Here is a 144,179-nt window from a genome sequence, read left to right on the forward strand (position 1 = left end):
TGCCACCGGAGCAAATGTCTCATCATAGTCTACACCATATTCTTGCTTATTCCCAAGGGCAACTAATCGTGCCTTATATCGGTCCAAAGTCCCATCAGAGCGGAGCTTAATCGAGTAAACCCATTTACAACCGATAGTTTTAACATTAGAGGGGCAAGGAACCATGTCCCATGTATGATTGTCTTGGAGAGCCCGAAGTTCCTCATCCATCGCTTTCCGCCAACATTCATGTTTAACAGCCTCAGAAAAGCATGTAGGGATGGGAATAGAAGTCAAAGTAGCATTAAAACCATACCAATCAGGGGAACGTGATACTCGGGCAGATCGTCGAGGAGCAGGATCGGGAGGCATGTCAGGCTCGGGAGAACTTATCAAAACTGTCTCAGATGGCGGGTCAATCTCAGGAAAAGTCGTCGAAGCCGTCTCAGATGAAGGGTCAGTCTCGGGAAGGGATAAAGTTGGTAGACGTCGAGTATACACTATTCCAGGTTTGAAACGTTCAGGGGAAGGAGTCAATTCATCAAAACAAGGTAGAATACTAATCTCAGGCAATGACTCAACATGTGTAGAAAAGAAACATTGATTCTCAAAAAAAACAACATTACGAGATATACGAAATTTGTTAGAACAAGGATCATAGCAAACATAACCTTTGTGGGAAATACTATAACCCATAAAGGCACATTTAACAGACCGAGCAGAAAGTTTGTGACGTTCATGAGGAGGTAAATGAACAAAGCAAACACATCCAAAAGTATGCAGATTAAAATAGCTAGGGTGCTGATGATACAAACGATAATATGGAGAATCATAATTCAAGACCTGAGAGGGCAGTCTATTAATTAAGTAAACTGCAGTAGATAATGCCTCAACCCAGAATTTAGAAGGAACAGAGGACTCGAGCAATAAGGTGCGAACAACGTCCAAGAGATGTCCGTTCTTTCGTTCTGCCACACCATTTTACTGAGGGGTATACGGACAAGAGTGCTGAGAAACAATTCCTTTGTGGTTTAGGAAATCATGAAACTCGTGGGACATGTATTCTCCACCAGAATCAGACCTCAAAATCTTAATACTTGTAGAAAATTGGGTCTCAATATATGCTACAAAGGTCCGAAAAATAGACAAGACCTCAGATTTGGACCGAAGAAAATAGACCCAAGTATATCGACTAAAATCATCTATGAATGTTACAAAATATTTATATCGAGCATGAGAAATTACAGGAGAAATGCCCCATACATCACTATGCACAATATCAAAGCATTTTGCAGCACGACTACCATGAGGAGGGAACGAAAGAGTCTTACTCTTACCAAGTTTGCATACAGCACAGGCAAATGACAGATTTTTAGAAACTTGTTCTTTATTGCCTAATAAACCAGAATTTAACATATGAGACAGAACAACAGAGTTTGGATGACCCAAACGTTTGTGCCATACTTCACTTTGAGTGTTAACTGTCATACAAGCTAAAGATAAATAACTAGGAGTTAAAAAGTGCAATGGGAATAGTCTGCCAACTTTAGGTCCCTTCGCGAGTATCTTCCCCGACACCTGATCCTGCACAAGACAACCATCACGAGAGAAATGGACATCACAGTTGTTATCAACTAATTGGCCAACTGAAATAAGACTAGTAGAAAGTCCAGGAGACACATAAACATCTTTGAAAGAAGGATTAATATCTCCTACTTTATTAATAGCTAAATGACTCCCATTAGCTATCTGAATATGGGATGAACCATGATATGGACGAACATTGCAAAGTGTATCAGACGATCCGGTCATATGATTGGATGCAGCAGAATCTAAAAGCCAAGATTTAGACGAAGTATTACTATTACCTTGGAGCCCTAAGGCAGAAAAGGCTGACACAATCATTTGCTGGACCATTTCAGGAGTAAGAATAGATGGTCCAGCTACAGAAGAAGAGGCTAAGGACATCTCTGGAGCAGATGAGGTGTTCACTACAGCTTGATAAGCGTTAGCTTGACGATTCTGAGGTCGAGTGGGACATTCTTTGATAAAGTGGCCATGTTTCTTACAGTAGTTGCAAGACTTCTTTGCACAGTTGGCAGCAATATGACCATACTCCTTGCAGCTGAAACACTGGACTTTGCGCATGTCCTTCCCTTTCCCATAGGCTGCATAGGCTACTGGATTTGGATTGGAGATTCTGGAATCATGTTGGAACGTAACTTGAGTGAGAAGACGCTGCTCCTCACGAAGTAATTCTCTAAAACAAACATCCAAGGATGGTGGAGGATCACGGTTCATTAAATTTGAGCGAGTAACCTCAAATTCAGGGCGCAATTTCATCAGGAATTGATCTCTCTTGCTCTGCTCATGAACAGCCTGAACCGCAAAGAGAGATGCAGCAGGTACCTTCGCATAAACCATATCAGAAAATTCCCCCCACAAATTTTGAAAACCAGAAAAATACTCTTGAATAGAGAGATTGCCTTGAGTGTAACCAGCAATCTCATATTCCAATTGAAAACGGCGTGCGGTATTATCTTGGTGATAAACCTTTAGCAAATACTCCCACATGGTCTTCGCAGTCTTATAAGGCTTCAGATTGAGCACAATAAGAGGATCGACAGACCCCAAGATCCAAGACATCACACGTGCATCCTTGACGGTCCACTTAGCCAGCTCCCTAGGCTCCGTAGGGGCTGGATCACTACCGTCGATATGGCCCCACAATTCTTTCCCCGTAACAAACAATTGAAACTAGAATTCCCAAGTAGAATAATTTTTTCCAGTAAAACGGACCCCGAAAGATTCACTAGAAGACATGATGAAACCAATATAACAACAACACCAACTTGAAATCAAAATAAACACCCGAAGCCACTAGGATCAGAAATTGTAAAACCTGATAAAGAAGTAACAGCCCCAAACCCACCAGATTTGTTGGACAGCAAGCCCAAGTCCACCAAACAGCAACCTTTAGAGCCCAAAATCACCAATCAGTAACCCAAACAACACCAAATAACAGTACTCCAGCATAAAACCCACCAGATTTGTTGGACAGCAAGCCCAAGTCCACCAAACAGCAACCTTTAGAGCCCAAAATCACCAGTCAGCAACCCAAACAGCACCAAACAACCGCCACAGACTGCACAGAACTTGTCGACAGCCACCACAAAATTTCCACAATCTCTAAAGAATCTGCCGATAGTCACTAATCACCACAAAAAGAGTAGTTTCCAGCAAAAAAAGAAACTCTCTGCCCTAAAAAATTGAAACCTAGAACAATCCTAATTTAGATGATTTATGCTCTGATACCATGTCAATTGTACTGAATGCCTCTCATTGTGAGAGTTCCTCATATTATATAGAAACTGTTGGGCTGATTACAAGGCTGAATGTCAGCAATTACAAAAATCAAGGAGTGACTAAATAAGGAAACTATAATCTTCCTACTAATTACAAGATATCTACAGCTATAATACAAAATCATACTATAACTAGAGAGACTAATTATGGCTAAATATATATGCTGTATCTGATTGACAGATGTCTACAGCCATAATACAAAATCATGCTATAACTAGAGAGAGTAATTCTAGCTAAATATATATGCTGTATCTTACTGACAGGTGAGGGTGTGGGGGCAAATGGGGAGAGAGGTGAGGGAGTGAGGACAAATGGGACATGTTATTAGTTGAAAATATGTGGGTGTCTCAAAGTTCTGTGGGGGCAATTGCCCCCAGCAACTCCTTACTAGCTCCGCCCCTGGACTAAAGGTTCCTTTTTCGAACTTTGTAAGGTCTTTGAAGTGAAATAAACCTTACTTGAAACCTTTATTTAATTGAGTTTGTGCAATTTGAGGTGGCTACATTATGCATAGATAATATATATAATGGTCAATTCCTTTATAAAAAAAATTATGGACGATTTTTCTACAATGAAATTCGATAAGTAAGATTTCTAGTATGTGGTTATTCGTCAACTTTTTTAAAATCTAAAGTTGAGAAGGTGATTAAGGGAAAGGGTGGTGAATCTCTATAGTGGCCAACCAAGATGTTGAAGTGGTAGAGGCTGGTATTTTAAGGATAAGTTTTTAGAGTTTTCAAAGATTGGTTTTGACCTGTCAGGTGCAAGCTGAGATAGTAAGAAAGTGATTAGGTTTGCTATTCAAGTCATAACTTCGAATCTCTATATGCTTCTCTTTAGAAATATGACTATTTAAATGTCGAACACGTTACAGAGTGGGATGGTGCATGTTGTCCCAAGACTAATCTTGGCTGAGGTGGGGATACTCCCTGATCTACCAAAAAATAAATAAAAAAAAGATGGGGCTTTGGTAGGTGAGATTGCAAAGGACCCAAGTGGTGATGGTGATGAGATGGAGAATTGGCATCATTTGATAGTGTATATATTTTTAATTGGTGTGATCAATTCATTTGCATTTTAAGAAGAAAAATGGGAGGGGATATCAAATATATTTTTGATTTCCATATAAGAAAAAATTTAGGATCTAATAAGTTTCATGTTCCTATAAAATAGGAATGGTGTCTACATACCATGTTCCAATTAGAGTTTAAAACACCTCGGGCTCCTAACCAAATTGTGCACACAGCTCAATGTGTATATTCTCCAACCCAAACATGCCACGTTGATACTGGTCTGGATTGTGACACATGAGAAAAATGGTATACAATGAAAGTTCTATGCAATTAACGTGTGTTTATTTGTTTCATGGGAGTCAACTCATGAGTTGTCTAGTTGATTTTACTCGAGGAATGTCTGAGTTGAGTCTAGTTTTCTACTTTGATGGCACTGGTTAAGATAAATAGATCCTTAATGATTAAGCTAATCTCTCATATTTTAATTAATGATTCCACGGCCATTAGAAGGAAAGGTGGAAAGACAACGGTTGTGCCTACTGCCTGCGTGCAAGAGACAAGATGCTTAGCGTTTGGATTTATCCTTGAAAACTTCGTGACGAAGCATTAATGGTTGAAGAAAGACAAGGTGGCTATTTAAAAAATAAAATACCCTCGTTTATGATGTTAAATTACGAATGGGTTATTTATTCAGTGTTAAGGCTGTTAGTTTAAACTGGTAAAGGGATTAAGGAAGGTGATTTAGTCACACCACTCCACGTTTCAGTCAATAATTATGGCTGGTTTATATCAACTTGATGACATGTCCCTTAGTAGAATTTGTAATACGTGCTAGCATAAAATGACTTAAATGTCCTTGTCTTCAATCTCCAATAAAATTATTTTTCGATGTTTTTATTTATTTATTTATTTTTTTAAATCTGTCATCTAAAACCCTTCAATTTTTTTACTCAAATTTTTTTATCATACTCTTTTCTTAAAAGATTTATATTGTTGTTGAGGTTTGAAGGTGATGAAATCATGAAATATTAAGGTAGAATGTGACCATTAAGTCTTTCATATTAAAGTTGTTAATCTTTAAAGTAAATTATTTTTAACTTATTCAATTTGTTTCCAATCCTTTGTCTCAAAAATCTTATGGAAATTCTTGATTTTTCTATCAAGCAATCTATCATTGTCCTTCTCTAAAAATCATATATATATATTGTCTTTGAGATTTGAAGGTTGGATAAAATATATGTTAAAGAAGGTTGAAGACGATTACTAAAAAGCTTAGTAAGGTCAATGATGACTGATTTTAGGAAGAAAATTAAATGACTTTTGATAGAGATTGAAGTAAAAAGTATCTAAATCTACATTACTGATTTATTACAAAACCCAGGTCAAGGTGACATGTCATAAGTGGAGAATATCTCTAAATCACCGTTCAAAGAAGGTAGTAAACAAGCGTGTAAAGAATTGATGATTTTTACTCATTGGATTTGAGTATTTTCCAGATTTTCGAATCCTTTGTAAGTCATTTCCATAAAAATAGTCGATAAGAGTAATTTCTGGTAGGTAGGCCCACAAGGTTGTTGAAACATCATTGTATGAAAACTCCACTACTTAACATCCTACATCCTACATCCTACATCAATTTTGTTTCCAATCCTTTGTCTCCAAAATCTTATGGAAATTCTTGATTTTTCTATCAAGCAATCTATCATTGTCCTTATCTAAAAATCATATATATCTTGTTCTTGAGATTTGAAGGTTGGATAAAATATAAGCTAAAGAAGGTTGAAGACGATTACTAAAAAGCTTAGTAAGGTCGATGATGACTGATCTTAGGAAGAAAATTAAATGATTTTTGATAGAGATTGAAGTAAAAAAGTATCTAAATCTACATTACTGATTTATTACAAAACCCAAGTCAAGGAGACATGTCATAGTGGAGAATATCTCTAAATTACCCTTCAAAGGAGGTAGTAAACAAGCGTGTAAAGAATGGATGATATTTAACCATTGGATTTAAGTATTTTCTGACTTTTTGAATATTTTGTAAGTCATTTCTATAAAAATAGTCGATAAGAGTAATTTCTGTTAGATAGGCCCACAAGGTTGTTGAAACATTATTGTATGAAAACTCCACTACTTAACATCCTACATCCTACATCAATCTTGTTTCCAATCCTTTGTCTCCGATATCTTATGGAAATTCTTGATTTTTCTATCAAGCAATCTATCATTGTCCTTCTCTAAAAATAATATATATCTTGTTCATGAGATTTGAAGGTTGGATAAAATATAAGCTTAAGAAGGTCGAAGACAATTACTAAAAAACTTAGTAAGGTTGATAATGACTGATTTTAGGAAGAAAATTAAATAATTTTTGATAGAGATTGAAGTAAAAAAGTATCTAAATCTACATTAGTGATTTATTACAAAACCCAAGTCAAGGAGACATGTCATAATGGAGAATATCTCTAAATCACCCTTCAAAGGAGGTAGTAAACAAGCGTGTAGAGAATGAATGATATTTAACCATTGGATTTAAGTATTTTCCAACTTTTTGAATATTTTGTAAGTCATTTCTATAAAAATAGTCGATAAGAGTAATTTCTGTTAGGTAGGCCCACAAGGTTGTTGAAACATCATTGTACGAAAACTCTACTACTTAACATCCTACATCCTACATCAATCTTGTTTCCAATCCTTTGTCTCCGATATCTTATGAAAATTCTTGATTTTTCTATCAAGCAATCTATCATTGTCCTTCTCGAAAAATCATATGTATCTTGTTATTGAGATTTGAAAGTTGGTTAAAATATAAGTTTAAGAAGGTCGAAGACGATTACTAAAAAGCTTAGTATGATCGATGATGATTGATTTTGGGAAGAAAATTAAATGACTTTTTGGTAGAGGTTGAAAATTAAATGACTTCAATGTTTTATAAAACTATTGATGGATTTTGTTAAAGTGTCTTAAGGGTACAGACTAAAGTGCAATAAATGAGCCTTGGAAATAAGCATGTAGTGTGTTTTTGGTCAAAAAAATCTATTTTTAAAGGTATCTTCGGAAAAAAAAAAAAATCAGTTCCCCAAGTGTATTTATTGCCCTTTCACATGTTAACAAAATATATTATAAATATGGATAATTACTAAAAAAAGGATGATATTTTAATTAATTATTAAAAAAGTATTATTTAATTTTTTATTTATTTATCTAAAACGTGTTATTATTTTGAACCATCTAGCGTTTTTTCAGATCGTTGGGCTGTTTAACATTCTCGGCTTCTTTTCTCATTATAGTAGTAGGAATAGTAAGGTTAGTCTTACTAAGTTAGTAAGATTTCAAATCTTACTAAGGGTAGTTGAGCTCACTTTATGGCATCCAAAACCATGATTTGATGCCACAAAGATGTAGAAGACAAAATTCCTGAACTATAAAAAAAGTTAAAAAATTTATTTTTATCATTAATATTACTTTTAATTTGAGAGTTTGGTGAGACTTCATAGACATTTACTTTCCAAACCTTGGATCAAACTAAGAAATCATTAATTTTTTGGATATGAGTGTTTTAATGAAATTTAGAGGGTTGTAGTGTTGGATTACCAATTTGGTAATCCATTTGAGTTCAATGACTTTTAGTAAGAAAATGTTTTTCTAAGAGTTAGGAAAGTGCGACACACGGGATAGTCAAGCGGTTTAGAAAAGAATAATGATAATTTGACTCCCCCTCTACTCACCTAACGTGGCATGTGAATAGAACCATAATATTTCGTCACCAGGATACACAATTGCACATCCCCATATATGTGTAGCCGTGCATCTCGAAGAAAAAAATCTATGATTCTATACACACGCCACATCAGGAGAATAAATGGGGAATATGTCTAAGAGAAAGTCAGAAAAATCACAATTCTTAAGAAAAATATTGGGCAATTCAACGTATTAAATCATTTTTGATAAGAGTCGTATTGGGGAAACATTGAAAATGACATTGTTTGGGACATTGGTACACATAGAACAATAGATGTTTCTCACTCGTATCTTGATGAAAAATATCTATGATTTTATAGATATATCCATGTAAGCAATGTTCCAAACGATGTCAATTGTAATATTACTTCAACATTCTCCTTTTGATCTTTATTTAAAAATTAAATAATGTTAAAGTGACCTCAAACTGGAATCTCATACTGCACTTAATTGGAAAGTGTATGGGAATCATACATGTTTTCACTTATGTACGAGTGAAAAAGCATCTATCACTCATGTCCACTTTCATGTTAGGAAGTGTGATATGGACTCTCCAACACGACCCTTAAAAGATATAACTTTTTTAATAACAAATTCAAACATCAACCGTCTTTTAATAAATTTCCTCTATAATGCATGGCGTTTGCACATTATTAATCACTTGGTTGGTTAGGTAACGTGATTGAAAATCCTCCAATCGAATCGATAAAAATCCCATTTTGTACATTGGTTAACTAACGTGAAGCAAAAACTATATACCACGTGGCATATTGTTTCGATCGAGGGCACATCATTTTCACTGCTTCCAATAAATTCGTACTACGAGCAATCTCGATGCAAGCAATTCACACCAACACGTTATCCTAAATTACTAGATTGCCATTCTGCTTCCAAAACCTTAGGGTAGATTCGTTAATATTACAAAAGATAGGGCTATTTGATGAACGATCAGGTTGGTTCAAAGTTCGAACCTTTGCCGCGTGACGAAGCTCACAGCACTTTTCCGCTAACTTAGCGAAACTCCGCTAAATTTAGCGAATAATTGTAATTGTAGACAAGAAATCTCTGTACTCATACGGTATAAATACCCGGTCATTTCGCCAATTTGACAATTTGACTGTTGTCTACTCAATCTTCTTAGGGCGGGAAGTCGAATAACCAGATATGCCCGTACAAAACTCTTCTCTCTTTTACCGCTCTAGGGTTTCGAATCCTTCTCCTTCTCGCTTTTACACTTAGATTCAAGCTTAGTTTCTGCAGAAAATTTAGGGGTTTTTGTTCTGCAATTGTTCTCTATCGCAGGAAGCAAAGATGGGTTTTCGTAAGGGATCCAATGTCTGGGTCGATGACAAAGATTCGGTTTGGGTTCCGGGCGAAGTCGTCGATTTTGCAGGAAAACAAGTTCAAGTTATTACAGCTTCGGGGAAGAAGGTTGACCTCTCTGATTTGAAGTGTTTTGTTTCGGAATCTTTATTTATTTATTTATTTTTTTGAATGATTGTTTGAAGCGGCAATTTTTTGAATTCGTTCTGCAGATTTTGATTTCCCGGGAGAAATTGTTTCCGAGGGATCCGGATGCTGATCATGGTGGAGTCGACGACATGACAAAGTTAACTTATTTAAATGAGCCCGGAGTACTTTACAACCTTGCAAGAAGATATGCGTTGAACGATATATATGTAAGTGAAAATTGCTACTTTTTTCCGGTATAGATATCATGCATTAAAAAAGTTGAAAGAAAAGAGATTGTTATTTCTAGTTGTTGTTAGTAAATTAATGGTTGATTTCTCAAAATAAGATGGTCAACTAGGGAAATGGCGTGAATTTGATATCTGAAAATGCAATATGGAAGTCTCCTACAGGTGGTAATATTCAATTTTATATGTTTTTTATTTTATTTTTATTTCCATATTAGGCCTCCATGCATTAATGCTGCCCCCAATACCGATGAGATTTGAATGTAGAATACCTTCTTATGGTCTTTGATTGTAGTAGACACTTGGAAATATATTCATGACTATAGCAATGCGGCATTTACAATAGCAATTCAAGTTGGGGTAGAATTAAAAATTATCAGTTGAAAATTTAGTACAAAAAGTTAATATTTTGACGAATTTGTATTTTATATTAAAGATAATTTCCTTTCGAATAACATATTAGAATATGTGCATAATATGGTAGGGAAAAAATAATTAGATTTGTATTTAAAAAAAATTATTGCACTTTGTGCTATAAAATTAAATGAGGAAATGTTCTTTGACCATTGCACGCGAAAAAGATATGGTGAATATATGTGATACATAATACATTACCTGATGTTTCTTTTGGGATGATAATAACTTTGATAAAGAGCATCATTAGCAAGTTTCCTTGTATATTATGTCCCCAATGAAGATGACTATTTTTAGATTTTAGAAGGAACCAAATCAAAGTGATTTCTTTTGGAGGAGGGTAAAGGGTGAAAAAAAGAAACAAATTTCATTTGATCAAATGGAATTCAGTATGTTTTCGTAAAAAGTTTTAGGTATTGATTTGAGAACAATAAGGGTAATAGATAAGGCTATTTCGAGGAAGTAATTTTGGAGGTTTAACAAGGAAGAAGTGTTGAAGGAGGATTATTGCCAATAAATATTGATCTAGGCTAGAAATTTGGATAGTGAGGAGGTTGTTTCTTTCTTATAAGGTGGTTTTTGGAAAATAACTTAGAAAATTTATGGGAGCTTCTCTATGAGAGTTTCTTATAAGGGAAATCCGAGTGGATACAATTTTGAGGGGATGATTGGTTTGGGTTGGGAAAACTATGTGGGATAACTTGTCTTTATCGATCGTATCCTCTTAAAGGAAAATAATGACAAGCATTTTGAAAAAAATGAATAGGACAATTGGTGTTGTCCAAGACTCCAAGCTTCTCTAGAGATTTGTTGGAGTGGGAGATAGTGGCGTTTGCCATTCTTTTGAAGCATTTTGAAAGAGTACCTTTTCCAACTTACAAGATAGACAATTGGGTTTGGATAAATGCTGCAAAGGGATGATTCTTTGATGCATCCTTTAATAATAGTCTAGAGGCATGAGTCTCACCCTGTTCACCCCTGGGGTTGAGGCTTTTGGTTGGATAATTTTTATGGATAGGACTTTGACAGTTTACATCTAAATCGTCAACAACTACAGTTTCACACATATGGATTATATGCAAGATGAGCGAGGAGAGGTGTTCAACATAAGTTTATTCACTTAAAGCTGCTTGAGTAGTATGCGTGGGGACTATTTTAGTCATGCAACCCAATAAAGATGAGTGTCATAAAGAAATAGTAGGAAGTAACTTAGTAGTTTGTAGCCCTGCCATAAATAGTGTGAAGCCCAGTTTCAACCGAATACATATTTCAACATCTTAGCAGGGTCAGGCTCCCTCACTCAAGAAGAAATTAAAACTAAACTGCGTAAATAGAGTGTAAGTACGGTACAAACCGAGATCACCCAAAATCAGAGTATGGCCTACTTGGGTTGATAGATGTAGGATGACAAACTACGACCGACTTGAAAGAAACCAACCAGATTGGTCAAGACCTCAACTCGGACTCAGAATCCATGAACCAACCAAAATAGACCTAGGAGAGATAAGAGCTCCTCCATGCACTTAGTCCCTTCATTCACAATCAAAGGCAAATAGCTTATTAGAACGTGAGAGTATGATGCACTTTGACACATCCACCCCAAGGGCACAAAGCTAACTTCACAATAGTGCAGAGCCCGAGCTCCTAGGCTTATCTAAAACAGACGAGTAAGCTATCTGCATCTAAACAGTATCAAATGTCCAACCTGAGCCTGAGAACACCGACTAGACCCACAACACAACACATAAACAATCCCAAGCAAGTATCTAAGTTCGAGCACACCCTCTCACACAAGTAGCTACAAGAAAGATCGCATTAGACTGATCGGACACCATGTGTTCGAGATATTTTTTACTTCACATTAATGACCTGCAATACTTACACATCAAGTTTTAATCTCATTGACAAGTGATGGATCCATCTCTCAAAGTACTTAAGTGCGCCTCAAACTGAACAACTCATACTAACACTTGGATCAGTCGTGTTGTGACATTTGTCCCTGAATTTCGTCTATAAAAACCAAACTACCAAGCTGAGAAAGGGGTTGCTAGCTGACTGGTGGGCTAAAAATCCTATATAAGCAGAAAGATCACTATGCAAGTATACTATTCATCTTCTTCTTCATTTTTCTCTATTATCTAAATACTAAATAAAGTGTCGGAGGATTGTTGGCAGACATCACACTAAGACCTCATCTTTCCCACTTTTTTACCTTCTACTGTCCTAGAAGTCACAAAGGAGTGGAGGAGGGTCAAATCACTGTCTTAAAGAGGAAAAAGTTGAAAGATCAAGGTCAAGCCCACCATCAGAAGAGGTTAATCAAAGCAACACCAATGAACGAGCCGAGGAGAGTCAAATTATCGTCATAAGAGGAGGAGACCGCTAGATCAAGGCCGAGCTCACCATCAGTAGACAATGTTTATCTTGAGGAGTGGAAGGCCTAAAAAACCCTCCACACTTTTGGCGTCATCTGTGGGAACGAATCTTATCTCCATTAAATAGCTCGAGAAAATGCATCATTGTTTGACGGAGTAAGGATATCAACTTACCGTCCTGGGGTGAGGAAATATTCACCTTAGAAGACACTTAGAGGCTCGAGCGAGCGACCGGCCATAAAAATAATCAGTAGAACTCTCGAGCATTAAAGCATTCGCAACAATGACATGACATAAAATACAAGTGGCATATCCTAGACAGGAGGGATCCTCATTCTCTGTGAATCACAACAACGATACGGTGGCAATAAGAGCGAGAGATTAAGCTCGGACAAGACAAACCACCCCCTCACAAAGTTTGGACAAGGCAAATCACCGCCTCACGAAGCTAGGACAAAGAAAATCACCTCCTCATAGAGCTCAAAGAGAAAGACCTTTATCACTACGACGTCTCGAGTGCGCTTAAAGTAGAGTAACGACGCTTACGATCAGACGCACGAGGAGGTGAAGGGAGATTTTGATTTGGGAGATCGAGTACACTCTTCGAAATGCGGACGATGTACTCATAAGTATAATTAAAGTAAGGCTGAGGTCTCTCAAAGGCACTGAAAAACCAAATAAGGCCGATGTCGCTAAATGCATTCGAGGGAAAATAAGGCCGAGGTTGTTATATGCACTCTAGGGAAAATAAGGCCGAGGTTGCTCAATGCACTTGAGGGAACAAGTAAGGCTGAGTTCACTTAAAGGCACTCATAAAACAAATAAGACCGAGGTCGCTAAATGCACTTGAGGGACAATAAGGTCGAGGTCACTATATGCACTCGAGGGAAAATAAGGCCGAGGTCGCTATATGCACTCGGGGGGCAAGAAAAAGTTGAGGTTGCTATATGCACTTAAACAAGTCACACATTGAGGTAGCTGTTGTGCAATCGGTGCTCTTGGAAAGTTGGTTCAGGCAAGGCAACAAGTAAGGCCGAGGTCGTTATATGCTCTCAAGGGAAAATAAAGTCGAGGTCACTATATGTACTCGGGGGGCAAGAAAAAGTCGAGGACGCTATATGCACTCAAACAAGTCACACACCAAGGTAGCTGTCGTGCAATCGGTGCTTTGGGAAGGTTGGTTCAGGCAAGACAGTAAGAACAAAAGTAAGACCAAAGTCACTACGTAAGTTCAAAGTGAGAAAGTTGTATACCAAGGTCGCTTAAAGCTCTCGTATATCTATGTAAGTTGAAAGTAAGGAAGTTTATATACTGAGTTCCGTATATCTATGTAAGTTGGAAATAGGGAAGTTTATATACCGAGGTCGCTTTAAGCACTCGTATATCTATGTAGTTAAAAGTAAAGAAGTTTATATTCCGAGGTTGCTTTATAGCACTCGCATATTTACGTAGAATTGAAAGAAAGGAAGTCTATACACCGAGATCATCTAAAAGCACGCTCACATATCAGGAAAATCAAGTCAGAATATGATACCAAAGTCGCCAAAAGACATCCTTATATCTAGAAAGAGCAAGAAAACGCACGCTGAGCATGCCTCGGAGAAATCTCTAGAAATCCATTAATTGATCTATGAAACAAATGAAGATTCAAGTTAAAACTTGGAATCATTCGAATAAAAGTTCTAAAGTACTACTAGATAGCAACTAAAAACATCAGTTTTTTCCTGGAAAGTATGATTTTCCTAAAAAACCCTCCATAGTATGTATCTTTTCTCTCCTAGTTTGTTTTCTTCAATTTCCTGAGGACCGTTGTGGACACTTTTTTTTCGTCATGGGCCTACAATTTGTTTGTCAGTTTATGCACCAATCGTCAGTTTGTTTATTCACTTAAAACATATGTTTATGCACCAATCACCAGTTTCACAGTTTCTATTTGTGACTTTCATATGCGTACATCCATACAGATCACAGAATCCAATTTAAAATTTATTATCTTACACCGTAGCTCTGGGATCAAAACCTCATCTTTGCACTTAACATATAAAAAAATAAAAGATATGATTGACATGAATTGTTCTTCTGTTGGTGCTTGAGTTGCTGAAAAGAACTGTATGTTCCTGCAGTTATTTTGTTTTTATTTTATTTTTGTTGGATAGTTTATTCTGATGAATATTACTCACTTGAGGAATATCTGAGGTCTATGGTCTATACTCACAAATTTGCATCTAAATGTTCCCAATGAAAAGTTTGTGATTGGGAAATGGTTATTCACAATCAAATGTTCCTGAAATGGTTAAACTGATTTTTATACTTTTAGAGCGGCGTTTACATAAAATTTTTCTTTTGTCTTCGAGATAGACATATACAGGAAGCATCTTGATTGCTGTTAACCCATTTATGAAACTTCCTCATCTTTACAACATGCACATGATGGAGCAATATAAGGGAGCTCCTTTTGGTGAGCTAAGTCCCCATGTTTTTGCTGTAGCTGATGCATCGTACAGGTATGCTATTTTTGAAGGTTTCTACGGTAATTGGCTAGTGGTCTATGGTATATCATGTTTGTTTCTATACTTGAGCAGCTTTTGTTTGGCCATCTTAATTCAGAGCAATGATGAGTGAGGGTCGTAGTCAGTCTATTTTGGTCAGTGGTGAAAGTGGGGCCGGGAAAACAGAGACAACGAAATTGATTATGCAGTACCTTACTTATGTTGGTGGCCGGGCTGCTGGTGATGACCGAACGGTTGAGCAACAAGTCCTCGAAGTAAGATTTGCACTAGATTTGACCTGATTGCCTAGCATTTTTTATCAATGAGCATCCCATTAACCATAATAAAGGAGTTTGTTCTTTCTTTATTTCAAATTTTATTTATCTTTGCTTTAGTTCTTCATTAGTTTGGTTTTTTGGTTACCTTGTTATTTTATTTTTTCATTTATTTGTTTATTTTTTTCCTTCTGTATTGGGTTAGTATCTAGTAAACAATTAACCCTGCTCTTTCTGTTTTCTGTGTGATGCCAGTCAAATCCGCTTTTGGAGGCATTCGGTAATGCAAGGACAGTTAGAAATGACAACTCAAGGTTAGTTTTGTGGTTGCCCAAAATGTTTGTTACTTTCGCTTACCTTTTACTTTCAGTTTCGTGTTGTTGTGTCTCATCTTTTCTTCTCTTAGGATAAATCACTGATATCAAAGTATTTGTGTCAACTATGGTGTTGACCATGGGCCAATAAAAATGGAATAAGCATGGTAGAAATGCATGGAATTTTTTATCAATGTTTGAAAAATGTTACAGAAAATATGGAAATATTTTGAAGTCATGATCCTTGTTAGCAATTTGGAACATGGGAAGAATCCAATATGTGAAAAATTCGAGTTCTATTCGATTTTGGGTTGCAAAAATCTGATAAACGGAAAATATGCAGCATGTACTATATATATGTGTATTATCCATCTCAGTTCAAAAATTCGGTAATATGATAGTGATCTAATAATGATGGTGATGATATAGGTTGAATCATGTCATTTTTTTGAATCTTTTCTTTCAATGGAAGGGGTGAAGAAAAAAAAAGCAAGAAATATTGTTTGCCGAAAAAAAAAATGAACCTGTGTTTGTTTTTTTATTACAAAGACCCCTTTCCTTTGGTTCCACATCCCTATCCCGCAATAACGAATTGAGTTCGTATAGGCATTTTGGACGCAGCTATTGAAATAGCTTCTCTGGCTACATTTTCGGATACTCCACCCATTTCATAAAGTATTCGACTCGGTTTAACGACAGCTACCCAATATTGTTCTTTTGTCCTTATCTTATAATTGAATTCTAATTTCTAATAAAGAACGGGAGTTCCCAGGAGATATAGGAATAGGCAAGATCGAGATTTCTGTTCTATATTTTTTATATTATTCTTTATATTTGAATTATTCTATATCTTTCTATATCTATAGAATATATAAGAAGGGAACATGAAATTCTTTTGATTTTTTTACTTTGGTGGCGATAGTAATAAGGATGGTGGTGAAAATGAGGGCATTGAGGTTATTGTTCCATTGGTTTATAAAAGAAGACCAAAGTTAAGGGACAAATAATTGAAAAATTAAGGTGGTCATCTCAAATAAATGTAGAGGGGCATGCCATTATTTTTTAAATGAAAAGGACATTTTTCATATAAAAAGGTGGATTCCTACAAAATTTTGAAGCATGGCCGCTTCAAAGTCGATTTTGTGTTACATGTTACAACTTACAATTTTACACTAAACAACATACAACAAGTTACAGTAGCATTTTTTTCGACCGAGATTTTTAAAAAATTGTAAAAAAACATGATTTATTCTTTTTTAATTTAAAATACGTGAATTATTCACACTAACTCAATAATCCGGAGAATAATACTTTTATTGAAAAAAACAAAAAAATTCATGAATTTTTTGCAAATTAAACGGGAGATTGCTAAGAAGGGTCCTAATATTACTCTAAACAACTATTTTAACTAAGAAAAGGTTAAATAGTCTTATGGTCTATCTTACTATTAGTTAAATATTTTAACTAATTTGACATTTTATTTAACTAACCCACATAAATAATCTTTTGGTCTATTGTGATTTCTTTTCAGTGAGTAATGGTGTTATGCTTCATTTTTTGCAGTCGTTTTGGAAAGTTTGTTGAGATTCAGTTTGATGCAAATGGTAGAATATCCGGGGCTGCAATTAGAACATACCTTTTGGAACGGTCTCGAGTAGTGCAGATAACAGACCGTGAAAGGAATTATCACTGCTTTTATCAATTATGTGCTTCTGGGAAGGTGTGTGTGCATGATTATGCGTTTGTGTAACCATTTTTTACTTAATGATGTATTGTGGTGTATTGATTACTAGAGTTCACTTGTGCCTATGGCACGGGCATCCTCACTCGGGTTAAGGGGGTAAAAGCGAAAAATTAAAGTTGGAGGGGTAAAAGAGGAAATATAGTAAAATTAAGGGAAGTGAAGAATAAATGAAATAAAGTGGGTCCTAATAAACTATAGCTTGATGGAAGGGGTATTATTTAAAAACTTGAGATTAACAGGGTAAGAGATGAAAAATAATAAAGTGGATTAAAGGGGTAAAAGAGAAAATATAGTAAAGTTAGAAAATGGGGTATCCTTTTTCGGGTTAAAGGGGTAAAAGTGAAAAAAAAAAAAAATAGAGCTGGAGGGGTATTATTAAAAAAATTGAGATTTAAGGGGTAAAAGATGAAAATAATAAAGTGGATAGAAGAGAAAATATTGTAAAATTAGAAGAGGTGAAGAATAAAGGAAATAAAATGAGTCCCATGAAACTATAGCTTGATTGGGAGGTTTAAAAAATTGAGATTATAAAGTGGATTAAAGGGGTAATAGAGAAAATATAGTAAAGTTAGGGGAGGTGAAGAATAAATGAAATAACTTTGATGGAAGGGGAAACAGACATATTTCGCAAAATTTCTGGAAATTTTGGAATTAATGCACTTCTTCTGTCATTCACTGCTATTGTCTCACAGTATCTCCTATAGTTGGTGCAACGCTTCATGTCATCTTTGTTCTCCATTCGGCCTATATTTTCTTGGTCTCCAAACCAAATTGGTTCTTTGATTTTTTTAGCATGCTTATTATATTCTATTCCGTGGATCTGAAGAATTTAGGAACTCCTAATGCTTAGTAGGTAATAATATTTAGACTTATATTAGGACGGGAATATGCGATGGTTGTTTATAATCTATTTTTAATACCATTCCTTCTGTATGCAGTTTCCACTTCACCCTTTGCAAGAGAGTGTGCCAACTCATGTGGCCCATCTTAAGTGTGACAAAAAATAAAAATCCAACCTCTAACAAGCTCCCTTATATGATCAATTATGTTGGAATGTCTCCAAATGGCATCCTCTATTCCTTTTTTCAATTAATGGCATGGAAAGGATCAGCCTCCATAATCTAAGGACCCAAAAAGTGATCTTTGAAAAGGTCTAGTCCTTGTTGATGTGCTTTGGCTTCTGCTTCAGCCTTCTATCCTTACTGGAGCAGGTCAATCATCATTTATCTTTCTTTAGGCGGGGGTCACATTACATGTCTAATCATTTGTGCCATACAATCCCTTGTTTCATGGATACTCAAAGAATTTAGGAAGACATAACAGTATGACTTCTCTAGTTCCCTTTTCCCATGCAGAGTGATTATTGGAGTATGTAAGATGTGCTTAAATTTAGTTCTTATCATGTTTGTTGTTCTTCTCAAGCTTATAGGTTTTGTCCTAACATGGTGCCTTCATATATCTAGGATGCAGAGAAGTACAAGCTAGGTCATCCGAGTAACTTCCACTACTTAAATCAAAGTAAGACATATGAACTAGATGGAGTGAGCAGTGCACAGGAATATGTGAAAATAAGGAGAGCAATGGATATAGTCGGGATAAGTCTCGATGATCAGGTTTATTACTTTTGATAGATCTTTAACAACTAAATTTTTATTTTTTATTTCCTTGGAAATTGTTATTTTCCAAGGACGCTGTTTACCTTCTTTTTACAATTTACCCCACCTTCCTAGGAATCCATATTCCGCACCTTGGCAGCTATCCTGCATCTGGGAAACATCGAGTTTTCTCCCGGCAAAGAGCATGATTCTTCAACTATTAAGGACCAAAAATCTACATTTCATCTTCAGATTGCTGCTGATTTATTTATGTAAGTGACTTGACCAAATAAATTAAAAGTTAGTCTAGTTCTTGGGATCACCTTAACCAGGTTTGTGTAGAACTTTATTTAGTTTGATCAAGACCTTTCGTTCAAAAGTTGTGGAAGATCTTTTTATCTTCTCTTGTTGGTTAACTAAGATCAAATATGAAACCTCATGGTTGTGTTATAGGGTAAACTAAGTGCCTTATTTTTTTTGTTTTGTTTGGGGGGGGGGGGGGGGCGTTGTTTGTGAAAAGTACATACTACGAGATTATGGTGGGTTATGAACTAAAAATTATGAATTTCTTTGGACCATATTATTTTACCCTTTTTCTTCTACACTGGTGATGCAAATTTTCATGGTTCTACTTTTTAGGTATTGAGTTTTTTACTTTCTTGCATGGTTTTGTTTTCAATTGATCAACTTTCTTTCCTGTGTATTCATATTGTGGCTCTATTTGATATTATTTTGTTCACGATTGAATCTAACGAAGATCATCCATTTGAAAGTTGGTCTGTGGAAGTAATCTTACTAAAATGGTTTTCCTTAGTATTTCATACATGGTTTACTGTTACATTCCGTATTGGATTGTCTCATCTTGGTTTTACTCCTAAGTGAGATAATGTCTTGAGATGTAATTTTTAACTATCAGGGAATTACTTATTTCCATTCTTTAACTTGGATGTGGAGCGTGGACTTCCCTGGATGGGGCAGGGTGGAGGATAGTGGCAGGGTCTATGGAATGTTTCTTAAAACAGAAACTAATTTGTTTTAGTTTTAGATGTCATCGTTCTGCTGGGAGCTAATAGTAAGGAGAATGGACTGGCATAAATCTTTGAAAAGGTGGACTGTGATGTAGGAGTTATCCAAATGGGAGGGCAAAATTCTGATTTCATTAGGTTGTTTTGCACCTTATAAGAGGGCCCTAAATTGATACAAAATCTGAAAGTCTTTAGCCGTGGTCCAGTCCATTGGTAGCCCATTCAAGAGCCCAACTTGGTCTAATGTTTGGTTCAATAAAGGACCTTTTGATCTGTTCATTTGAATGTAAAAGGAGGGGTTTCTTGTGGTAATCAAGTGGCCCTTATAAGAGTTTTCACCAGGATGTACAAACCCAGGCTTCAGTTGTCTAAAGAAAACTAAAATTTCTTCAGACGAGTGGATAAACCCTTATCTAATGATCATAATGAGTTTCTCATACACTCAGGTGTGATGCGAACCTTTTACTTGCAACACTCTGCACACGTTTGATTCAGACTCGTGAAGGAAGTATTATTAAAGCTCTTGACTGTAATGCTGCTGTAGCCAGTCGTGATGCATTAGCAAAGACTGTATATGCTCGATTGTTTGACTGGTATGTTTATTGTCGTTGCATATTCAAGAACTGTTTCTGTGTTTTTTGACAAAATTGTATTATTGAACAATGCTTCTGTTGGTTTTTTTTAAATGTTCATTTCAGGCTGGTAGAGAAGATTAATAGATCTGTTGGGCAGGACCTGGATTCCCAGATACAAATTGGAGTCTTGGACATTTATGGTTTTGAGTGCTTTAAGACTAACAGGTCACTTTCATTATCTGGCAAGCAATCTAAATGACTTCTCTCTTTTCCATGTTCTTCTTAGTGATTACTTTGGAGGGCTCCATATTTTTCTTGGACGTGATGGTTTGTTCTATCATTCTTTTTCATTCCTTGCTACCTTATGAGTATTGAAGAAAATGCTTGTTGCTGATTCCTTCTAATTTCAGTAGTTCTATTTTTCTTAAGATTGGATTTGTATTTTATTTCTTCACATGTAATTCTTTTTGTGGTCCGAGTGGCAGACATTATTAACATCAAATAGCTTCCAACAAAACCTCTCTTTTGTGTTTGTGTTCAATTCAAACTGTTTTGGAAAGTACCATTAAAAAAAACGGGGAAAAAAATGCACTTTGGTTTAGCCCTTTCTGATGAGTGATTGTCATGGTTCAAAATAATTTGTCTCAGACTGTATTGGTTGAGATGTGCTTGTTTTAGAGCTGACTGGTTCGATCTGCCTCTGCCATTGGCCCAGTTTAGACTTTTTGTTCAACTTTCACAGACATACCCCAGGATCAAGTTTTTAAACAAAAGTGATTGTCATCTTACCTTATTTACTGGGCTAGGTTCTTCATACTTTTGACCTTCTTTTGTCCATGTATTATCTTCAATAACTTTCCCTTTCTTTTTCCTCAGTTTTGAGCAGTTCTGCATTAATTTTGCAAATGAAAAACTTCAGCAACATTTCAATGAGGTGCGTGAACATGTTCTGTGGAATGGGCTGATGCATTAATGTGGTACCATTATCTTACTTCATTCTCTTCCTTCATTTCAGCATGTGTTCAAGATGGAACAAGAGGAATATAGCAAGGAAGAAATTAATTGGAGCTACATTGAATTCATTGACAATCAAGATGTCTTGGATTTGATTGAGAAGGTTATTTCTTGTCGCCCTGCTTGTATTTTATGTTGAATCCTGGCTAACCGATAATCGGTGATGTGCTTTTGGATTTGAGTAAGGTTGCTTGTTCTTAAATCTTAACATTCGTCTTGAATTGAATTTAATAGTATCAAAGAGATGAGCTTATACTGGACTTGGTTTTCCTGTATTTTTAATATTATAGTTCATGACTGACACTTTCTAGTACCCTTTTATTTCGTTTGTCTTGAAAGTATGCTTATTACTATAATTTTTGCCATCTACCTTTTGGGGTTTAGTGTATACCAATGCACATTTACCTTCTTTCTTTGAAGTGCCAACTTAGCCAAGTTGGTAAGACATGTGGAGTGTTGTTCCCACGTCCTAGATTCAAATATCCCTGAACCCAACTTCACCTTGCTAACCACTAACTCTTTCCCTATCCAAAAAAAAAAAAAAAAAACCCATGCACATGGCTTAGGGGTTGTGACTGCTGCTCATGAAAATTCCTAGACCCACTTGGTTTATTATTCTCCTAATTTTGAACACACAACTAGAGGGAGCAAATGATCATGTATTGACTTTGTGGAGGTTTTCTATTGAAAAATTAGAAATCATGATTTGCAAATTTCAAAAGAAATTAATCGAACTCTTTTTACCTCCACTTTAAATAATAACAAAATTTTCACAATCAATACTTTGGTTCAAATTTTCGCCTCCAAATAAAAGAGAAACTTTGTCTTCCCAAAATTTCAGGACATCCCCTTGGGTTGTCCAAGTTTCCAAAACCACATTTTGCATTATGATACATATTTTTATTGATCTTTTAAAAATAATTTGAATATTGTCATAATGATACCCATGATAACAACTGGTTATTCTATTTCACTTCGTTGTATTTTTCTCCAAGCCTATCTTTGCGCCAGTTCTTTGAAAGGTGTTTCTTTATAGGTATTCCAGTGTCTTTCTTCTGCTTTGTTGTTTTATAATATATTGTTTTGTACCAGTTCCTCTGTGTACTCATGTTGTTCTATATGCATTTGCAGAAACCTATTGGAATAATTGCTCTCTTGGATGAATCTTGGTATATGAGAAATTCACTGCTATAAATTTGGTGCGTATTTTCTCTGTAATTATTTAATCTCAGTGTATTCTTATCCTGATTTTATTATTTATGCAGCATGTTTCCGAAGTCAACACATGCATCATTTTCGACCAAGCTCTTCCAGAGTTTCCGAACTCATCAAAGATTGGAAAAGCCAAAGTTCTCAGAAACAGATTTTACTGTTTCCCACTATGCTGGCAAGGCATGTGTTATATCTCAATATTCTTGCAAACAAAATTCTGTTGCGACCCAAAAGCTATATTCTTTTAATTTATTTACCTTATTGTTGTTTTCTAGGTTACTTATCAAACAGATTCCTTCTTAGAAAAAAATCGAGATTATGTCGTGGTAGAACACTGCAATCTATTATCTTCATCAAAATGCTCCTTTGTTGCTGCTCTTTTTCCTTCACTACCAGAGGAATCTTCAAGATCATCGTACAAGTTTTCTTCTGTTGCATCTAGATTTAAGGTATGAAACTTTAATAATGGGAAGCTTTTGTTTCTAGTGTCTTTCTATTTTTCATTCAGTTGTAATCCATAAAACAGAAGGAAGAAAGACATACGTAGTTCTGTGTGGAAAGAATTGGGCATGTGACATCGTTCCTTTTTTTGGGGTGACTGTTTGCAATTTTGGACTTTTTAAGTCTCTCTCTCTCAATTATGTATTAAACTAGTTTTTAGCCGAAGGAAGTGGAGAGGACGTTTTGCCTTATCATCATCAAGAGCATCGTGCCACAAGTTCGAGATTGTTGGGAGAGAAGTTTGGGGTGGCTTTTCTCCTTCCTTCCCGTTGGGGATCTCTTCCCCTCCCCCCCACTCTATGTAAGGATCAATTCTGCATGGGAAGAGAGGAGGATTATTGATTATGCTCCCTGATCTCTCTTGTTTTAGGGCTGGTCAATGGTTTTCTTCTCTCGATTGTCATAAAATGCGTGGCAAACTATTCAAAAGCTGGGGGTTTTGGAAAAATAGGTGAACAATTTGGGGTACAAAGATTCCAATATTGATAAAGCTATTTGCATGGAATGTGCTCCACCATATTTGCCAGTCGATGAGATTAGTGTAAAAAAAGGGATATGGTTCTAGTCCCAAGATGCACAGTTTCTTTGAAATCGGAGGAATCCGTTTCACACTTATTTTTTGATTGATCCTTTTCAAATAAAATTTTGGGTTTGTTTTGAGTTACCTTTAGAAGGTGTGCTAGAAGGAAATATCCAAATCTCTGAGGTTGGTGTGCTGTTGCAAAAGAATATCTCAAGAGTATCATTGAAGATCTTGTCATAGCTGAAAGAATCTGACTGTTTAATGGTTCCCAAAATCTCTTTTTGTGGAGAATAAAGAAAAGTCTTGCAGGATATTGGTTTACTGGTTAGAGTTGTGCGTATCAAAAAATTATTCCAATTACTTGGTTAAAAATAAAATCCCGGATGGGTGAAATTGAGCATGGATGGATCAAGTTCAGGGAATTTATACCTCAGTTCTTTTTGTCGATCATTGGCATTAAGGAACTCTATTGGTCAGTTTGATGTCATTTGACATGCTTGGATCTGTAATATATGATTCTTTATTTGTTTATTTAATGGGTAACTGTTTCTTCTTGTGGATCATTGAATTGTAAAGGAAAAGGTATACAGTCAGTTCATGTGTGTTGTTTTGTGGGATGAAATGGTGTTTATTCTTTAGTTGGAGACCTAGATAGTATTTATTATCTATCATTATATCTTGTTGGTTGTGTGTGTGTGTGTATGAGATAGATAGCTGTGCTATTTTTTTAGTCACTTGTAGTGAGATAGATGGCTGTGCTACTGATTTTACCTTTAGTCACTTGTAATGACATAGATAGCTAAGCTGTTCTTTTTACAACTTCTTTTGTTTGGTTTATGTTGGAATTTGTCAAGTACCATTTCTGTTGCAGAAATAATTTATTTTCTTTTGATGGTACATAGGAAATATAATTTTTTTTTTTGATTGGTAAAGATAATTCATTGAAACGAAAAGAGGGGGTCGAGGTGACCAACCCAGGTACAAAGTAGACGAACAAGACAAAAGCGACAAAGCAAAGGAAAATAAGAAAACAAACAGGGCTCGACCACCGAGTTAGTCTTGCTGTAACGAACACACCCTGTCCCAACGCACTACAAAGTCTTCAAAGAAGATCCCCTCGAAATCCTTATAAAGTTTACTCCAGGAAAATATGATCTCCAAAACCGAAAGAACTAATCCTTCCAACGTAGAGACTTTTCCATCAAAGATACAACGATTGCGATCTTTCCAAATACCCCAACAAATTGCAAATGGTGTCAAGAACCACAAAACCCGTTTAGAAGATGAGAAAGAAGCACCCCACAAAACCTGTTTAGGAAATATAATAACAGTACAATGGCATGGTCAGTGCACATTTACCACAGTTGTTCTGCCATCACTTTTCCCATTTTCCTTAGAACATACGTATCCTACTTGATATGTTTTATTTCTTTTTCTCTCTTTTTGATAGGTAGTAAATATGTTCTATTTCTATGTAGAAAAATATGCTAGTGACCTTGAATATACTTTTCTTTTGGTTTGCAGCAACAACTTCAAGCACTTATGGAAACCCTCAACTCAACGGAACCCCATTACATCCGTTGTGTGAAGCCAAATTCTTTCAACCGACCTCACAAATTTGAGAATCAGAGCGTCTTACATCAGTTACGGTGTGGGGTTAGTACAATCAGACTTTTATGTTTCCTATCGTTTAGATGCTCATTTACAAACAGATTAAAAAAAAAAAAAAAATCAAATATTCAAATGTATAGAAATAATTGAATTTTTAAACTGAGAGTGTTAGTAGCGATATGCTAATTTTTTTATAAGTGAAATTTCATTGAAAGAATGCTGTCGAGAGAACCAACCAAATACAAACCAGGCACTCCCATGGGGAAACACACTAATTCAGGGAGCTTAAACATGCCTGGGCCTATCTACCCAAGAAACCTTTGAAGAAAACCTTCTTAAATTTCTTAAAAACTTTACACCAAAAATACAAAAACCACAGGATCGAAATGCTGATTTCTTGGATGGATTGCTCTTTGTTGTTAAAGACACTGATTCCTCTCTTTTGAGATCCCCTTGCAAATGGCGAAGTAGGCCAAGCTTCACAAAATCCTCTTGGAAGCCGAGAAAGTGACAGCTAACCTTCAAATAACAACCACAAAGACAGAATAAAACTCTCAATAATGCCAAACAGAGACAAGAAGTGAGAACAAACCTCTTGTGCTAATTTACAATGGATAAAATTTTTATCTACTGACTCCCCATCCTCCTTACAATGTGAACGTGAATTCAAAACAGTGAGACCTCTTCAAATCAGCTAAGTTTATCATAAGAATTTTCCCTATGCATTTAACCAGCTGAAGAAGGATTTTTGGAAGGGACCTTCGGACCCCAAACTGCCTCAAAAGGAAACTACGGAAATGATACCTGCAATAACACTTCATAAAAGGATCTTACTGAAAACCACCTATCTCTACTCTTTCGTTACATCCTTTGGTATTCCACCTCTGGTTTAATGGTTACCAAAGCAATGCTCCAAATCAGATCTTTGAAAGAATCCATTTCTCAATCATTAAATGCCCTCTCTATAAACCTGGAGATTGTTATGCCCTTTCTTCTAGGACAAAATGAACAACCTAAGAAATAGCTCCATAAAAGGCAAGGAACCACATCCTGATCTTCCCAGAATCGCATTCTACTCTCTCTCTCTCTTGAAAGGGACTCATGGAATGTAGGAAGAACTTTTAGCATACCTTTCCAAACCCGACAACCATACGATGAGCAAAACATCCCACTTTCCCAACAAAATTCCTTTGTCCCAAATTCCATCTCAATGACACTCAACACGGTTCTGTTCTTATCTGAACCTCCATGGCCATTTCACAAGCTTTTTTGGGATTTCCTTTGGCACAACGAGGAGGGGAACGGGAAGTTCCTCCTAATTATTTATAATATTATGATACAATTCTTTTATTTCATTTTTTTGAATATCAATCATTGCATAAATAAGTTGAACAGATACAAAATAAAAACATTGAGATATTCTTATACATTACGTGTTGTTACTTATTTTTTTTTTACCCTTTTTTGATAAACAATTAAAATTTTATTATGTTTGAAAATAAGAGAATCTGGAAGAGATTTCCTTAATTCATACAAAAAAGGCAAAAGACAGTTCCTAAATTAATATCTAATTCCCCCATTTTTCTATGAAGTCTTCTGCCTTGATGCCACGTAAATTCTTTTGATCATCAACCAATCCATCAATAAACAACTTTGCACAACCTTCCTTTTTTCTTAAAAAGTTGACATACCAAGATGCAAATACGTCCACGTTGTGAAGTGGAAGATCTAGATACCAAGCTGTAAACAATATTAATAATATGTAATTTAGGGTATGCCAAGGGAATATGGTAAAATTTTGGGAACATTGATGTTGTGGCGAGTGTATCACTTTTTTTGTTCAATTTTTGGCTCTGTTTTCTTTCTCAAATAAATAGGAGATGTTGATTTTAGGCATTCATGATTAGGAATGAGGGTGAGTTGTCTTGGGATTTCAGATCCGAAGGGGTTTTCAATGATTGGGAGGTCCATAAGTCAATCAATCTGATCAATCAAATTCCGAACATTCCTATGCTGGCATCAGACGAAGACCAAAAGGTTTGGTCGCTAAATCAGAAGAGGGTTTTTCACGATTAAAACCTTTCATTCATCCCTTGCCCCAATTTAATCCTTCGAGTTTCCCGCAATCTCATTATGGGGTTCCAAGGTCTCGTCCAAGTTTGCTTTTATAATCTTGCTGGTATCCTTGAACAGTATTCTCATCACTGGTCACTTGACTAAGTGGGATTTTTCCGTACCTAATATCCGCTTCTTTTGTAAATACGGTGTTGAGACTGATCATCTCTTCATTAATTTTTCATTCACAAGGGAGATGTGGAGTCATTTTCCTGTCTTGTTCCAATTACCTTGGCTCTTTCCTAACACTACAAAGTGGGCTTGGTTTCAAAGTTGGCAGATCAAGACTTTTTGGCATTTCGCAGGGGGAGAATACTATGGGTCCTAACTCTTTTTGCTGTATGTAGGGGCATATGGAAAGAAATGAATGGTCGAATCTTTGAAGGGAAGGAGCATTCAACCTAGGACACCATCATTAGTACTTTAGGCTTTTTATTCCTCTAGTGAAAGATTTTGAGGGGTTATTTTTTGAGCTTTTTCTATTTGAAAGGATTCTTTTGTGCCAAGACCCTGAGTAGGTAGTGTTGACATCAGTTGTTACAAGGCAGGTCTCTTTGGCCTCCTTTATTATTGATAAAATTCCGTAATAGTTGAAAATTGTAATTCAGTAACTTATGCAAGCTCAATAATTTAGAGTTCAGAAGACTTGTCTTGTATGGGGTCTTGCTCTTGCCTGATATTCTTTCATTTGAGACAAACACTTATAAGGTCCATACTTGCTTCTGTTCGGACATATAGTTAACATGCAATTTTGTTCCAGCTTTTTTGTTTGACTGTCATGTTTTCCATTTTAATTGTTTATTTTTTTTTTCTTTAAAAATTTTATTTGTCCAATTACATTTTTTTTCCTGACATGTCCAAAAGTATAGTTTCTACTAATGTTGGATCTGGTCCTGTTTCTCCTTGAGCAAGTGTATATTATATCTTGAACACGGTACACCTTATTCTGAACCATTTAATATCTGAATCTTTATTTTTGAAAGAAACAAATTTTTGTGATTGTAACAAACCATTCTTTTAACCACTATTTTCATCTCTCAGTAGTATATGCATGTTATATCATAGTAATTTGTTTTTTGTCAGGGTGTTCTAGAGGCTGTTCGGATAAGCCTTGCTGGTTATCCTACTCGGAGGACTTATTCTGAGTTTTTGGACCGTTTTGGACTTTTAGCTCCAGAACTTATGGATGGAAGGTAGTGATGAATAATTTCAATTGTAGTACTTGCTTCAAGCCAATGATGTTCTATTCATTTCTGTTGCAGTTTGCATTCCCTATTGTCTGCCTGGTAATATTCATAATTTCTTCACAGGCGGCATGATAGCATGTAGAAGTGATCACCCTTGTTAGACTAAAATTCATATGCCAATGACATTCTATTCATTTCTGTTGCAGTTTGTATTCCCTATTGTCTGCCTGGTAATATTCATAATTTCTTCACAGGCGGCATGATAGCATGTAAAAGTGATCACCCTTGTTAGACTAAAATTCATATGCTTTTTCTGAGGTGATTTTTGTGTGTATGCCGGAGGTGGGTTTGCATGCGTTATGCCCACGGTCATGAGTGTGCATGGAAATAATTTATACTATCTATTGGATGAGCTCCTTTTTGAGAACTTCAACTTTCTCACTTCAAATTCTCTAACTGTCTCTTGACTTATTTTATTGTGTAGTTATGATGAAAAAGCTTTGACGGAGGGAATTCTGAAAAAGTTAAAACTTGAAAATTTCCAAGTACGTGTCAGCAGAGTTGTGTTATGCATTTCTTTTCAAATGGTCCTGACTTGTTAAGCATACTCTTTTCACTTTTCATCTTAATCATTTAACGAAGTTTTTCCAATATGAACACACATAGGCTTTACCAAATGGCTTCACTGGCTGAGAAAGTTTCTGTTGCATTATCTGTGTTCTCTTCCTGATGAACTTCTTTTTCTTCACAGTTGGGTATGAGCAAAGTATTCCTTAGGGCTGGACAGATAGCTGGTTTAGATTCCCAACGAGCTGAGGTTTTGGATAATGCAGCAAAGCGTATTCAGAATAGATTGCGAACATTTATTGCGTGCAGGAATTTTGTCTCTACTCGGGCTACTGCAATTGTTCTCCAGGCATACTGCAGAGGTTACTTATCTATTTTGATTTTGAAAAACTGCTCAGTTTTATGAAAGTTTTGATAGCTTTCCACATGCTCGTCATTTTCTCGCAGCGATTTGCTTTTCCATATATTTATGTTTTTAAGGGTATGTTTGATTGCATGGAAAGTCACTTTCCATGGAATTTGAAATCCATGGAAAATTAGTTGTGGAAAATAGGTAGGGTTGGAAAATCAAATTCCATTGTTTGATTTCGCATGGATAAAATCATGGAAAAATATAAGAAAAAAGAAAAAGAGGAGAAGGAGGAAGAAGATGATAGGAGGGGGAGAGGAAGAAGAAGATGACGAGGAAGAGGGAGGGGGGAGGATGTGGCGACGAAGGTGGCGGCGACGGTGGCGGCCATGACGACGGCGACGGCGACGGTGGCGGCCACGACGGCGACGAGTACGGTGGTGGCGGCCATGACGGCGACGGCGACGGCGGCGGTGGCGGCCACGACGGCGACGGCGGCGGTGGCGGCCACGACGGCGATGGTGGCGGCGACGACGGTGGCGGCGGTGACGGTGGCGACGGAGGTAAGTGAGGAAGATGGGAGGGAGAACGTGGTGGTAGTGGTGGCGGATGAGGTGAGGGATGGAGAAGAATGAGAAGAAGAAAGATAGTAGGTGGTCGGAGACGGAGCCGATGGCGACGGCGATGGTGATGACGGCGATGACGACGATGACGAGGTTAGTATAATGGTGGTGGTGGTGGTGGTGGTGGTGGTGGTGGTGGTGGTGGTGGTGGTGGTGGTAGTGGTGGTGATTGTGGTGGTGGTGGTGGTGGTGGTGGTGGTGATGGTGGTAGGGAAGAATTGGTGATGGAAAATATGGGTGGATTTCATTTTCCCACCCATATGGGTGGGAAAGTGAAATCCATGATTTAGTGGACTTTTGGAATATGGTGGAAAATGAATTCCATTTCCATGTGCAATCAAACACTTGAAAAATATCATTTTCCATGGAAATTGATTTTCCACCCTATTTTCCATGTGCAATCAAACATACCCTAACTGAATTGCTTCTTAACTGGAAACTAATTTCCAGAGTTCACAAGATTGATACTTTGACTGAAAACTAATGTCCATTGTTCCAGGAAAATACTTACCTTGACTCTAGTACTGACATTGATATGCACTTGCAATTCTTCTGGACAATTTTAGGTTGAAATCATTACTCATTTCAGTGAGTTTTCAACTAGCGGTGTATTTCCATTAACTTTTAGAAAACAGTGTATAAATTGCATTCTTCCAAGAAGTTATGTAACAATTTTTGAAATCTAGGCTCTCTATGGAAGTTTATAAATATTTTTTGTGAATGTTTTCCTCAGTTTGGCATATTGAACCCATCCACCAAAGAAATGGAAATTTCTTTATCAAGGAATAGTATTGAGGAAAATAGTTTGAAGGAATTTTTTGAAGCTTATTATGGGGTGTCAGGGAAACCAATATTCTCAACTTGGAGTCCCACCCAAAATTTTAATTCCTACATACATTTAGCATATAAGTGATTACCCAATTGGATTAATGCTTGCAAAAAGTTGTTCTTTCAATTGGTAGAGTAGATTTTCTTCCAATTTCAAGGAATTGATGAGATGTCTTAATTAAGTTGGAATCTTTTGTAGTTGTTTGATAGTAATAGGATCTGAAAGTGTTAAGGCATCAGATCTATTGGTGTATGATGCATTTATCTTGAATGGTGTGTGCAAAACTATGATCTTCTAGGGTGAAAGTTTTGAAGATTGGAGAACACACCAACTTTCAGAACATCAAATTAAATGTCAATGTTTGCACACGAATGAATTATAAATGTTGTATTTATTTTCAGAAAGAAACACTATGCATGTGTGGTGTTTCTTTACCCTTCATTGGTAAGCGCAAGTCCGGATAAAGGAGTTTTACGTCAGGTTGGTAGTCATTGTAAAAAAGTACACCACCTCTTAACATGTATTTTCCAGATCTATAACTTAGTTGGAGTAATTTATTTTTTGAAATTGTTAGTTATTTTTCAAATTATTATATTTACAAAAGCATTGTGAATGTTGAAAATTCATTACAAATAGGGTTAAATAATTCAGGCTATTTGTTGGTGTAGTATGTCATGTTGTTTCGATCTTGTTTTTGGGCTGGTCTCCTCGGCCTCCTTTTCTTCGTTTAGTAGAAATTTTACTTACAATAAAATGATTGACAAAGGAGGCTGAGTTCAGGGAAATCTTTTTGAGTCATTGGTTGGGTCAAAGGTCTATCTAGGTAAATGGGATCAATATTTTACTTTTACGTGCCGGAAGTAACTTGGTTATGATCGTTTTCATTTATTACTGTAGCTTTTTTCTTTTTTCTTTTTTTTCTTCTCTATTAGGACCTTAAATACATGGTCCTACATGCATTAAAATGCTTGTGACAGTCATTTCTTCTTTCAATATGGTTTTCTATTATAGTTTCACGGCTTATTAGTGTGCTTTGATTATTGTTTTCTCATTTCCCAAAGTTTTATCGAAATTCTCCACACCCCACCCCCACCTCCCTCCCCCTGCGCATGGGTTGAAAATTTCCTTTTCTTTGGAGTTCAAAAGAGATACCTTGACATTGCAATCTAATAACTTGCCTGCGAGTTATCTATTTTTATTTTATTTATTTTTTGCTTCTCTCGAATTTTCAAATTTGAAAAGAATCTCTATCTGGTGCAGGCTGCATTGCTAGAAACATGTTTTCAGCAAAACGAGAAGCAGCAGCTGCTCTTTTAATTCAAAAAATTACTCGCAGATGGCTATATCGACGTTTGTATTTGCAACTCCATTCAGCTGTTGTTCTTATACAATCCAGCATAAGGGGTTTATCTGCTCGTCAGAAATTTCTGCATAGAAAGGAACATAGAGCTGCTATGCTGATCCAGGTAATCCTTAAGAGGATGAGCTGTTCTCTTTGTTTCTGTGCACGCTTTTTGAGTACTTTTCTGCCTTTATTTTGTTTTATAGGTTCATCTTTCTTTCCTTTCCTTTAAGATGGTTCTTTTCAAAATTTCTTTTAATGTCGAACACTTGAGCTTAGAGCAGAGATTACAATGATGTGGGATGACGTAGCCAAATGCATTAGAAAAGTAGCAAAAGAGGTTCTTGGGGAATCTCTAGGAAAAGTCACACATTGTCACACCCTAAAATTTGAACCTTGATCTGACCCACGGCCCGGTTCAAAATCCTAGTTTAGGGGTATGAAAGGAACTAAAAACCAGTAGTTATTTTGAACTAAAGTTTAAGGAAAAAAATAAGAACAAGTAAATAGATGCTAATGCTTATCAATAAGAGGAGTATCATCCTAGAACCTAATCAAAACATCAAGTGTAGTAACACCTACTACGTACTTATTACATTCAATCCAATGAACAACTAAATAATAAATAAATAAAAAACTAGGTCCTCTGATGACTCTGCATTTCCATCGTCCAACCTTGCCCTCAATGCTCATTTATTAGAAGTGTTTTTCCGAGTCAGTTAGCTAAAATTTGCAAGAAAGTCAACGCTACACTAACATCTATGCATATATACATATAAAAAAAGTATATGATTATGCTATTGTCAAGTAATCAAGTCGTTCCTGAATAATCAACGCATGCAATGATGACCTATTTTCCCACCGGCTTGGCCATAACCATCATCAATGATTTTCCCAATAACTCGGTCAAAATCTTTGTTCCAAAATGCGGAACCTTTCTCGAGGGCCTTTCAGGTCTTTCACCCAAGGACATATGTCCTTAAAAAAATTCAGATTCAACATTTCATGTATTTTTAACAGTAACATTATCATGACAAACAAAAGTTTATAACAAATACTATCAAACCTTTATATCCCACACAATTTATCGATAGGCACATGTGAAACATATAATCATGTTATATATATAATTTTTATTTACTACATTATACTAATAGATGTGTCATGTGAACTTGCCTTAATTAATGTTGGAATCCTCTAATGAAATCCGGTTCCGTCTACGTTTCCAATTTTCTACACAATCATTACATAAATAAAGATTACAGGACTTCTAATGGTGGCCAAGCTATCCTAATAGAATCTTAGTGTCTCTCTTCTAACAAGGATTTTTTTTTCTTTAAATAAAAAAATAACAATAAAAATTTAAAAGAACACAACATTCAAGAAACAAGAAAAAATTGATGAGAAAAGCTTGCATCACAAGCTGACTTCATTGCATAAAACAATTTATTTTATTTATTTTGATATTTTGTAAGACATAAGACTTTCAGGGCTTTGCAACGATATATGTATTACCACAAACGGACTAGTAATGAATCTTCGTTGAATTTTACGAGTCAGCATTGTTATGCTGTCTCGAAAAACGAAAACCAGCAAAACAGTCATGTATTGCAAGACGGTTTCTTTTTAGAAAAATATTTTACAATATTTTTTGATATTTTTCATGCAAAGAGGACTTCTTGGACTTTCCGAAGACATGTATCGTTGAAAACGGATAAGTAACGAGTTACAAGTTAACACTACAAATCTGCCTCGATTGACGAGAAACATAGATTCTTCAAGAAAGGTGGAGTTTTCCTAATTCGATTTATACAAAATACAACCTAATTATTTTATCATATAGAATAAGGAATTAAAGTCAGTAAATATTGAAATAAAAACATTAAATTAATTAAAATAAACCTTCGATTATAAATACGGAAGGCATCAGCAAAAATAATAATTTTTCTAGGATTCTAAATCTAAACCTAATTGAGAACAACTAGAAATAATGATTTATGCTCATGTAATGATATTTAGTCAAGCTATTTCATCAAGAAAATAGAAAAAACCACAAACCCTAGAAATTTTTATGTATCAATTTGACCTAAATCGATCCCTCCAAGTTGATTCTTGAATAAAAGAAAAGATTACCTGGGTTTTCGCTTCTCCAATCAAACTTGCTACAGTAGAGTTTAAATCGTTGAAAAAGAATTCATAGTTCTTTTGTCCCCCAAATCAGGGTTCCAACTCTAGCTAAAGTTCTTCGAAAAGAAATAGATTTTTAAAACCCTCGCTTTTAAAAAAAATAATCCATAACTAATTAAATTGATAGTACTTCTTCTCCAAGCAAAAATATCATCTTTTCTTTTGTTGATACGTATGAAAGTCCTCTTTATTTTCTTTTCAAATTGTAAGCCCTAGATTTGTTATCCAAGGGTTAAGTTTAAGTGAGAGGTCTTCTAGTCAACTTAGAATTCTCCCCCAAAAATCTCCACACACTCTTACGTACACACTTCCTAAAATTTCTCAAATCCTTAGACTTAACTTATTACTCTAAAGACTCTCATTATTTACACACCCGTGCCATCACCAATTAATTGTAAAACAAAGGCCCAAAAATACCCTTGATTTTTTACATTAAAGTCTTCATATATATTTTTTTAAAACTCTTATGCGCCTTGACTCAGTCCAACACTAAATTTTAATTTTGTTAAAATTATTATTATTACTTTGGGATTTCACACAAATGTAAGGAAATTTAGAGGTGGACTTATAAAGCTTGGAGGTAATTAGAGAAATATCCATTGTAAGTTTTGGCAAATGACAATATGGGGCATATGATGTTCTATCTAAGATGTGGCAGACTGGATATGATTTGTAAGATGTTAACAACTTGGCACGGATAGAGAAAGTGAAGCTAACGATTTAGATTGTGTTATTTGCATTAAGGGAGTCTTCGTAGAAAGATTACGGATATATTTTCAGAAATTATTTTAAATGAAGGCTACTCAAGTTGCTTAGGACTAGGATGAGACACAGGAAATCTGGGAGTGCATACTTCTATAAAATTAGGGTATCAGCCTTGTAAAGATGAATAAATATAGGGATTTTTGGGGCTAAGATTATATTTCGAAAGCGTTATAGAAATGCATTGCAATTATTTAATTGCCTTGGATGACCAAATTGTTCAATATTATTTGGAAGATTAAAATTTTCAAGATGAGTGGAGAAAAAAAAACCATAATACCTACATATAAGAACAAATGAGATAGAGCTACACCAACTGTCAAGCATCAAACTAAAGAATTACGCTAGGAAATTTTGAGAAAGAGTGATGGAACAATATCAAGACAAAAACAAAAGAATTGAATAACCAATTTAATTTATGCTAGGGAGGTCAAACTTCGAAGCACTATTCTTCAAAGACATAAAATGGAGAAGTTTAGAGAAAAGAGGAATTATCTTGATATAGTTTTTATTTACAAAGTATATAACAAAATATTTAGCAAGATAACTTGGTAGGTATTGAGAAGAAATGAGCACTAAGTGGATTTAATTTAATGATGTAATTAGGAATGTGTGTTAGAGTGCTACAACTAGCATGTGAACAACTGGTTGGGAGACAAATGAGTTCCTAGTTAGAATCAATTTACACTAGAGACTAACTTTGAGTCATTATCGGGGTGCTATATTTGTAGATTTATGGTTAAGAGCATGTTCTTTGGTAGATGTCATAGGATTTGTTGATGAGACTAGAGTAAATTCAATGCGAAAGTAGACCATTTGATTGCTGCTTTGGAGTCTGAGGGATTAAATAAGTGTGGCAAATGTCAAGTCTATGAAGTGCAACTTTAGTATGACACACATAGAGTGGAACGTGCTTGGAAACACCCTGATGCGGACAATTTTTCTTTTCTTCCATTGGGTTTTATAATCCATAAGGATGGAGAGATTAAGGAGGATGTTGTAGTTACAACCATGGTTTAAGGTTGCATATCGTTTCAAGATATTTTGGCCAAGACATTCCAGTTCTGGCCGAGATCAAAATGAAAATTGATCCCTTGACTGGAATGAAATATTTTTTGAGACAGTCTTGGATTTTCTCCTAACTGAAACAGTCTCGAGATGAAAGTTTAAACCTTGCTTCTGACATGCTATGTGACCGAAGCATCCCAATAAAAGGAAAATTTATAAAACCAGAGTGATACATTGGACTACCTAGATGAATATCTTGTGTAATTTAATAGTTATTTATACAAGCATTATATATGAAATTTTTTATTTTATTTTATGTTATATCTTTATTTTTAGATTATTTAAAGAGAATTCAAATACTTTTTATCAGGAATTTGATTTTCATTTAAAATTTACTGTTCATAGAAATATTTCACAAATGAATAGTGATTTTCCCTGAAATATGTATAGAAAGAAATTACTTGGTTAAATTTCGTTGAAATATGAATAAAAAGAAATCGTCGGTTAAATTTCGTGTCAAGTCATATGGAATTGAATATTTGGGTATGTTTCATGAAAATATGTTGACATTTAACGTTATTGTCACATTGAAAAAAAGGCTTTAGATTATTAGTTCCTCAATTAACTTTATATTCTTGATGCTTTTCTCAAGTCGCATTGAGAGTTATCATTATGAGATTGTGAGCCACCATTTATTTGCGTACCCTTATTCATTTTTTCGATCTTGTAGGCCCAATGGAGGATGTGCAGGGCTCGTTCAGCTTTCCAGCATCATCAAAGTTCTATTGTAGCTATTCAATGTATTTGGAGGCGGAAGCTGGCAAAAAGAGAGCTTCGAAGGCTTAAACTGGTATGGAGGAACTCTATTGTTTATGCTTGATTCTTTAAGTTGGATCTTGGTTTATTCTTAATTGGAATGGTACCTACCCTTTTTTCTTTCGGGTAGCTAATGGTACAAATCTTTCTTGACATGTTAATTGTAGCTTCTAATGAATCGATATTATTCATTATAATTTTTTTCTAAATCCTAATTCATATGTAACAAGTTTAATTCCTTATTGAATAAATTAGGGTCTGTGATTCAAATATAGTATATATTGTTTATCTCATATGATTTTTCATAGTATCAATTTGTGTTCTTTCAGATTTTGCTTTCCTTTACTATTTCAAATATTTCTTGTGTTTTTGGCAAAAGAATAATAGATACTTCTGTCCCTCCTGAATTACCCAAAATTAGGGAGAGTATAGGCTACATACAAACATGTAACCTGTTTATTAGATCAGATCCTTCTTGTTATAGTTACATATTTTTTGAAAAAAGGGTTCATATTCCTCTTTTCCCTTGATTAGATATTCTGCAGGCACAGTCATTTGCAGTTCTTTGGTTTTTCAGAAATGCAATTTCTACCTGTACATTTGAAGCAGTGTTTTTGAATGTAGAGGTGTGGGTGAGACACTTCAATGTTCTAAAGCATAAGGCATAAGCTGCAACAGTATGACTTTATAAATGATCACTAAATTGAATAAAAGGTTTGCTCAAGTTAAATCAGAAACCTAAGAAAAATGATGGAAAAAACATTGACCTTTTTGATATCAGAGAAAGAGATATTCTTGGTGTGTTTGATATACATCCCTTAATCATTATTTAACTAATGCCTTATTATAATTTTATAAGGTTTAGACGAGAAAAAACAAACAAAATAAGAAATAAATAAACTTTAAACTTTTTAATTTACTACACTATTTAACTTTCGCCTCCAGCATTTGTGCATAAGATGAACACCATTGACTTAAGGCATTAAAAATAAGTATGTAAGTCATGAGGTGTTTTCCTTCTTCAAAACCTGTAGATCTGTAATATGCCAAAAATTGTTCTATGCGTTTTGAAATAAGATGCTTTTATTCACCAATGTTTCTTCTCTTTTATTGTTTAAATCATCAATTTTGGTTGATTTCATAGGAAGCAAACGAAACTGGTGCATTACGCTTGGCAAAGAATAAGCTTGAGAAGCAGTTGGAAGATCTGACATGGCGGTTGCATCTAGAAAAAAGATTGCGGGTATGCCTTTCTGTTGTGAAGTTTGTATTCTTGTCAATTTTATAGCAGATCGACTGTTGAGAACATTTGTAAATTTCTTGGGTTGTCAACATGTTACTTCATGTAGCTCCATTTGGTTTCAAACAAAATATATATTGGGGTATACCTCAAGTAATGACTATGAAAGTAATAGTTATATTGTGAAACAACTTGACGCACATGGAGTGCAATAATCAAAATTTTTTTTTTTCTGTTATGAACTTAATATGGTCTCTAATGTAGTAAACATGTTTTGCAAAGTGGATGATGTATTCAAGCCCTACCATTCACTTTAATTATCTGAATTATTTCATTCTTGTTTTTCTCTTTTTTTTTACTAGAAATGATGCTAAATATTATTGCTACATAGTTTCTTGCTATGATTTTATACCCCCGTCACTACTAGTTTAGTTTGGGTTATTTTCATGTGGTTTGTGACTGCACTTATCTCTAAGTGACCGATGAAAGAACATTTTGCTATGCAGGTCTCCAATGAAGAAGCTAAGTTAGTAGAAGTTTCAAAGTTTCAAAATGCATTGGAATCATTAAATATGGAGTTGGATGCAGCTAAATTGGCAACAGCTAGTGAGTGCAATCAGAACACATTGCTTTTAAGTCAGCTTGAATTGTCAATGAAAGAAAAATCAGCATTGGAGAGCAGGTTGACAGGCATGTCAGAGTTGAGCAAGGAGAATGCATTTTTAAAGGTTCGAATTGTGGTTTTGACTTTATGTCTTGGTTTTGATAGATGCTATGTCCTGATTACATTTTGTTTGTGATATATTATTTGTTTTTGATAGGAAAGAGATGAAGGGCTTGAAATGGATATTTTTTTTCTTTTGATTTATTATTTCTAAATACATTGCTTAACAGATTGTTATTTTCCTTTTTTCAAAAGTAAAGGAAGAATTTATGCTTGCCTTTATTGCTTAATACGTGTACTAATCTGTGAGTTGTTCCTACAATATTTTCAACATGTAATCTACTTCGCAAAATGTGGTTGTGAGATTGATAACCTCATCTTGCTAGTGGTGCAGCGCCTCAACAGATTCCTGTTCCATGTCAACCCATCAGTGACTTGAATTTGAATTGGTCCTTATTTCTTGTTTCATTGGTTTTTTGAAAATTCTTGGTCACTCCACATTGTAATCAGTGAACTTGTAGGTTATTTTTCTTGTTGATTTTTGAGTTTTTGTTATTCATTTTCTCTTTTTGTTGTGTGTTTATTGGTTAATCTTTTATAGAGTTTTAGTTGTACCTACATATTTAAAGGAGCAATTTTGGTAGTTAATTGGTTGGACCCAAAGATTTGTTAGGACCAATACATCTGTCCAATTAACTACCAAAATTGCTCCTTAAGGCCAAGACATCTGTCCTTATTTTTAAAGTTTAAAAATCAATAACTTCGATCAAAGATTAGAATTGAACTAAGGAGTACATGTCTGTTAAACTCAAATCATTCTTGCTTGTCATTTGTATTATGAGGTCATCTATTTTAAATTGGAGAACGCCTTTCCTTTTAACACTTTCTTGTTTGGTTTCTCTGCAGAGCTCACTGGAATCCCTTGAAAAACAGAACTCAACAATGGAGCTTGAACTTTCCAAGGCTCGAGAAGATAGTAATGACACCATTAAACAATTGCGTGACGTGGAGGAGAAGTGTTCGCAGCTACAGCAGAATTTGCTAAGGTACTGTTTCGTCGGTTGAAAGTATTTGTTATGCAATAACTGGTAGGTCATATTTCTGAAAGAAAAAGAGATCAATGTACTTGACATCACTTTGCTGCATGTTGTATGCCTCGATATTTATTCATGTTGCTAGTTATAATAGGTCACCTATGCGCAATTTTTACCGAATTTCATGTTGAATTTTAGGAGTCTAGTGTGTGGTGTTAACCATATTACTATTATTTATATTAAAGAGCTATGACATATTCGTATTTACACGTTTTCCTTTGATTCTGTTTCTCATTTTTTGCTTCTCGTACTCATGGCTCCTGATGTCTCACATATTTTGCTTATCTGGAACCCAGTCTGGAGGAGAAAATATCAAATTTAGAAGATGAGAATCATGTTCTAAGACAAAAAGCGTTAAATCTCTCTCCTAAGAGCAGCCGGCCTGGGTTTGCTAAGTCATTTTCTGAGGTAATATACAATCCCAACATAAACCTTCTACATAGCATCTGTTGCATATAAATGTGAGCTTTTACTTCATGATCTATTTTTTGATATGTAAGAAGGTATTGTTTATCGAAATCTCTTTACTTATTGCTTTGCATAGTTCACAGTGAGCCGTCAATTTATCTCATTTTTTATTTTGTATTTTATATTTTGTATGTTGTCTAAAGATTAAAGAATGAATTTAAATGATTCTGTTTGATAAATCAGAAGTATGCAGCCATGCTTTCACTTCCCAACACAGACCAGAAGCCTTTATTTGTAAGATGTGATCTTCAATTCAGTCTTCAAGTTGCGCAATGTGATCCACCCAATAATTGTTCATCATCACGTGCTCTTTTGATGTAGGAGTCACCTACACCTTCAAAACTTATTGTACCATTTGCTCAAAGCCTATCAGAATCACGTCGATCAAAGATGAACATTGAGAGGCATCAGGTTTCTACTTTTTATTTATTATTATTACAGTTGATACCATGAATTTTTTGAGCTCATTGTGAATAGTCCCCATTCCTTTTATTCAAGTGATCACAAAGTGTTGTCAAACAGAAAATACATTGTTTTCAGGGGGCATTATATTTTAACTTTTTCTTTCCCTTTACATGCTTTTTGGCTATTTGCTGGACCTGAATGAGATTTTTGTGCAGGAGAATCATGAATTTCTCTTGAGGTGCATCAAAGATGATTTGGGGTTTAAAGATTCTAAACCTGTTGCATCTTGTATCATATATAAGACTCTTCTTCATTGGCGTGCCTTTGAGTCTGAGAGGACTGCAATTTTTGACCATATAATTGAGGGCATTAATGATGTTCTTAAGGTATTTCAGCCAAATCATTTTTTTTCCTTCAGTTTTGGACATTTATTTAGATCCTATCTTCATTCTCAATTACTAGTTATTTATTGAGGTCTCCAATTATAATAAAAATTTGTTGTTGCACAACTTTCTGCAAATGTGCCTTGTCATATTTCCACTTTACACATTGCAAGTTCATGGGTTTTTCAGTTGTAGTTCTAATTCTAAGATTTGTGGTGGCAATTAGAGTTTCGAAGTTAATGTTTCTAAATTAGGTTTCTTTAAAATGTTCCAGGAGGGCGATGAGAACTATATCTTGCCATATTGGTTGTCAAATGCCTCAACACTTTTGTGCCTCTTGCAAAGGAACCTACGCTCTAATGGCATTTTCCCAACTCCTCAGCGTTCAGGGTATTCTGGACTATCTGGGAGGATTACACAAGTAAGTTATGTGGACGTAGGTTCTAAATATTTTTCATTATATACGTGTTCATGGTTGTGTTCTCGAGGACAATCACATTTTGTGTAGGGCATTCTTTATGTTTCTTTTTTCCCTATTTCATTGCAATAATCAATTATCTATGCACTTTGAAAGAGTGTCGATGTTGGACAATACATGGATTCCTTAGGAGTGGGCTTCGTACATTGAATACTCCATACCAAGGGGTGTGGAATTTGCAGACGATGTGTTGTTTGATGAAATTGGAGATGTAATAAATTCTAAATATAACTATGGAGGGATGCTCTAAAGTAGCTATAATGAAAACAATAGGGCCTTAGGATCATATGGTAAACCATCGAGGTATTAAACTCACGAACCACTCTATGAAACTATGGGAAATATTGATTGAAATTAAGTTAAATAATAAATATATCAAAGAACCAATTTGGTTTTATACCTGGTAGATCAACCATCGAGAGAATCTTTCTACTTAAACAAGTCGCTGCATTACCTACTGAAGATTTTAAAATCCTCTTCTAGTCCCTGAAGATGTATCAACATCTGAAAGAATATGACTGCACCAACTTTTTTAAAGACGTTATAATTAAACTTGGTGTCTAATCGAGGGATGAAGATTTCATTATTTAATTGAGCATCTAACGATTCATTGGATGAAGATACATGATTCAACATGCATTTGGTGGAAGAAATTGAATATATGCCAATCTTCCCATTATCTCTTCTGTTGGAAAGGCAGATTACTATATTTGGATTAGTGAAGTGACTTAAAACTTGACAGTGTTTAGTTATTTCAAGCATGGGGAGTTGATGAAGTTCAGACATGAGGCCCAAGGAATCATCATGTTGTCTCAGGACTAATTACCCGTTGGTTCACAACCCAGATACTTAGGTTCTAGTTATGCTATGACTTGAAATAGATCATTTATAGAGTAGGACCTTCTTTTTATATTGTAAGAACCTTTTATTCATTGTGCAATTAGTTGCTTAATTTCAGAATTTATTTACTAGCATAGATCATCTAGGGACTTATTTGTATTTGTCTAGGGAATCCACTGATCCCTATTGCTCTGTTTAGGTTACTGTTTGAACTTGCAATTGTGGGAGATTTGCAGTTTTGAATGGAGAAAACTTGGTGTTTTCTCTAATTGTCTTTCCTTACTCTTCTCTCTCCTCCCCTTTTTTGTTTCTTCTGGTGGATTCCACACTCGAATTTTGTTCCACTATCAATGGATTTATTCTGTTCTGCTGGTCTACACTAGTTTGGTATCAGAGCTCGGATTTGGGGTCTTGGTTGCGTCAGATACCAAACTAATACAAGGGAGGTATAGACTTGCCATTTTGCTAGAAGAATGGTACGAGTTGTATAACAAAGCAAGTGACAGAACTCCAATCACCATTGGAGTTGAGTATTTTGTTTTGGAAGGAACCACTTCTTGTTTCTTCTTTTTGCCTACAATGTTTATCATCATTATCATCAAATCCTTATCCCATGGTTGGCTCAACGAATCTTATTCCTCCATTCAAGTGTTAATATCCACTAAATCAATCCAATTGTTCTTGGTTTTACTCTTGTTCTTTTAGAATCTTCTACTTGAATATTCCTTCTAACTGTGTCTGTAATCAGCCTTTGTTGCCTCAAAGTGTCTTAACCGGCTTCTCTTAGTTAATAAACAATTGGAGCTAGTCCTACATTTTCACTCAACAGGCTTCATTTCTAATTTTATCTCTCATGGTCTTTCCACTCAACAATCTCCATATCCTAATTGCTGCTTCTTTCAACTATGGACTTCTTGTTTCTTGATTTCTCAACATTCAACTGCGTAAAGCATATTTGGACTCAAAGCGGATCCCTCATTTGAACCAATTGTCATTGGAAACTCATTTATCTCCTCACATATTTGCTCTCACAATGGTCATACCTCTCCCAAGCTTGTGTTTAATTTTGCCTACAGTGTTGCGTATACAGATTCCAAAATCAAGATTTCAGTTAGGCTCGTAACAGACGGTAAAATAATTTTTTTTTCAACAGTGGCTGTCAGCACTCACATTTCTAGTTCTCACTTGGTGGAATTAACAACAACAATAATAATAATATTATTATTATTATTATTGTTTTTGTTGTTATTATTATTAATTTATAATTATTATATTTTCTTTGGCTACTGTAAATGTTAAAAGGCATTCGTTAATTTATTCTATTAAATATACGAAATAACTTTCCATTAAGTGATCTGGATTGCCCCTTTTTATTTTCATTTCTTTGAAATATTTTGAGATTCATCTCAGTTTGATTTATTTCTTTAGGGTTTAAAATCTCCTCTGAAATATATTGGAATTGAGGAGAGTATGTCACATGTTGAAGCACGATATCCAGCTTTATTATTTAAGCAGCAATTGACTGCTTGTGTGGAGAAGATATTTGGTTTGATACGAGATAATTTGAAAAAAGAGATTTCGCCACTTCTGGGTCTTTGCATTCAGGTGGGTCTGACATTCATGTCTTGCTTGATGCGTCTTAGAAAGATAAATCTGATCCAACATTTAATTTAGTTTGATATCTCTGCTATATTTGTGGAAGGCACCCAAAACTGTGCGAGTACACACTGGAAAATCATCTAAATCACCAGGGGGCGTTCCTCAACAGTCACTGAGCAGTCACTGGGACAGTATTATCAAATTCTTGGATTCACTTATGAGTCATTTACGTGAAAATTATGTAAGGGCTGCATTGTCTTTATTTATTTTTCTCAATTTGATGTTGGAATTTGAATTCCTTTTTTCTTTTACATTTCTGATTTGATTATAAGCATTGCAACTCCAGCTATAAACATTTTAATATTCATCTAAGTCAATTTATGTTATGCATTTACGAACTTTTAAAAGATGCAACTTTCAGATAGTTTGTTACTTTCTTACTGATTTTTCTTTTAGAGCAGAGTGTAGATATAACCCTGAAAGCAGATTTCGGTTTGATGTGCGATCATTTTATTCCTTGTACGATAGGTGTGCAGTAGGAAGGACTTACCCGTTGCTCAGTTTGTTGACATGTTGCAATCCAACTTTGGGCTTGAATCTCGGTACTTCAATGCTTGGAAAATATCGAAATTGACCAAATCCTTGAGAAACATGAATATGATCATTCAAGGTTTCATAACCTTTGTATCATTGCCTGTGATTATGATGTCATCCACATAGACAACCAAAATAATGACACCATTGGCTACTCATCTGAAGAAATAAAAAACAGTATGCTTGATTTCTATGCATCCCATGGTAAACTACCACCATACTGAATTTAGCAAGCCACGCCTTGGGAGTTTTTTTAAATCCGTAAATGGACTTCTTTAATTGACAAACCTTATCTGACTCTCTTGAGCAACATACCCAAGAGGTTGCTACATTATTCCTCCCCAGACAAGTAAGTGTGCAAAAAAATGTATTTTTAACATCCAGCTGAAATAGTTTCCTGGTCATATTAGCTATGGTAGAGATGATGACCTGAATGTACTTCAACTTTGTCACATGGGAGAAGCTCTCATAATTGCCTCTCATTTGTTTTTAGTATACTTTTTTGCCACAACTTAACTTTAAGATTGTCAATTGTACCATCCTGATTTTGCTAAATAGTGTAGATCCAACAACACCCAACGACTCTTCTTTCCAGAAGGCGAGACTGTCAACTCCCTTGTATGATTTGAATATAGAGTTTCCATCCAAAGTGAAAAGGGCTTGACTATGAGAAACATGACAATGAAGAGATGAAAGTAAATAAAATAAAAAGTGTTCTAAACCAGTAGACATTATTTTCTACTTTAAACCTGCATGGTGTTAGTGAGTGAAGATGGACCAATAGGTGAGGGAATAACCATCGGTGGAAACAGAAACCGCATGAGAGGGAATAACCACATACTTAAATAAAGGATCCTCATGCCTTACATTCCTCAAAGAAGTAAAATGGAGTAGTCTCAAACAAAGTGACCTCAAAACAGTTATTATTTCATTAATGTAGGATTATAACAATGACTCTTTTGTTTTTTTTTTCAATAGCCCATAAAGATATGTTTTACGGTATGCGCATTACGCTTGTCACTATCACCCCCCTCCCGTTATGAACAAAACATACACAAGTACTTTGGGTGGTAAAGAAAAACATTCATCTATTATCCACTCAAGACAGAAGATGACATTTTTATAATGAGGTAATGGACAGTGAGGATAGGATCACTCCAAAAATGTTCGGGTACACTCATTTGTAATAGTAAAGCTTGAACAGCACCTAGTGTTTATTTTTCCTTTTAGTTACCCCATTTTGATGAGGTGAGTATACATGATATTTGATGCAAACTCCCATTACTATGAAGAAAGCTTTGAAATGGATGTGATCCGCTTAGTGGATGGAGAAACAATCCTACAAGTTAGCAAGAATAAGCAAGCGAGGGGGATGATGAGATTAGTCACATTATCAAAACATAAAAAATGAGAGTGCATTAAACTGATTAATGGTTTTGGCATGAAATTTGTGTATAAATCGCTGTACTGGATGTTTAGTAGGGACTCACCGCACCGGAAATCCTCCCAAAAGTGAACCACGTCACCCTTTCCTACCCTAAAAGAAATCCTACTTCTGGATCCAAACAGTAAATTAAGAATGACCCTGCACTAGCTGCCACAATAGGGAGAAGACATTGACCCGGTCTTCCACCCCAAAACTCAATCCGTACTTCACCTGAATCACTCTCTTCCATAGCCACTTGCCTAGTAAAACTGTGTTCAGCCTACAAGAGACACAAATCCCAACCCTCCATTGCACTTAGGGTTACATGTATGATGCCAAACCATCAAATTCATCTTATTTGCCCTCCCTTGTGGCATTCCACAGAAGGTCATGAGCAAGCTTGTTGATATGCCTCTCCATGTTCCTAGGAGTTGAAAACAGGGACGTAAAATATATTGGAATGCTTTGGAGAGTAGTTTTCATCAGGTTGACTTTTGTATTCCCAGACCAGAATCAAGATTTTCAGTCACCCTTGTTCATCAAATTAGTTCCTCTACGTGATAAACCCCTTCTGAAAGGTGAAAATCAGTGCTTTGATGAAATATAGTTACCTTCACTTGGAACATTTGGGACAATAATATATGTTCAACCTGTGTAGTTCCTACACTGAGAATTCAAGGTCAAGACCTTGGACTACATTGTTAATTTCCATGCATTCTGGACATGGTTTCAAGTCTCAGCCGAGTCAACTTGGGGTTATCTGGGTCTAGGATAGATAATGGCTGTGACATGGACTTGGTATTTGACTTAAGTTATACTTTGACAAAGACTTGACAAAGAATCTGCCTTATTTTTTTACTCAGACCCTGATCATCTGAGTTGATTTGGAGGTGGTCTTGACTCTAAATCAAAGACTTTAAACCAAGATTACATATTTCTAGATTTTTGGGCTAGTATAGTTAATAGAATGGAAAGTCCCATCACCATCCAAAACTAGTGTATAACACAAATCAAAGTTTTATGTTGATTTCAATGGTTTTCATTCATCTTTTTCAAGCATCAATTACACCAGAAGAATATTTTTGTGACCAGAATAATCTGGATAGTTGTCATGTTTTTCACATTCTTCTGATATAATGAATTGGGATATTTTTCTCATTTACACATTTCCAACATATCTTTGTTTTTTCATGGTGTGGTGCTAACAAATATTATAATTTATCATGTTCTGTTTCATCACATTCTTCTGATCCAAAAGATATGATTTTAGGTTCCCTCCTTTTTCATCCGGAAGCTCACCACCCAGGTTTTCTCTTTTATCAATATATCACTGTTCAATAGGTAAGTCATTACCAATACAAACTGCTCAAAATGTACTTGCATCTAATTAACTATTTCAGTATTTGTATATTAAGCTGATCACCTTTTCACCCTTAGTCTTCTATTGCGGCGTGAATGTTGCACATTTTCAAATGGGGAATATGTGAAATCTGGCATTGCAGAGCTGGAAAGGTGGATAGTTAATGCTACGGAGGAGGTAAACCATCAATATTTTCCCCTGACAAGTAGTTATGTCGTAATACATGTTATAATTTCTGGTAACTGATTTATGCTTAACTGCAGTTTGCAGGAACCTCCTGGCACGAGCTAAATTATATCAGACAAGCTGTTGGGTTTCTGGTACTAACCGATGTTATTGTGAAAACAAACTAAGTTAATTAGTTATAGAAGGATACAGATACTTGATTTTACAATTAGAATCGGAGTATCCAGATCTGTTTTGAAGTATTTGTGTAACATAGAATATTTAGTTATGTATCTTTTGTAGCTTTCCCTCATCTGTTTTGGTCCATGTGGAAACTTTTTAGGTGATACATCAGAAGAGGAAAAAGTCTTTAGAAGAGATCAGGCAAGATCTGTGTCCGGTATAGTCTTTTTCACATACTGATCACAATTGGGTTTATTCAGATGAGTCCAATTCTTTCTTTTATGCGTCTTAAGAGTTTCATTTATAGCTCAACTCTGGTTTCTTAAATTTGGGCAGGCGTTGACTGTCAGGCAAATCTACCGAATAAGTACCATGTACTGGGATGACAAGTATGGCACACAGAGTGTTTCAAATGAGGCAAGTTTCAGTTTGAGTTCATTTTCAATGTACCAGCATTTACTGTTTTCCCCAGTTGGTTTCTGAAATTGGTCAGACATTCGACAGGTAGTGGCACAAATGAGGGAAATACTAAACAAGGATTCTCAGAATTTGACCTCAAATTCATTTTTATTAGATGATGATCTAAGGTAACTTGTTTCCCCAATCAAATATTTTTGTTAGATGTTGCCATTTACGCTTGATAGAAGAGACCAAGTGAAAAAAGAGAGGAGCTCTTTGGAGTGCATCTTTAAGATTTCCGCTGCAATTTATGTTTTCTGAACTTCTCTCAATATTGCAGCATTCCGTTCTCTACCGAAGATATATCAAAGGCCATTCCTGCCACAGATCCCTCGGATGTTGAACTCCCACAATTCCTATGCGAACATCCTTCTGCCCAGTTCCTGGTCCCGACGACTTGAAAGAACCGCTTCATTTGCAAGCCAACTTAATGTAAAAGATGAAGTTGGAGAGATGGAAGACGAACCACTCCCTCGAACTCTCCAAGGGAGATCCAAATTTTCTAATTGGACAGTAGGGGATCACCTTTTGTCAGTTGAGGATTTTGCAAATTCACAAGGTGGGCTAAGTGCATTGCTCTAAAAAAACATGGATCTCCCTCAGAACTCTTAATAGGTAAATCAGGAGTAGCTGATGCCACAAGATCAGGGGATTATAACCAGTGATCCCCTAAGATATATGTAGGGTTAGGGATTTAGGTCTCTATTGTTCATAATCATTGTTGTACTAGTATAATAGTTTAGATATAGTTGGTTAGAAGGTGCCCTATTTTAGAATCCTTATTGTGATCTCTATATTCACACCTTATCAACCTTTTTTGTCCATATTGCATTCTACTTCCATTTTTCATTGTCTATTCACGCCTTCTTTATCGTATTGAACTGTGATACTATGGTATCAATCAAGTTTTGCAGCCGGTGGGTCTTCTTTGTGGTTCATGAATTGTTGCATTTTGTTGAACATGATGGGTCGACACTTGACGGGGTTCTGTAACCAATGTGCATTTGTCCTATCCCTTTTCACACCAAAGTCCTGCAGCTATATGACAGTAGGGATTGTCATCACATTCTTCACTATGTGATTCTGCTTCTGCATCTGGTTGAATCTTTATGTTGATGATTGGTTCTTTTAAGAATCTATGATATGATCCGATATATTATTCAAATTGATGTTGCTAGACTCTAATATTTAGGCATACTAATATCACGATTATGATTGTTATATTCATGATAAGTTGAACATAACTAACCTACTACAAGCAGATGCTGGAACACATTGCAAGCATACAACCTTAATCTTTCACCCTGGATTTTCCAGTACTCAATGCTGCTGGGCACAAGGTTATTTCATTTACAGTTTTTCTTTACCTTCCTTTCTTGGGACTTGAAAGCATTCTTTGGTAGGGATTTTGGTTTGGATCTAAATTGATAGTATTTGCCGACGAGTCTAACGTGATGCTGATCTTTGGGTGTTACTAAACTTGTGAGCGTCGGGTGCCTTTGGAAATTTATTTTACCACTTTACATGCTCTGGGCTAAAATGTGATTTATTTTCAGAGGTCATGATTGATTGAAGCAACACCTTGCTTGCTTTGGGTGGAAGAATGCTTCTCATGACTAATTGGTTTGAAATACCATCCTACCTGTAATGGGCGAAAAGATGCTATAAAGTCTTCACTACATGGCCCTTAAGGAATATTATTGGACAACAATATCTCCACTTTCAATTACTTAAGAAAAAGGATGATGGTACACCTACTTGTTTGTCGTCTCATACAGTATAGAATGTGAAAAACTACTTTTTAATCGATTTGGCTGCAATTCCCTCGACTTTAGAGGCACTTCTATGACCCCTAAAATTCCTATGGAATGGGTTCAAATAGTCGAGATATAAGACCTTAATAATTGGAACTTTGATAAGAGGTATAAGAGAAAGTACACCATGTCACTATCTGTGAAGGTTCACTTCAGTTAATTCGGACAGATTGGATAAAAAATCAGCAAAATTTTAGAGATTATATAAAATATTTCTTACCAAAACTTAGCATCTTCAACCACTTTCTAAATCCAGTCTTCTTGATGTTTGAATGTAGAAAAAACTGAAATTGGTGGGGGTGGGGGGTTGGTTGGTTGAAGTTAAAAAATGTTACCATATTTCATGACTAATTGTGGGATCATATGATCATATATTAATTCGTCAATTCACCGAATTAATCAGCTAAAATTTTGAAAATAAAAATGGTGAATTTTGTGACTATGGTCTCACAGTGATCGAGAGTATTAGAGTTGTATTCATACTATATTCCCAAAATGCCAACCGCAACATAATTATTGAATCAAGGACACTCATTTACAGAGAAACCCCATGAACTCCACCATTGTTCAGATAGAGATATTTGGGTTAATGGAACTACTTAATGTTTATCTCTGTTACCAATCAACGAGCTAGTAGTTTCCATTTGTTGCACACTGTAAATCAGCTAACGAGAATGATCGCCACGGAGAGCCATTCCTTCGAGGGGGAGGAGGAGAAGACGAACCATCGTTGAAAGATGGTTTCAGTAGCGGATACAGAGGAGGGAGAAGCCGAGGTGGCGATGGAGAATTCGAATTTGAATTATCACTTGTGTTGTTGCTATCAGAGCTGCTCCTCCTCATCCTTGCGATTGCAAGAGCCAATGTGCTTCGACTTAAGTTGGTGTGTCTCTTTGATATCCCTCCACCGTTATTACTTCTCAAAAGAAAATTTCTGTTCTTCTTGTCCCACATATTATTAAGCAAGTTTTTACGTTTCCTGCTATAAGAATTCTCTGGCTTGGCAATATCTTTAACTGAGGAAGAAGAGGACACATCTGCTAGGCTCGTAAAGGACTTCGATTTACCACAATAGAACTTCGATATGCCTCTCCTACAACATCAAGATCAATCCATTATCTATCACAAAAAAAAAACAAAAAAACTAGTGGGTTTGATGCAGCATAATTACTGATTGGGTTGTTTATGGATTGTGACCCAAAAGATCAGAAGCTAAACATGGTAGTTTTTGAGATTGGGTATCAGCAAGATTTTTATTTTTATTTTTATTTTTTACACAGCTATAAATACTTATATAATTTCATTAATATGAAAAAAAGAATTTAGTAATTTAACATGATCATTATATCCCCAGAGCCTCTCATGAAATTTCTTTGTAAAACCCACATTTTTATCCATAAATAAGACAATCAAGTATCAAAATCTCAACTTTCTAACCAATATTCGACCAAATATAAGAATAGAAAACAAAACCCACATCCCCAAATTCACTGATAATTCCGAAAAAGATCATTAAAATCAAAATTATAAAAAGCAATCTTCGATAAAACTAACGTGAGAGAAAAAAATCCACTTCTCTGTTTACTTACAATCGAAGAAAAACTGGAAATAAAGAACAAAATTAAAGATAATTATTTTTTTTTCAGAGAAAAATTGAAGAAACCAACCTGAATGGCAAAACGTCCTCCAACGCATCCATTGTATCCAACGGTCCTTTAAACGAGCTCTGCACCTCCATCTCTCCAGAACCATCTCCATCAGACGACACATCACTATTCCTTCCAATCGAAGAAGAACTACAAGAATCTAATTCCTCTTCTCGTTCTTCCACCTTTGTCACCAAATTACTCGACGGAACTCTCTGTTCTCCAGGTATGATTTCTGGAGGTTCGAAGATTGAGATACAAGACATCCCATGAATGAATCCAGACCCTTCGATCAGATTACTTTTCTTGTCCAAAGCGACTGACATCGTCGAAAAATCACAAAAAACCCAGAAAAAATGGGAACCAATTTAAAGAAACCACGAACTGGTTTTAATAGGAAACTCAAAAGAACAGTTAGTCAATCAAGATTACATGGGTAAACGATCTTACCCCCATGGCTGAGATCCATCAAACACTCAGGAGAGAGACATAGAAAGAGAAAGAGACTGATGAAGAGGCGACAGTGAAAAATAAAAGGATTATATAGAAAAATTATTATTAAATGAAGAATGCGTAACCTTATCCTCGTCCACTTGACAATTGACATTAAAAATTAATAAATTATCTGGTATTCCAAGATAGACTATACTTAAGTTGCTTCAGGTTTTTATTATCAATCCAGACCCTAAAATAATCTACTTTGAATAATTTAAGAATAAATCAACTTAAGAACTATAGAATATTTCTATTATTGTTGAAAACATATATGGATTGAATTGATCTATTAGGTTGGACGGCTTAAATTATTCGTAGAATTAGATTGTATTATAGTTATGATACTACGGGGAGTATAGTGTACCCTAAAGTGATGGCCCTGACTGCCCAATGAAACTATTCATTTCTTGTACAAGTCATTGTCGGAAGAGCCACGTGGAATCTGGATTATATTTACAGATTTAGGTGACGTGGCATTGCCTGAGGTTTTCTGTGGATCCCACCAGCGCCCATAGAAAAAAGAAGAAGTGATATTAGTCTCAAACATCGGCTAAATGAGCCGGCTCGTTTTAACTGAGCTGAAGATTTATAAATGAAAAATAAACTGATTAATGTAGCCAGTAAAGATCAATCTGTCTGATATTTGACGTGTAGCCATGTAGTTACATCATGGAGTGGATTGAACATTCATGGGCTAGTGGGCCTGATTTTTTCTTTTTTTTGCCAAGGGCATCCATTAGAACCTGATTTACTCCACATATCTACTAAAGTAAAGGAACATCTACTCAGGTTCTCTTGGCCATGGAGATATTGTAAAAAATGGGTCGAGGAATGGTCTAAATTTAATCAGTCAAAAACTTCAATTCATGATCGAATGGTTAGTATTGATGGATTTGTACAATCTTGATCAAAGTCCTTCCTAAATTGGGGTAAGTCCAATAAATAGTTAACATCACTGAATCCTTTGAGAAGATTGAAATTGGTTGAGTCCAAAAACTATAGTATCTCATCACTTTAGTAGTATCCAAAATCATTGATCTCAAAGGTTGAAAAGTGGATGATCCAAATCTCAGAAATATAATTGTAACCCTTTACAAAATAATCCGACAGCTCATGCTTAGAATTCTTTAGCCTAAAAGGGCCGCAACGACATTTAATTTACATGTGATATGATGTATATATTTTTTTGATAACTTGGTATACTTATTAGATAACGGGCCTGTATTTGGGTCCAAGGATTGGTCTCAGGGAACGCTTAACACCCATACATCACACGCACTAGGTAAGTGAGGGTGCGCCCTCTCAGGTGGCTCCTGAGAATTAATACTCATACTGGGTATCGAACTCAAGACTTATAGGCATTAATTGCTTATTGGTCCAAAATTGCCATTGAATCAACCGCTTGAGATTGGTATTATAATTTATTAAACTACAATAATACAATTGAAATACCAACACATGCCATCATATAAATAAAAACTTAAAGGGTCAAGGTCCCTTGACTACTAAGAATGACTAATGAATAAAAAAAAAAAACATGATCCCAATCCTTTATGTGCAAAATCCAATGACTGAGATTTATCCTTGAGATAAATATCTATGAGATTTGTGTTATCAAGATATTCATAAATCTCAATCATTCGATTTTGTATTTAAGGAGTTAAGATTGTGTGTTTTTTTTCATGAGTTATTTTTAGGAGTCAACGGATCCCAACCCAAACTTAAAAGAATAATCTTAAATAACACAGAATTAAAATATAAGGATCAAAGATCAATCATAAGGATGAAGTTAGAGAACAATGAGTTTATGACATTTTACACATAGAGTTCCCACTGCTTAATCATTGTCAATCAATAGGTTCAACTAAAGGAGACAGTCGACGGTAATATGAGCGGGTCACAAGGTTGCATCAAACGTTTGTGAGATCCGTAACACATTATCAAAATTTAGTTGGCTAAATTTCTTCCCGGCTACCAAGCTAACGCTCGGCTTCAGACCATTAGAAAGATTTTTCAAATAGATTTCATTGGACAAATAAAAAGGCAATTAGCCAGTATTATGACGTCATCATTTTTAGAATTTGGATGACCCACAATTAACCACGTGTCATCTTCTTATAAATCTAAGGCGTCCGTTCGGTCTCTATCATCTCGTCAGGTGTGTCTGAATCACTGTCAAACCACCAGAACATCCTCTCGTTAGTCTGAACTTTTTATTTTTATTTGAAACGTGGAATCTTAAAAGTACTCTTACGTTTTGTGTGGCCTTTTTTTTTTTTATTTTAATATATATATATATATAAAGTTACTATTGGCACACCAACTTTTATTTACGCCTCACCGATTGTGTGCAATTCTTTAGAGATTTAATAAGAAGTGGTGTGGCAATAGTAATTTTTTATTTTTTATTTTATCATAAAAATTACTCGGTGAAACTGTCTAACTTGGGCCGTGTATGGATTTTTCCACATTTAACTTTAGAAGGAGGCCCACATGTCTATGTGTAATAGATATTTTAGAGAAATGTCTTTAAACTTTAAATTTTCGAAAGATAGGTGGGCCCTTGTCATCTAAATTGGAAAAATGGCATACCAATAAGACGATTTTATGATAGAAAATAAAAGAAAACAAAGAAGACCACACATTTTAGGATAAGAGAAAGTAGACTCTTTCAAGGCAAAAGAGCATCTAATCGGGACAAAAAAAGGTCAGTTTTGTGTTGGAAGCTGCGATCTTTTTTTTTTTTTTTTTTTCTTCATCTTTGATGGGTTGTCAAACCATTCTGGACAAACATATAATGTGGAACCAATTGTTTCCATCACTTTAGGCGTTATGGATGAATAATATATATATATCTGAGAAGAGTAATGATCCAATGCTTTTTGTGAAACTATTCCATTTCTGTCCCCCCTCCCCTTAATTTTCAATAATAATATGAAAAAGAAAAAACTATTCCATTTCTGAGAGTGGAAAAAAAGATCTGAAAACATCCTTCAAAATGGAAGAAAAATTGTTGGATTAAATTAATTCAGATGACATTATGATTATACATCATATCAAATGTCACATGACATGACATAAGATAACATCAGCCTCTCAATATGACTACATATACATCATACTAAGTATGTCACATGACATGCCATCACATAACATCGACTTCTCATGATCTTGACCTATAGATTAGATAAGATAAGATAAGATGAATGTTGTGGTCTAGGAAAAATCTATTATGGGCCATTATGTGAAAATCTATTATGGGTCATCATGACTAACTACACCTTTTTATGGTTAGTGAACTTCATGGTATATCGTTGATATCCAATATTTTAGTTAGCATGTTATTAATCCTAATTTAATAGGAATGTTAAATCGTAATTCTTTTTGGTCTTTGAACAAGGTAAAATCGATGTAGAACTGTGATGTTTTTCTGATTTTGAAATTTTCACATAAATACATGTGTCGTGATAACAACACATATGGTGGGCTCGAGTTTAATCGGTGTATAGGATTAAACAAGATGTAATAATTGAGATCTATTCTGGGTACCCATACATTGATAAGGGACAACATGTCATTATCAAGGGTGTAATTTGGTCTAGTTCAAATCGAAAATCGAATCAAATTGATAGTTTTAGAGTGATTTGGAACAAATTGCAATTCGATTATGAGTTAGGAAAATAGAAAATCGATCAATTTGATTCGATTCTTGGATTAAGCTTGTATAGAACCGAACCGAACCCCTATGCAATAAATAAATATATATGTATATAATAATTGTTATGAATTATTTTAGAAGTTAGGACATAGATTAATAATCTTTTATGAATAAACTAATGACTTTTTATGGATAGATTTTTTATTTATTGTATGATATTTTATGTTTGTATTTTCATTAAAAAATATACCTACAATTTATATAATATTGGCAATCTGTGAACTGAACAAAACCAAATCGACTTTAGTTTGGGTTGGTTTGATTCTGATTTTTATTTAGTGTAACCAATATATGTCAATTCGATTCAAGTTTGATCTCAAATCGAACCAAGTTGCACCCCTAGTCGCTATCCATAGTGTATATATCTATATGTTGCCATCATATTGAATCCCGGGGATTGGCATGGGACAACACATCGTTATAGATCACATATAGAGCAGCCGATAAAGTTTGGTGCTTCTACCGCAACATATTCATTTATATAAAGGGCTGAGGGTGATATGCTTGATATCCCAAAAGTGATAGAAAAACAAGAACAAAAGGTGTGGAACCCCCTATTTTATGTGTCCTACACACATTTACGTTTGTAGCTCCATCACATTTGGGGCCAAATACCCATCCACAATTACAAATTGCAAAATTACTCTAATTAAACATCAAACAGTCTCATTTGTGTTGTGCTTATGGATAGTCCATTATTCGAATCTTATTTGTATTCAAATAATGAATTATTATTTGAAATTTTGGATTCAAATTCGGATAAAATTTTACTATCAAATGGTTACAGATTTCAAAACAACTCTAGATCATTTCTTATTCGAAACCTATTATATAATAATATATTAGATATTATAACGAGATCGAAGGCAAAATGAAGTGGTTCGACACCAAAATTTGGAAGACCTAAACATTTGCTTTTAACCTCTGTACAGTTTAGGTTCGATGGAAAATTCAATTATACCTCAAATGAATAAATATTGGAAAAAAAAATAATAATAATTAACAATCATAGAAGAAATTGCGACCAAAAAGTTACAATTTTAGTACAATGAGCGTTACTAACTTTCATCTAACTAAAATGCAGTTATAAATTAAAAGTAGTTAATATCCTAAAAAAAAAATTACTTTCCTATTGAGCTTGCCAAATATCTATAATTCAATTTGAACAGTTATTTACCTTTCTTTAGTACCATATAATAAATAACATTATTTGATACTAAAGACAGACGATAAATCATATGTTACACATGATGCGTGGCGAGTTTGGCAAGTATCCCAACAGCCAGGGAATTGATGTATGTGGCAGGTTCAAGCTTGGAGGAGTCCCAACGTTGATCATCAAAGTTATCATATCGATCGCGCCCACCAACCATGGCACCAGTTAGCACATTTGGGTTGGGGTTATTTTTGATGAACCAATTAACGAAGCTCATGGCACAATTGACTTGTGTGTTGCTGCTCAACTTTGGCACCTATGATGAGGCTGTTTTGGTGGATTGTTCCCAAAACCAACCATGTAACATCTTCCTAAGGGGTTCTTACCAAGCAAATAATCCATCTGTTTTATCAACAAAAATAAATAATTAATCCACATCACATCAGCTTAAATGATAATAAATTATTTTTCTCCTTCTTATTCGCCAATCTCTCTCCCATCACCGAATTCAATTCAATGGAGTGAGTCTTCAGAGTCGCAAGGGGTGCCCAAAATGGTTTTTTTTTTTCCAATTTTTTTTGTAATTGGTCCTCCCTTAGAGATTATTGGCGTGTCAATAAAATTTCCCTTAATATATATTGGGCTGTCAACTGATGGGCCTGATCTGGGCTCTGTTGAGTTTATTACTAACCTAAACAAGTGGGCTGCACTAAATCCAGCCCTACATTGTGAGTTCAAGATAAAAGCCCTAGCCCATGTTTTTGTGGATCGTATGGGCCAACAGGCCTAATTAGAAGCCCTTGGTTATATGGCACACACATGCGCATCTTAGCATTTGAGGCATCGCACCTGTTGCTTAGCGAAGGCCATGACGTGGGCGGAATCGAACTGTTGGTTCCCACAGGTGACCTTTTGGTTGTATTTGGCGAGCAAATCGCTGTACACACTGAATAAGAAAGCAGTGCTTGTAACGTATTGTGTGTTGGCCCCATCTCTTAGGTGAGTCAGTCCACCTGAAATCCAATGGCAGGAATGAGAACACGTGTCATAAAGTGATTTGATAAAATCACATATAAAACATACTTGAATGTTTATTAAGATGAATTCACTAACAACATCATTATCTACAACTTATCCTAATTAATGGTGTAAAATTCAAATTAAATTATTGAAAAAAAAAAAAAAAAACTATTTTTTTTATCCAACTCTTATCATGAATCCAATTTATTAAGATAACATTTTTTTATTTTTAATTTATATTTCTGAGAGAGAGAGAGAGAGAGAGAGAAGCTGGAGAGATGTAAATTTGGTGATGAGGACTATCTGGAAGTACTGAGCATACAAAATTGTCAGCTTGTTTCTTGAAGTTGTCAAGAGAATTCTCTCCTTTAAAATACAACTGTAAATTAGTTAGCTATTTGGTTTTATTAGAATAGAAAAAAGTAGCAAATCTCTGAGTAAATCAGCACCGTTGATCCTGTTATCTTACGTTTGATAAAAGTAGTTGATTCCAGCATATTTTAGATCCCAACTAAACTCAGCCACGTTTGCGCTGATTGACTCCTCTTGGATGTACTGTAAATATATGGGCTTTCTTGTAGCAATGTATAGCCATGATGCGGCCCACAATAGGTCATCCTGCAACATCCAACCAAACCTCCATTAATTAACTTAACCTTATTACTTATACAAATCATATTAGCAGTCACTTATCGACCTTTGGATCAAAACCAGTCAAAGTCTCACATGTTATAATGGAGTCTCACATGTTATAATTATGTCCTTAACATCGTTTCCTCACTATACAACCATACATCATCATATTGTTGGAAATCGGAATATATATATATATATATATATATATATATATATATATATATATATATATATGGAAATGTTCAACACCCTACACTTTACCCTACGCTTTACCAAATATCATCCTCACCAAAAATCAGCCCATTCTAAAACTTCTAACCCATGCAGGACAAAACACGTAGGGTAAAGTGTAGGGTAATGCGTAGGGTGTTGAACGGGACCCATATATATATATTCCAACGTGGCATACTCAATCAATTACTTGACGTGACAAGTTTGGAATCTGAAGATCTGCGCTCCTCAAAAAACACAATTCCCTTGAGATACACTTTTTATGAGGAATTGCAGCCTTGTATCTCGAGGAGTGCAAATCTACAGCTCTTGAACTTGTCATGTCAGGGTAGTCAGTTGAGTTTGCTACGTGGGATAGTCAAATCATCACGATTCTATATATAACATTAGTGGGTGTGTAAACATAAGCCCAGTTATCCACAAATCATATCAAACCTGTAATCTGATACAATAACTTTGGGTCTGGATCGATATCCAATTTGATAACCTATCGGATCAATTTTAGGTCAACTATGTCTTAATTCTCTAATGACCATATGCGAAAATATATAAGTTCATTTTAGAAATGGTTTGATATATTGCGTACATCCATATTTCGTATATTTCAAATCATGATCTGATCTAGATCCAATCTAATTGTAATCATTCTTGAGTCCAAATATTTATTTCTGATAAGAACCCAATCAAACATGTGTAAGATCAATTCAAGATTTGATTCTTATCTGATTGATCCCAAACCATTAATTCTAATCTAGTGTAAACCATCCTTTTCAGATAAATGCATTTACATATTCCCAAGGCACATAAAACATGGAAAAACGGTTTATGATTACCCTGGAATAGAAATATAGTTGCAACCAAACATCCTTCAAATGTTTACACCACTTGACAGAGAGAGAGATTATACGTTATAGCCAGAATAAGAGCAATAGAATGGACATTCACCATCATAAGCTCCTTTATGTGATTTGGCAAACTCGAAGAGCTGCATAAAATAAACTTTTATTAATAAAAAAATTAAAGTTTGCTAATAATTCAGATATTAGAGTGAAGTCAGCTCAACTATCTTACCAATTTGGCTTTGTTGAGGAGACGACGAGCATAAACACGATCTAATCTCCTAAACACAATTGAAGAAGCAGCCATTGCTGCAGATGTCTCGGCAGCAATCTCTGTTCCTGGTTGGTTCTCATCAATCTTTAAAGCAATTCTTGGTGTATCCATGTTTTCGGGTCTCACCCAACATTGATGATCCATAACTGGGTCTCCAACTTTTATCAAAAACACATACAAAACTCTTTCAGATTTGTTAAAAAATCTGATCTGGCTTGATCCAATTGTCATCACACCAGATTTGGATCCAAAATTGAGATTTGATAAAAATCTGATCCGAATACGACTTGATCCCATAAGTTCGCATTCTAATTGGATTGATCCCAAATCAACGCGGATCTAATCCAAAATGGATCCATTAATTGACAGTCCCAGACCCTAGCCCTTTGGTTTACAAATGTTCTTATAATGAGCTGAAAATTATCTTATAAATTAAAATTATTTTAAGGAGTTGAATGTTTTGCAATCAAGCGGCATCATGTTAAATTGTTAATAAATTGAGTGTAACAGAGATGAGGATGTTAAGTAGAAGCCAGGAAATATGAAATTAGAAATGAATGCATTCGAGAAAATATATTAGTTCAAATACGAGATATAATAAGAGAAAAATGACAGTGATAATTTGAGCATGATCAACAAAGGCTGAAACAAGCTATGAGCTTGGACTTGAGCGATAGGAATACCTCCCGCTTCGTATCAAAGCCAAGAGTGAAAGAATTAAAATCCGAAAGAAGGTGGATTAAGATAGTAAAAGCGAATATGAACACTCTTTTAATAACATAAGTCATGGTTCTGGACAAAGTAGAATGGGAACAAGATTCATTTAATTGACCACAATTATTCCTTGGGATATATAGACTTCATTAATGATGATGATGCTGTGAAAATAGGAACAAAGTAGATGGAGGTCTCACCTGAACCCAAAAACGATTACGTTTAGCACTAGCTTTGAGAAAATAATCTGTTCCCCAACGGATAGCAGATCGAAGATTTTGCAATTCCCCGGTTGCTTGTAACTCTGCACAGTAAAAGATTGCAGCCCAGGAGAGGGTCGTAATGGTGAAAGCCATGGGGAGCCCATACTTCACATTGTCTCCTACATCATAATATCCCCCAGCTAGGTCCAACTGGACAAATAAAAAACCAACCTCTCGTGGCATTAGCAAATCTATATAATAAAACACAACCCTTAATCGCCTACAGAAAGAGGGGATAGGATTTAATGATTTTAATCTCGTTAAGAATTTCATAGATAATTTTAATTCTATTGTCTTTCCTCTACTACTCTTTTCCAATATAATATCCTTAACCCGTGTTGGCATTGACAAACTCTAGTCCATATATACAGACTAATCCCATGGTCACACGCACTGCCACCTCAAAAAGTCCTACGTGCAACTGTTTGGGTCGAGGGTCAAGCAGACCATGGAGGGATTCATTTCTCTGTGGGGTTTCGAACACTTGACCTACCCTTCTTGAGGAGCTTATATATAAATATTATACAAGGTTATGTACGATTGGAAGAAAAACATTCTAATGATCCATAAAATAAATTTTAAAATATTTGCCCATATTCGATTGCAGTTAGAGAATGTTAAAAAAAGTTAAAAAAAAAAAAATAGTTTTGGGGCTTGGGGTAATCGTGGTATAAATACATCAGAGTTTTCCCAACCTGACCAGAAAATCATTTTCTTAAGAGGTAGACGGAAAATTGATTTCCTTATGAAATGTGTAATTGTACATTTACAATCGTAATATCTTAGAAAACATTCCCTCAGGAAGAGAGACTAACATTGACAAGTTTACCATCATCAAGAGCAGAGTCTCCTCTCCAAGAAAGCCTATTGTTTGGAGGGAGTTTTCCTGATCTCTGTGCTTCCAAGAATATAAGGGACTTCGTTAGAGCATCTTTGTAATTGAAACTTCCATTAACGACCACAAACAACCCATCAGAGACTGCTAACCAGGCCACAACAATTGCTGTCAAACCCTTCTTGACACATAATCCCATCAACAACCCCCCCACAAACAAATACCAAAACTACCCCTACAAACTGAGAATTTATTTCTCTATAAAGAAACAAAGAGAGAGAAAAAAATGGCCTTAATTAAGCTCCAATGGGAGAGAAGTTTATGGCTCTGTGTATAAACCAGAGAGAAGCAGTTATACTTATGTTTGCCTTTTAAAGAGTGGTAGTGGTGTTTGTTGTTGAAACTTTTAAATTATAATTAGTTGAGTTTGATTTCTTTTGGACAGAAAGTTGACGGCGTTAATTATAAAAGGTTAGAGGTAAAAGGCAAGGGAACGTAGGGTCACGAGGGAGTTTTGGGTTCTAATATACTTGTACGTACTTTCTTTGATTAGAATTAGATTTTTATTAGGTACTTTGGCCATTTATTGACGGGGGAGCGGATCCTCCGTTAGTGGATTTTGACGGTTAACGAATTACCACCTACCATACTCATAAAAAATCCATCCGTTAAAAAATTGAAGTTTAGGGGGGTGTCCATTTTCAAAATCTTTTTTCAGGTTTAAAAGATTTTTTTTTTTTTTTAAATTTAATCTACACCATAATCCTTATATGACAATATGGATTATCATATTGGCAATCGAACACGACAATCTTCTAGATTTCATGAAAAATCTCATGCTAAAAGGAAAAAAAGAAAAATTCAAGTTTGATCAACGGTATTGAAAATGGATGGTTACCGAGCACTCAAATTTAAACTTAAAATAGAACGGTGAAAATTAGATTTTTTTAATTTTTTGAAATTCATAGAATTTCATCCTCTACAACACTTTTGTATTGGGTCATATTTTTTAATCCGAGAAGATGATCATATTAGAAAATTTCAATTTTTTACTATGGGCAAGAGGGAAAAATTCTCTTATTATTGCTTATGTCATTAGTGCCACTGGTCAAAACAGTGTTGGTTTGTGAGTAAACAATCACTCATTAATTTTTCTTTTAAATATGTCTTTCTCTACAATTAAAACTTCACTATAGGGAAAGTGTCGTGATAATTTGACCACCCCACATGGCAAACTTAATCGACTACCCTGACGCGACAAGTTTGGAATCGTAGATTACGCTCTTTGGGATACTTGGCTGCACTTCCCCATAAAAAAGTGTATCTCAAGGAATCATGTATCCCGATGAGTGCACATCTACAATTCCTACAATTCTCGAACTTGTCACGTCAGGTTGTCGATTGAGTATATGTCATGTGGGGTAGTCAGATTATCATGACTCATAGGAAAATATACTGCAGAGGATCCACTCCCTAGTGATGGTGGATTAAAGTTTTGAAAACCTTTTCTTTCTTTGTCAAACAAAAATGTGAATTCCCAATTTAACAACATTTTGGATTGACCAATAACAAGAAGCATGTTTTTTGAGAGCTTCCCCTAATATGGGTATTTTTGTAAATTTGAGATGACTCAATACACATAATATTCTACGATTGATCATATATGAATTATGTGAAATTTTGGATTGACTTTTTTATGCACAAAAAAATTCTCTCAAGTTTTGAAGATTTTGGATGAAAATTCATGTTCTACAAGGTTCCACTAATATAAACGAAATACGACATAAAATTAAAAAAAAAAAAAAATAAAAATAAATAAAAAGATTCTCTTTTTTCATAAGATAAATTTGGCTACCTCGTTTGCACACATCCAAGTGATTTGGTTTCCATGGAAAAGATCTTTTTGGGTAGAAGACCTTACTATGTCACCTTTGTATGCATCATATCAGTTCTAAAGAATTAAGTTATAAAGAGTATTATAGAAATAAAGTAAATATCTACAAATATTGTTATAAAGAGCTCTATAAATATTTTTGTCCCCACAAATCAAATCAAAACTTACTAATTTAGAAAAATAAAAATAATAATAAGTTTTAAGAGAGTGAACGACATGTAGGGAGAAATGGTTTGTTGCAGTGATGTAATTGGGTAGATTTGTAAATTTAGACAACTTAATGGTTTGGGTTGTCTCTTTAGCTTTACGATTCCAAAGACATTATGTAATGAGAAACATTTTCCTAAATAATTCAGTAAAGATTTTAGCTTTACTAAGGTCTAATCCATTTGCAATCTAACACCACCGCCCTCTAAATTTCATCGAAAAACTCAGATCTAATAAATAAAAAAAAAAGGCTATTGAACTTCCACCTAACTAACTCAAAAATTTAAAATTAAAATTTAACGGTGAAATATAATTTTTTTTCTAAAGTTCATAGATTTGTGTCCTCTACAACCCTAAAGCATCATCATATTTTTAAATGTTAGAAGTTGAGCCCAATGACTCTTAGAAAGGAGAGATTATATTTTTAAATGTTCGAAGTTGAGCCCAATGACTCTTAGTAAGGTGATATCCTTATGTAATTATCCTCCATAGATTTGAAAACTACTAAAAAAAATATATCAATATATTATTAATTAATAACATTAAATTTATTTTTGAAAAAAATGAGAAAATAAATGAAAATATATTTTGCACACAAAAAATAAATCTGAAATTTCATAGAATCTTGAATCTACCAATTACACAAGTCTAGTATCGAGAGAGGTCAAGAAGGTCATTGATCAGAATTTTAGATTGTATGAACATATTTGCTACTTTAGATTAGACGATCGGAACCATTAAATTACAATCTTCACTTAATTCGAAGGGTAACCCTTACTTCTAATGAGAAAGGAAGGACAGACAATCATGTATAAAATTTGCATCAGCCATCAGATTTGATAGTCAAGTCAGATCAGATGATTAGATATCAACATACGCAAACTAGTCATCTGATTCGCAACAAAATACACGATTCCATGATTTATATACCAAAAAGATATAAACGTCCATCACACATTCAACTCATCTTGCTCAACTCATCCAATAAGAACAAGAGTAAAATATCGAAGGACTTTCCCAAGATACAAGTCAACAGCCGAACAAAAGAATTGAATAGGAAGCCAAATGCTGTAACAGCTCTGAAACACAAAAGATGGCAAAACTTGAACAAAAATTTACAAATCTGGGAGCTTCATCTGCCTGTTAAGGAACTGTTGCTTTGGCTTTTGTGGGTATAATTAAGCTCTTCAAAAAATGATTTTGTAGTCTACAAATTGCTCAATGATCACAATAAACCCGCCTCAAAAAGATTTCTCCTTCTCAAAGTCTCATCGACCAATTTGAATGTCTTCTTCACAAGCTTCTGATCAAGGGCAGTAGTCTGATAGATTTTGAAGACCCGGTCCACACTGTCAGGGGCAGTGCTCTGAAAGTACAATTCCTCAAATTTCTTCTTAACGAATCTGGTGGCAAAGTTTCATCACAATATATCAGACATACAACATAAATACGTGGATGGATTGAAGCAAAACAAAACAAAACAGAAGAACTAGTGAAACCAACTCTGATAGGTGGAACCTACATAATGGTGTGTGATCCTAAATTATGAAAGCAAACCACACTTACTCATACGCATGCTCAATCTCTTGTTTTCCTGTTGACACGGGTTGGTAATCTTTGAACCACTCGCATACATTTAGTGGCACCTGTGCAAGATATACAACATCAAAGATCCACATAGTCGATAGATTGCAACCTATGGACAGAATCTCCATTGTAAGGTGATGGGTCTCACTTTTAGAACCTTTTTCTCGAACATATCAAATTTGTTTAGGAATAGCATGAAGGATGTTTTCTGCATGAAGGAAATAGGTTTGAGTCCAAAGAAACCTGAAATGAAAGAAAATAAAGATCCTATGCAGAAGTTTCATGGAAGAAAACCTCAAAACATGGTTGTTTTAAGACCCATTCAAAGAGTTCCTTGGTCTCCATCATTCGGTTCTTGTTTTCATCTTCAAAAAGCATCTGATCATATCTGAATCACCATTGTCAGGATAAGGACTAGCAAGGTATAACCATAGAATTAAATTTCAATATATCTCCACGAAATATAACAAACCATTTCCATTTCCACAAGACATGTAGATAGGAAATTAAGAATGAAAAACAAAGGAAAAAGACCATAATAGAGTTCTTCTGTGAATTCAGAGCTCTCAGCTCCTCTCTTTTTTCTTTATTTTCTGATCATCTCATGGACATAAATCTCCCAAATCTCGCTCAAACTCAGTAGTGAGAGTGCCAAAAAGCCTCCCCAACCAATCGATCTCACCCCTATTTATAGGGAGAGACTACAAACTTGTACCTTATTTCCCAAAAATTACAGATTTGCCCCTCACCTCTCCTCTAACTAGAAAAGCTCCCCAATGACAAAAATTACAGAAATAGATGCCCCGGAATACAAATGACACAAAAAGCATCAACTTATGATTGTCAATGGAGCTCACCATAACACTAGTACCGTCATTCGTTCTTGTAATTAGTCTATTGCTTCCGCCTCTTGCAGGTACTATAGTCCAAAAAGTAAGGCAAACAGATGATCCTACCATCCAACTCCTCATGACTTAATGGTCATTACATTGGAAACTTTGATAGTCAAAAGGATTCAAAACCATCCAAGTAGTATGTCATAGGGAAATCAACAATCCATAACAGGGGCTTGGACTATTGGGATTGATGGTTAGAGTATCCATTGGATGAAAAGTAGAGTAAAGCAAATTAGTCCATTTACTAAATGTAAGGGACTCCCACCTGAATCTTCCTCCACACTAAAAATGCCAACATTTCAGAGAAACATAAGGATCACCCCTGAAACAACAAAAAGAGGTCCCATTGCAGTTTGAACTTGTTTCCATACGTGTATCTAAGGACCTTTCTTTCTGGAATATTGGGGTCATGAAGATCACCAAATCTCAAATCAAGGGCTATTTAAGTTCATATAAGAATTAGAGGGGTAGTTAAACATTTGTGAGTATGTTGAATGTCAGTAGTACATCATGCATATCAGTCCATCCATTCACAACAACAGTATTCAATCAAAAGAATAGTAACCTTACTCGCTAATTGCAGCACAAAAAATCACAGCTGTAACACCTTCAAATAAATGGATCCATTTTCTTCTCTCATTTCTCTGGCCTCCAACATCAAAAAGTCTATAAACTTCACCACTTTTCTTGTTCTTTCCAACAGGACTGCAGAAATGTTCAACTTCCATAAGTAAAGCGTGTTTAGTGATGGAAATGGACATTACTACCAACAATATTATAAAACTATTCCATACTACCATATTTGAATAGTTTGTGTTAAAGGTTCAAGCATTTCTCTCTAAGCAGGGAAGCGGCTGTTGCAAACAAGTTTTAATAAAGTTCTTTTAGGAAGTGGAATGGTAGCAGGAATAAGATTGGCACCTAAAATAGAACTTCTCTGCAACTAAGCAAGAAACAAGTGCTATTGATTGCTCACCATTGTTCTTTGATGTAGATTTTAGAGTCATAACAGGAGACTAGCCTTAGAATTCAGCATAGAAAACATCATTATATTGGACTGTGACTCCTCCTGTGGAGGGGTCCTCTGTTTTAGCTGGTTGTGTAATGCTCTTAATGCTAGAGGTCGAATCTTACAGCATATCATGTTGCCCCACTTGCTATTTATTGACGTAAGGAAAGAGAAAAATGCTACAGCTTTCATAGGGAAAGAAAAGGAGATAACTGCAGTTATTTTGGATGTAAATCAATTATTGTTCCCTTGGTCAAGGAATTCCAAAAGGATATGTTTTGAAGATTTTGGTTTTAGGTGGGAGCCTTTAAATGGTATGTCAGCATAGTTTTCTTGAGTCCTCCAATCAGGGTGGTCTTTCTTTTGTCTTTATGTTCAATGGGATTTGAACCTAGGTCATGGGATCAACACACCTCAAGCCTTAACAACTTAACTTAATGGGGCACTTTCCTCCTATAGTCCCTCTCTATATTAGGTTCTGAAGGCCTCTTCTTCTTGATTTTCAAGAGTTTTTCATAGTTTGTACCCTTCAGCCTTTTTCGTCCCCTGGGCCATTGCTTTAGATGCTTCTCTGTTTGTGGTTCTATGAGGCAATTTGGAAGGAGGAAAAATAAAGGATTTTTTAATGGGGAAGAACCAGGCCTTCATGATGTTTTATTTTCATCAAAGATTTCACGTTTAAGTGGAAATCTATTATTAAAGATAATAGTGTTTTTCAAGACTTCATGGTTAAATGGGATATCATTATTAATGGGAAGGGCTAGCTCTCATGTTCTTCCTTCTTTTTTCTCACTTTCTTCTTCCTGGTCCAATTGTGAGAAATCATCTCGACCACTCAGGATGGTTCTGTTGTATTTTTCTTGTGCTCTTTTAATAAGAATTTACATATGTGACATAAACAAAAAAGATGAGCATCAGTGTTGCAAAACACTTCTTAATTGACATAGAAACTAACCTGAACTGGATTTCTACGACACCAGCGGTTCGAACTCTTGCAAAAAGAACATCCTCCTGCAACCAGAAAGAGGTATAGATATGAAAGACAAATTTGAGCATGATTTAACAGACAAATACTACAAAGAAATTCCCGAAAAAAAAAGTACTTCAAAGATGCTATTCAATGGGACAAATACCCCAGGAGAGTTATCTCCAAAAGCGCAGTAATTTTATAAAATCAAAATAAGGCCATTAGCATAAGATATGTATCCCCACCATTTGCTTGACAAATGCTGCCAATTAGAGGTCACCACTACAAATTTCTAATTTAATTATCCTCTAAAGAGGCAAAGAGCACCTCAAATTTGATTACCACATCATTCTGGAAAGGTAGGTATGGCCATTTAAAACCATAACTTACTACGTTATGCAAATATATTTTTTTTTTCTCTTTCCTCTTTTTTTTTGGAGGGTATGCTGGAATTAAAACCACTAACATTACTAAATGGGCTACAGGTTTTAGCTCTACCTGTACTCTGTAGATATGTTGCCTAAGTCCCTTCTGAAGTTGAATACAGGCCAGACATGTTAGTTGTCGCAATTTCCTAATCTTGTCATTTTCTGTAGCTGCTGTTCTATCAAGCAGAGGTAACTTTCCAAGCTTTTCATTTTTGTTTTTTTTGATAACCAGCTTTCCAACCTTTTCATAGTCATATGTATGAAGGAAATCAGAGATTCTTATTGTACAATTGCTTGTCAAACAGATTTAAGATACCAGGGAAAATAATTAGAATCTTAGTGTACGAAACCTTGGTTGGAACATAATTCACATCGGACAATCTTTGCAAATTCTCCATGAAATAGTGAGCACAATCTGGAACTTGCAGTTCATTCCCGCGAGAAAATGTTTCCTGCATGCATGTGGTAAATAAACAACTTTGAATGCTCCACTTGATGTAGAAGGGGAAAAAAACTTGATTTCCGCACAAGAAAAGTCATATTTGAGAGCAGTGAGATCAAGAAGGAAAACACGACAAGTGATAACTAATCTACCTGCTCATTTTCTAAATGAAGAAGATACCTGAATTGCCGGATCCTTCCACAAAGTTTCTATCTCTTGTGAGAGCTCTGTAGTCAGACATGGATAATTCAACCTGCCTCCAATTTCTGATAATTTCTCCCCAATATCCTGAGCAAAGAATAAAGATTCACTATTTGCCACAGTGGACAGTGGAACTCCAACACAGGATTTAGCAAACGAGGATGTGTTTTTTGAAAAAACAATGCATGATTTGCTAACAAACACTCTTTAAACAAAATTGCATGATTGCTTATCAGACAAAAAAACAAAAAATATTTTTTTCGATGGGCAAGCTGGAGTTGAAAATAAAAAGAAATTCACACGATAGATGAATGTTAAAAATGGTTCTATGAATTCCAAATGGTTGATTGTTCCAGAAAAGCTCGATGCTTGGAGATCCAGTTAGTGAGAAAAAGAAAAAGAAAAAAAAAAGGCATATATTCAAACCTTATTTTCAGCAGATAAAACATACTTTGAAGAGTCTGCTTCATTTTGAGAGAATTCCTTAGACCCATCATGCAATATCTGTTGGAATACATCCAATTAGGTTGAGAATAAGGATTACAACTCATTTCATGCCAATATTTTTCACATATCCAATGATCATCTCATACTAATACATTTCATATTTTGCAAACAGGAAACAACCAACACACCCTTTCCAGTTTTGCGTACTTTAATTGTCTGATACACATTGGCATGGATAACCGAGAAAAAGCTCTTTAGTTCTGCCTCATCAAAGCCCGTTTGAAACAAAAGCTTTATCTGTATATTAACCATTCATGGAGAATAATGTCACCACAGATCACAAAATTGTGTTAAACAAATAGTTTGTGGTTCAAGGTTTTGAACAGATGTAAGATTTACCTGCTTAAAAATAGTGGACTTTCCTGACTCTCCAGCCCCTTAATGACAATATATCGATCATGAGATATTGAGAGGAAAAAACAGAATTAAAAAGCATTCCAAGAATTTTAAATCCAAGGAATCCATAACAGATATAAAATTAAATCTGAGAACCCTTATTTAGAAGATGAGACAACACATGAAGTCCTAAACTAAATAACTAGAACCCCTGATCTTCAAAAGATCACAGACTTATTAAGAGAAAGATATGAACATCAAATGTTTATCTTATCAACATCATCTTCAAATCGTTATTCAGAACAGTTGGGGTTGGCTACCCAAATTCTGTTGCTCCATTCAATTCTTTCAAAAGTTGTATCCTTTGTCATGGCGTAATCAACGATCATAATAAACACATGGACAACAAAGTGGATGGTGAGATCTACAACAAAATCATTCCTAATTCCATAAATATTGAAGGTAACAAGGGCCGACCTCAACGGGAGATTCGGAAACCGATTCGCTTCCGTGACTAGGGAATCTTGCTATGTTTGCTACACCAGCCAGCTCATGGGATTAGTTGTTCTTTCTATATTTTATTTTGTCGCATTAGGCTTTCTTTTTTTAGTTTATTAATTATGGTAAGGGTCGATTACAGCAGCTAGCTTTACTTTTTGGTCTCAGGTTTCATTTTATTTTAATTTCCTTTACGATAGGATATAAGGTACTGAGGGGACAGACAGTTTCGTTGATTTCTCTTGAATAAAGTATTAGTATTCCACAGTGACGTGGGATATTTACTTAAGTTGTGTGTTGCAATCATCTTTTCACTCACTATTCCTTTGTCAACTTCAGGTTCCGATTGGAACTGTATTACTTTGTTATTGCAAGTGTGGTAACATTAGCTCCCACTACCTAAATCCATGCTCTTTTGAGTCTTTCTCTCATTCTTTTACAATCATCAACTTGCATGTTCCTTCTAACTGAGGACTGCAATGAGCATTCGTTGCACATGACCAAACCATCTCAATCGACTTTCTCTTAGTTTATGACCTGTTGAGCCTACTATGTTTTCACAAATTTGATCATTTTAAATTTTATCTTTTTTAATTCCTCCACTCATCAATCTCTTTTTTAATTACTATCATCTTACAATTTTTTTTTTTTATTTTAATTTGATTGGGATGCATCAGTCACATAGCACTCTAGAAGAATACCATCACTTTAACCATCCGGCTTTAATAGAATCAAGGTAGTGATAATAATCACTTGAAGATATTTCCTAACTATCAATTTTATTGATTTTTCCTCTCCATGAGTCCTACTACTAAAATTGCACTCTACAAAATTTTCTTGGTTCCAATTATTCTAAAGCCCTTAAACTCCCAAGCATCTCTCCATCCTTGTGTATAATAGAACTAAGGTAGCGATAATAGTCACTTCAAAATATTTCCTAACCATCAATTTTATTGATTGTTCCTCTCCATGAGTCCTACTACTAAAAGTGCACTACATATTTTTCTTAGTTCCAATTATTCTAAAGCCCTTAAACTCCAAACCATCTCTCCACAGTTCTAGTGTTGCACTGACTACATCTCTAGTCTCATTAATTAATAATGTTATTTGCAAATAACATATATCAAAATGAGCAGCACTTCATCTATAACTATAGAGCAAACAAAATACGAATTCAAAGATGAATCCTTGATGTAAACTAATTGTAACTCGAAACTAATTTTTCTCCTCACTATTTATTCCCGCACTAGTCACAATCCTGTCATACATGTTCTTAATTATAGCAAGTACCCCAGTCCGCATTGAGTTTGAGTTAATGAACATGCATACATGATCAAATCTCAGTGGTACCTTGCATAGAATTTACAAGGTGTGAGAGGAATAACAAATTTCCTCTCCACAACTAATCTATTGCAACCTTGTTGATTTTCAAATAATGAGTCTAATGAAACATAACCACATAAGCAAGAAAGGAGAAGGTTTCTATACCACAATATCAAGTACTAATAGACATGGTATAAGTTGTACTTACCTAGTAGTAGAAGTTTATGGATAAGCTTTTCATCCTTTGTTTCTTGAGCAAGCCGCCTCTCTATTTCTGCAGCCTGGGAAAAGCACAAAATGACGAGAAAGTTGGGAGTGTAAACAGAAAATGCCAAGAAGCTCTCACAGCATTTTCTTGGGATCTTGGGTTTGTTATATCTTTGGGCGAAACAGAACATTGATTTCATGGGGATTACTTTTGATGACTTTGTTTTTAGATGGAACTATTTATGTACAAGGCCTCGGCCTCCTTGTACTTTGTGTTCTTTCATTCAATATATTACACTTATCAAAAAAAATATCACATGGAAAATAAAAAGTTTCAAAGGGCCTACTACGGCACAATCAAAGATGGAGATAGGCAAGGTCTCATCCATTGCTAACTCAATTGTTACCTGTGCATTTTCTTCGGTATGGGCTTCACTGTAATGGTGGTGCCTGCTGCAGAGCAAGCCCATTCTTTGTATTACAATAGAAAAAAGATAGTTATTTTGATAGTTGAGATGTCCAGAGGATCTCCCGATATTTGATACCTCGCCTTAGCCAAATAATAGCGTCAGTGTTTCCTATTAACAAAGGTTGAAGTTGTTAGGATGCATCATACGTGTGTTACAACTACTAGGGAAAATAATAAAGCTAAAGCCCCATTACGGTACAATTCAAAATAAAATAAGGATTTTTTTTCATCAGTAATAGAGTTTGTTGAATAGAAAGTCAATCACCCATATACCAACAAGAGATAAGTGCTTTCTTCCATCATCCCAAAATTTTTCTTTGTCAAAAGTTATCATTGAGCAAAGGAAAAAAGACTTGTCTATAGCATGGTGTACAAAGTGAGAACTCGACCAACACCAATACCCACATTAACCAGTCGAAGCACATTAACAATATGATAAAATTTGATAAAACTCGTAATTCGACATGACTTGTATATAAGTAATTTCACTACATTGTGGAATATCATATGTTTCTAAGTCAACATACACATGGAAGCAATCTCATTAGTAGAGTAACTAATCAAACAGTAATCTTGTAATTCTTATATCAAAAGATCACAACAAGACATCAAAGCCACACAACTAACCAACCAAAAGAGCAGAAAATACTTATTACAAGGGGAAAAAAAAAAAGATTCATCCAAGTAACCTAACCAAGTGTTCAAGAGACAATTAACATTAAAGACAAATATTTTCTTTAATGGTAACATAAAAAGCATATTTCACTAACAACCTCTCACTCTACCACAATTTCATCTCAGAAGCTCCACAGAAACTATAAATCAAGAAGCATCGAGACACAAATGCTACAAATCAAAAATCCCTCATAATCGAACCAAAAAAAAAAAAAAACTCTCAATCTACCACATCTCAAATCAATTACAGAGAACTCTTTGTATCTCTCTCACACACAAACATAGAAAAAAAAAAAAAAAAAAGACAACGGAGAAAATTATAAAACAGTGGAAGATCTTCAATCTGAAGCTTCGGGATTGTACCTACTAATCGAGTAATTTTGTTTATCTGGAACTCTGAAACCAGCATAGTTAGCTCAGATTCAAGCAATCTCTGATGAAAATCTCCCCCAAATGTCGTACATTGATGAAGGACATGAACGCTGCTAAATTTAGCGGTTCTCCAGCTAAATTAAGCGACGATGAAGCACTACTTACTTCACGAGAGTGAGAGAGGAGAGATGCTTCGCTGCTAAATCAGATGGGGGGTGGGGACTCCGAAAGCCATAGACTTTATCGTGAGTCAAAGTTAAAATTGTCTACTCCGAAAGCTGCAGACTTTACCGTTAGTCAAAGTTTAAATTGTCTTCTCGGGAAAATAGTCATTCTTCGTCTTTCACTCTCTTACTATTGGGTGGGGGGGGGATAATGCCAAAACCTTCATATATATGCATTATGTGGCGTAACGCATGAACGCCACATGTATTATGAAGGAAATGTAGAAGAACTAATTACCAAGTTTATGAAATCTATAATTATGAAAAACACTTTCTTTTTAACTCTTGGTAAGGGTCCTGAGCTCAAATGGATTACCACATTAGCAATCCAACACCATTACCTTTAGATTTCATGAAAAAAACTCAATTAAATAATAATTTTATTTGAACTTGATTGATGATTTTGAAAATGGATGACTATTAAACTTCCACGAAACTCCAAAATTTAAAATTTAACAAATGAAAAATAATAATTTTGTTTAAAGTTCATAATATTTTGTCATTTATAATCATGTGGTGTCAAACCATGTTTTGGATGCCACAAGGTGAGGTCACCAACCCTTTTTAAGAGTTGAAATCGTACTAAGTAAGGCTAGTTGGACTCTACACTTATATGCATGATTGAGTTCGTATACGCGATATCCTTATATTTTTTTTTCCTTCTAACGTTTTCATTTTAGAATGGCATATGAAATAAAAGAATCTTGATGAATTAATATTATATGTAAGTTGGTTATATATGACTAGAGTTTGCGCGGAGACATAGCACCCTCTTTGGGGGTTAAGGTAAAAGAGAAAGATAAAAACATTGGAGTGAGTATTATGGAGAAATGAGATAAGAGGAAATATGATAGACAAAGTTGAAAAAGATATAATAAGAAGGAGAATAATAAGAAGAAAAATTAAATAAAGTTGTCATTGTGATATGTTCTTCGTAGAGGGTAAAGATTGAGGCAAAAGAGTGGGATAATCATCATGTTTTATTATATAAATTTCTAATAATTCGATTCTAATATCAAAATCCTAAATCTAGAATGCATAAATCTTATAAATTTTTAGCAATTCTATAAATGTACTAAAATATGTTTAACCGAAATTGAGAAAAGCATTTCTAAAGATATTGATTAAATTGGCACCCGACACATTGAGATCTCAAAATATATCCTTAGAGATATAAAAACATCTATTAGATAAAAAGAGTGTGACTGTTGATATGAACTCACTTTCAATAACATAATATTTGACCTTAGATAAATTGAAAATGAGGAACAAGATTTGTTTAGCGATGCCAAATCTTTTGGATATGGCTTTGTTGATGTTGTTGTGGTAGTTTTTGTTATTATTGTTGTTGTTGTTATTGGATAAAAAGGTTGCGTAATTTTTTATGCCACACCAACAATTTGTAGATGCATCGTACATCTTCATCAACCCACTCAAAATTGGGAGTGAATCCTCTCTAGCACTTTTTTTTTCTTTCTTGTAGTACCATTTAATATTTTTTTCACAGTTGAAAGAAAATATGTAAAATTACTATTAAAAACACTTAGAGGGGGAATGAATAGGTTTTCTGCCAAATTAGATTTTATCAAATCTACTTAAAATATTAACCAAGCAATTGTAATACGTAGACAATCAAATTTGCAAAAATAATAAACAATAGTAGAGTTTAGAGAAATTCAAATCACACAAAAGACATAGATTTATAGTGGTTCAATGACCTTGGTCCCTACTCCATTCTCGGAAAGCTTAAAATCTTGAGTTGATGTCTTGTTATTCAATGCTTTCGAATTACAACCGTTTACACAGAAAGATGAGTACATTGCCACAATACTTTGCTTAGGAGTTTCACCTGAACCATTCTAAAACTTCACAATGAGAAATCTTATTAAAAAATAAATATATAACAACTCTCTCTACTTCTCTAACTCAGAATATTACTAAGAAAAGGCTTAAAGAAGAAAAAAAGAAGATATGAAAAACTTAGGAACTTTTATTCAGATCTAAAAAATATTTTCCTTTTTTTCTTTTGATGATCTTCTATGAATGATCTCTCCTATTTATAAAAGAGAAAGAGGGATAGAATTTGAATGAAAAACCCTAACAAATTAGTATAGACCTTGAAAGAGTCAATAAGTTTGAAGATACCCAAATACCAAATCTATTTATAAAAAAATGATCGCATGATTGATTCTTAGCGTTCGGTCGACCGAGCGACCAAACTCAAGAGCTTTGAGACTTTCGGGTTTGATTGACTGAACAATCTCGGTCGTTGGAGTGATCAAATAAAAAGGTTTTCAAGTTTTGGGTTAGGTTGACAGAATTAACTTGGCCGTTCAAGAGATAAAAGAATGGGGTTCACAAGTTTCGGGTTCGGTCGTCCGAGAGAGTAGAATAAAAAGATACCCATTTTCGGGTTCAGTCGACTATACATGGGTCAGTTGACCTACCAAGGACATTTACACACTAACCTAATTTTCTGCAATCCATTTTCAACGTGTGTTAAACTCGATTTTGTCCTTCATTCTTCTTGTCACTTCCTTTGAGTTTGATTTTCAATAAATTTGACTTTGATGTAATTTCTTCAAGCTAAACACTTCTTAATATAATCTTATACATTAATCGATTACATTTGAAGGGAATTATAGGAAAATCAATTTACATACAAGAAACGATGCAAATCATGGATATGAACAAATTCTTTTACATTATGATTTTAATCTTCTTTTTTTTTCCTAATCTAATCTATCCCATGATCCTTTGAAGGTAAAGGTGTTAGTTTTTTTCAATGCTCGACACTATGGAAAGAGTGTTAAAAAAAGCTACGGAGGATCTGCTCCCGTCAAAATTTTACTACAAAAGATTCAAGGCAGGCAACAATAATTAATTAAAGAATAATGATGAATGCACGCGGTTTTGGATACACAGCTGACGTGGCAAGGGCACAAAACCGCAAAACTTTTTCATGTGTATCCCGAAGAAAAAGATCTATGATTTTGTGCCCTTGCCTTGTCAACCGCATATTCAAAACCGTGGGCATTCATTGTGACTGTCAATTAAATAATGATCAGTATTCCATCTAATTAACATATAATATAGTGTCCTCTTGATTAGAGTTTCATTTATTTATTTTAAGGACAGAAGTTTATATATGCCAAGCAGACCAGGAGTTTATATATACTCGAAGAGAGGCAAAAAGTTTATATGCAAAAAAATCTTTTGATGATTTCATTGAATTGGTTTGGCTCCTCAACATGGGGGTAATGTGCTGCGTTCTTCAACACTACCAATCCAGCCTTCTCTCCAAGAATCCTGTCAACATTATAGAAATAATAAGGCAATCTTAACCAAAAAGGCAATCTGGATGCAAAAATTATTGTACCATATCCCCTTTAAAATATTTAGCATTTAAGGTATATCTCCATTTTGGTATGAATTTATTTTTCCAGAAAAGACACCCGTTGTGCCTTTATTTTCTTGAAATATATATATTTTTACCCTTGTTACGAACTACACAAATACAAACATGTGCACTTGTATGAAATTCAAAAGAAAGGTAACCAAGTAATTTCTAAGAAAATGCAAGTATGACGTGTATCCTTTTATATATATATAAACTCGATGCCACAAGAAGGATACACCATATATGCTAAATATTTTAACAAAGAGTTGTGATGAATACAAGTGGCTGACATGGCAAGGGCATAGAATCATAGATATTTTTCATAATGATACACAGGAAAAAGGTGTGGTTTTGTGCCCTTACCACGTCAGCCGTGTAACAAAATCGTGTGCATTCATCCTTATTCTTTAAAAATAGATATGACAAGGCAATTTTGGCATCGTACATGCTCGTTTGGTACGTACTTCCCCCTATAAATATTTATAAATAAAAAAGAAATTATAATTTGATTCATCTACATACTTCTTAAGATCCAAAGCCTTTTCCAAGCGGAATAATTGATCTTGTTTTCCCCATACGATCAGGACCTCCTGCAAGCACAAACGCGACTTCGTGTCAAATCATCGAAAACTATATGTGATTCATGTTCTTATCATCCTACATTATAAACATGTCTCCTATAGATGCAACAATCTAGATTTTCCTATTATTAAATCACATATTTTGTACCTGTTGAAGAGGAGAAACATGTAATATGTCGTCTTGTCCCAAGGTTATACCCTTATAAAGTTCCAGCTTCTCCTGTCGGTTCTCGACACACATAACCTGTAACCATAAAACCATCTTCTCAAATTTGGATTAGTTTATAATTATGTGTTTAATTAATGTTAAAAACATTTTTCATGGTACAAGCATGAGAAACAATATTTATAAGTCTATTTGTATCATTTTCATTATTCTGAATTATACTTTCAAATATTATAAAATTATTAAAGACTTTTTTTTTTTTTTTTTTCTAAAAAAAGTGAAAGTATATGTATCATTGATTCACAACTACATGATACTGAGTATAATGTTGTTGTTCTAATTTTTCCAATCAATCTTCAAGAGACAACTACATGAATCTCAGTTATCCATTTATTAGTTAAACAAGAAAATTTTTACACTTTAATTACTTCCCTTCTCAAAACTATGTGGCTTCAGAGATTTTACGTAACTTTCTTTGGTGTGACTTCTTCTAACCTCTTCCAAATATGTTTTATCAATCTCTTCTTCCCTAATGTATCCGAATATTGGTTTTGTAAGGTTACCCATCAAATGAATAGTTAATCTATGCTCCCCTTGATGAATATAAAGAAAAATTATTCAATTTATAATATAAATCTTTATATATATATGGGGGGCATTCAGCTGACAATCTTAAGATAACTAAACACTGACAAAATTTATAACCTATGCGGTTTAAAAAATTTAGATTGAGCTGATTTTTTGTGAGAATGATCTCCTGAAAACTTCTAATCCCATCAAAATTATTTTAGAATTATGAACCATCGATTTTTTACCGAAAATTTGTAAATCACTTTAGATGGACATAGAAGTTTTATATTCAGTTGATTTTTTTGTGAGGATGATCTCCTCATCATAGAGATCATCCTCACAAAAAAATCAGCTCAATCCGAAACTTTTAAGCCACATAAGACCAAAAATTTGTCGACCTTTTGTCATCCTAAGATTGTCAGCTGAACGTCCCCCCTATATATATACACACACACACACACACGATTCAAGAGACAACAAGTGTGACAACGATTTTTCTTTTATATGGGTTAGAAGTTTCGAAATAGACTGATTTTTTTTTTTGAGAAGTTGGTCTCCTCACCATAGAGATCATGCTCACAAAAAATCAGTGCATTCCGAAATTTCTAATCCCATCAAGAGTGGTTTACAAAAAAAGAAAAAATTGATGGTCCACGATTCTTCAACTTGTAAATTTGGGTTAGAAGTTTTTGAATAGGCTGATTTTTGGTGAGGAACTTTTAATCCCATTAAAAGTGATTTACAAAAAATCAGTGTGTCAAACATTTGTCAATATTTGGGCTATCAAAAAATCTAGTCCTATCAAAAGTGGTTTACAAATAAACGACTTTCCACAATTTTTCTTGTAAATTGGGGTTGGAAGTTTCAAAATGGGCTGATTTTTTTTGAAGATAATCTCCTTACCATATAGATCATCCTCACAAAAAATCAGTTAATTTCGAAACTTCTAACTCATACATTGAAAAATGTTATATATATTTTGTGTTTGTTCTTGAGGTTTGAATAATAAATTCAATACAATGAAATAATCACAAACCATTTGTTAGCCTTACCTAGGGTGGATTTAAGGGAAGTCAGTTTTTTTTTTTTTTTTTTTTTTTTTTTTTTTGGGGGGGGGGGGGGGGGGGTGGGGAAGATTTAAATAAATAAAAATTATAACGATTGACTAAATTGGAGAAAAATAAAATCTATTATTGCCCGCACAATTTTTTTTTTTTAATTTATGAATGTCTTAGTTGCCCTCCCATAGATAAAATCTTGGCTCCACCCATGGCTTTACTTACATACTCCCATTACTAAACCATATGTATCTCCAAGAACCCTAAATAACATTGTCCAACGATCAAAGAAATGTAATTTACAGGAATAATGTTGAAGTGACCTCAGTCTAGAACCTCATATCACACTTTTTGACATGAAAGTGTATGGGAACCATAGATGCTTTTCATCAAGATACAAGTGATAAAGCATCTATGGTTCCTATCCACTTTCACGTCAAGAATTGCAATATGAGGTTCTAGGTTGAGGTCACTCCAGCACAACTCAATTTATAGGCATCTCTTAGGGGAATCCTTGTGAAATCAGTTTTAATTCATAAATATTTTTTTTTCTTATCTTAACTGTGTGAAATCAGTTTTAATTCATAATTTTTTTTTTCTTATCTTAGGTGCGCACTAGATGATCTAGCTCAAATGAGGATTTGAATCTCGAGGTTAGTAAAAGAGTTGTGTTGGAGTGACTACATTGTCGTGGAGTAGCACATGGAAACATAGATGCTTCTCATTCATATCTCGAGAAAAAACATATATGGTTCCGTGTACACCTCCACATCAGCATAGTGTGAAATGCATTTACTCCTGCATTTTCCTTAGAAAATAATTATTATTAAAGTCGTGCTGGGGTGACACAAGAATTACTATAATTCTCACAATTCTGACGTGGAGGTGCAAACATAACCGTAGATGATTTTTACTCGTATCACGAGGAAACACATCTACAGTTGTGTGCACACCTCCACGTCATAATTGTGAGAATCATAATAAATCTTGTCACCCCAGATAAGTGTTATTATTATTTTGAAAAAAGAAGAATCGTGATAATATAACTTGCCAGGTGGCATACTCAATCGACTCACATGACAAGTTTGGAAATCGTAGAGTTGCACACCTTGGGATACACAATTGCACTTCCCCATAAAAAAGTGTTTCTTAAGGGAGACATGTATCCCGAAGCGTACAGATCTATGATTCCCGAACTTGTCCACGTTAGGGAGTCGATTGAATATGCCACCTGGCAAGTCATATTATCAGGACTCAAAAATGAAACACTTACATTGATAAGGTCGGCTACAACGAAGTTGGGCAAAACGCGATAACGCTTGGCCATGACCAGGCCAATCAATGTTCTCATGTTCTTATTTGTCATCGGGATCATCAAATCCTCAATCTTCTCCACCTTTGCAAGGGCCAACAAATCATCTTCATCCTTCTTTTTCTTATTAATGGCAGAGCTCAAAAGAACCACCTTTTCCACCCTCTCTGGCCACATCTTTGCCATTTGATAAGCCACAAAACCACCATAACTCGCTCCCATGACCGAAAAACGCTTCACCCCTATCTTGTCCAAAAGTTTTCCAATCGAAACCGCTTGGAAAACCTCTGACCGATCGGAAGAAGTCGTGGTGGATTCTCCAAAGAAGATGAGGTCGGGAATGTAAAGGTTGAATTGAGGGGCAAGGATGGGGACTTGTTGGTGCCAATACCAATAAGAAAGGGGTCCAAAACCATGGATTAGTAGTAGAGATGGTTTAATGGCTGTGACGGCTAGACCCCGTGTTGGGCCCCAGAAATGGATAGTGGTTTCAGAATCAATGTTGATGGTTTGAGAGGAGAGGCCAGCAGAGGTGAAAGCACGACGAAGGTAGCCTTTGTAGAAAGAGATGACGCTGAGACAAGAGCTTGTCATGGTGATTGGTGGTTGGTTTTATTAAAAACTCAATCCAATTCAACCACAACAGACTCTATGTGTGAGAGAGAAAGATGAAGGGTTGATTTTCATGATAAATGGGAGATGTTGTGGTTGAGATTTTGGATGAGAGAGAGAGAGAAAGAATACCGTTTTTTCCGTTATGTTGGTGGTTGATGTACCATGAAATTATCATTAATAACAAAATCTTTTGGTTAATTAATAGATTTCTATTATACAACCATGGATTTTAAACTCAGTATCTCGTAACCAACTCATGTGAGTCACATCTTAAGAGTCAAAAACCTTTAAAATCAAAGCAACGGCTGAGATGAGATGAGATGAGATGAGAGAGACCTCCCAATTAATGATTCTCAAAAGAAATAGCTCCTAATTAGATTCAGCCTACCCTAAAAATCAGCCTGAATGGTGATTTCGCATCATTTGAATTCTGGAATTGATCAATATGAGGTGAAAATTGCTCAAATCAGTGGGCAAGATATACACAATCTGACTGACATTGTCCAGTAAAAAGTAGGCCAAATATTCATAAGTCAATCAATCTTGAAAAATAATAAGCCATTTGGCATGCGGAGTAGAATTATAGTAGGGTATCTAACTAACTTCCGATAGTACTAGATCGCATTTAGAAGTTGTATAAGCGCATGCTTGCAGACATCACCATTTATATAAAGATAAATATATATACATTGGGTCTGATCTTGTGCATCACAGTTACACTAATAATATAGGGTTTTAGTCTATCTTTTACATATTAACATGTAATTCAAGGTAGACCGAAACAAAAGCATACAATCCACTAAAACATCTACCATTTCTCTGGAGAACATCCTATGCAACGACAGGATAGGAAGCACAAGTGGCAAGACCTGCAACCACAACATCCAAACCAGTTTTAATTATCAAATTCATTGTTCTAATCAACCAGATACCAACCTATATTTATTAGGGGTCACAAACTCACCACACATGTTCTTTCCCCTCTCAATCTTGAAGTAGCCGTGATCACCCCAATCTTCTCCCCATGAGTTCTTGACAAGCCAATATGGTATTCCATTTTCTACACCATACCCAACAGCCAGAACCGCATGATTTACATCCTGCGTGCCAATCAGAGTCAAGACAAGTAAAGTTATACTTAAGCACCTTGTCACGTTAAAAATATCTGAATCACTGGTTTGATTTCTTGGAAGCAACTCAAACATTTGAATTTTTTTTTACATAAAATTCAAACACCACTCAAATTGTTATCATGAAAATATATCTTAGTAGTCTCCAATAGATAAGAAACTAAGAAAAAGTTGATTCAGATGGTACGTTGAAAGTTTTAAAAAATGTGGATTAAGGTAGCGAGAACAAACAAAAACACACTTAGGAAGAATGTAAGACATTGTTATGGACAATTGAATAGAGTAATAAGATAGTTCGGCTGAACCTAAATTTTTGGGGGTAAGGTTTTGATGACAATGATGATCATGATAAGATTCAATCGAAAAAACTCACCATAGGAGAGGTGCCACATATGTTGCTGGTGTAAACTCCTCCATTATAAAGTTTGAAGTTCTTCACAACCTCGAATGCAATACTAACTGGCCGAACAAGTCCCACTGCATGCAACAACTCATCCTCGGCTCCCTGTATGTCATATCAGAACTTAGAAAACCCATATTGAAATAACTTTGGCTTCTTTAAATGTCATGTGTGTTATTATCTTTTTTAGCATCCATCTATGTTTTCTAGTGTTTATAGGAGTGCAAGATAGGATTAGTGTGTCAAAAATGGTATCAAATGTGGTTTTTGTAATAAAGTTGGCTCTTTGAAGGAACCATTGGTTTTAAATTCATTAAGAAATATAAATTGGTCCAAATAAATTGAACCAAGATCAGACGACTAGTACAACTAATTTGAGAAATTTTAGGTCCAATCATTGGTTCGGTTCTTGAAACATTGGTTAAATCATTCGATCTATAAGAACCATCAACACAGTCAAGATCCATAAGGGAGGTGCATGGACTTTACCAGAGTAATGTTGACTGAATCAATAACCTTCACAACAGCATTCTCTGCGGAGAATTTGCAGACGCCATCTTCTCCAGTGTAAGGGTAAGCTTCTTCAGTTTCGAGACCACCATTGTACTTTATGTACTCAAAGGCTTGCGAAGGCAATCCCCCGTTGCATCCAAAGTTGTTGAACGCTCCGGCACAGTCCACCAGCTGCTGCTCCGACAAAGAGACACTTTTCCCGAACGCCTGCTTATATGCTGCCTCCAGAGCTCCAGTGGTGCTGAAAATGTTTTAGGTTTGGCTCACATTTAGTCACTTATCAAGACTTAAGAGGGCTGTTGAGTCAATTGTCTTAAGATTCATGGTGCACACAACCTACGTCTAAGATGAGAAGAAAACCATTTTTTCTAGAGATCAGTACAGATTTTCTAGAGATTTGTTTTTTCTAGGAAATCCGAAAGAATATCTTCCTATCTTAGCGATAAATTTGAGGCTCTGCATCGAATGTCATTTTAAGCTTTGGTTTCTTTCCTCGTATTTAAACAAACCAACTAAAGCCAAGAAAGCATCCAAAATGAAAATGAGGCAGTTCTTATAGTCCCTGGAGTTTAGTTGCAATGCTTTTGCCCCATTCCATGTCACACTCATCGAGGTCCACTGTTAGAGGATAGAGGTGTGTTATATAAAGGTCAATGAGATGCACCCTATAACGCACATTTCATGAAATGCTGTATCTCATTTACTTTATACAGTGCACCCTGTTCTAATAGTATGGTTAACCCCTCGTGAGCCTACGCAAAATCAGCCTTATTGGGTATTTCTCATTGTTCAATCAGTTGTTTTCAACAACAAGCATTGAATCCGACAACAGGACCAATAAGAAACCCATTGAGAAAAGATGCTCTAATAACAATGACAAGAGAGCAACAATCATGCTGATCTTGTGTGCGCCACGTGAAGCACAAAGCAGACAAGAACAGGAATAAGGTATAAACACATTTCCAGGACTGCAACTAAAGTAAACTGTGGATAATGCCATTCTCTCTCCCATGCCATTTATGTTGCTAACTATCTATGTTGTGATTTGAACTGTGTCCTCACCTGAACGTCCAGCAGGATCCACAAGAACCTTGATTTTTGACTGGGCTGACTATGCCAGCTTCTCTCCAGTCTTTCTGTGCAGCACAAGTGCATGTAATAACATTATTTCCAGGATATTTAATGCATATTCCAGAAATTGTAAGCTTATGTTTGATGGACAGAATTCAATGTAGGGCATTCAAAGAAACATCGCGTTAATTATTTGAGAATAGCAGAGATGAAGATGTTAGGATGAATGGGTGGAAAGACAAACAAAAATGAAATTAGAAATGAACAAGTTCAAGAAAATATAAGTGATTGCAATAGGTCATAAACTAAGATAGTTTGGCACGTTCAAGGAAAGTTGGTTACAATCCAAGTTTGAAGGAATATGCAAGTTGAAGCTTTATAAATAGTGAGAAGAATATCCAAAAGAACATGGATTGAGATAATGAAAGTGGATGTGAACACAATTTCAATTACAAAGATGTGGCTCTAGATAGAATTGAATGAAGGAACAGGATTTGATCAGTTGACCCCTAATCTTTATGATTAAGCTTCAACTACAATGATGATCATAGACAGATGGTTAGAATCATATTATCTTATTGTATGATTGGAGTTATGATGTCGAAGTGATGAACATGAACCCAAGCAAACGTGCATCATAACATGCAAATAAATATATATCAAGTACCGTTGGAGGGAGCAGAGCATCAGTGAGCCTGTGATTGCCCTTTGTGGTGGCAGAACATTCTTGAGCAGCTCCCAACTTCTGCGCTTGGAATTCCTCCCAGCTCATATCAGCAAACTCTGTAAAAACATAATTAAACAGAATAAATAACAAAATGGAGGGTGTATGATCTGTCATACAGTGGCAAATTTTCAAGTGGGTGTTTCTATGCAAGTCTTACCAACCCCATTAGATGTTGTAATCAAATGATGATTTAACAAATTATTTCCTCTTTTACCATGCAGAACCAAATATAATTAGTACCACTCCGAAATTCATATTTGAAATAGATTAGACTCTCCACACTCTTATCAATTTCATTACGTATTCTTCTTCAAGTGGATCCAACAAAGATATTGATCTTTAGAGAATACTATTAACAGACCAACCCCTAAAAATAACCACAAATAAATGAGATAGAAAATGCAAGTACACAACACAAAGATTTATATGATTCCCCCAAGATTTGTGGCTTGTCCACTGACCCGACCCAAGCCATTTTCCGGATGCTCTAAAAGACCAAAATAGAATAGAATGTTTATCCCATGTAAAATTGTATGCCTAACAAATTAGGCTTGGCAATCTACCAAGACAAAAGTACAGTTTAGGCATAAAACTTTTCATTAACTAATAGTAATTCTATGTTAACTAGTACTATCAGGTTCCACGATCCAAAAAAGACAAAAATACCCCTTCTTTTACATTGCAGTTTAGCTCATTTATAGCTAGGTGCAGTACAGGAGTATTTTTTGTTCACAGACTCTTCAGTGTGTGCCACATCAAGCATAGTAAGGGTAGTTTTGTATCTAACAAGAGTAATTTTGTAAATTAGGGATGCCATTCATTACACGCCAGTAAATGTGATTTGTGGATCTTGGACATTTGTGAGCAAAAAACTTTTCCTAGGCGAAAGAAGAGTTGGCAATGATCCGAAATATACCCGACGTCCAAACCAATTCAATCCAAAAAAACATGAAAAATCGGATTGGAATCTCATATCCGAAACAACTTCGGATCGGATTTGGATCTACCCCAATCCGCTCCGAAAAAATCTGATCCGAACATATTTTTAATAACTTTTTTATTATTTTTAATTTCATAACAATACATGTGGATAAAACGTTTTAGTATTTTTGATTTCCCCCTATATTTGTAGTTGGAAATTAGATTTTTTAAAATTTTATAATTTTGAACATTGATCATTTGAAAATAAGGCATGTGTTTGGATCAGTTTCGGATTAAAGATAAAATAAAATGAATCAAATTCAGTTCACATATTCACTAACCCGTTTGGATCAGATCAGGTACATGTTTAAAAAATTATGATCAATATTAGAGTGATACTAATCCGGTACTAAGCCATTGCCAGCCCTAGTGCAAAGCCAATTTAAAAAAATCCAAAATAATTTTTTGGCTTCCAATAACCGATTAATGCACCAATTTATCCTTCGTTGGGTTTACAACCTACCCAAAAGTTAAAAATGACCAATAGAATTACTCAAATATAAACTAAAAGTCATCGATCAAGATTTGAAAATCAAGTCAATCAATCAACATATTTACCAAATATTCAAGAGCTGATGGACCCAAAAGAAAATAAAAAATTATACCGTATACAATGGAACATCTTTTAAGAGGTGTGACATTTTTTATTTTTATTTTTTGGGTCAAATAGAGACATCAAACTTTTATATGGAATCTTTTAGTTTCCAAGAAATATATAGCTTAGACTATGGAGAGAATTTTCTCAACTACAGGGGGAACTTGTAAATAACAATTATTTATGGGGGCCGTCCAATATAAGACCAATCTATTTTGCAAAAAATTAAAATTAAAAAAATAGACTGATTTGGATCATTTGATTAATTTTAGGAAAATGCTGGAATGACACAAACGGAGACACAAAGGTGAAAAAAAAAAAAAAATTTGATGCGGCCGTAGATGCTTTTTACACATATCTCGTAGAAAAGCATCTAAGGTTATGTGCGCGACACCCCCGTCATTTTGTCACCTTTGCGTCTCCGTTTGTACCACCCCAGCACGACTCTTAATTTTGTCGTCCCTTACGTAATGTGTGTCCATGCTAATACCAAGTCCTATTCGAGCCTCGAGGACCCACCACCATCATTCGGACTCTTTAAAAAAAAAAAAAAAAAAAAAGGTGGAGGTCCTGTGTTCCTGGGAGTTGATTTGTTATCAGACTTCTGGTGTCTTTACCCACCACGTGGCATGCTGTTTCAGGTTGATTGATCCAGGAAAGTTTGACCTATCTCTTATTAAAGCTACACACAAAAAGAAATTACCTAATCACCAATCAGGTTAATTCTTGAGGGCCAAACATTCGTAGAGTTCGCGGGGGTAAAGAGTATGCCACGTTGTGTACAAAAGAGGACTGAACGGGCTTGCTACCCAACTCCCAGAACTATAGGATCTTAAATTCTTACTAAAATAACTACAGAATACCAAAGCGTTTGTTTTTTTTTCCTTTTTTTTTTGTGGGTAATGGGGGGTTTTGATCCCATACTTAACTCACGCACGACATTATGTTAAAACGAACACATATGACCTCTCCCTTAACCAAAACCAGGCGATCAGAGCTGTCCAATCACAAAATCGTTGAACATAGCTCAGATCGTTTAGTGGCAAAAAACCTCCTGGCGCACGTTAGACTAATAATTTGGAAAATAAAATTGAGTGAAAATTACTTACTGTTTAGGGCTAGAGAGTAAGGGAGGCCCTTTCTCTTAGTCGATCTAATCAGTTTCATGCTCTCCACAAAATTACTGAATCTGAGCTTTATCTCTTCCACTGTCTCGTACCTCTTCCCGTACCTAAAAATACACCCCCGGCGCATTTTAGTTACACATAGTTTATAAAAATAAAATAAAAAATCCAATCAAATCAAAGTTCAGTAAACAGATCTATGATTTTTACAGATCATCAGATCGACGGTTGGATGATTAGAGAATAAATGATCACCTCTTAGCGAAACTAGCGAAGGCGAAGGCATGACGCGTGTTTCCGATGATCTCGAGGAGAGAAGATTCGAACTCTTGAATACCGTCGGATGCCAATCTGATGGGATTCTCATCATCGAAGCTGGATCTGGCACGTGTAGCGAAGACACAGCAGAAGAAAAAGAGGAGTAAAGAAAGTGAAGGAAGACGAGCCATATGTCTCTCTGTAGTCTGTCCTCTCTTCCAAGTTTCAAGGGCAAGATAATTAGTGGAGAAAAGCGAGAAGAAACGTGGGATTTATTGGACATGAGATTGGCGGAGGTTGGCCACTTTACCGTATTTGTATACGTATTTATACGGATGACGTATAAGCTGACGTGGATTCGTTGAACATTTTTCGTCTTCATGCGCGGGATTCTTTGTTGATGGCGATACGTCCCCGTTTATTCGTTTATTTTAATGTATGACACTTCCAAATGACGAAAATAACCTTTATGTGTGTTAGAATTTTCATTAGTCACGGGCAAATATATATATATATATAGGTCCCGTTCAGCAACAAACATTTTGGCAAAACATTTTTCAAAATATGGGTTAGAGGTTTTAGAATGGGCTGATTTTTGGTGAGGATGATCTCTACGGTGAGGAGACCATCCTCACCAAAAATCAGCCCATTCCAAAACTTCTAACCCCAGTTTACAAGTTGAAAAATTGTGGACCGTCCATTTTTTGTAAACCATTTTTGATGGTGTTAGAAGTTTTGGAATGAGCTGATTTTTGGTGATGATGATCTCCTCACCGTAGAGATTATCCTCACCAAAAATCAGCCCATTCTAAAACTTCTAACCCATCTTTAAAAAAATGTTTGTTGTTGAACATTTCCCACATATATATATATATATAGGGAAATGTTCAGCAACAAACATTTTGACAAACATTTTGGCAAAACATTTTTCAAAATATGGGTTAGAGGTTTTGGAATGGGCTGATTTTTGGTGAGGATGCTCTCTATAGTGAGGAGATCATCATCACCAAAAATCAGCCCATTCCAAAACTTCTAACCCCATCAAAAATAGTTTACAAAAAATGGACGGCCCACGATTTTTCAACTTGTAAACTGGGGCTAGAAGTTTTGGAATACGCTGATTTTTGGTGAGGATGATCTCCTCACCGTATAGATCATCCTCACCAAAAATCAGCCCATTCCAATACCTCTAACCCATGTTTTGAAAAATGTTTTGCCAAAATGTTTGTCAAAATGTTTGTTGTTGAACGGGACCCATATATATATATATATATATATATATATATATATATGTATGGGTAGCGTTCAATGGCAAACTTTTTGGCAAAACATTTTTCAAAACATGAGATAGAGGTTTTGGAATGGGCTGATTTTTGGTGAGGATGATCTCTACGGTGAGGAGATCATCATCACCAAAAATCAGCCCATTCCAAAACCTCTAACCCATGTTTTGCCAAAAAATTGACCATTGAACGCCCCCCTAGGGTCCCGTTCAGCAACAAACATTTTGGCAAAACATTTTTCAAAACATGGGTTAGAGGTTTTGGAATGGGCTGATTTTTGGTGAGGATGATCTCTACAATGAGGAAATCATCCTAACCAAAAATCAGCCCATTCCAAAACTTCTAGCCCCAGTTTACAAGTTGAAAAACCGTGGACCGTCCATTTTTGTAAACCATTTTTGATGGGGTTATAAGTTTGGACTGGGCTGATTTTTGGTGATGATGATCTCTGAGATCATCCTCACCAAAAATCAGCCCATTCCAAAACCTCTAACCCATATTTTGAAAAATGTTTTGCCAAAATGTTTGTTGCTGAACATTTCCCATATATATATATATATATATATATATATATATATATATAGGTAGCGTTCAATGGCTAACTTTTTGACAAAATATTTTTCAAAACATGAGTTAGAAGTTTTGGAATTGGCTGATTTTTGGTGAGGATGATCTCTACGATGAGGAGATCATCCACGCCAAAAATCAACCCATTCCAAAACTTTAACCCATGTTTACAAGTTGAAAAATCGTGGACCGTCCATTTTTTGTAAACTATTTTTGATGGGGTTAGAAGTTTTGAAATGGGCTGATTTTTGGTGATGATGATCTCATCACAGTAGAGATCATCCTCACCAAAAAACAGTCCATTCCAAAACTTTTAACTCATGTTTTGAAAAATGTTTTACCAAAACGTTTGCCAAAAAGTTAGTCATTGAACGGGACCCATATATATATAGGGGACGGTTCAACAGCCCTAAAATTTGGTGTCAAACATTTTTTATAAATCACTTTTGATGGGATTAGAAGTTTTGGAATAGGCTGATTTTTTTGTGAGGATGATCTCTACGGTGAAGAGATCATCCTCACAAAAAATCAGCTCATTTTGAAGCTTCTAACCCTAGTTTACAAGTTGAAGAATCGTGGACTGTCTAATTTTTGTAAATCACTTTTGATGGGGTTAGAAGTTTTGGAATAGGCTGATTTTTTGTGAGGATGATCTCTACGGTGAAGAGATCATTCTCACAAAAAATTAGCCTATTTTGAAACTTCTAACCCTAATTTACAAGTTGAAGAATCGTGGACCGTCCAATTTTTGTAAATCACTTTTGATGGGGTTAGAAACTTTGGAATAGGTTGATTTTTGATGAGGATGATCTCCTCAGCCTATTCCAAAACTTCTAACCCCATCAAAAGTGATTTACAAAAATTGGACGGTCCATGATTCTTCAACTTGTAAATTAGGGTTAGAAGTTTCAAAATGAGCTGATTTTTTGTGAGGATGATCTCTTCACCGTAGAGATCATCCTCACAAAAAAATCAGCCTATTCCAAAACTTCTAACCCCATCAGAAGTGATTTATAAAAAATGTTAGACACCAACCTTGACAAACTTTAGGGCTGCCGAACCGCTCCCTATATATATATATATATATATATGAATCGATATACTCACTCGAAATTCACTCCATTGCATAAAATCATAGTTATCTTCTTGAGTATCCCAAGGAATAAAATCTATAATTTCATGCATATGCCACATCATTTGAGTGAATTTTGAATCAATTTATCGCGAATCCCTTTTTTTTTATTATTATAATCATATACCTGAATTTTGTTTTGATCACTATAAAAAAAGAGCTAAGTTGAAGTCTTGTTACAAAGGATTTGAAAAGTGCATGTGTTTGGAAACTCCTTGTGAGAAAGGCTCTTGCATTAGATTACTATTAGAAGGTGCAAAAGCACAAATGTCTAAAAGGCTTATTTGTAATTTAAATATCAATTAAAGAGTGGTTTTGAAGATTAGATGGTAAAAAGAGATATTTTTCTAATTTTAAAAATTGATCCACCTAATTTTAATGAGGTGAGATTGTAATTTTCTTGATTTTTAATCAAAATAATATTGATTAATTATATTAAGTTAAAATATAAAAATAAGGGCATTTATGATCACTCAAATTTTGCTAACAAACTACTTCTACTCCACCTTATCTCATCATAATAGTAAAGATTTGAAATCATTTTAGATTTTTATTTATTTTTATTTATTTTTATAAATATCCTACATGGGTAGAGAGTGGAGGTAGAACAAAGAAAAATACAAAATGGGTATAGGTAGAATTTTTGTTTAGGGAATGGAAACAATGATAATGAAAAAAATTGCATATGATTTGAAACAATTTTTAGTAAGAAAACTTTTATTTCCACACCAACTTTGACTTACAACACATCAATTCATTTGAAATTAAACAAATGTAAGCATATGAACTAATGTGTTATAAGTAAAAGTTGGTGTGTTAATAATAACATTCTTATGATTAGAATATCCAAATTCCAAACAACTTAAGAGCTTATATTGGAGCTCATGTAAACACATACTTAATAGTTTAGATGGTTCATGTTATGGACATGAGTCGTGATTTTGATTTGAAAATTTTCACTACATTTGTACTTGGCAAGTGACAAGAGCACACGATCATAGATCTTTTTCTTCAAAATACATCAACAAATACAATCAAGTTAAAAGAATGGTTGATTTAAAACAAAATCATGTCAGCCAAATATAGATGGAGTGAAAATTTTCTAGGTCGAAAAATCATTAGAAGCTTCTAATTGATGGGATGGTTGAGACTCTTAAAAGAATGGTTGATTTAAAAACAAATGGCTAGTTTAGTTATTACAAAGTAGGATCGGGGGTTTTTATGTAATATTTCTCTCTTGATATTTTAGATAGAAAAAAAATCCTTCTTATCACATTCACGCCATATGTGATATCTCTCCGTCAGTTACAACGGCTGATAAAGATCTTTTGGATCAATTACCACCGCACAAGTTCATCACCAGATTACCTCACTCATTACGTACGAAACTATTTCAAAATCCCTAGATTAGACTGACTATTTACACGTATTATCAAAAATGCCATTCATGATTTAATTCTAATGGTACTCGGTGGAAGGAATTTTAACGTACTCCCATGGCGTTTAAGCTTCTTTATATGATCCTCGTGATCTCAATCAAGACATTTTCAAGGACCATTCAATGTTAGTGAACCGACTCAGTACCTCCACAGCTACTAAATTAAATGATAAGGTTCTATAAAACATGAACAACGGACAAGGATGGATTCCAACGCTAAGGCTAGCCTTACAAACTTAGTAAGATATCAAATCTCACTAAGGGTTTTTGAGATCGCCTTGTGACATCTAAAAACATAATCCAATGCCATAAGATGTAGAGGACAAAATTCTATGCACTTGAAAAAGATTAATTTTCACCCTTAAATCTTAAATTAAAATTTGAAAGTCTAATGAGAGTTTAATGGTCATCCAATTTCAAAACCTTATATCAAACCCAAGAAAATTATTATTATTATTTTTGACTCTTAGTGTTTTCTTTTGATGACATCTATGACTGTGATTTTGGATTGGCAATCTGGTAATCCATTTGAGCTCAACCTTAATGTGGAAATTGTCTCTCTTTTCCTAATATTTAAGTGGGCATGACTGGTGAAGACATGAAGAATATTTCACTTTTCCAAAGAAAAGAATTTTTCGAAAAACACCTTTAAAGAAATAAATGGACAGTTAAATATGAAATAGGGAGTTTTTTTTTTTGACGATAATGATGAACTGATGACCCATTGATCAACGGTTCTGATCAATTCAAATGTCCAATAGTGAGGGAAATACATAGGGGTGAAACTTGGTTTGGTTTGAGCTCAAATTGGAACCGAACCAACATAGGTCGGTTATACTAAATAATAACTAGAATCAAACCAAATTCCATTGGAACCAAATCGAAGTAAAGCCGATTTGGTTTGGTTCAATTCCATGGGTTGCCAATATTCTATAAATTGTAAAAAATATTTTTTAATGAACAAAACAAACGTATAATAAACATAAAATTTCATATAATAAATTATTAATTTATTCATAAAAAATCATTAATTTATCTATAAAAGATCATTAATCTATGTCCAAACTCCTAAAATAATTCATAATATATATATATATATATAGGGTCACGTTATTACGACCCCCTTTTGGACCCCCTTTGCGACACACCTTTTTGTCTTATATGGGCAAAAATGTTTGGAATGGGCTGATTTTTTGTGAGGATGATCTCTATGGTGAGGGGATCATCCTGGCAAAAAATCATCCCATTCCAAAACTTCTAGACCGTCCGATTTTTGTTGAAAAATTATAGACCGTCCAATTTTTGTAAATCAATTTTGATGGGGTTAGAAGTTTTGGAATGGGATGATTTTTTTCCAGGATGATCCCCTCACCATAGAGATCATCCTCACAAAAAATCAGCCCATTCCAAACATTTTTGCCCATATAAGACAAAAAGGTGTGTCGCAAAGGGGGTCCAAAAGGGGGTCGTAATAACGTGACCCATATATATATATATATATATAGGGTCGGGTTCGTAGACACATATTGCGACACACTGTTTTGTCTTATATGGGCAAAAATGTTTGGAATGGGCTGATTTTTTGTGAGGATGATCTCTATGGTTAGGAGATCATCTTTGCCAAAAATCAGCTCATTATGAAACTTCTAGCCCCATGTTTACAAGTTGAAAAATTTTAGACCGTCCAATTTTTGTAAATCAATTTTGATGGGGTTAGAAGTTTTGGAATGGGATGATTTTTTGTCAGGATGATCCCCTCATCACAGAGATCATCCTCACAAAAAATCAGCCCATTCCTAACATTTTTTCCCATATAAGACAAACGGTGTGTCGCAATGTGAGTCGTAATAGGGGTCGTAATAACGCCATCCATATATATATATATTGCATAAAGATTCGGTTCTCAGTTTGGTTCGATTCTATACAAATTGATTAGTTCTTTATTTTTGTAATTCGGAATCAAACCACAACTTGTTCCAAACCAAATCAAATCACCCTAAAACTATCGATTTGGTTTGATTCTCAATTTGAACCAGACAAGTTGCACTCATAGAAATATACATCTGTGGGTCCCATGTAATTGCATAAATTATTAAGAATCGACCAAACACCATTGTGACAGGTGTGAGAATATTGTGGTCATGGAAAAAAAAAATCAAGATATGGCCCACCTGAAAACAACTGAATAGTATATTATTACAAATATTTCGAGGATTTCAAAATATTTGTCAATGGGCTATTCGGCTGAGCAATCTTCTTGTCTTAGGGTGTGTTTGATAAGTGAAAGTTATACATGATAGTTAGCAACTCTCACAAATTGTTAAAGATTATGTGTTTGAAAAGTTCAATGACTCATGACCGACAAGAGTTGTCAACTCACCAACTTCCTAAACTTGAAGCATTTCAACTTGACTAATAATTTTCATTTGATTTGCATTAGGTTGATGTGGTAAGTACACAAAATCATAGATTATTTTTCCCTTGTGTTCTAAAGAAAAAGATCTATGATTATGTGCACTTGTCATGTCAACCGAGTATAGATCAAGTGAAATTTTTTGAGTCAAATATCACGACTCTTTCAAAAATAAAATAATAATAATAATAATAATAATAAAACCCATATTATAATTTTTATTGTAATAATGAGAATAAAATAATAATAAATAATTAAAATAAAATTTTGACTTCAACCTCAATTAGGAATTTGGATTTAAAATAAAATAAAAAATTCTCCTATCTCCCAATGGAGTTGGAGCTCTATATAACCCCAAGGTGAATCACTACGTCATATTGAGGATTTGGCGACGCCAAAATTGCGCTTAAAACGACGGCTAAAGGTCGTCGTTAAATGCGACAGTTTTTAACTGTCGTTTCAACCCATCACTGACTGTATTAAGTAAAAGTTGGGGTGCCAATAGCCACTCTAAAAAACTCAGAAACTCGATCTCAGCAGAGAGAGCTTCTTCTCTCTCGACTTTCTTCTCGATTTACTGTAAAATAAAGGGACAAACGAAGCTGGTTGATCTCAGTCTAGTACTCACTCGATTACTCTTCTCTCTCGTTTGTTTATCTTCTCGCTCTCTCTTGAATCTCCGCCGCTCTCTCTCGATCTCCGCCGCAGACAGAACTTCTTCTCTCTCGACTGTCTATCGTCTCGACTTACTGTAAACTAAAGGGACGAACGTTTAGTACTCACTCAATCTCTAAGTTTCGATATGTGATTTTGATCATATTTCGATTTGCAATCAGATTTCGATTTGAAAGTTTTAGGGCAGAATCGATCGGAATTTGATCCAAAGTTTTTGTGATTTGTTCGATCTCCCTCCCTTTGCTTTGTTTGTGATCAAATCTTCAGGTATGTTAAAGTTTTTGATTGAATCTCTGATTTTCCTTAATTAATTTAGGATTTCAAATGTTTTCTTCATTGCTAAAGCAAGTTTTAGGGTTCTATAGATGTAACAACTGGGGTTTTCTAAAATCTCACCATTTTTAGGGTTTTATAGATTGTTAAAGCAAGTTTTAGGATTTCAAATGTTTTCTTCAATCTTGTTTACTTAGTTTCATAAAACATAATTCTGTTGTGTTTTATTCTTATGCACACTTTCTTCTTTAAAATGAAATAAAAGATCACATTGTCTATGGTTAAGATCATGGTTTTAAGAACCAGTTTTTGAGATCAATATCCGATTTTCAGTCAACGACATTTGAAAAAAATTTACTGTTATTTATTTTATGATGATTAGGATCAAAAGAATTTCATTTCATATCATCCACAAACCTTTAAAATCTTAAAAGCCATTTGGACATAATAGCAGATATCTAGGCCAATAATATTGACCTGACCTCTTAGACCTTAGCCACCACGTGGATCTTATCATTGATAATTGTTTGTTCGGTGTTCAACTTAGCTTTTGGCATAGAGTTCCACCAGCAATATGTGTCAACAACAAATGATACTGTATCTGAAATTATGTGTCAATTGAAGGTTAGATCATTTGTTGAGTAAATAGCAATATGCTTGCTTGCATGAATTATGGATGATATTTACCAAAAAATGAGAGAAAAACTATGGATAATGATCTTACATATCTGCTTATTGGCAAAATGCGATAGATGCAGAGCATTACCATGATGCATCAAGGCTGTGTAGGCCTACAGGAAGCAGACTGGTAACTTACCTTATCACAAGTACTTGTAATCTTCTTTATAGCATACTAAGTTATAAGCTGCTACTGTTTTCTTAGGCAGTTCTAATACACTGAAACACCCAGAAAATAACTAATGAATTTTCTGGAGTTACTTATCTCCTTCAATTTTTTACTTAGTGACAAGAATGTATTAAAAAGTAAAGAAATGCATAAGTATTGGAAAGTGGATCTCCTATACCTATGTATGGTCTATTTTCACCACTTTAACATCTTATTTTTAGGTTCTATCCAATTAAAACCATCTTGCAACTGTAATGAGATTCAAAAATTGCATGGAAGTGTTCACTTATTTATTTTTCCTTTAAAGTTCTAGAATTGGTTGTATAACTTGATTGTATTTAATTGCAGATTCCACTTGGGGTTATCTTGGCAATCCCACCCTTCAACTATCTTGTCAACCTTGCTATTTCTAAAATTGCCCTTGCTCTGATAGCTGGAAACTCGCTTGTGTTTAAGCTTCCAACTCAGGTAGTTTACATTAAAAATAATCTGCTTTAAGGCAAAAACGTGACTGTTTTAAGGCATAGATATTCTTATTATCATAGTGTTATTATAAAAATAATTTTATAGTTCCATTTGATTGGTTCTTGCCTGAATTGGAAAGAAAAACCGAACGACTTCGAATAATTTGTTGTGTTTGTGATTTTGTAGAATTGGGTAATGGAATTCTGATCTATCTCATATTTGGTAGAACAAACACATGAAAAAAGTTTGCATCTGTTGGATTCCCTTGTCCGTGCATTTACTCTTGTATCATTTTTGGGTTTATTAGAATCTCATTTTTCAATCTTTTTTCGCATCACCATTATTTGCAGTTTGTTATTTACTAAATTTGGTGCTTGATGCATATGTGTCACTTATTAATCATTGAGTTCTCATTGTGGTAAGTTTATCTCATAATTATTTATGATATGTGCAATGAGATCGATTATATGATTAGATCTCATGTGATTAGATCTCATGTGATTAAGAGCTCCGAAGATTCTGTTACTTAGTCCGTTATTTTTGTGCCTGTCCTTGAACAGGCAAGTAGAATTCTGTGGAAGATATGTTTTTTCTTATCAAATTAGAAAATTTGCATTATGCTTGTTAACAAACACTCAGTTTTTTAATCATGTTTTGTGTATTACACTCTCATTTTTCCTTTACAACGACTCTCATTAATGAGTGCTAATGTGGTGACTGAATTATTGGCGTGAAAGGGTGTTACTAGGCCATCCTTGTATGTTGGGAGAGGGTACTCTCTCTCTCGCTCATATCTATTTTTCTAATCAAGAAGTAAAAGCGAAAAAAAAAGGATCATGCAGTAATAACCATAATTTCACTTGTACATAGATATGTCTATGAATGGTGATTGTAGAACTTTTTTGATAGGCAAACAGAATAATACTAGAAGAAGTATTTTGTAGAACTTGATGCCCAGAATATACTATAAGAAGTATTCTTCACATCTGGTCTTATCTTCTTTCTCTAGCAGCATATTCAGAAGCAAATAGATAAGAAAAGGAATTACAGGTGACCACTACATATGAAACAATGCCAATACAGCCCCGATCTAGTGCTCATATGGTCAAACTGCGTCATTTGAGACTCCTTTATACTATAGAGCTCTAAGGTTACATAGAGATTTCTAACTAGTGGGGGGTGCTTACCAAATAGCTGCTTTGCTAAGTTTGGTTGAACTGCAAGCCTTGTAGGAAATCAACATGAACCATAAATCATATAAAGACTTAAACCAACCATCCTTGGGTTACTAAACAGGAAAGTAGGACAATTTCATCCAAAATCTGAAATATGGACTATCTAGTAATGTTTTTTTTTTTTTTCACATATGCATGTAAGTTTAACTTTCACATCACATTAAAATGCTACTTGAATATTTGAACTTTTTACCTTATATGGATAAGATACCTTGGAAATATTGTATTGACTGTACAGTATGCAAAGTTTGTAAAGCCTGCTTTTGATGATTTTGTTCTTCCATCAAAGAAATATGCGGATGTGATCATACCCCGGGGAGGTGATAATCATGTTGCAATTGATTTAATTGTGCAACATATCCACACAAAGCTTGGTCAGCATGACCTTTGCAAGATATATCCTAGTGTATATGTCATTCGCTCAACATTCTAGGTACCTTCACTTATCCTCTTCTGAATTTCTGTTCTCCTATCATGTTCTACTTGTAGGAATTGTTTCAATGAAGGGACAAAAAGCTTTATGTTCTTTGCTAGTCCAACTACAAATGTGAATTGTTTCATGTCTGTTACAGTCCTGGCTGCCTCCATATCAAAACACCATCCATATCATCAATCTTAGCAAATCCTTCGATTGTTAATACATGAGAGCCGAGAAGATGGGCTAAAAACGGGGCACTTAAAATGTTTTTTCTTTCTTTCTGAGGGGGGGAATGGAGGGAGAACCAATGCATTAGGCAGTTAACTTAGTCATGTTAGTCGGGTTTTTTCGGGATTGTTGAATGGCAATTAAATACACTATCTGAGTTGATGCCTAGATTGGCCATGTGCATTATAGCATGGACACAAAACACATCCCTATTTTGAGTCTTCACCCATTAGAAATTCTTGTTTGTTTCTTTCCTTCTGCTTTCTTCAAGTACTTGGTGTAATTATGCTCATGCTCGAGTCCTTGCAACAGATAAGAGGGATGCATACACTAATCCGAGACCGAAAAATAACAAAGCATGACTTTGTCTTTTATTCGGATAGGCTTATTCATCTCATTTAATTAGGGCTGTTTTGAGCAACTTTTCCATTGCTGTGTTGTAGACAACGTGATGGATGCGTTTCTGTCGCTTTTGATTTGGGGTTGGTTTGAGGAATAAGGACACATTGTCCCTATAGTTGATACCATTGGATGATCTACAACTAAAATAGAGCATACTTCTCTAAATTTAAACCTCACGACATGATAGTAAAGAATTAATTTATCCTCTAATCAGAAAACATGTTTAATATGTTCGAGTCTGATATGTTTTGTTTTTTACTAAATTTCTGCCTTTTTTTTATAGATAGAGTTGAATATTCACAGCTTTTTGTTTTATGTTTAGATTTTCTGCACAAAATGCAAGCTACGAGATGCTTTTTCAAAAAATGACATTATACTGTGTGATGGGACTTGCAATTGTGTTTTCCACCAGAAATGTCTGGAACCTCCATTAGCTACTGAAAATAGTAAGTGATTCATCTCAATTCAGTTAGCTTCTCAGGTGTGGTTGTTAGGGATTGGGTCTGTTATTGGCCTATTAAATTCTCGTGTTCAATATCATGATGTATGTGATGCCCTTAAATTCTGTCAATCTGGTACTTCAGATTTGCTATTCTTGCTTGATGAAACCTACTTTTTAGTGAATGGATGAGAGTAATAACCAATTAGCTATGGTTTGAAGCTCTTGTGATTTTACCTATTGGCCTAGTGAATGTGGGTTAAATACACTAGTCATCTCAACCACTTTTATTAATGTAATCCTTTACTTATTAAAAAAAAACAACATTTGTCAGCAAGCAAAAGAAGACCCGGCAATGCAAGGTTCGTGTTTTTTTGAAAAGGATATAATCTTTAGTGAAAATGGAACTGCTTATCAGAAAAACAACCTTTGTATAATTTGTTGTCTTACTGATTCTGTTTGCTTCTGCTTTGATTAGGATATACCTTATAGCTTTCCTCGTTTTTTCAATTATTTGTCAGCTGCACATTTGAGGAAAAATAATAAAAAGTGAGACAGAAACATAATCATAGTGAAACCCTGTTGTACTGCATCAAGCTATTTTGCATTTTAGTTAATCAAAGCATTTCAATACTTATTTCGAGTAGCTTGGGGTGAATGTATCTGAGATATCAGATACAATTAAGGGGTAAAAAAACTTGCTTACAGGACAGATTCCTCTGCAATTTGGGTTTTTGATGAGGCTTTCGGTTTTCAATGTTTTGAACAATAGGCTTTCTGGGGCGATCCCATTCTCGATTGGGAACCGTAGTGGGAGTTTGCCCAAGTTTAATGCGAGTTCGTTTGAGGGAAACAAAGATCTTTATGGGTATCCATTGCCTTCTATTAAAACTAAAGGGCTGACTGTTATGGCGATTGTGGGGATTGGACTTGGGAGTGGGTTGTTGAGTTTGATACTTAGCTTTACTGTTATTTGTATTTGGTTGAGAGTTACAGAGGAAGGGAAGATCAGTCAACTTATGCCTAACCATTGAAGTTGAGATGAGTTTTGAGGTAAAGAGAGAGTATGGCTTCCTCTTTCTTTATTCATTTTCTCCCTACTTTAATCGGTTTTGACAATCTGGTTTTACTGACTTTCCACTTCTTTTTTTTTTTTTTTTTTTTGATGTGTGTGGGTTGGGGGGAATAGCACCAGTTGTATTTTTTTTAATGCGCTCTTAAAAAAGGTTCCTTACAGGGGCCGTCAAGGAAGCAATTCAAGGAGCAACAATGTTAATGCCTTTGTGTTGGACCTTCGAGATAACAGGTGATTAGCATTGTATAAGAACATACTTCCGTTTATTTATTTATTTTTATTTCACCCCTTGGCAGTGTTTCTAAAAATACTGAATTTGGTGTAGTGGTGGCCTTTTTCCAAAGGGAATTGAAATTGCTAAGATCTGGTAAGCTTTCTTAACAGGATCGATGTTCTTTTTTTTATAAGGTGTATCCATCAAAAGTTGATGTATTTTCTTACTATTATTTTACATTTTTTGGTGCTAATATTCATTGTTAGTATTTGCTATATAGGTTGAAGAAAGGCGTGATCGTGTATATTTGTGATAGTCTTGGTGTTCGAGATATATATAAGACAGATGGAAGCAATGCAATAGCAACATTAGAGCCTCTAGCAGTGCTGTTATGCTTTCTTATCTTCTTCTGTTATTGGAAGCAATCATGCTGTAATAACATTTATTTTTATGGATTATTAATTAATATTTGAAAGACTATAAAAGTTCTGCAAGTTAGATTTATGAAAGTAGAGGATGAGGGGCATTTGGGTCTTTTCATATTGTTAGTTGGGGTCTAGGTCATCAATGTCAAAACATAGGGGTATCTCCAATATTCAGCAACATGTGAAGGGGGTAGGTGTAAAATGTTTTTTTTTTAAATACCCTATAGCGACGGTCGGCGACCGTCGCTATATCCTTATTTTACTGTCGTTTTTTCTGACTGTCTTTGACAGTCGTTTTTTTCTGACTGTCTTGGACAGTCATTTTTAAAAAATCACTCCTTTTAAAACGACTCTTTTTCCGACTGTAGGGGTAGTCGTTTTTGACGCATTATGACGTAGTGAATTCTTGTAAAAATTATGATTAACACTCATTGTCAACTTTTAAAAGTTGAACTTTAAATAATTGAACACTTGAGACTCTCACGGTGAACTCCCACTTATCAAATAAACCCTTAGTCTTCACCCACTAAGACCACGACATTTGTTCTTATCTATCATCTATAATTTGTAATCTATATTAGAGTGATTAGATTTTATGTATTGTAATAAGATGTGTTGTAATATTAGGATCCGATTACCTTTATTTCTAAGGTAAGCTTACAGCACTTAACTATTTGATCCATGGGATTTATATGTATAAATATTTTCCATGAACCTTTGTTATTGAATTCGGATTTATTTGTCCGGAGGGAAGTGCAATCAGATCTCTAAAATTATTCTCCCAGTCTCTTCTTCAGAACTTGAGAACTTGAGAAGCCCATATTTGATGGAGACAACGTGAACGAAAAAAAAAAACCTATACTTGAAGGCCCATAGAAATTGACCAAGGCGGCAAAGGATTGAAATTATTTCAAGCTCATATTTCTAATATGTAATAGAAAACATCACACCTTATAATTCTCTCACTTATTAAGCTTAATGCACACCCAAACTAAAATATTATCACTGAGAATAAACATGAGAAGGAAGCCTTATTTCAAGCATATATTTCTAATATGTAATAGAAAACATCACACCTTATAATTCTCTCACTTATTAAGCTTAATGCACACCCAAACTAAAATATTATCACTGAGAATAAACATGAGAAGGAAGCCTGGGCTCGACAACAGCTACGAGTGGGATCTTTTTAGGCGTTGAAAGCCCAAAGATTTCCTCCATGTTCAAATCCATGGTGTCGGGCAATTTCCATACGAATCCATGCAAAAGATTAGCCAAACTGGATTGGATCACCTTTAGCCCAAGTGCATATCCGGGACACATCCTCCTTCCTGCTCCGAATGGCAATAATTCAAAATCATGTCCCTTAACGTCAATGCTATTCCCTATGAACCTATCGGGACGATATTCATTTGGACCATCCCACAATGTAGGGTCCCTCCCAATACTCCACACACTAACAAAAGCTCGAGTCCCTTCAGGAATGTCGTAGCCTGCAATTTTGATAGATTCACGAGTTTGACGTGGTGATAGCATTGGTGCCACAGGGTGCAACCTCATTGTTTCCTTCACGATCGCTTCTATGTAAGGTAGGTTTGGGATGTCTTTCTCTTCTACCCATCTCTCCCTTCCTATCACCCTATCGAGCTCTTCTGTAGCTTTTTTGAAAATCTCTGGCTGCTTCAAGAGTTCCGATATAGCCCATTCCACTGTCACCGCCGAGCTTTCTGTGCCACCCGCGATCAAGTCCTATCGATCAATCAACAACAAGAAGGAACCAATATCATAATAAACTCCTTTGTGTAAGTAATCTAATTAACATCAAAATAACATTCTTAATGACCTGTTAAATTGCTAATTTTCAATTGATATGTATTGTTTAAAGGGTCTTGTGAACGTGTGTCCTAACAAAATCCTTGTTTACAAACCAATGACCCATGGATTCTTGGGTGGGCCATGCACGATAATGACTATTCCTTATTCTTAAATGCAAGAGTAGAAAAAAAATTTGTGTGTGTGTGTGTGTGTGTGTGGGGGGGGGGGGGGGGGGGACAATTAAGAATGATGTGGAGCAACTAAAAAAATCCTTGAAAATTGGAATCCGAGGTTTTTTTTTTTTGTGTGTGATAAAAACAATCTTTAAGGGTATTTTCGGTGCAAAATCCAATTTCCAAAGTCCATTTATTTCACTTTAACGTGTCCCACACGTTAACAAAATCCTTTTTAAAGTGTTGGGATCCTTAAAACAGGAGAGCGACTATTACCTCACGAATTCCTATATAAATCAATCAAAAAATTGCACACAGTTGTCGTGACGTTAGTAAAAATTGGTGTGGCAATAGCAACTCTCTAAAACAATACTTTAATATAGTCATGCACAAATCAACTGTCTACTAGGCATTGAGATCTGTCTAATGTAGAAATCGAAGATCATTCTCTTGGGATGACTATAGATACTGCAAGCATGCTGGCACAGAATCCTCCGTCGTGGACTTTGTAGCAGTATTTGGGCCCCTATTAGGCACACATATCTCTAGGATAATCTACGGTCTTTGTGTTTAGATGATTATTCTTAAGTGTCCCCTATGCTTTATACTATAGATTCTTTAATTAAGACCATGACCTGCATTTATAATCCTTCTTTGACTAGTACTTAATAAATAGAGTCATGTTGGAGTAACATTGAAATTGACATTATTTGGAACAGTAGTGTGCATAGAACCATAGATGCTTCTTACTCATATCTCGATGAGAAGTATTTATGATATTATAGACAAATCCACGTTAACAATGTCTCAAAGAATGTCAATTTCAATGTTACTTCAGCATTTTCCTATTAAACTAATTTTTATTAACCATTCAGCTCACTTGCTTACTCATTAAAAAATAGAGTAAAGGTCTAGAATGGTATCCCGTTTTTATATTTTTTTGGCACTATGAAACATGTTTTTTTTGTATTTAATTCGCATCCTTATTTGTTCATCAATATTTGAGATATCTCCTTGAAGACACCAGGACTAATCCAACAAAGAGATTCCTTTAAAATTTTGAAGCGGACTGCTCATTTAAAAAAAAAAAAACTGCTTTCATATAATAACATACGAATTCTACCTGGCACGTTTTGGTTGGAGATTAAATAAGTCAAATTAATTACCATTAGAAACATATGATGTCTACTTGACATGTTTTGATTGGGAGATGAAATACATCGGGCTGCGATCAATATAGAAATCAGCTTGGTTACGAGTCATAATTGTTTAAAACTCGTATGAATATCTTACCTGATAGTGATTGTAGAAAGGAAAATGTTGGAATGACATAGGGTACTTACTGCAATTCTCACAAATCGGACGTGAGATGTGCACATAATCATAGATGTGCTTCCTCACGATATTAGTAAAACCCATGTAGGGTTATGTATGCATCTCCACGGCAGAATTGTGAGAATCACAGTAAAAATCATGTGTCACCCCAGCACAACTCATCCTATTATGTTTTGAATTCAAGCAAAACAGTGTCTCTTTTAGGTAGTGGTCCCCACCATCCTTAATGTGCATTACCCAAGTATGAGATCGTCACATCTATCTACGGTTAAAAAATAAATGAATGAATGGGTGGTCATACTCATACTCATACTCATGAATACCTGAGTGAAGGCTTTAACGCTGGTCCTAGTAAACTTAATCTCGTGATTAGGATCATCAGCCAGGTGTAGCAAAACATCAACCATATCTTTGGCAACCCAATCCTTCACACCTTCCCTCCTCTCGTTATGTTCATCAATAACATGTTCAAGAAACCTATCAAACTTCGTACTCAACGCCTTCATACGCTTCACGTACCCTTGTAAATCCAAGAACCCGAGCCACGGAATCGAATCCCCAATATTTAAAACCCCATTAAGCAAGAACAACTCATCCAACATCTTCTTGAACTCCTCTGGAGTCACAATAGACGATTTAGATTCATTTTCATCTAAATATTTCTTACCCAATACAATACGACTTATAACGTTGAGACTAACATCTGATAGATAATCTTTCAGTGTAATTTCATTCCCAGATGATACATAAAGATCGTTGATGAGGGATCGCATCTCTTCCACACGTATGTACTCATACGATTCGAGGCATTTCGCACTAAATAACTTCATAATACACATCTTACGTGCTTGGCGCCAGTATGGACCGTAAGGAGACCATGTGATGTCTGAGTAATTGTAAGTAGTGTATTTGCCTGCAGCGGTTTTGGGTCGACCCGAAAAGGAGATGTCATGGGTTTTGAGAAATTCTTTCGCCATTTCTACTGATGAGGCGACAACAACCGGGTATGACCCGAATTTGAGATGCATTAAAGGTCCGTATTTTTGGGAAAGACTATGGATCGAACGGTGGGGGAGGGATCCGATTAGATTGAGGTTACCGATGATGGGCCATGGTTTAGGCCCAGGTGGTAGGTTTAGTTTGGAACGACGAAGGTGGAGGCCTTTTAAGAGGAGAACGAGTGCTGCAAGCCATGCTGCAACATATACAGCCCATGATGGGATCATAACCTCCATTGGTCGCTTAGGTATGGTGGATGTGGTGGAGATGGTGGAGGTGATGAGGCTATTTATAATCGAGGGAAGCAAGAAAGTCTAGTCTTCCACTTTAGAAAGTCTAGTCTTCCACTTAAGAAAGTCCATGATGGGATCAGAACCTCCATTGGTGGCTTAGCTATGGTGGTTGTGGTGGAGATGACGGAGGTGATGAGGGTATTTATAATCGAGGGAAGCAAGAAAGTCTAGTCTTCCACTTAAGAAAGTCCATGATGGGATCAGAACCTCAATTGGTGGCTTAACTATGGTGGTTGTGGTGGAGATGGTGGAGGTGATGATAGGAGTGCACATGGTTCGGATTTTGGCAAAATTGAAATTGAACCAAACATGATCGGTTCTACAAATTTGGAATCAAACCAATCCAAACTAACCTTGGTTCGGATTTGTTCTCGGTTCTCATACTTTCAAAATAGAAAAACTAGTATTTTTTTCTTTCAAAAGATGAACTCTTTGAATCAGATCATAAATAATGTTAATTTTTAAAATGAAAATGATTTTATGATTAAATTTTGATTGAAATCTGTATAAATTGAAAATTAGAGGAAGTTCAATGAGACTAAAAAAATTTACAATTTTAAAATTGGTATTTTTGATGGATTAGTAAGGAAACTAATTCATGACTGGTAGATTAACAAATTCAAGTCTAGATTCGTATAGTATATTTCATCTAACAAACAAGACATAAAGGTTCTCGTAAAAAAAATAAGGAATGAAACTCTTTGAGAAAGTTTTTTCATAAATGGGTGGATCCATTTGAGAGTTGAGAGAGAGATTTGTGTACATTTTTTTATGAGTTTTTGTTAGAAAAAAAATAGAGGAGATGAAGTTGAAAACTTTGATGAATTATCCCTTCATGACATACTAATACAATTGAGGGAGAGAGAGAGAGAGAGAGATGGGTTACCTCTTCATTTTCCAATGAGGTGGCAAGGTGGCGAGTGGCGAGGTGAGGGAAACGAATGACGACTAGATTTTCTTCAAACTTGAAGAAGAGAAGAATAGAGAATAGAAGAATGAAACTAAGTAATGATGTTATTTATATATATAGGGTCAGGTTCAAACGACAACCATTTCAACACACATATAGACAATGTGTTTTGTCTTATATGGGCAAAAATATTTGGAATGGGCAGATTTTTTGTGAGGATGATCTCTATGGTGAGGAGATCATCCATGCCAAAAATCAGCCCATTATAAAATTTCTAGCCCCATGTTTACAAGTTGAAAATTTTTAAACCGTCCAATTTTTGTAAATCATTTTTGATGGGGTTAGAAGTTTTGGAATGTGATGATTTTTTGCAAGAATGATCCCCTCACCATAGAGATCATCCTCACAAAAAATCAGCCCATTTCGAACCTTTTTAACCATATAAGACAAAAACATTGTAGCTTTATGAGTAGCTTTATGTGTCTACAGAACCTGACCTATATATATAGATACTTTGGATTAGTTCGATTCTCGAATCGGTTTGATTCTCGAATTTATCCAACCCAATGTGCACCCCTAGGTGATGAGGGTATTTATAATCGAGAGAAGCAAGAAAGTCTAGTCTTGCACTTAAGAAAGTCCATGATGGGATCATAACCTCCATTGGTGGCTTAGCTATGAGTTGAGACAACTCAGTGCAAGACTCATGAGTTGACTCCAGAAAGTGATGAAATTCATATAAAACATTGAGAAGGGTGAAAAAGAAACATGACTAGAGAGTTTCTGTTCTTCCCCAATTGTAAAAGCTAAGAAATTTCCTTGTTTGACTCTTAATTTTTTTTTTTTTTTTTTCTTTCTCAATAAATTTGTTTTAAAGTTCTCCACCGTTACATGGTAAATCTAGGCTCCAGAGTAGACTCCAAAAACTTATAGGGCCCAAAGATAGGTCATCCAGGGTCTTTAAGAACAATTGTAATTGTAATATTTTTTTCACAAACTAGGTCTTGGGAGGATCTGGAGCTTGGAGTAGATCCTAAATGGGTAGTGCTCCAATTTGGGTCATCCAAAGACTTTAGTGTATGAATGGGATTCCGATTATTTTAGAATCATGGCTTTTGCTACATAAAGCTAAATTCTAATTGATCGATTGTGGGTTATTTGATATCTATTAGTTGGTTTTAATCAGGAGAGTCTAGGCCTTAGGTTCCTAAAAATGGAGCTCAAATATAGGGCATCCAGGGTCTTGAATTAAGAACAATTGGAACTGTAATATCCCTATACACTAGGCTTTGAGGGTCAAGACCTTAGAATAGGTTTCCTCACTGGGTAGTGCTTCCGTTTGGTAAAATCTCTGCGTCAAGAAAGTGTGTGTGTGTGTGTTTCTAAGATATATATATATATATATGGGTCCCTATCCGTGGCCAACAGTTTGGCAAACATTTTGGCAAACACTTTTTCAAAACATGGGTTAGAGGTCTTGGAATGGGCTGATTTTTGGTGAGGATGATGTCTACGGTGAGGAGATCATCCTCACCAAAAATCAGCTCATTCCAAAACTTCTAGCCCCATTTTACAAGTTGAAAAATCGTGAACCGTCCATTTTTTGTAAACCATTTTTGATGAGGTTAGAAGTTTTGGAATGGGCTGATTTTTGGTGATGATGATCTCCTCACCATAGAGATCATCCTCACCAAAAATCAGCCCATTCCAAGACCTCTAACCCATGTTTTGAAAAATGTGTTTGCCAAAATGTTTGCCAAACTGTTGGCCATTGATCGCTACCCTATATATATAGGGTCAGGTTCAAGGGCCATATGAGAAAACTTTCGACGGTAAATAAAATTTTAAAATATGGGTTAGAAATTTTGGATTGAGCTGATTTTTTGTGAGGATGATCTCGATGATGGGAAGATCATCCAAAAAAAAAAAATCAGCCCAATCTGAAACTTCTAACCCCATTAAAAGTGATTTAGAACGTGGACCGTCGTTTTTTTACCAATTTTTTTCATTAATTTGTAAATCACTTTTGATGGATTTAGAAGTTTCTGATTGAGCTGATTTTTTGTGAGGGTGATCTTCTCATCATAGTGACCATCCTTGCAAAAAATCAGCTCAATCCAAAACCTCTAACCCTTATTTTGAAAAACGAAAGTTTTCTCATATGTTTTCTCATATGGCCTTTGAACTTGACCCATATATATATATGGGGACGGTTCGAGGGACGTGCTGAAAACCAGCTGAAAAACAGACGTTTGATGTGAGAAAACGGACGGCGCATATTGTGCAAAACGTCATTTAAAAAAAAAACGGAATTTCTTTTATTTACAGAGAACTCCCTCCTCTTTTCTGTTTTTTTAATTACCTCAGTTTTTCTATTTTTTTTAACTAAATCTAACAACTCTGTTCTGTTCATCTTCATCTCGACAAACCCTTTGAGACTTCAGTCATCTCTCTTCTTTATTCATCGGCTGCTCCTCCACTTCGTCTTCTCCAAGCTATTACACGTACAGGTATAGTTGTTCTTTCTCTCTCTCTTGCTCTTGCAAACTTACAAAATTTTCAAAAGCTGGAAAAATCATAAGCTTATTAGCATCATCAGTCATCACATACAAGGGGAACTTAACGAAAAGCTTGAGACCACTCGATCATCTATCTTGCGCGTATGTCACCACAGTCAAGAGAGAGAGAGATGAGTCACGGAGGGAGCAACATAAACTCAGTGTTCTATGCTGAGTCGTATCATCCGATTCAAGCGGGAAGCATCGACGGCACAGATATTCTCCCGCACGACAATGGCACCTACAGAGCTTTCCTTTGTTCTACTGCTGGCCTCTTTGTCTTCTCTCTCTCTCTATCTCTCTCTCCCTCTCTCTCAAAATTGATTATTAATATTTTATTTTATTTTACAGATGACCCGTTTGGGGATCCAAAGGTTATTGGAGACCCTTATTGCACTTTGTTTGTAGGATGCCTTTCCCACCTCACAGCCGAAGACTCCCTCCGGAAGGTACACCTTTTTATTATTAAAAAAAAAAACGAAGAAGGAGAGATGGGTTTGTATGGGTTTCTATCGAGAGAAAAACGAAGAAGAGAGGTTTTCTGTCGAGTTTCTATCGAGAGAACAGAGAGGAGAGATGGGTTTGTATGATTTCTGTCGAGTTTCAATGAAACAGAGGAGAGATGGGTTTTGTTAAAAAAAAAACAAAGAGAAACGAGGGAAAAGTCGAGGGAGTCCGTTGAAAAATAACGAAATTTCTTCACTTTCGTTGAAGTGATGTTTCACACCATCTGAAACGTCCGTTTCTCTTCATCTAACGTCTCCAAAACGTGGTTTTCTTAGACGTTTTCCAAAACGTCCGTCGAACCCCTCCCTATATATATATATATGGAACGATTCAAGGGACATATGAAAAAACAATGTAACATTAATGAATTTTTAAAATATGGGTTAGAAGTTTCGGATTGAATTGATTTTTTGTGAGGATGATCTCTATGATGGGAAGATCATCCGAAAAAAAAAAAAATTCAGTCCAATCTGAAACTTCTAACCCCATTAAAAGTGATTTAGAATGTGAACTGTAGATTTTTTTGACAAATTTTATCAATAATTTGTAAATCACTTTTGATGGATTTAGAAATTTCAGATTTAGCTAATTTTTTGTGAGAATGATCTTTTCATCATAGTGATCATCTTCGCAAAAAAACCAGCTCAATCCAAAACCTCTAACCCATATTTTGAAAGACCATTGTTTTTATATATGTCCCATGAACCGCCCCCATATATATATATATATATATATATGGGTTGGGATCCGTGTACACACATATCTACGCGTTTTGTCGTATGTGGATTAGAAATTTTTTAATGAACTGATTTTTGATGAGGATGATATATATATATATATATATATATATATATATATATATATATATATATATAGGGTCCCGTTCAGCACCCTAAGCTTTACCACACACTTTAACAAACGTGTTTTGTCTTACATGGGTTAGAAGTTTTGGAATAGGCTGATTTTTGGTGAGGATGATCTCTATGGTGAGGAGATCATCCTCACCAAAAATCAGCTCATTCCAAAACTTCTAACCCCATCAAAAATGGTTTACAAAAAATGGACGGTCCACGATTTTTCAACAGGTAAACATGGGGATAAACATTTCGGAATGGGCTGATTTTTGGGGAGGATGATCTTCTAGTCATGGAGATCATCCTCACCAAAAATCAGCCCATTCTTCAACTTCTAACCCATGTAGGACAAAAAACGTTTGTTAAAGTGTGTGGTAAAACTTAGGGTGCTGAACATTTCCCATATATATATATATATATGGGTCCCGTTCGGCACCCTAAGTTTTACCACACACTTTAACAAACGCGTTTTGTCTTACATCGGTTAGAAGTTTCGGAATGAGCTGATTTTTGGTGAGGATGATCTCTATGGTGAGGAGATCATCCTCACCAAAAATCAGCTCATTCCAAAACTTCTAACCCCATCAAAATTGATTTACAAAAAATGGACAGTCCACGATTTTTCAACGTGTAAACATGGGGCTAAACATTTCGGAATGGGCTGATTTTTGGGGAGGATGATCTTCTAATCATAGAGATCATCCTCACCAAAAATCAGCTCATTCCAAAACTTCTAACCCATGTAGGACAAAAAACGTTTGTTAATGTGTGTGGTAAAACTTAGGGTGCTGAACATTTCCCTATATATATATAGGGAAATGTTCAGCAATAAACATTTTGGCAAAACATTTTTTCAAAGCATGGGTTAGAGGTTTTGGAATGGGCTGATTTTTGGTGAGGATGATCTCTACGGTGAGGAGGTCATCATCACCAAAAATCAGCTCATTCCAAAACTTCTAACCCCATAAAAAATGGTTTACAAAAAATGGACGGTCCACAATTTTTCAACTTGTAAACTAGGACTAGAAGTTTTGGAATGGGCTGATTTTTGGTGATGATGATCTCCTCACGGTAGAGATCATCCTCACAAAAAATCGGCCCATTCCAAAACCTCTAACCCATGTTTTGAAAAATGTTTTGCCAAAATGTTTGTTGCTGAAAGGGACTCATATATATATATATATATAAGAGCGGTTCGGCAGCCCTAAAGTTTGCTAAGTTTTGTGCCAAACATTTTTTGTAAATCACTTTTGATGGGGTTAGAAGTTTTGGAATAGGCTGATTTTTTGTGAGGATGATCTCTACGGTGAAGAGATCATCCTCACAAAAAATCAGCTCATTTTGAAACTTCTAACCTTACTTTACAAGTTGAAGAATCGTGGACCGTTCAATTTTTGTAAATCACTTTTGATGGGGTTAGAAGTTTTGGAATAGGCTGATTTTTGGTGATGATGATCTCCTCATCATAGAGATCATCCTCACAAAAAATCAGTTTATATATATATATATATATATGGGACGGTTCAGCAGCCCTAAAGTTTGCCAAGTTTGGTGCCAAACATTTTTCAAAATATGGGTTAGAAGCTTTGGAATGAACTGATTTTTTGTGATGATGATCTCTATGATGAGGAGATCATCCTCACCAAAAATCAGCCTATTCCAAAACTTCTAACCCCATCAAAAGTGATTTACAAAAATTAGATGGTCGACGATTCTTCAACTTGTAAACTAGGGTTAGAAGTTTCAAAATGAGCTGATTTTTTGTGAGGATGATCTCTTCACCATAGAGATCATCCTCACAAAAAAATCAGCCTATTCCAAAATTTCTAACCCCATCAAAAGTGATTTACAAAAAATGTTTGGCACCAAACTTGGCAAACTTTAGGGTTGCTGAATCGCTCCCACATATATATATATAGAGAGAGAGAGAGTAAGTGTGTGTGTGTGAGTCTGTTCTAAGATGCACTTCCATGGAATTGTGTCTGACTTTGATGGATGCACTTCAACTAGTAGCGGGTTTGGCAGAAAATTTGTTTGGTAAGTGATACATTTTTGGAAAGATAATTTCTTTAGATATATTTATAAGAATAATGCTGAAGTTGAGGGACATTTCTGACGTGGAAGTATGCAAGAACTATAGATGTTTTTCATTGAGATCCGACTCTAGTACGACTCTATTTATAATTATAAAAGCTTTGATCTATAATTATATATCTTTATTAATATTATTTTTTTAATAATATTATGAAAGGTATTTTAACATACTCCCGTGGCCGTTAAGATTCTTTAATTATATGATCCTCGTCGTCTAAATCCAGACAATTTTCGAGGACCATTCAATGTTAGTGAACTGAATCAGTACCTCCACGGGTACCAAATTAAATGATAACGTTCTATAAAACATGAACAACAGGAGAAGGATGGATTGCAATCCCATTTTATGTTATAGTGGTAGTAGAACACTTGACGTGGAGTAAGGCTAGCCTTACAAACTTAGTAAGATATCAAGTCTCACTAAGGGTTTTTGAGCTCACCTTGTGGCACTAAAAACATGATCCAATGCCATAAGATGTAGAGGACAAAATTCTATGCACTTAAAAAAGATTAATTTTCACCTTTAAATCTTAAATTAAAATTTGAAAGTCTAGTGAGAGTTTAATGGTCATCCATTTACAAAACCTTACATCAAACCTAAGAAAATTATTATTATTTTTGAACTTTAGTGGTTTTTTTTTTCATGAACTCTATGGCTGTGGTTTTGGATTGGCAATCTGGTAATCCATTTGAACTCAACCTTAATATGGAAAGTGTCTCTCTTTTCCTAATATTTAAGTGGGCATGACTGGTGAAGACATGAAGAATATTTTACTTTTCCAAAGAAAAGAATTTTTCCAAAAACACCTTTAAAGAAATAAATGGACAGTTAAATATGAAATAGGGAGTTTATTTATTTATATTTTTTTTTTTTCGGTAATGATGAATGACCCATTGATCAATGGTTCTAATCAATTCAAATGTCCAATAGTAAGGAAAATACATAGGGGTGAAACTTGGTTTGGTTTGAGCTCAAATTGAAACCAAACCAGCATAGGTCTGTTATACTAAATAAGAATTAGAATCAAATCAAATTCCATTGGAATCAAATCGAAGTAAAGTTGGTTTGGTTTGGTTTGGTTCCATGGGTTGTCGATATTATATAAATTATAAAAAAAAAATTTAATGAACAAAATCAATGTACAATAAACATAAAATTTCATATAATCATAAAAAAATCATTAATTTATTCATAAAAAGTTATTAATCTATATCCAAACTCCTAAAATAGTTCATAATAATTATTATATACCTATATATATATATTTATTTATTGCATAAAGATTTGATTCTCGGATTGATTCGATTCTATATAAATTGATCAGTTCTTTATTTTTGTAACTCGGAATCAAACTGCAACTTGTGTCAAACCGAACCAAACTATCGGTTTAATTTGATTCTCAGTATAAACCGGACCAAGTTGCACCCGTAGAAGTACACAGTTGTGGGTCCCATGCAATGACTTTGTTAACATGAACTCAAGTCAGTCTGCATGTAAATAATTGCATAAACTATTAAGAAACAACCAAACACCACTGTGAGAATATTGTGGCCACGGAAAAAAAATCAAGATATGGCCCACCTGAAAACAACTGAATAATATTTTATTATAAATATTTCGAACATTTCAAAATATTTCTCTCTTAACATCAATGGGCTATTCGGCTGAGAAATCTTCTTCTCTTAGGGTGTGTTTGATAAGCAAAAGTTAAACATGATAGTTAGCAACTCTCACAAGTTGTTAAAGATTATATGTTTGAAAACTTGAATGTCTCATGACTCACAAGAGCTGTCAACTCCCCAACTTCTTAAACTTAAAGCATTTCAACTTGACTAATAATTTTTTGACTCAACAATTTTCATTCTGTTTGTACTCGATTGATGTGGTATGTACACAAAATTATAAATAAAAAAAAATTCCTTGTGTTCCGAAGGAAAAGATCAATGGTTTTGTGCACCATGTTAATCGAGTACAGACCAAGTGAAAAAATTTGAGTCAAATATCACGACTCTTTTAAAAATGAAATAATAATAATAATAATAAAACGTACATAATAATTTTTATTGCAATAAGAATCAAATAATAATAAATAATTAAAATCAAATTTTGTCTTCAACCTCAATTAGGAATTTGGATTTTTATAATAAAAAAAGAAATTCTCCTATCTTCCAATGGAGTTGGAGCTCTATATAACTCCAAGGTGAATTATTGTAAAAATTATGATTAACACTTATTATCAATTTTCAAAAGTTGAACACTTGAAAGTCCGACTCTCCCGGTGAACTCCCACTTATCAAACAGACCCTTAGTCTTCACCCACTAAGACCTTGACATTTGTTCTTATCTATCATTTATAATTTGTAATCTTTATTGTAGTGGTTAGATTTAATGTATTGTAATAAGATGTGTTGTAAGATTAGGATTCGATTAAATTTGATATAATGTATTAATTTCTTTGTACCAACTCCTTAGTTTGTGAGACACCCTATAGATTAATCAACAATAGCTTGACTTGTAAAAATTGATAATTAATTATTAATCTGCCAATCTTGTTGCCGATTAAAAGACGAGGAAGTTCATTTCAGCTGCTATAAGCCCTATAGTATCCTTGGCCTTTATTTCTAAGGTAAGCTTGGTTTCAGATCTCTAAAATTATTCTCCCAGTCTTTTATTGAGAACTTGAGAAGCCCATATTTGATGGAAACAACGAGAAATAAAATTTAAAAAAAAAAAAAGAGCCCATATTTGATGGCCCATAAAATTTGGGATTGAAATTATCTCAAGTTCATATTTCTAATATGTTATTGAAACCATCAAACCTTATAATTCTCTCACTTATTAAGCTTAATGACACACCCAAACTAAAATATTATCACTGAGAATAAACATGAGAAGGAAGCCTGGGCTCGACAACAGCTACGAGTGGGATCTTTTTAGGTGTTGAAAGTCCAAAGATTTCCTCCATGTTCAAATCCATGTTGTCGGGCAATTTCCATACGAATCCATGCAAAAGATTAGCCAAACTGGATTGGATCACCTTTAGCCCAAGTGTATATCCGGGACACATCCTCCTTCCTGCTCCGAATGGCAATAATTCAAAATCATGTCCCTTAACATCGATGCTATTCCCTATGAACCTCTCGGGACGATATTCATTTGGACAATGCCACAATGTAGGGTCCCTCCCAATAGCCCACACACTAACAAAAGCTCGAGTCCCTTCAGGAATGTCGTAGCCTGCAATTTTGATAGATTCACGAGTTTGACGAGGTACAAGCATTGGTGCCACAGGGTGCAACCTCATTGTTTCCTTCACGATCGCTTCTATGTAAGGTAGGTTTGGGATGTCTTTCTCTTCTACCCATCTCTCCCTTCCAATCACCCTATCCAGCTCTTCTGTTGCTTTTTTGAAAATCTCTGGCTGCTTCAAGAGTTCGGATATAGCCCATTCCACTGTCACTGCTGAGCTTTCTGTGCCACCCGCGATCAAGTCCTATCGATCAATCAACAACAATAAGGAACCAATATCATAATAAACTCCTTTGTGTAAGTAATCTAATTAACATCAAAATAACAATCTTAATGACCTGTTGAATTACTAATTTTCAATTGATATGTATTGTTTAAAGGGTCTTGTTAATGTGTGTCCTAACAAAATCCTTGTTTAAAAACCAATGACCCATGGATTCTTGGGTGGGCCATGCATGACAATGACTATTACTTAATCTTAAATGAGGCGCGGAGTCAGGATTTTGTGTGGGGGCAACTAAGAGTAGAAAAAAAAATTGTGAGGGCAATTAAAAGTGAAAAAAATTATTGTTGCGCCGGGGGGGGGGGGGGGGGGGGGGGAGGGGGGCAATAATGGCAAATTTCATTATATGCAAGTTTCAATTAATTTGAGCTCGGGTGCAGTAAACATCAAAATTACATTAATTACCAATGTTGCATGGGGGCAAGTACTAAGAAGTAAGCAATGAGAGACAATCTCTCCCCTCACCACTCCAACACACATTTTAATTTTAAGATTTCAAATCTTAAAATGGATTGAGAGGCTCTCAAGGATTATCACAATGGATTTAACATGGCAGTCTTCTAGATTTCATGAAAAATCCCATATTCTAAAAAAGTTTAAGAAAAAATGGTTTTCGACGTCAATTTAAGGTGTTGAAAATGGACGGATATTGAACACCTAAATTAAGAATTAAAATTCAACAATGAAAAATAAGTTAATTTTTTTAACTTTTGAAATTTATAAAATTTCGTCCTCTACAATGCCATGGCACCCGATCATATTTTTGATTGCCTCAAAGTGATCCAATAATGAAATTTCATTTTTTTTAATTTGCAAGAAGGAGAGAGAAATTATTTTCCTATTTGCTACTTCATTTATGCCAAATGTCAAACGGTTGTTGGGCTGTTGGCAAAAAATACTCAATCCCAAGCCGCTGGACAAAAAAAAATTATGAAACTTGTTTTATTTAATTAAGAACTTGTTATGATCCTTGAAAAAAGAGAGTTACTATTACCACACCAAATCCTATATAAATCACTCAAAAAATGGCATATGCTTGGTGTGGTGTTAGTAAAAATTGATGTGGCAATAGTAACTCTCTAAAACAATACTGTAGTATAGTCATGCCCAAATCAACTGTCTAGTAGGCATTGAGATCTGTTTGATGTAGAAATCGAAGATCATGGTTTTGGGATGGCTATAGATACTGCAAGCATGCTGGCACAGAATCCTCCGTCATGGACTCTGTAGCAGTATGGGCCTAATACCTTGTGAACCTCAATTTGGCACACATATCTCTAGGATAATCTAAGGTCTTTATGTTTAGATGACGATGCTAAAGTGTCCCCCATGTATTATACTATCGTTTCTTTAATTAAGACCATGATCTCGATTTATAATCCACCTTGAACTACTACTTATCAAATAGAGTCCGAGTAACATTCAAAATTGACATTGCTTGGGACAGTGTTATAAATGCTTCTCAATCGTGTCGTGATGAAAAACATTTAAGATTATACAAACAAATTTACACCAACGATGTCTCAAAGACGATGTCAATTTCAATGACCCTTCAGCATTTTCCTATTAAATATAAACCACTAAATTTTATAAATTTCAACCATTCTTACTCATTAAAAAATAGAGTAGTGGTGTAGAGTGGTATCCCGTTCTCATACGTCAAAATTTTGAAGTAACGACCCTGATAACACTATGACACATATTTTTTTCGTATTTAATTCACATCCTTACTTGTTCATCAATGTTTGGGATACCTCCTTTGAAGACACCGGGACTAATCCAACAAAGAGGGTTCCTTTAAATTTTGATTTTTTTTAAAAAAAAAAAAAAAAAAAATTCCTTCATATAATAACATATACAAATTCTACGTGGCACGGTTTGGTTGGAGATTAAATAAGTCAAACTGTACAGTTAGAAGAAACATATGATGTCCACTTGACATGTTGTGATTGGGGGATTAAATTCATCGATCGGGTCCCCACCATCCTAACTGTGCATTACCAATAATGAGATCGTCACATCTATATATCTATCTAGGGTTAAAAAATAAATCATACCTGAGAGAAGGCCTTAACGCTGGTCCTAGTGAGCTTAACCTCGAGATTAGGATCATCAGCCAAGTGTAGCAAAACATCAACCATATCTTTAGGAACCCAATCCTTCACACCTGCCCTCCTCTCGTTATGTTCATCAATAACATGTTCAAGAAACCTATCAAACTTCTTACTCAACGCCTTCATACGTTTCACGTACCCTTGTAAATCCAAGAACCCGAGCCATGGAATCGAATCCCCAATATTTAAAACCCCATTAAGCAAGAACAACTCATCCAACATCTTCTTAAACTCCTCTGGAGTCACAATAGACGATTTAGATTCATTTTCATCTAAATATTTCTTACCCAATACAATACGACTTATAACGTTGAGACTAACATCTGATAGATAATCTTTCAGTGTAATTTTATTCCCAGATGATACATAAAGATCATTGATGAGGGATCGCATCTCTTCCACACGTATGTACTCATACGATTCGAGGCGTTTCGCACTAAATAACTCCATAATACACATCTTACGTGCTTGACGCCAGTATGGACCGTAAGGAGACCATGTGATGTCTTGGTAATTGTAAGTGGTGTATTTGCCTGCAGCGATTTTGGGTCGACCCGAAAAGCTGATGTCATGGGTTTTGAGAAATTCTTTCGCCATTTCTACTGATGAGGCTACAACAACCGGGTATGACCCAAATTTGAGTTGCATTAAAGGTCCGTATTTTTGGGAAAGACTATGGATCGAACGGTGGGGGAGGGATCCGATTAGATTGAGGTTACCGATGATGGGCCATGGTTTTGGCCCAGGTGGTAGGTTTAGTTTGGAACGACGAAGGTGGAGGCCTTTTAAGAGGAGAACTAGTGCTGCAAACCATGCTGCAACATATACAGACCATGATGGAATCAGAATCTCCATTGGTGGCTTTAGCTATGGTGGTTGTGGTGGAGATGGTGGAGGTGATGAGGCTATTTATAATCGAGGGAAGCAAGAAAGAAAGTCTAGTCTTCCACTTATAAAAGTCGACATACTTTAACATTTCTTTTTCTAACTTTTTATTTTATTGATGGCTATAGTTTTTGAAATTGACATGTTGCCCAAAATGCCCTTGAAGGTATCTTATATTTGCTTATGGTTGTTACAATGATGAAATCTGGCAGGGCCCTTAGCCACAAGAGACATTTCATCTGCCCCACCCTCACATATCTCAAGATTATGACTAAGAATTTATATGTTTAAAACAATTTAATATAAAAATTTGTTATGGGTTGAGACAACTCAATGCAAGACTCATGAGTTGACTCTAACAAGTGATGAAATTCATATAATGCTGAAGTTGGGGGACATTTCTGATGTGGAAGTGTATAAGAACCACAGATGTTTTTCATCCAGTTCCGACTCTATTTATAATTATAAAAGCTTTGATCTATAATTCTATATCTTTATTAATATTATTTTTTTACTAATATTATGAAAGGTATTTTAACTATTGCTTAAATAAAGACAATTACTATAGTTCAAAATTATATAATTTTATTGTTTTGACTTCAAGCAAAAATGGGACGGAAGCAATGTTTTAGAAATCGGATTGATAATCGAACCAAAATTTTGCTTTATTGGTTGGATCGGGTCGGACTGAGGTTCAATTTGGTCAAATCGATTTCTTACATTATATTTGGTTAGATAAGACCAACTTTTCTTCCACTTTTTAGTTAAGAAACTGTCGATTAAAAAATGATCGATTTTCATAGTTCAACATTAAATCTAGAAAACCAATCGTTCAAAACCAATTTCCAATTTTTAACAAACCGTACCATCATTTTTAAAATTTTCAATCAGACTCAATCTAACCGTTGGTCCAGTCTGATTTGTAAAATACTGGATGAAAACATTTGTCATGTATTTGTTAAGAATTGTGATAAACTGACGTTCTTTGAATGCTCTCTGATTTTGACAATTTACAGAATCATAAATCTTTATCCTTGTGTATCTCGAAGTAAAAAGGATCTATGATTCTTCAAAGGGAACGTACAAAAAAGGAGCATCGATTATCGCAACTCTTTTGTTAAATATTAATTTGAATCCAAAAAGCACTTTTGAATATTTCGAATAGAAAAACTCTTACTTAAAGCAATTTGTTGAATGAGTACTCTCAAGAGATGGATGTATGATGGAGATATACCCATGGGCCCACACCCATACCAACTCTATTATTTTGGTTTTAGGTGAAAGTTTTCACTTATAAAAAAGTCCTTCAAATGGCATTTTGGTCATGTCAAGATATTTTGTTTCTTCACGGTTGGTGAGGCGAAAGAGGACAGAAGGTGTTTACTTTGACTGTTGATTCGCTTTAGAAATTCGTAATTTCTAAAGAACTTGACTGACTTGGAGGGAGCGGAGACTTGGGGGGGGGAGAGTTGACGGGTCTTACAGGAAAAATAGGTGTGTCTTTCGTGGGAAACTAATCTCTCACATTAATTGATTATACTATCTCCGGTTTTGTTAACGTGGGAAGTTAATTGGAAGTTGATTTCAATATATCCAACCATTGAATCAAAGTGTTTAATGATGGGATCCATTTTATAACTTACTCCAACAACCATTCACAGCTGTCAATACAACTTATCAACTTATAGGTTCAATCATCAAGAAACAACTCACTTGATTGTGATTAATTGTATATTGGATTCATTTATTATTAAGTTGAGAGATAATTTTAACTATCATAATAATAGGGGGATTTGTTAACATGTGCCTTAAGGGCATACGTTGCTGCACTAAATGTTGGGAAAATTACTTAATGGTAAAATAAAATAATGCTAAAGTGACATCAAGATTGTACCTCATGTCACACATCCAGACAGGTACAATCTTAGACCTCATATTACACGGTAATGTCGAGATTGGACCTTATATTACAGACCTTAATGTGAAAGTAGATAAAATCATATATGCTTTTTCCCTTGTATTTATGCGTCCATGACATGAGGTCTAATCTTGAGGTCACTTCTCATATGAGTGTTTTGGCCATCCAATGAAAATTGTTTGAGTTACAGTCTTCTTTGATATTGTACATCTGTGGGGTTTATAGTTTTGTTGGATTGGATCAACTTGACAACTAAGAGTAACATTATTGTGATACCTTTTTTCAATGTGACACCACTCATTCAGATATTATAATCTTGTCCTAGAACGTAGGCGAACAATGATGTTGTGTGTATGACAACACGTGAGGGACCACAGCTTCAACATGTGTTACCTAAACACGAGGTTCACGAAGTACGATATCTTAAGCCTTGCTAACAATTCCGAACATGGAATACGGCAAAAATTCGATATGTATAGAAATTGACTTCTATTCGATTTTGTGTTTAAAATTTTAGTCAAAAATTCAATAAAAGAAAAAACATACGACATATTATTTATACATGTATCATACATTCAATTTAAAAAAAATTTAAATTAAAAATTTGATAACATGATGGTGATGGTAAAGGTGATGATAATAAAGATGGTGGTAAGGATGGTCATGATAACGAGGGCATTACGATTATTTTTCATTGATTTATATTAGAAGATCAAAGTCAAAGGACAAATCAAAGAGGTATTACAAATAAATGTAGAAGGACATATAGTTAATTTTGATAACATGAAAAGAACAAGTGTCATCTAAAATGGTGGGTTCCTCTAAAATTTTGAAGTGTGATCGCTTCAAAATTGGACTTGTGTTACATATTACAATTTACAAGTTTACATTTTACAATATATAACATGTTACAATAGTATTTTTTTCGACTTAAGTTTATAAAAAAATATGTTATATTATTCTTTTTTATAACTTAAAATTCATGAATTAATCTAAATAATTCATTAACGTAGATGAATAATAAATTGATTACTCAAATCGTGCGGAGATAAAAGATAATTTTTGGCAAGAACTTTAAGATGAGAGTATTTCAATATATTTTTTTTTTCTCATCTTTGTGTAAGACAACAATCAAGTATGAATGTCAGATATTCACAAAAAATCAGAAGATTATGTCTAAATTACTTTTAGAGTTCTTGTTCTCTTAATGTAGGAAAGAAAAATAGGATAGTTAGCCTATAACAGTTGTTTTGGGAGCATTTAAAATACAATCCAAGGCTAAGAGGAATGTTCATCAACCAATTCTCAAGAAATTAAGTTGTAACCTCTTAAATAGAGTCAATAAAATAAATCCCAAACTCCCAATCACACGACTTGATCGAGAGGATTGTCCATTAGATTACCTCGATTAATCATGTCTCAAAGTCAACACTGTGAAATGGTGGTAGGTTCATTCCTTAATTAAGCACATGCATGACACAATGGATAGATTAATCATGTATTAAACCAACACATTTACTTGATCAATGATATGAACATGACAATATATAATACAATCAAGGATTTAATTTTTTTTTTTTTTTTTTTAAAGTTTAGGCGTGCAATTTAAATTAAGAGCTTTGATTTCTATTAAAATTTCTACAAACTCGATTATAAAAGTGCAATGGCATGATCCATAGAATTGAATATCATTAATTAAATTGGCCTGTAATGGAAATAAAGGAGATTGAAGTTGTACAAAATCCAATATCCACAGCGTGTATTAGTTGGTCTTCGAGATTTGTGTGGCATAAGTTGATGGACCATCACGATCACGATGAATTCTTCAACATGTATTCCACTAGGAGGTGAAATCCTCTATTGTATTCGATCATAACTCATGATCATTTCCATTAAATGGCAGACTATGTCCTCTTCTTTATGTTCAATATGAAAGCCCTTCACGCAAACTCTCATCCTCAATCAGTCATGAGTACGTCATGCCACATTCGTCTTGACAGAGCTTCTTGGTGATGGTGACCATTTTTCCTTAGAGACATTAAATAGTCTTTAACTACTCTTTCACGTTATGCAAGAAAATCTCATTCGAATCGATATCTATTGGCTTGTTATTTTATTTGGGTCTTATTGTATTTAAGTCAAATAACTTGCTCTTGAGGTCATTTACATCAACTGTTAAACAATTGAATATATGAAAATGCTAATTTAGTGAAAATAAAGTCTAATAATCCTTCACAGTCATTGTTTATTTATATAATTACAAAAGTCTTTAGCCAAGTACATTTGATCTGCATTGGAACTGATGATGACATTTGTGTGAGCCCTATAAACTATAAGAGCCGCGATGATCAGACGCCCCCCCTCTGACCTACACCCCCATCTCAAAATTGTGGATCATTTACCTCGAATACACAAGAAAAAGATTTATTATTGTATGTATCCCAAGGTAAATTATTTACAGTTCTGCGATGGGGCATATATCAAAGGGGGTGTCAGAAAATCATTATTCAAAGTATAAACAAGGTGTAGAAGCAAGAATGACTTGTGGGGTGATTGGCGTGTGAATAGATTTCAGCAAGAATGACTTGTCTAGATAAATTAAATATTTTTTTAATACGTTAAAAATATTAAGTTGAAGTTCTAAAATATACATGAATATATTGTTTGCTATTTTCTATGATAAAGTAAATAAATTTTTATGATACGGTATATTACAAAGAAAAAAAAAAGACCCAAGTTTTACGTTAAGCAGAAAAAATTTTTATGAAAAATTCTTGTTGGAGTGACCTCAAGATTGTACCTCATATCACATTTTCCTGATGTGAAAGTGTGCAGTAACCATAGACACTTTTTCACTCGTATCTCGATGAAAATCGTCTATGATTCCTACACACCCACATCAGGAAAGTGCGACATGTGGTACAATCTTGAGGTCACTTCAGCATTATTCTTTACGAAATGTGTGAATGTATATGCATTCAAGATTATAAGTTTTCTTCCAATAAAAATTCCAGTTAAATTAGAGGGTTATTTCTATCCTCTTAAAGTATTAGTTTTTATTTTTTAATTAGGGGGTAAAAGATGTATCCCAAGTATATATTATGGATCTCTAATATAAATCTTAACCATTGGATTTCATATTTTACATGGTTAGGATTGTGTGTGAACATATAAATTCACTTTTGTTAATTTAAAATATTAATTAAAGTAGTTTTAAAGATATCATTAAAATGGGATATTTTTGTTATTTTTTAGAAACTAAATAATGTGGTTAACATATAGGGATCGTTCGATTGTAATGTTTTGGATTTTGATGAAACCGACTTCGATAATAGTAAGGTTAAATGAAAATATGGGACCTCGATTAGGCATTGGAGTAAGTTGTCAATTAGGTTGCATCAGTCGACACTATTCAAGTTCAGTCAAGATCTAAACATAAAAGTGAACACATATGTTCACACACACACTGTCAATCGTGTAAATATGAAATCCAATGGTTAAGATTTATATTAGAGATCCATAATATATTCTCAGTATACGTCTTTTATTCCAATCATTGAATTTTGCATTTTCATGATTGGGAAATATTTTGTGTGAAAATAAAGGTGGTCATGATTCATGATTCACATGATAGGGTATGTGTTCACATGTTTATTGACGACACTATTAGGTAAGTCAACACTTGCCAATCTATATTAGTTTGTTATACACATGTCACTATTGGATTTGTGTCAATTTGCACGATTAGTCAACTAATCTATTATTTCAACTCTAATGAAAAAGATGGTAAGAAGGACCATTTAGCCAAGTGGCGAGACTTTGTAGAGATTGTTCCCACCTTCTTATGCTAACCACTAACCTAACCCTGCCTAGCAAAAAATAAAAAAATGGAACATTTGAGCTACCACCCAAGCTTGCATCGCCTCATGGATTAGCTCGGATACAACACACTCATTTATCATCTTGTCCGATATGCTAAGTTAGATTCCTATATTCAAGGCAGCCCCCGACAACAATTTTTACCCTTGCGCATGAGTAAAAGATAGGACAATGTAATATCCTTAAAAGCATAGTAGCTTCAATTTGGGATTCAGTAGATCATGAGATTCCTTAAGTTGAATCCTCACCTAGTCATCTATGCTGCCATCTTCTGGTTCGGCTCTATTTACTACTTGTTACAATTAACAAAAAGATTGGTATGATATAGATATAAGAATCAGAATCAAGTAAAGTGTCCCATTCCAATTGAATAAGAACGGCGTCTTTGTGGCATGTTTTACTAGGAGTTTGGAACACGTGAAACTCCTAACTAAGCCAAAAAAACATTTACAATGCGTGCAACCCAATGTATTTAATCTCCAGTCAAAACGTGCCATGTAGGCATTGTATGTTGTTATTGGAGTTAGATATCGCTTTGGATCATGACTCTTAATATAGACCAGCCCTCTTTTGTGATTATAAACCTACTTTGAGTTCATGGTAAGGTGAGATGAAAAATGAATCATAAACAATTTTCCCCTAAAGATCTCAACTAACTTTTTTGTAGTAGAGAGTAGGTCAAGTTTCTAGGCGACTTTGAGTTTTTAAGACCATGGATCTAATTGATTGCTAAGAAAATGATTGAAAAATCATTCAAACTTGCAAATCATTCGTGATTACTTCTTTTTGACTAAGTTCACAACTGTTTCACATCTAACGAGAAACACGTCAAGGATATATATTATCTGATTCATGGGTCCGAATGTCCGATAAATCGTGAACAAATTGTAGGGGGTGCGGTACACCTATTTCATTTAACTGAGAAGCATGGGCCACAGGGGACCCACTGCTGCATGATTTTTAGTTCCCATCTAAATTCTATAATTATTACTTTGTGAAGGCTGAGATGGGGCTAGCAACGGATAGGTTCGGTGCCAGATTAGTACCATTTCAATATTGATCCGAATTTTTTAAACATGTACCTATCTTATTTGAATGGATTAATGAATATATGAATTGAATCTGATCCGTTTCATTTCACCCTTAATCCAAAATCTATCCTATCGCATACCTTATTTTCAAATGTTCAATGTTTAAAAAGTTTAGAAATTATAAAATCATATAAAATTTTAAAAAATCTACTTTATAACTATAAATATAAAGGGAAACCAAAAAGAATAAAACGTTTTATTTATATGTATTTATATGAAATTAAGAATAATAAAAAAAAATTTTAAATATGTCCGGATCAGATTTCTTTTAGAGCGAATTGGTATAGATTCAAATTCGATTGAAATTATTTCGGATTTAAGATTTCAATCCGATCCGATTCGAAAATCCAATTTTTCACGTTTTTTCGGATCGAATCAATTTAGGCATCGGGTATGTTTTAGATCACTGCCAGCCCTAGGTTGAGAGCTAACTTTCCACCAAAAAATGATTGCGTGGAACTCATTTTCACAAGAAATATAATTTTTTTGGAAAAATGGTAATAAGAAAATGAATTCCACCATTTGATTAAACCCAATTAGGATAATATCAAAAGGAAGAGAAAAGAAATGATTTTCTTTTTTAAGTTTAGGGTGTGAGATAGTCATGAGAGAACGTTAAGAGGTGGAAAATAATTTTCCAAAGAGGCTGGGATGGGAAAGCATATTCCCTCCCAAGGTAAATAAAAATAATTTTGGACACACACACAAAAAAACAATTCCAGAGAAAATGCATAATCATTCACCTAGAAATTCATCATTTCAGGAAAAAAAAAAAACTCATTTACATACCCATTTTTCTTACACTATCATGTTGACCCTAAGCAAAGTGTACCTATAATCCAAAATATTATTATTAGTTAACTAATTTATTAAGTTTTCGAGTATAATCGAAAATTAAGGTAGACCCAATAAGAACCAAGCTGATATCTAAACCGATGTTTTGCCATTAGGTTGGGTCCATGGTTTTATTTAGTTAGACGTTAATAAATAAAATAAATTAGGGTGATTTAGACATACCATTTCACCATAATAGACATACCACTCCACGTCATGGTGATTAATTAACATAACCCTTGTGATTTAAGAAGGATGATATACCCTTTGACCTTGGGTTTATCAGAAAGACTAAAGAGAAATGACTTAAATACACCCATCTTCAATCTCTAGCCAAAATCCCTTGCTTTTCCCCTCAAAATTGTTGTGTAAAAGTCTTGATTTTTCGTAAGGGTTTTCCATTTACTCAAAGGAAATGAATAACCGAGAACCCACTCATCTGTCCACACAATTGGTGGGCTGGGCCAGTGTTTGATCAGTCCTGTGGGCCAGGTATGAAGTGTAGGATAAGATCCACCACCCTTGATTAAGCTTTGATCACCATAAAATGAACTGGAATTATGATTTATTGCATTCATATTTGGGTCCTGTAGATGCAAAAACTTGCACTTCCTTGGGATTTATGGCGATGCCTCGCAATCTCTACTCCTTGTGTCCTAGGGAGTGTCTGCAACAACACCTCTCTGATGCCTAAGTCAAAACCTTAATACAAAAATAGTTTAGCTTTACAACATGTTGTGTTATATTTATTTATAATTAATTTAAGAGGTTGGTATAGACATTTCAAATTGATAGATTAGTGTCCTTACAGCTAGGGGTGCAATTTAGTCTGATTCAAATTGAGAATCGAATCAAACCGATAGCTTTGGGGTGGTTTGGTTCGGTTTGGAACAAGTTGTGATTTGATTCTGGATTACAAAAATGGAGAATCGATAAATTTGATTCGGTGCACGGATCAAACTTGTATAGACCTGAATCCTTATGCAATAAATAAATTTACATGTATATAATAATTATTATGAATTATTTTTAAGAGTTAGGACATAGATTAGTGATCTTTTATGAATAAAACTAATGACTTTTCATGGATGGATTTGTGATTTATTGTATGAACTTTTATATATATATTTTTTTCTTTAAAAAATATTATTTACAATTTATAGAATATTGGCAATATATAGAACCGAACCGAACCAAACCGATTTTAATTTGGTTCGGTTCTGGCTCTTATTTAATGGAACCGACCTATATCGGTTTGTTTCCAATTTGACCTCAAACCAAACCAAGTAGCACCCCTAATTACAACATGTTGTATTATGTCATTTAACATAAACTTATGTCATTTAAAAAATCTACTTACAATTGAAAATAATATATATCATTTTGCATCAACAATTGAAAATCTACTTACAAAAGAGGCGTTCCCTCAAATAGGAAACATAATTAAATATTTTGAAGCATAAATAAAATTAATCAATTTATTATAATAAAAGTTATCAAATTAGTGTCTTAATGATTTCTAGACATTGGATGTGGGCATCACAAAATTGCTAAAATCTATGACTAATCATTATGTGTTGTATCTGATAGGAGAGTTCGATTATCAAAGTATGTCTTGATGTCCGAGTACCATGGTTTCTCTTCAGGCATCATTAAACAACTTCTTTACAACATCTAAAATTCTTCAATCAAACTGCTTTTTAATACCAAGATGAAAGCCAAACAGATCAGTGGGGCCATGCAAATATTTGCTGGTCTTCTACAAAGTTTCACTTTCAACCATATTGCAAAACATAAAACACAACTATAGAGGTTTATTAAATTAAAAAAAACGAAAAGAAAAAAGGAAGTAAAACCGGTTTTTGATTAACATTTTGAACGAACCCGGTTCGAACCGGTTTGAGAATTGACGTACGATGGGATGATTGAGATTGAGGCGCCCATGACAGGAACGGTGAAGGAAGCATCCATCAAGATCCTTTGTTGTACGAACTCGAATGCTGCACCAGCTTCAGTGAGCTCCTTCACCACCGAATAATAATATTCTTTTACTCTCTTCAACATGCAAGAGTATTGCAGCTTTAACCATCTTAGCTTGATCCGCCTTAACAACCTCACCATGAAAGATCCTCGCCGGTGCTTCTTTCCTCCCAGACCTACCAATGGTAGTTTCCGGCGTCCTATCACCACTCTCCGGCGTTTTTTCCATCGGAATATGGAGTTCCTGTTGTGGGCGTCAGATTGGATCAGACTCTCATGTTGGGTTTCGTCTTCGTAAGCCATTCATGAATGAGAGTGTGAGAGAGAGAGAGAGAGATGAGGTGGAAGATAATCTTTGCGTGGGCCCATAACATGGGCCGAGACACGGCATGTGAGTATTGTCCGCGTCCCAAGACTATTCAACATTTCAATTATTTCAAGAATAATGATTTTCTGACTCTCCCCACGTGGCTGTACAAAGAATCATGACCTTTTCCTGGGGATACACATCAGCATATCATCTGAAAAATGTGTGGTGTGTATTCCGAGGAGAAAAATCTACGGTTCTATGCCCAGACATGGTGGGGGAAGGTATGGGGTGTATGTCAGAGGAGGCAGTCACATAATCACGACTCTCAATGTGCATGGCTTCAAAAAAATGACTCAGTACTCTTAGCTACCTAACCAAAAAAAAAAAAAGAGACTGATTGGTGATTTCTAACCAAATGGATTAATTTCACTAGGATGGAATCCCCTAGAGGTCTGTCAAAAATGTCGAAAAGACTCAAAATCAAACTATCAGAAATATGTTTGATACGAAGGGTCCCCCAGGAGGGGATCCTCCACAGCTCTTATTCTATAATCCATATACAACAATAAATTTAACAAAAACAACAACGCAATAATCTTCTACACATGGATTAGATGAGATTTGAACTAATCAAGTGTTTTAAAATGGATGGTGAACAAACTTCTAAACTTAAACGGTTCGATGCAACCATCTTGATTATGTGGCACACCCCTCAAACCGTTTAAAAGAGCCACAGAGAAACTTAGAGAAAGTGGGCTCCAGAGGATTTGCTCCCCCCCAGGGGAGGGAACCATATGACTTAGTCCAGGCTCTGACTCACCTGGTCTCACTAGTCGGATGTAAGTTCATATACTCTCCGTCGTAGGAAAAAAAAGATAACCATCGCATATTAAAGCATCTTTTTTTTTTTTTTTTTCTTATCGTGGGTATCTCCACTCTTCGGTTAAGACTAATCCCACTGTCACACACAAACCCTCTCCCCTTTTGAAAAGTCCTACGTGCAATTGGTTGAGTCGAGGGTCAATTGGACATTGGAGGGTGACCCCAAGAAATTCATTGATTCATGGGGTTTCGAAGACTTGACCTACTCTTCACAACAAAAACAATTTTGTTTTTAAAAGATAGTGATTAGGCCCGGCCCACCAACCCACAAGTTCTTAGGCGACTACTTACGGGCTGGGCTAGTTCAACAAATGCTCTTATACATAAGTTTTCTTCTGGCCAGTTTACCAGATGACTACCTCTCAAGATCGATCCCACTACCCAAAATATCCCATGGGCTCACAGCCCGATTCATATGGGCCAGGTATTCGGATCAGGCATGGACTTGCCCTTTGGAGCCCAATTTCCTCCAAGATTCTCTTTATGTCATACCAGCAGGGGTCCATCGAAGCTACTTTCAAATCTTTGAGATAAGGCCTTTTTGTTGGTCAGTTCTGCATTGGATCAGAATCCAGAACTGACATGCTAATATTTACAAATGATCCAATCTGAGATTTTTTTTTTTCATGTCCTCCAATCTGTTACGTTATCAAATCAGATTCAAAAACTGGATCCAAACCTAACCAAATGATAGTTTGATCAAGTCTGGATCGGATTATATCTGATGCCATAACAACGAAACTGTAAACCCTGAGGGGTTGGCTCAATGGCAATTTTGAATTGATAAGCGGTGAAAGTCCGTAGGTTGAAAGTTCGATACCCGGTATGAGCAATAATTCCTCAGGACCACCCGGGAGGGTGTTCCCTCACTTATCCGGTGTGGTGCATGTGATGTGTAGGCGTTGCACATACCCTGGGACTAGTCCTTGGACAAGAGCATGATCTATGGATAGGGCAGAGCTCAGATACGGGCCGATCCGCAGTCTACAGGGATACCTGGTTATGAAAAATAATAATAATAATAAAACCCTGTAAATATATCAATTGTGGATTAAATATTGATGTTATATATTTATAATTTATTCGTGTGAATACTTCCTCATTGGATCGGCTACTGGGTCGATCCAATTCATTGATAGCCATACTTGACCTTCAGAGTTTTTATGGCCATGAAGAGAAAAAATTCAATGAAAAGTGAATTTCTTAGGAAAATAAATTTTAATATATGATTGCACCTAGAAAATTAAAGGAGTTGAATAATATTCTCATCCAATTAAAAAAATCGCATTGGGTGGAAAAGCAGTTTTCTTGCAAAAAAAAATGTGCTCATACACTTGAAATTGTTATTTTCTAAGGAAAAAAAAACTTTTATTTGTCCATGTGCAAAGTGCAAACCATCAAACCCTTAGGTTCTGTATAATTATGCATGAAAATTGTGGATCTTGAGATGTATGGGCCTTGTCCCTAGAAAACTAACTTTACTTCCAAGGCAATTTTCCCCTCTATCATTGGAAAAATTATTTGCACATCTCCTTGTCTTATATTCTCAAGATTAACTCATCCGAAACTAAAAAGTCAATTGTTTTTGTCAATTTCTTATCCTTTTTGCAATTAAACTGGAAAATTTTCTTAGGAATCCATTTTCTCAATGTCCATTTCTGAATAAAAGTCATTTTTCTTTGAAAATGTTGTGTCTGAAAAGAGACGATAAATCGGTGTGGCAAAATATTAGCGGCTGATGTGGCAAAGGCAATGAACCAAAGATCTTTTTCTTCGGGATACACAAGGAAAAAAATCAACAATTCTGTGTCCTTGCCACGCTAACTTCTTACAGACCGCGTATGTTTTGTCGTGTGGATTTATCATTAATCTAATGAAAATCATGCAACCCTGAAAAGAAAAGAAAACAATGGTCTTACACACAAAAAACGAAAAAAAGATGGAACTACATATTATATTCTAGAATTGATTAAATTAGTGAGAGAAGTATAAAAACATTGTTCAACGAGCCTAGTCTAGTAAAAAAAAACCAAACAAAGGTCTTATTTTACTCAAAATGGTCAACAAAATATACATTAGATCCAAAGCACATGGTACCAAAATTATTGAAAGAAAAAGAAAAAGCATCTCCCCATGTGATATCACTTGCAAACAAAGAGGAAATATATAGAGAACTTTCCACTGTCTTCACAAATTTTAGCTTTTTTTCCTCACTTCTTTTGAGACGTGCCTGTGAATAGTGATAGATATTATATTTATATTATTATTATTACGGCCCAATCATTTATATATATAGTAACCGCTTGTATACACTATTATAATTGATTATAAGATTAATAGATAATATAGATTATGGATTAGGATTGGGTGACTAAAGGAAAATTATTCATGATCTCGACCATTAAGACACAAAATCCAATCAAGAAATGCATGTATTAGTTTAGTTGATAAAGTCTTTGGGTAATGATACTAATGATCAGATTTCAAATCTTGCTAACACCAAGTTATTGAACTCATTAAAAATAGACTTACCAAGCAAATGTATATTATCGAAATATGTATAAAACATGAATCGTAAGTATTTGATTTCGAGTTTTGGTGAAGTCTTGTGATCAATTAAGAATATTAATTGATAATTTTTTCATCCATCAATTAGAAATTTCTTTCGATTTCTTGATTGAATTACAATGAACCTTAAAAGGATTTATATACAAAATAGTTAACAATCCTAAATAGAAAAAAAAAAAAAAAAAACTAATATAATCCTAATGGGATCTGTATCATAATTTTAAAGAGGAGATGAATTTGGCTTATTAGTATACGCCATCATATGAGAATATAATGAGGCTCATTTCTTCATTAGCTATTTTGAATGATGTTTGATGGTAATAATTGGCACATTTAACACAATTTGCGCCTACACACTCAAGTGACAGCTTGTTCTGCACGTTATGTAGGTAATTCTTGTATTCAAATTATTTTTAAATAAATAAATATGATGAAGACCTCAAAGATGCTTTTCAAGTGGCAAACCAATTGAGTTATGGGTCTAAGTCCAAATAATTTAAAATTGAGCTCTTCTAAAGTGATTAAAAAAATGGCACTCAACTGACATGAAATGTACCCATAGCCGTAGATTTTTTTTTTCCCTTTCAGATACACCCGGAAAAAAAAATCTATGATTCTGTGCACATTCCACTTCAGTTGAGTGTATTTTTATAAGTTAATTTAATATTATTCTTTAAAATTATGAATTCTATTAATTTGATTGGTCCGAGTCAACACATGAGTCTTCAAGTTGATCTTAGAGTGAAGTTGAATATTCAAGTATGAGAATTGAGTTGTGTTGGAGTGACCTCAAGCAGGAACCTCATATCGCACTTCTCGACATGAAAGTGGATAGGAATCATAGATACTTTTTCACTTGTATCTAGATGAAAAGCATCTATAGTTCATTTTCACTTTCACACCAAGAAGTTCGATATGAGGTTCTAGCCTGAGGTCACATTCTTTAAAATTACAATTTGAGTCGTCTTACAATGACTTCCTTGGACACTACGTTGATGTGGCAGTGTGCAAGGAGCCATAGATTATTTTTCTCGAGATACAAGGTAAAAAATCTATAATTCTTTGTACACTACCATGTCAGCGTAGTGTCTAACAAAATCAATTTAACATTTTCCCTACAGTTTTATAGGTACTTATTTCGATTTTTTAAAAAAAAAATTGAGAGATTTACTCGACATATCTAATTGTTGCATTTTTATAACAAAAACTCCCTTGCAGTTTTGATAACTCTAAGGGAACTTTAAAGTTCATAATCTTCCAAACCTTACTTTATCAAATTTGTTAACGTGCAAACCTTGGAGTGGGGATCCACATCTTAAAATTCAAATTGATGCGGTTAGTTTGTTACTTAACACACCTTCCTAACCACATCAATTTTTGACATCCAACAATACAATATGATGCCACGGGTTAATAAAAGACAATTCTAAGAATTTTGAAAAAAATATATATTAATTTGTACAGTTGAATTTAAATTTTAAATTTGGAAGTTCAATAATCATCCATTTTCCCACCTTCAATCAAATTAAAAAAAGAAAGATTCATTTTTTTGAATTTTTTAAATATTAAATATAAGTTCTTTCATGAAATTTAGAAGTTTGCGGTATTGGATTGCAAATTTGATCATCCATGTGGACCCAAGAACCCTTCGTAAGATTTGAAATATTACTACATTAGTCAAACTAATCTAATTCATAAAGTAAGATTTGTTGTGTAATAAACTTGATAAATCATGGAATTTTGTAATAAAATTGTAACATAGGTCTGTCCGATAAATCTCCCTAAAAAAATTTATAGGTAATTATTTAAATGGAAAAAAACAAGATGAAGAGAAAGAAGATGCCGTGGCCAATTTGGCAGGTAAAATAGCGACAATGAGACATCTAAGCATGTGATTTAATATCTAGTTTTGACTTCGGCAAGTAATAATGGGATGGAGAGGGTGGGGACATGGTTAGCCAATTCCCAATATAAATTGAGATCCCAACATCACTTTCCCGATATTCGATCAGAACAGACCGCTTTTTTTAAAATCACTTCTATTTGAAGTTATGTATTCATCTTAGTTTGTATTTGAGTTTTTTTTTTTTTTTTTCTGGGGCGTTTTAATAGTATATAGAAGTGCTTTTGAAATTTAAATTGTCATTTGGCATATACTTAAGAAGCACTTTCTGCTTTTGACTAAAGTAAAAAAAAATTAAAAAAAGTGAAAAATGGTCCATATTCGCTTCCCTTCCCTTCCATGGATTTGAAAGAATGTGAGAAGAATTACATGTCTTTGGAATGATGGTATATTTATTTATTAAAAAAATTTAGAGTGACTTGAAATAACGTTGGAAGTAACACTTGAGTGTGCAGAAAATCATAGATGATTTTTTTAGAGATGCAAGTGTTATACACTCGAGAAGAATCAATGGTTCTCTACACACTCGAGTACTACTTCGAGTGTTATTTCAAGTCAACTTAGCAAGGCTTAGATATATTTAACTAAATAATCGCTCAAAATACTACACAGATATCAAATTAACTACTTAGAAAGACATAAACTTCTTAATATAATTATTAATTAATAGGACCCAAGAAGTTAATTCCGGAAAAGAAATTCGCATCAAACAGTATTTTTGCCTCTCTACTTCCAATTTTTTTGCTGCTAATTTCGGAACAAGATATTCACAGGAAATCAAAACATGGGATTTTGAATAATAATTTCAACAACTTGCAACATGAATCTCAAGGCATAAAAATCTCCCCCTTTTTACCCTTAATCTATGGATCAGGCAATCTTAAAATTGGATTATACAAACAATAATAAGATACAAGACAATTATATATTTATCCATGTATGTATAAATGTATGTTTATATGCATTTATCTTCTAGAGAGGTTATATGACCCCATGTAAATAGACAGACGATAAGAGATTTTTAGTAAGATGGTGTAGAGTCCACCAAACTTTAAAAAAAAAACATGGTGGATTTTTTAAAAGCTCGACCATTAACAACTAGTGGAGACCTCTCTCGCCCACTATCAAACCCACTTAGACTTAAGGCCATCAGCACTTGAGTAGCACTTGCACTTGCACTTGAGAGTGTGATTTAATTTTATTTTTTCTTCTTTGTGGTCAAAAGAGAGGAGATGTGGGCCTCTCATAAAATAATGCATACTTCCTTTTAAGTTAGTCTTTTTTGTTTTTAAATATGTAGATGTAGATTTTATAGATAATAATGCCTTCGGCGTACAGCGAAACAATTATCCTTCATGTCCTATTAATTTACTTGAGAGTCCAAAATTGGACGAAAATATAGCCGTTAGAGTTGAAACTTGGAACAAACTTCTATAATTCAATGAGGGTAGGTTTTGTGGTTGAATACGACACACCTAGGATAGTTACGGGCTTGCAAACTTAAGTTGTACAAGATTTTAAAGTGGTCCAAGATATTTCTATTCCAAGGTTTAAAGATCACATTTATTTTCTTTATTTGTTTTTCATTTTATTGAAAACTAGTATGAAGTGTAATGCGTGTGAGGGGAAATTGGAAATGTAAATCATATACAACACAATGTTATAGGTTTTGCATGAATACACCTCTCTCTACAAGAGTAGAAGTCTAATCTGTCTGTGTAAAAATAAAAAATCTTTCTGCATAGGAGCAAAAAATCTATCCAAACGTTTATTAGCTTTCTGCAGGAGTCGTTAAGAAGATCTATCCAAACACAATGATAGTTTCTATGAAATAGTTAGACATTTAATTTTAGGATAATGACTTTGAAGGACTCTTTTATTGAGAATATGTACCGAATAATCCCCTAGTAAAAAATACAGACCATTTGAGTCCCACTTAATAAAACATCAGTCTCTCAAGGATCTTCGAAGATTTTTTAAAGAAAAATATCTGAAATACCATTTTAACAACTTTACAAAGTGTTTGATCTAAAAATATCTGGAGTCAATTCAAAAGCTCAACCAATTTATTTAGTTATTAATATTTTTGTGAAAAATAAAAATTAAATATTTTATTTATAAAAACTAAATTCAATATAATTTTATTTGACGCATTTGTGTTGTCTTGTTAATTTTTGAGTTGAATCAATTCGACGAACATTCAAGTCGAGTTTTAAAATTATATTTTAATTATTTATATATTTTAATAAATCAAATATTAATATATCAAATCAATTTGATGATTATCGTCCTCATCTCCATCATCATCATTGGCGTAATCATCATTATCTATGTGTTTTAAGGATTATTAACTTTGGTGAGAGAAACAAGTTTTCTTTTTTCAAGTGATAACCATAGTTAAAGGACATGTCATTAATTATAAAACATAGGAGTAGCTCAAATATTCTCAAATAAACATGTTTCTTTAAACTTTAAAAATCATTGAAAGGATAATTATGGTATTTTCGCTTCGAAAATCTTTTTAGACTAATATTTGATAAATTTGGTACTAAAGAGTAAATATTTTTTTAGAAGGCATTTTTTGATACATATTTTCAAACAATAGGTCTTTGTAGTAATTGTCCCTTTAATTTTCTCATGTGGAAGTCTTTTTTATCGAGAATAAGTATAATTACCATTTTATCCCCCGTATATAGGGGTGCAACTTGGTTCAGTTTGAGGTCAAATTGGAATCTAACCGATGTAGGTTGGTTCCACTAAACATGAACCACATTGGAACCAACCCAAACCGAACGAAAGTTGGTTTGGTTTGGTTGGGTTGCCAATATTCTATAAATTGTAAGTAACATTTTTTAATAAATAAATAAATATATAATAAATAAAAATTTTCATACAATAAATCACCAATCTATCCATAAAAATAATTAATTTATTCATAAAAGATCATTAATGTATGTCCCAACTCCTAAAATAATTCATAATAATTATTACACATGCATAAGGGTTCAGTTTTCGGTTTGGTTCAATTCTATACAAATTTGAATTGAGAATCGAACCAAATTGATCGGTTCTCATTTTCGTAAGCCAGAATCGAACCGTAACTTGTTTCAAACCGAAACAAACCACCCCAAAGCTATCAATTTGATTCGATTCTCGATTTGAAGTGGACCAAGTTGCACTCCTACCATTATACATATATCATCTTAAAATAAGCGATAATTGGCCTTAGATCCATAGCTTAGTTGGTTTGACACATTGCGCAAAACAACTTTGAGGTTGTGGGTAGAAATCCAACACCTCATTAAAAAAGAGATAATTACTATTTTCAAGGATAAAAAGTAAAATATTTTAATTAATGAGAAAGTTTTTTTACGAACAATCACAATTTTCAAATACAAAAATAATTTGACTAGTGTCCTCTGAGAGAGCTGGGTATGATAATTGGTATTGTAGAGGTAATTTTGTTGCTCTACCTCGAGATCTACAACAACCTTGTTTATAATCCCTTTGTTTCAATGGAACCTCCTGGGTGTACCTGCACTACAAAACCTCCGATGCCTAAGTCAATCCAAAGAACAAGTTTGAGTATCTAATAGAGTTTTAAGTGACCTTCCTTATTTAAGATGTATCCCTTTTTTAAATTTTTTTCCATTTAGAATCTTTTTACTAGCAAAATCCTTCATATTTCACGCTCAAATCCCTAGAAATTAAGGTTGGTTTTATCTGCGATGTCACACTGCTTGAGAGAACCCCCCTCCCCCCCCCCCCCCCCCCCCCCCAAAAAAAAAAAAAAAACTTTTTACCCTTTAGCCCGTTCTCCCTTCACTGAGCTCTAAACCATCCTCCCTTGACCTTAGAGTTCAATTCAAGCCTACTACCATCGACTTTGTTGTATCCTTAGGCGAAATGCGTTACAAATCTAGGGCTTGCAGATTTGACCCTCCAAAGGTGCTATTCAATTATGATCTTAATGAAAAAAAGGAAATTTGCTATAAGATTAAGGGTTGAAATACATATAAAATTCCTACTAGAAGTGAATTTGTTTACGCTGCCTCCTAACTAGAGCACAATAATAAGAAGACCAGTATCCAAGAGGGCTCATGACATGTTGTGAAGGTTTCTCAATCCTTGAAGAAAAAAATCCTTAGCATTGACAGATAGCATTTCCTAGGAAATTAATTTTTAGCATGTGTATTCTATCATTGTTTAAATATTTGGTTATCATATTATCCTCTTACATTCCAATTCCCAAATATATTGGAATCCACAATGGACTCCTTTTTTATTTTTATTTTTTTATATTTAACTCTATAAATAATTATATATAAAAATGAGTAACAAATTGTGATCAACACACGTGTCACCTCGATATCCATATTGAGAGGAGGAAGGAGCAAATCCACATAGAGTAGGGATCTAGAATGATACCCATATCTAATCAAGATTAGGTGGCATCCCATTTTATACCACAAAGCATTTTTGGGATCCACTGACCGCATGGATATGTGATTCATCCCTTAATCAACCTACATACCAAAAATCATAGTGTTTAATAACTTGAATCCACTAGATCTAAGCTTTTGAAAAAGATTTTAAATACAACGATTATAAATCATTTTTAAGACAATACTATTATCAATGGATGCACATCAACAATCAGACTGATCTTTTGTGTGTAGATTCATTACGAGATAGACCACATATCCATATAATCAATGGGTTCCCAAAAATTTCACATGGCATAAAATAAGGTGCCACCTCATCTTGGTTAGGTATGGACACCGTTCTCAATCCCTACCCAATCACATAAGGTAATTTGGTATCAGTCAAAAAAAGTGATTCCTTGGGATTGGATACCATCTCATCCTACAATCAACAAGCTAAATGAATTTTATATTATTATCACATTGGTTGTGCACTTGATGCAACCCCACTCTCCTTTCATCCAATTTGGCGAGGAAGGAACCATACGTGACCCAAAACATTTCATATTAGAAACAAATCCTTCTTAGAGGGTGGCATATATCTACCTTGTCTGCTTCTACATGCTTAGAGATAAGAAGGAGACCGTATTTCACATCACCACATCTTAATAATGATGATGTTAGTTTCATATTCAACTGTTAGTGAACTTCAATTTTCTATCTCATCTTAAGAAAATTTCACAAATCAATTGTTATAAAACCCTCCGCCCACCCACCCACCCACCCCAAAAGAATAAAATAAAATAACACAAACAATCAGAACAAAATCAACATCAATTTGTACCATTTTTTTTTTCTGACTTTCAATCCAAATCGCTAATAAAAATTACCTTCACAAGGTAGAAATACCAAGCACTTTTCTTAAGTAATGAGACTAAAACCATGAAAAATTAGAGTAAAATTGAGTTAAACTCATCTTAAAATTGGGCTTTAGGCAGCCCAACAAGTTTAAGCTCAAAAATTGCAAATAACTTAAAAGATAAAGGATAAAGTGGGGAATGAGAATAACAGAGATGGCAAAAAAAAACGCGTAATATAAGGAAAAGTTAAAGAAGAAAGGATGGGGGGAAAGAAAGCGTGCGAACTGTGCAGTATTTTTCTGCTTTTTAAACAAGATTGTTTGTTGGCTGAAACAGCGCCACCATTTGGGGTTCGTGTGGTGATGGTCAGGTATAACGCCAGGCATGTGTGGGCTCGTAACACCAGAGGCCAACATAAAGAGAGTGGAGAGAGAGAGACAGTAAAAGAAAGTCATTCAGTCAAAAATAAAAAAAAAACAAAAATCGTGCACGAGTAACATTCACTTGACATCGATTCACACATCGATGACGTGGAGGTAAGAAGAGAACCATAGATGCTTTTAACTCGTATCTTAATGAAAAGAATATATGGATCCGTACATATATCCACATCAGCAATGTGTGAATCGATGTCAATTTTCACTTCAGCATTTTCCAAGCAAGAAACTACCGTTGTATGACGTGGATTCTCCGTACGTAATAGACAAAACCCTTATCCTAACACTTTCCGCTCGATTTGTGTGCCTTTTGGATTGCCCTTATATTCACACTCAAATTACATTTGTGCCAGTCTCTGTGTGAAGTATGGAGACAATGATCAAGTGCTAAGTCTGTCATACAATCTTAGAAGGCTGAGCATCACTGACCATTCATATCACAGATAAGTGTGGGTATAATTCACTTATGGCTCATGGGCCACAAGGAATGACTTTTGAAAAAAACTATGAAGCGGGCGGCCACTTTAAAATTTTGAAGGAACCACCTCCATTAGATTACATATGGCATTTTCAAAGAGAAATTTCAAATTTTAGACGAAATGTAAAGGGGTGAAATAAATTCAAAACCCCAAGTATCGTGTACCAAGCAAGGTTCCTTCACATTTTGAAGCGGGCTGCCAACTTCAAAGTTGGACTCCTAACATTTAGACCATTGTGACTGCAGAGCAATGTGAGTGAAAGTCAAAGGAGATTAGGCCGATTCCAAAAGTCAAGATTGACTTTGTAATATCTAATTAAGCCATCAAGCATCTTGAAATTTCACGACTTTCCATGAAAACAGAAATGAATTGAGATCCCTAAGAATAAAAGATGGCAAATATACTCCTAAAAAATTATGTGGATCCCATGAGTTGCACAAAGAATCCCAAGTGAGATCATCATGACATACGCCTCCGTCACAGAATCGTAGATCATTTGCCTTGGGATACGTAGAATCATAAAATTTTTTATTATGCATCCTTTAGACAAATGATATACGATTTTGTGATGGGGGTGTCAGGATTATCAAGACTCTATAATGAAAGAAGATGAATAATAAATAATTATTGTGATGTCCATATAATTACTAATTTGATTTTGATGACAAACCATTATCTGCACCTGTGACACCAACTTAATATGCTATTTTCATGTTCATGATGTGCCTTGGATCCCATCTTTGCATTACCAAAAACATTTGTTGGATCTACACTTTTATCATTATTAGTTGGAAGCTGGGCAGATAAGTCTTTTTTTTCTAAGACCATCTTTATCAACTTAATTACGTTTTCTACTTATAGTCATCAAAGTTTTATCCATAAATCTGTGGTGTATATTTCCAAGCTTCTTTGATTTTATTTGCTGAAATAAGGAAATGGTATGGTAGACACCTCTGTAGGGAATAAATCCAACATGAAAATAATATAAGCCGTTTTCTTTAATGTATTATTAGCGCAGCAGTGGCAATTATGTAAAAGTAGCAAAAACAAAGCCGTTTTCTTTAATGTATGGGATTTAAAACCCCAACACCAATCCGTCTTTTCTATAATCTACTCTCCCTCTCTTTTTCTTCTTCTTCTCTCTCTCTGTAACCGTGTGGCCATGGCTTCTCTGCTTTGGGCCTGGCTTCTTCTACTCCTTCCTTCACTCTCTGTCTGGGCCAAGCAAACTTACATAGTGCACATGAATCATAATCATAAACCCTTATCCTTCGCAACCCACCACGACTGGTACGCTTCGCACCTTCAATCTCTCTCCTCTGAATCCTCATCTTCTCTTCTCTATACCTACACTACTGCGTACCATGGCTTTGCTGCCTCACTTGACCCAGATCTAGTTGAAGCCCTCCGCCAATCTGACTCAGTTCTGGGTGTGTATGAAGAAATGATCTACAATCTCCACACTACTCGTACACCCGAGTTTCTTGGCCTTAACACTGATCTGGGTTCGTGGGAAGGTCATGGTACACAAGATCTCGACCATGCCTCCATGGATGTCATCATCGGTGTGCTTGACACGGGTGTTTGGCCTGAGTCGAAGAGCTTCGACGATTCGGGAATGCCGGAGGTGCCCACTCGTTGGCATGGAAAGTGCGAATCAGGGGCCGATTTTAAACCATCCTTCTGCAACAAGAAACTAATCGGCGCTCGTAGCTTCTCTAAAGGCTATCGCATGGCTTCTGGTGGGAGCTTCATGAGGGATCCGAAAGAGAACACAACGCCTCGAGATCATGACGGACACGGAACCCACACGGCAAGTACTGCTGCTGGATCGCACGTGGCAAACGCTAGTCTTCTTGGGTACGCGAGTGGTACGGCACGTGGGATGGCTACTCGTGCTCGAGTTGCAGCTTATAAGGTGTGTTGGAGTACTGGGTGTTTTGGGTCTGATATTCTTGCAGGAATGGATCGTGCGATATTGGACGGTGTAGATGTTCTCTCACTCTCTCTTGGTGGTGGGTCCGC

General features: G+C 34.9%; 9 protein-coding genes, 1 long non-coding RNA gene and 1 pseudogene across 23 annotated transcripts in view; 3 read left to right on the forward strand and 8 right to left on the reverse strand.

Moving 5' to 3' along the window:
* The first annotated feature begins 9,099 nt into the window (after positions 1-9,099).
* Positions 9,100-49,446, forward strand: XI-I (myosin). Of its 4 annotated transcripts, none has more exons than XM_086449565.1 (39): positions 9,100-9,269; positions 9,402-9,530; positions 9,635-9,778; positions 14,944-15,089; positions 15,193-15,349; positions 15,605-15,663; positions 17,227-17,383; positions 18,871-19,020; positions 19,138-19,274; positions 20,474-20,620; positions 20,726-20,827; positions 21,479-21,536; positions 21,618-21,719; positions 22,748-22,785; positions 22,882-23,008; positions 23,104-23,277; positions 25,377-25,508; positions 28,662-28,771; positions 29,250-29,310; positions 29,517-29,694; positions 32,394-32,599; positions 37,163-37,282; positions 38,393-38,491; positions 38,995-39,216; positions 40,059-40,198; positions 40,543-40,654; positions 40,901-40,948; positions 41,036-41,125; positions 41,335-41,505; positions 41,777-41,923; positions 44,249-44,425; positions 44,523-44,660; positions 47,710-47,780; positions 47,877-47,976; positions 48,063-48,119; positions 48,308-48,364; positions 48,484-48,568; positions 48,656-48,734; positions 48,887-49,446. In XM_086449565.1, exons 1-39 carry the CDS (start codon positions 9,264-9,266, stop codon positions 49,005-49,007), a joined length of 4,554 nt encoding a protein of 1,517 aa, XP_086305691.1. In that variant the 5' UTR covers positions 9,100-9,263; the 3' UTR covers positions 49,008-49,446. The 4 variants fall into 4 exon arrangements, with proteins under 4 accessions (XP_086305691.1, XP_086305692.1, XP_086305690.1 ...); XM_086449564.1 differs by having other exon boundaries at positions 9,101-9,269; positions 40,898-40,948; XM_086449566.1 differs by lacking the exon at positions 40,901-40,948.
* A 1,461-nt stretch (positions 49,447-50,907) lies between these two features.
* LOC147397695 (protein OXIDATIVE STRESS 3 LIKE 1-like) lies at positions 50,908-52,577 on the reverse strand. Its single transcript, XM_086449569.1, has 2 exons — positions 52,088-52,577; positions 50,908-51,513 (listed from the first exon to the last, which is right to left on the reverse strand). Exons 1-2 carry the CDS (start codon positions 52,390-52,392, stop codon positions 51,051-51,053), a joined length of 768 nt encoding a protein of 255 aa, XP_086305695.1. The 5' UTR covers positions 52,393-52,577; the 3' UTR covers positions 50,908-51,050.
* Positions 52,578-57,267: 4,690 nt separating this feature from the next.
* Positions 57,268-62,624, reverse strand: LOC147397696 (endoglucanase 16-like; annotated as a pseudogene). Its single transcript, XR_015180615.1, has 8 exons — positions 62,228-62,624; positions 61,364-61,562; positions 60,394-60,617; positions 60,230-60,307; positions 58,925-59,073; positions 58,729-58,834; positions 58,285-58,451; positions 57,268-57,837 (listed from the first exon to the last, which is right to left on the reverse strand). The product of XR_015180615.1 is annotated as an endoglucanase 16-like (transcript).
* Positions 62,625-65,254: 2,630 nt separating this feature from the next.
* LOC147397697 (guanine nucleotide-binding protein alpha-1 subunit-like) lies at positions 65,255-74,598 on the reverse strand. Of its 10 annotated transcripts, none has more exons than XM_086449570.1 (15): positions 74,257-74,598; positions 73,157-73,327; positions 72,751-72,823; positions 70,725-70,762; positions 70,533-70,622; positions 70,305-70,382; positions 69,858-69,965; positions 69,586-69,687; positions 69,306-69,476; positions 68,796-68,851; positions 67,402-67,536; positions 66,230-66,323; positions 66,084-66,143; positions 65,915-65,994; positions 65,255-65,751 (listed from the first exon to the last, which is right to left on the reverse strand). In XM_086449570.1, exons 2-15 carry the CDS (start codon positions 73,217-73,219, stop codon positions 65,574-65,576), a joined length of 1,326 nt encoding a protein of 441 aa, XP_086305696.1. In that variant the 5' UTR covers positions 73,220-73,327; positions 74,257-74,598; the 3' UTR covers positions 65,255-65,573. The 10 variants fall into 10 exon arrangements, 8 of the variants coding, with proteins under 8 accessions (XP_086305696.1, XP_086305697.1, XP_086305698.1 ...); XM_086449574.1 differs by having other exon boundaries at positions 65,616-65,751; positions 65,871-65,994; XM_086449571.1 differs by lacking the exon at positions 70,305-70,382.
* Positions 74,599-77,569: 2,971 nt separating this feature from the next.
* LOC147397698 (uncharacterized) lies at positions 77,570-82,270 on the reverse strand. The gene is made up of 4 exons (XM_086449579.1): positions 81,538-82,270; positions 78,619-78,714; positions 78,412-78,479; positions 77,570-77,798 (listed from the first exon to the last, which is right to left on the reverse strand). Exons 1-4 carry the CDS (start codon positions 82,168-82,170, stop codon positions 77,687-77,689), a joined length of 909 nt encoding a protein of 302 aa, XP_086305705.1. The 5' UTR covers positions 82,171-82,270; the 3' UTR covers positions 77,570-77,686.
* Positions 82,271-82,823: 553 nt separating this feature from the next.
* LOC147397699 (vanillin synthase, chloroplastic-like) lies at positions 82,824-89,250 on the reverse strand. Its single transcript, XM_086449578.1, has 8 exons — positions 88,988-89,250; positions 88,718-88,839; positions 85,973-86,088; positions 85,297-85,370; positions 84,211-84,475; positions 83,695-83,826; positions 83,156-83,291; positions 82,824-83,060 (listed from the first exon to the last, which is right to left on the reverse strand). Exons 1-8 carry the CDS (start codon positions 89,179-89,181, stop codon positions 83,023-83,025), a joined length of 1,077 nt encoding a protein of 358 aa, XP_086305704.1. The 5' UTR covers positions 89,182-89,250; the 3' UTR covers positions 82,824-83,022.
* A 12,338-nt stretch (positions 89,251-101,588) lies between these two features.
* LOC147397700 (uncharacterized) lies at positions 101,589-102,711 on the forward strand. The gene is made up of 4 exons (XR_015180658.1): positions 101,589-101,858; positions 101,995-102,111; positions 102,206-102,247; positions 102,375-102,711. It is a non-coding gene; the product is annotated as an uncharacterized LOC147397700 (long non-coding RNA).
* Positions 102,712-103,601: 890 nt separating this feature from the next.
* Positions 103,602-107,203, reverse strand: LOC147397701 (trimethyltridecatetraene synthase-like). The gene is made up of 2 exons (XM_086450850.1): positions 106,166-107,203; positions 103,602-104,268 (listed from the first exon to the last, which is right to left on the reverse strand). The coding sequence occupies exons 1-2, from the start codon at positions 107,075-107,077 to the stop codon at positions 103,648-103,650; spliced, it is 1,533 nt and encodes a 510-aa protein (XP_086306976.1). The 5' UTR covers positions 107,078-107,203; the 3' UTR covers positions 103,602-103,647.
* Positions 107,204-116,785: 9,582 nt separating this feature from the next.
* Positions 116,786-120,617, reverse strand: LOC147397702 (trimethyltridecatetraene synthase-like). The gene is made up of 2 exons (XM_086449581.1): positions 119,648-120,617; positions 116,786-117,551 (listed from the first exon to the last, which is right to left on the reverse strand). The coding sequence occupies exons 1-2, from the start codon at positions 120,557-120,559 to the stop codon at positions 116,931-116,933; spliced, it is 1,533 nt and encodes a 510-aa protein (XP_086305707.1). The 5' UTR covers positions 120,560-120,617; the 3' UTR covers positions 116,786-116,930.
* Positions 120,618-129,991: 9,374 nt separating this feature from the next.
* LOC147397703 (uncharacterized) lies at positions 129,992-130,614 on the reverse strand. The gene has a single exon (XM_086449582.1). It carries the CDS (start codon positions 130,592-130,594, stop codon positions 130,178-130,180), a length of 417 nt encoding a protein of 138 aa, XP_086305708.1. The 5' UTR covers positions 130,595-130,614; the 3' UTR covers positions 129,992-130,177.
* Positions 130,615-143,267: 12,653 nt separating this feature from the next.
* LOC147397704 (subtilisin-like protease SBT1.8) overlaps positions 143,268-144,179 on the forward strand; it is a 2,922-nt gene continuing 2,010 nt past the window's right edge. Inside the window, exon 1 of the mRNA XM_086449583.1 lies at positions 143,268-144,179. This exon is cut by the window's right edge and continues 749 nt beyond it. Coding sequence (XP_086305709.1) covers positions 143,317-144,179 — 863 coding nt within the window. The 5' untranslated portion in view covers positions 143,268-143,316.

The sequence above is a fragment of the Akebia trifoliata genome, chromosome 8 (genome assembly GCF_017979445.1).
Source record: "Akebia trifoliata isolate Shusen 1 chromosome 8, ASM1797944v1, whole genome shotgun sequence".
Lineage (NCBI taxonomy): Eukaryota > Viridiplantae > Streptophyta > Magnoliopsida > Ranunculales > Lardizabalaceae > Akebia > Akebia trifoliata.

What these genes read in the sequence shown, in the direction of transcription:
- XI-I (XM_086449564.1), top strand. An exon ending in AGCTTCGAAGGCTTAAACTG is followed by an intron (nt 37,283 to 38,392) that starts GTATGGAGGAAC and finishes TTGATTTCATAG; the next exon opens with GAAGCAAACGAAACTGGTGC. An exon ending in TTATTAGATGATGATCTAAG is followed by an intron (nt 48,735 to 48,886) that starts GTAACTTGTTTC and finishes TCAATATTGCAG; the next exon opens with CATTCCGTTCTCTACCGAAG.
- LOC147397695 (XM_086449569.1), bottom strand. Translation starts at nt 52,392, where the DNA reads ATGTCAGTCGCTTTGGACAAGAAAAGTAATCTGATCGAAGGGTCTGGA. An exon ending in GAGGACGTTTTGCCATTCAG is followed by an intron (nt 51,514 to 52,087) that starts GTTGGTTTCTTC and finishes TTGATGTTGTAG; the next exon opens with GAGAGGCATATCGAAGTTCT.
- LOC147397697 (XM_086449570.1), bottom strand. Translation starts at nt 73,219, where the DNA reads ATGGGCTTGCTCTGCAGCAGGCACCACCATTACAGTGAAGCCCATACC. An exon ending in AGTCCACTATTTTTAAGCAG is followed by an intron (nt 70,623 to 70,724) that starts GTAAATCTTACA and finishes GTTAATATACAG; the next exon opens with ATAAAGCTTTTGTTTCAAAC. An exon ending in AACATATCTACAGAGTACAG is followed by an intron (nt 68,852 to 69,305) that starts GTAGAGCTAAAA and finishes TTCTGGTTGCAG; the next exon opens with GAGGATGTTCTTTTTGCAAG.
- LOC147397698 (XM_086449579.1), bottom strand. Translation starts at nt 82,170, where the DNA reads ATGACAAGCTCTTGTCTCAGCGTCATCTCTTTCTACAAAGGCTACCTT. An exon ending in ATGTTTCTCCTCTTCAACAG is followed by an intron (nt 78,480 to 78,618) that starts GTACAAAATATG and finishes TTGTGCTTGCAG; the next exon opens with GAGGTCCTGATCGTATGGGG. An exon ending in AAGGCTTTGGATCTTAAGAA is followed by an intron (nt 77,799 to 78,411) that starts GTATGTAGATGA and finishes TAATGTTGACAG; the next exon opens with GATTCTTGGAGAGAAGGCTG.
- LOC147397699 (XM_086449578.1), bottom strand. Translation starts at nt 89,181, where the DNA reads ATGGCTCGTCTTCCTTCACTTTCTTTACTCCTCTTTTTCTTCTGCTGT. An exon ending in TTCGCTAGTTTCGCTAAGAG is followed by an intron (nt 88,840 to 88,987) that starts GTGATCATTTAT and finishes GTGTATTTTTAG; the next exon opens with GTACGGGAAGAGGTACGAGA. An exon ending in ATTCAGTCAACATTACTCTG is followed by an intron (nt 83,827 to 84,210) that starts GTAAAGTCCATG and finishes TATGACATACAG; the next exon opens with GGAGCCGAGGATGAGTTGTT.
- LOC147397701 (XM_086450850.1), bottom strand. Translation starts at nt 107,077, where the DNA reads ATGGAGGTTATGATCCCATCATGGGCTGTATATGTTGCAGCATGGCTT. An exon ending in GCGTTAAAGCCTTCACTCAG is followed by an intron (nt 104,269 to 106,165) that starts GTATTCATGAGT and finishes ATTGATCGATAG; the next exon opens with GACTTGATCGCGGGTGGCAC.
- LOC147397702 (XM_086449581.1), bottom strand. Translation starts at nt 120,559, where the DNA reads ATGGAGATTCTGATTCCATCATGGTCTGTATATGTTGCAGCATGGTTT. An exon ending in GCGTTAAGGCCTTCTCTCAG is followed by an intron (nt 117,552 to 119,647) that starts GTATGATTTATT and finishes ATTGATCGATAG; the next exon opens with GACTTGATCGCGGGTGGCAC.
- LOC147397703 (XM_086449582.1), bottom strand. Translation starts at nt 130,594, where the DNA reads ATGGCTTACGAAGACGAAACCCAACATGAGAGTCTGATCCAATCTGAC.